Source organism: Gopherus evgoodei, chromosome 6, assembly GCF_007399415.2.
Source record: "Gopherus evgoodei ecotype Sinaloan lineage chromosome 6, rGopEvg1_v1.p, whole genome shotgun sequence".
NCBI classification, from domain to species: domain Eukaryota; kingdom Metazoa; phylum Chordata; order Testudines; family Testudinidae; genus Gopherus; species Gopherus evgoodei.
In genome coordinates, this window is record NC_044327.1 from 16048724 (window position 1) to 16170619 (window position 121896).

At 42.4% G+C, this 121896-nt stretch overlaps 1 protein-coding gene across 1 annotated transcript; it reads left to right on the top strand.

The window, feature by feature from the left end:
* The first annotated feature begins 32417 nt into the window (after positions 1-32417).
* SHOC1 (shortage in chiasmata 1) lies at positions 32418-121500 on the top strand. Its single transcript, XM_030567840.1, has 28 exons — positions 32418-32562; positions 36187-36294; positions 37384-37513; positions 41929-42023; positions 47449-47691; positions 53136-53588; positions 56944-57069; positions 58655-58831; positions 62556-62663; positions 66729-66916; positions 69722-69794; positions 71691-71757; positions 72378-72562; positions 73102-73213; positions 81788-81899; positions 82985-83106; positions 91127-91220; positions 92443-92574; positions 94027-94176; positions 94863-95364; positions 100154-100992; positions 106292-106522; positions 106612-106830; positions 108520-108595; positions 111090-111464; positions 117340-117491; positions 118403-118664; positions 121400-121500. The coding sequence occupies exons 1-28, from the start codon at positions 32418-32420 to the stop codon at positions 121498-121500; spliced, it is 5577 nt and encodes a 1858-aa protein (XP_030423700.1).
* Positions 121501-121896: the final 396 nt, after the last annotated feature.

Genomic DNA, 121896 nt, shown 5'->3' on the forward strand with positions numbered 1-121896 from the left:
CCTAGGGCTCATACTTGGTGTCGCCTCCATCGACTCCTCCCCTCCTTCTGCAGGACTAGCTGCTCGTCTCTTTTTCCTTGCCCTCTCTCCTTCAGCAGCCTGCTGTGCTCCATCTTCATTTTCCAACTCAGCAAACCTGTTCCTGAGTTCTATTTCTCCATCGCTGGCCCGTCTTTTCCTCTGCCTGGTTCTCCTAGTCACATGCTTCCACCGTCCACTTTCCTCACCCAGCAGCCCCTCCTCAGAGTTCTTTGGTCCTGCTTCTGTCCGCTCGTCTGAGCTTATCCCCTGTGCCTCATCATGTCTGTGTTCCATCACCTGCTCAAACCCCCTTCTAAACTCAGCCAGAGTTTCCACCTGCATCTCCAGTCCTCTTATCTTTTCCTCCAGCAGCTCTATCAGGCGGCACTTCATGCAGACGAAACTCCTTTCAGGTGCCCCCTCCAGGACCATGTACATGCCACAGCTACCGCATCCGGTCATCCTCAGTGTGTCTGTACCTGCTGCCTCTGCCTCCATCATACCCTTCCAACTCTGTGCCTGGCAATCCACGCCTCACACCGCACCGCAGGCCACCAACAAGCGCTGGGCTGCTGGCAGACCCCTGCCCCTTCCCTTGTCTGACTTCCTGGTTACTCTGCCTTGGTCTCCCCTGTAACCTCCAACAGCACTCCCACTGAAACTCCCCTGTTAGCAGCTCTGTTCGCTGGCTCCTGTGCCGCTGCAGCTGTCTGTGCCGCTGCCTGAGAGCCTGGCTCCTTATATAGGACCCCTAATCAGGTAAGCTCTGGGGGTAATCTGGGGGTCATAGTGGGTCATAAGCCAAATGAGTGAACAGTGTAACATTACTGCAAACAAACAAACACACCCAAAACCCAAATATCTTTCTGGGATGTATTAGCAGGAATGTTGTAAGCAAGACATGAGAAGTAATTTTTCCGCTCTACTCTGCACTGATTAGACCTCAACTGAAGTATTGTGTCCAGTTCTGGGCACAACATTTCAAGAAAGATGTGAACAAATTGGAGACTGTCCAGAGAAGAGCAACAAAAATTATTAAAGGTCTAGAAAGCATGACCTCTATGGGAAGATTTTAAAAAATGTTTTTTTTTTAATCTGGAGAAGAAAAGATTGAGGGAGGATGTGATAACAGTTTAAAGTACATAAAAGATTGTTACAAGGAGGAGGGAGAAAAATTGTTCTCTTTTACCTCTGAGGATAGGACAAGAAGCAATGGGCCTAAATTGCAGCCATGGCAGTTTAGGTTGGGCATTAGGAATATAATTCCTAACTGTCAGGGTGCTTAAGTACTGAATAAATTGCCTAGGGAGATTGTGGAATCTCTGTCACTGGATATTTTTAAGAGCAGATTTGACAACACCTGTCAGGAATGGTCTGGATCAGGGGTCAGCAACCTACGGCATGCGTGCCAAAGGTGGCACGCGAACCGATTTTGCCTGGCACCCGGCTGCCAGCGGGGGTCCCGGCCGCCAGCCCACTCAGCCCGCTGCCAGCTGAGTGAACGGAACCCCAGGCTGGCAGGAGGCTGAGCGGGACCGGCGGCCGGGACCCCAGACCAGCGGCAGGCACACCCCCTGGCTTCCCCCTCACCGTGCTCAGGTTCTGCGGCTCCCGGGAGTGTGAGCCGCCGAGGTGCGGGGGCCTGAGCCTGCTGCGGGAGGGGTGGTGGCTCACATTCCCTGGAGCCACAGAGCCCAAGCGCAGTGAGGGAGGAGCCGGGGGGTGCAAGGGGACCGCCGCCCGCATGCATCTGCTGCAGGAGCCCCCCCCCCGGGGTGGGCACTGGGCCACAGCCTGGGCAGATGCGCCCCCCTGGCTTTCCACTCACTGCACTTGGTTCTGCAGCTCCCAGAAGTGTGAGCGCGGCTGCCGCTGCCCCTCCCGCAGCTCCACATGGAGCCAGCGTCTGATCAGCATGGGCATGGTAAGGGGAGTCCCAGGGGGAAGTCTGGGAACCAGGGGAGGGTTGGATGGGTCAGGAGTTCTGGGGGTCCTGTCAGGGGGCGGAGAGTAGTTGGATGGGGCATGGGAGTCCCGGGGTCTGTCTGGGCAGGAGTGTGGACGAAGGTTGGGACAGTCATGGGACAAGGAGCAAGGAGGCTTATGTAGAGGGTGGGGTTCTGGGGGGCAGTTAGGGGCAGAGGTCCCAGGAGGGGGCAGTCAGGGGACAAGGAGCCGGGGGGGTTGGGGGCTCTGATGGGGGCGGTTGGGGTGGGAAGGAGTGGATGGGGCTAGGGCAGGGCTCTTCCCTCTTTTTTGATTGTTGAAATATGGTAACCCTAGGCGAGGGGAGAGCTGGGGGCGCATGGGGCTGGCACCTGCGTACATCCACTGCAGCCTGCAGGAGCCCTCGGGGGGATGCCGGGCCACAGCCTGGGCAGGAGGGGCGGGGGGGTGCGGCTGCTCCCTGCTACCAGTGCTGCCACCTTTGCAGAGCTGCTGCCCTCCTGCACCACACTGGCTCCTCCATGGCTGGGGCTCCCTGCTGCCGCAAGCGGGACGCTCTGGCTTTCCGGTGCATCCGGAAGGCGGCCCCTCCCTGCCGAGCTGCTGCAGCAGCCCAAGCCCAGCAAAGCCAGTGAGTGGACTCGGGGCGGGGGCCACTGGGGTGGGATGGAGAGGGCTCGCGGGGGGGGGGGCTGTGCATCCTCCAGGGGAGTTCAGGGGGCGGGAAGGGAGGAACCTGGCCTGGGGAGCAGCCCCTGGGCAGAATGGCCCCTGGGGTCTGTAAAGGCTCGCTGGGATTTGCCCCTCAATTAACTGATGTGCGTTGGGGGGGCAAGGTGGAAGTTTCGCCTAGGGGTCAAGATATTCTTGCACTGGCCCTGCCCCAGAGGGTGCGTGCACCCCAGGTTAAGAACCACTGCACTAAACTGATAAAATCTGCAATTTAATTTAAATTTAAATTAAGTTTCTTAAACATTTTTAAAAACTTGTTTACTTTACATACAATAGTTTATAGACTTAGAGGGAGCTTCTAAAAACGTTAAAATGTATTCCCAGCACACGAAACCTTAAATTAGAGTGAATAAATGAAGACTCGGCACACCACTTCTGAAAGGTTGCCGACCCCTGATCTGGATAATACTTAGTCCTGATAAGTGTGCAGAGGACTGGACTAAATGACCTCTTGAGGTCCCTTCCAGTCCTACTGTTCTATTATTCTGTGATTCAGATACAACCCTTGAGAAGCCTTCTTAATTATAACCAAACAGTTAAAAATTTGTTTGTAAGATCCTAGAATGAGAAAACATCTCTATGTGTTATCAGCTGTTTTTGACACGTTGGTTGAGGATAACTGTATTCCTGCCTAAACTTCTGCAATTTGATAGGTGGTTCATCTCTGCTCAAAAGTGAGCTAGATGGAAACATAAATTAGGGAATGAATTTATTTATTGATATCCCATTTACGGGAAAGAAAATATGCTTAATCGGTGTTGTTAAGATAGCCTATTGTCACCTGGTTAAGAATTTTTATATATTTTTAACATCTGCATGAAGCAATGATAGATAGAAGCTTCTCTGAGTCAACAGGTTTATACTCTTTATTTTCTGGCATATATATATATATATAGTTTCACTTGAAATATTCAGTTATCCTTTTCAGTTTGGATTGTTGTATGTATTTTTAAAGAAAAATTTATAGCATTTGAGAATGTACAGAGAAGAAAGGTAATTCTGGAATGAATAGTGATTAAAATGGTTCTGCTTTAGAATGAATGCTTTCAGTCATAAGGCTAGTTTAACACAAAAAAAGCAATGCAAACTGTATCCTGCTTTTTACCAAGACAAGAGAATCAGCTATAACCCGTTGCTCATCTCTACTTGCACAGTGAGTGATAATTCTTATGAGGTTTTAGTGACCCCATGCCCCTCACTTGGTAACATGTGCTGCTACCAGCCAAACTATTGTACAGACCAATAAACACAAATTGAAAAAGAAATAATCAGAAAATAAACCCTCAAAGCACTTTTTATACAAAGGAGGGCAGTTGAGTGATTTAAGAATCAGATGCCATCTCAAGGGAAATTAAATACTAAGTAGGGAGAAGCCTTATTAGACCAAATGGCCTTTACTTTTCACCAAAAATATTCACAGCAACTTTTTATACTTTTGCATTAATTATTTATGCAACCCCAATAAAGCTAAGGAAATCGGTGCCTTTAGTAGTCTTCAAATTTGAAATGTTTCTGACAGTTTCACTTCTTCTAATTTTTAATAAATCTTGATTTGGCCTATATACCACTGGAAAGATTAATTGGCATCACAATGAGGAGTTATAATTAAGAACAGAGGATCAACTTGTGATTTACCTGCTTTGCAATGTTGTTCAGTGTAAATAACAAACAATGGTGACCTAAATCATTTTGGTATTTTAAGGTAGCACCCTGTACAGAGCGAAAGATTGCATGCAGCAGTAACACTGAAAATCCCCCACAAGAGGCTATTTAGGAAACTAAGTAGTCATGGTATGAGAAGTAAAGTGCTGTCGTGGATTAGAAACTGGCTAAGAGACAGAAAACAAGGACCAGGAATACATGTGAACTTTCAACATGGGAAAGGTTAACATTGAGTATCTAACGGCTGTCCTAGAATTGTGTTATGTAGTATGTTTACTAACAATGTGGAGACGTCAGTGAATAACGAGGTGAGTAAACTGGCAGATAACATCAAATTATTTCACATTGTCAAAACTAAAGAATACTGTGAGGAAATTCCAGGGACTTCAGGAAAGCTAGATGAATGGGCAGCACAATGTCAGATACAACTGAATGTTGATAAATGCAAAATAATGCACATTATAAAGAGTAATTGAAATTATCCATTCACATTACTGGGGTTCTTGCCCAAGTCTCTCTCCCGAATAGCTACAGGTATCAGCTCAGTGAAACTGTATGTTCAGTGTGCTGCAGGAAGCAAATACTAGAATTAGTAAGGAATGGGATGGAAGCTAATACTCAAAATGTTCTGATGCCTTTATATAAAATAAGTGGTAGACCTGCTCCTGGAATACTGTTTGATTCTGGACTAGGCTAACAGTAAAGAAGTATAGCTCAGGGATTTAAGCTACAATATGCTTGTTTTACTGGACAGTTGTACTTGGGTTTTTTTTTAATCATAGTTCGGAACAGTAAATTGTCAAAGGATACCGCAGTATATACTGATATGTTCCCATCCACTCTAACCTAGAGAACAGTGACTAGATATTCAGCATCTTTACTTATAGTTGGGTCACTGCCTATTATTAAGGTTGCCCATAAGGTTTCCATTATAAGACCCTGATATCAGTTGCCTATAACTTTGCCAGACTTTGGCCACTGGAGTTGAAATTTTCCTTGCTGGATGTCTGCCTCAGGAACCTTTTTATAAAGTTTCAGTTAAAATGGTTCAGCCATTTCTGAGGACACGGTTGGAAAAATAAGCTGTTTTGCAATGTTAAAAAAGGTCAGGTGACCTTTTCTTTGAGAAGCTATAGTGCTTTGGCAGGGAAATATGTCTGTCTCACAGACCTGGAAGGGACCCTGAAAGGTCATTGAGTCCAGCCCCTTGCCTTTACTAGCAGGACCAAGTACTGATTTTGCCCCAGATCCCTAAGTGTCCCCCTCAAGGACTGATCTCATTACCCTGGGTTTAGCAGACCAGTTCTCAAACCACTGAGCTATCTCTCCCTGCATAAAAATGTGTCAGTTTCACAGAATACAAGGGTTGGAAGGGACTTCAGGAGGTCATCTAGTCCAACCCCCTGCTCAAAGCAGGGCCAATCCCCAGACAGATTTTTGCCCTAGATCCCTAAGTGCTCCCCTCAAGGACTGAGCTCACTACCCTGGGTTTAGCAGGCCAATGCTCAAACCACTGAACTATATGCCTTTTGTTGTTGCCAGGAATATCTGCTTAAATTTGGAAAAGTTATAAGCATTTGAAAAATCTGTTTGCACATGTTCAATAGTCTGAGATGTCTTTTAATTTAGGAGCTAAAAGTCTCTGAAGAGCACAGTGAGCATGTTTCAGTCCCTCATAGCCCCTATTTGTGACTAAGGCCATGTCTACGCTAGCTAGCTTACAGCGGCACAGTTGTACTGATGCAGCTGTGCTGTTGTAAGATCACTTGTGTAGCTGCTTTTTGCCGATGGGAGAGAGCTCTCCTGTTGACATAATAAAACCACCTCCATGAGCAGTGGTAGCTATGTCGGCGGAAGAAGCTTTTCCTCTAGCATAGTGCTGTGCATACTACCACTTGTGCAGCAAAACTTATGTCACTCGAGTTTGGGGGTTTTTTTCACACCCCTAAGCGACATAAGTTTTGCCAACATAAGTGGTAGTGTAGACATGGCCTGAATCACATGCACCATTCTCACAGAATGACTGAGAATGCTACAGCCCTGCACTGCAGGGGTGAAGATGGACACTATTATTGCTGCCCGCACCTGCTCTTGTGGAGTGGTTGGGCACCAGAACAGAGAGTCTCTCTCTCTCTCTCTCATGCGAACAGTGTTCAAGAGGAAGATACCTGATGCAAACGCAGAAGGGACAAGAGGTGGACTGGGAGGGGAGGGAAATGTGTAGATTGGGTCAAGGGCGGGGGGAGACTGGGATTGGTTGGACAAGGAGACTGGTAGGCAGAAGAGACCGATCTTATGAGGAACCAGAATGTGGGAATAGAAGAGGGACTGGCTGGGCAAAGAAACTGGGACAGGGAGCCAGGGAGGGGATGGGATAGCGACTGATATTGGATAAGTGGCCTAGGGAGAAAGACTAGATTGAGACTGAGAACTGCTGAGGGGAGGGACATAACAGATCAGACAAGACAACAAGAGGGAAGAAATAGGGCTGGCTTGCAAGGAACTGGGACTGAGAATTTGTGGGGATAGACTGGGACTTGGGTGGAAAGTCTGGAGGAGGAAACTAGGAATGACTTGGCTTGGGGATTGGAACATGAAGCCTGAGAATAGAGACTGGGACTGGATCAACAAGGAGAATGGGACTGGGAGGAGGAACCAAGGTTGGAGAAGAGCCTACTTTGACAGAGACAGATTTCAGTGGGGCAGACAGAGTCAAGCTTGGGGAAAACAGGCAGAAGGCTGTGTCCACAAGAGAGCAGTGCTCTCCAGAACCTGGAATGGAACTCAAGATTTCTTTTTCTCACCATTCTTTCGTTTCCAGTAAATATCTTCAAACCCCACTGTCAAACTCTGTCTCTTCATCCTCTAGTGCTGGTCTATGGAAGGATGGCAACCCACTAATGCTATCAGTTACTTTATTAGTCCAAGTAGCAGTGGATCTAAAAGTTCCAACCCTGCTGATGAATCTCAAGGGTGTCAATAGAGTGCCACATGATAGAATTTCTGTTTTTTCAGTTTGATTTTTAAAAAACCCTTGGAAATTATACACAAAACCTATATTTAAACGTTATTAAGTTTGCAAAGTCAAGCATGCAAAAGTTAGGAAATACCAGGTTTAAGGTTGCCTGTACAACCTTAATTTGGCCCCCTCGTGCATATGTACTGTGTTTAATTACATAATCCCATGCTATTTTTCCTCAGAACCCTTACCCCATTGAGTGCACAGGATGGATCTATTCTGGGAAGGAATCAGGATTATGTAGTGAAGGAGGACTTTGTCTATATGACCCTTGCCTAATTTGTTGCCTAAGTTGGAAGGTGTGAGTGAATGAGGGATGGGATTTCAGGAAGAGAAAGGACAGTGTCATAGTTAAGGTAGTTGAATGCTCTCCCGAGGAAATGGATTCTGTTTCTGCCTCTGTCACCGAGTTCCTGTTTGATGCTAGGCAAGTCACTTAAAACCACATATTTCATAGGTAGTTAACAATTCTGTTCCTTGTTTTCCGGGGGCCCAACTTGAGACCCTTAGTCTGATTTGCAGGCTTACAGTTGCAAGTGAAGTGCAGAGGAAATGTGCTTTGAATATATAAAGTGCTATGTAATGCTAAGTATTCTGAAAAATCATGTTCTAAGCATCTCAAATTGTGCATTCAAAATTATTATAAACTTTTTACCTTAATCTTCCTGTGCCTTAGCTCCCCCTCTGTAAAAAGGTGAAATACCACTCCCTCACCTCACAGGGATGTTGTGAAAATAAATTAACTAAGTTCGTGAAGCACTCAGATATTATAGCAATGAGCGCCATAGAAGAACCCAAGAGGAAATGAATAATTCTGTATTCAGAGCAGGGTTTGAACAGTGTACAGGATATAAGGCTTTGGGCTCCCCATTGAACAATAAGGATAAAACAAAATATTAAATAGCTTTTCATTAATTGAGCACCGTCCATCCTGTGCACTGTATGAGGCAGCAGTACAGTGGGGAAAAATAGCTTGTGATCATGTAATTAAAAACTGTATCATAATGTATACACAGTGGGCATGAATTAAAGTTGTGCGGGCAACCTTAATTCTGGCATTTCTTAGCTTTAGAATGCTTGATTTTGTCACTGTAATGTTTTTCAAACAAAGATTTTTTGTGTGTAATATGTGTAGATATTACTGAGTACTGTAACCTGTCCATTTTCCCTAAGGTGAATTCTTTTGAATTTAAAAGAAAAAGATTTAAATTACTAATTCCAGAGGTGAGGTTGCAATAGTGTACGTGAAATTGAATTGTTCCTTACAACAGTAAAGTATTAAATTGTTAAGATACTTGTCTATCTTAGGAATTTCAAAGGCACCATATTTAAGTGCTGCATGAACTAAAATATATTGCAGATACTGCTGATACTATTTGGGAAACTTGTAATTAATTATTGGTAAAGACGTGCTGGATTGGATTTCGAAGTATCAACAAATCAAAACAAAACACTTGAGTAAATATTTTTCATTTGTGACTAATTTAAAATTCTTTTATGGGTAAAATTTTCAAAAATATCTGAGTGACTGTGATGCCTAAATCCCATTGACTTCCAATGAGACTTAGGCTCCTAAGAGCCTAACTCGCTTTTTACAATGAGACTTAGGATCCTAATTCTCTTAGGTCCTTTAGAAAAAATTTTCATATAATTAGGAACTAAATAAATTCATAAATAATAATAGTATTTTATATAGTGCTTTTTATCTTCAAAGCACAATCTACAGTAATAAATGATAAGGTTACCTATATAGAACATACTATTTTTAAAGGCAAAATATTTACCACTTTTCCAATCTGCCCTTACTAAAGGCTCAGTTCTACAAGGTGCTGAGCATGCTAGCCTCAGTCCAGAAAGTACTTAAGCATATGCTGAACAGTAGATACAGAAGTAGTCCTATTGACTACATTGGGAATACTTAGATGCTTGCAGTTCAACATGTGCTTTGCTAGCTCAAGACTAGAGTGCACAGCATCTTGAGGGTTCAAACCTAAAGTGGTGTTCTAGTCCAATGTATTTCAGTAACATTTAAAGGTATGTCCTTTCTCACTCCAGAGGATCCTATTTATTGCTTTCTTCTACAGTATTACACAGAAATAAAGCTTTGTTAAAATTTATGATTAAAAAGATATAGATTAGATGCATTTTTCTCTCCTAATTAGTTTGCTTTTGACTGATTCTGTTTTAATAGTGGTTTCTGCTGAGAAGTACTTTGATCAGGGCTGTGCACATTTGATAAACTCCATGGAATGCAGCTTTGATTTTTTTTTCCTTTGGCAGACTATTTTGAATATAATTCATGATTTCCAATTTGTTTCATATAAAATTTAATCTCAGCAAAAGGCCCTAATCATATTTGCATGTAAATTTAAGGTGAAATTGAGCAATTGGTGCAACTGTGCTGATGTCTACGGTGTTGCACCTGTTTACATTAGGTTTGAACTTTGCCTTAGCATCATTGCATTGTCCTTACTTGGGAGACCAAATTGCCTCACAGTGTGTTGGTATGCGTCATTTTCTGTAATACAGAAAATTCAAAGATATAAAAGTATATAGTAAAGATGTCTTCTTTCTCACTTCTTTCTTATATTTCTAGCTAAATCTGAGGTACCACACCCTGAAATTCAGTGATAGTGAGGTCTCATGTGAACACTTGCATTCTTGAACCAAATTCAGACCTGTTGTCAGTACAGGTAGATGTAACTCAGTTCAATGCACCAATTTATGGAATCATAGAAAATGTAGGACTGGAAGGGACCTCAAGAGGTCATCACCTTCCCTGAGGCAGGGCCAAGTAAACCTAGGCTATCCCTAACGGGTATTCATTTAACCTGTTCTTAAAATCCTCCAGTGATGGGAATTCAACCACCTTCCTCAGTGAACTATTCCACTATTTAACTACCCTTATAGTTAGAAAGATTTTTCTAATATCTAACCTAGATCTCCCTTGCTATTGACTAAGCTGATTATTCCTTGTTCTACCTTCAGTGGACATGGAGAACAATTGATCACTGTCCTCTTTGTAACAGACCTTAACCTTAAAAATACTGTTATCAGATCCCCCCTCAGTCTGCTTTTTTCAAGACTACATATACCCCATTAGTTTAATCTCACAGGTCATTTTTGTTGCTGTCCTCTGGAATCCCTCCAGTTTGTCCACACCTTTCTTAAAACATGGCACTCAGAACTGGACACAGTCACCAAATCTGAATTTAGCCTTCCTATACATCTCTACCCCACTATAACACAGTTGTAGGGAGCCAAAAATCCCTACCACATTATAGCTGAAACACTGATATATCAGAGTAGGGGCAGCAGGGCTCCGGCGGTGATATAAAGAGCTCCAGGCTCCAGCCGCTGCGGGGAGCCCCAGGCCATTTAAAGCACCGCCGGAGCCCCGTTGCCCCAGCCCTGAGGTAGCAGTGGCAGGACTCCAGCAGTGATTTAAAGGGCCCAGGGCTCCCCACAGCAGCCAGAGCCCCAGACCTTTTAAAGCACCGCTGGAGCCCTGCTGCTACCGCACTATACACAAGCCTGTGTTCTATCGGGTCGCGTTATAGCAAGGTAGAGGTGTATACATTTTTGGTCACAGACCAGGCATAATTAGATTGTGTCTAACCATAATATAAGTGCACTGTATCATTGCCAGTCTTTGTCAGACAATCATTTTCAATGTTGAAAGAGATACTGTTATAATGGGGTTTAATAGATTGAGGAATCACGACTGTATGCGGTAACTTTGTATTACATAGAGTGCTCTTGCAGAGAACTGTGTAAGCATCAGAATACATTGAAAAAACTCACTTTCTGGATTTTAGGAAACCAATTTCATGCACAGAATTTCATATTAATAATGAACTAATAGAAGTTGTTCCAAGTTCAAATCCCTACTCACAGACTGACACAGAAGAAGCCTATTTACTTATCAAGAATGACTACAAAGAAGAATTCACCCAAGTTATTTGTGTTAAGCCTGACTACGTCCCAGTACTCAAAGCACAAGATCAAGGTAACTAATCAAATTTACTAATTTCCCTTACTTATAGTGATTCATTCATAGTTTTTCCGTCTGTAGGTCACTGGTTTGAAAACAGATCAAGGCCCTGATTCTGCAAATACGTGTATTTGCTTAACCTTACACATGGGTCCCTTTCACTCAAATTTCACTCCAATATGCTTGCAGGATTAGAACGATTATCTGCCACAACTGAAAGATAATACCTGTTTGTTGACCTGTATGAAAGGACTTGGTAGTCACATTTTCAGCTCAATTTTTAGTGAACTGGTATCCATTTAACAGAAACCACTATAAAGTTCACATTAATTGGCAGCCTCAGCAATTCAAGAACTGAATGACCGATGGATAACAAACTACCTTACAATCTTAAGTGGTGGTCCGCAAATCAGGCAGACTCGTGCTGGAATCAGGAAGCATGCACTGACATTGTCTATGTTGTACTTGCTTGTTGGGGGGTTGATGGTGTGCTCTGGGATAGCACTACTGCCTAATGGCAATACAACAAAGTGTAACACCTCACAGCAAGATTCCAACGGGTGATTTCCCTGGCAGTTACAGTTTAGGACCACAGTTTAGGTCCAAAGGTTGCCTTGCCCAGTGGCTATAATTTCGGATAGTGTCACCCTCTGGTGGGAGTAGCGGGGAGGTAGGAAACCGGGGCCCACACTACCCCATCAGGTTCTGATCCAGGGCCCTTTGAAGCAGTAGTCCTTGTACATGGATTAGGGCCTGATACCCATAAGTGCGCTCCCTGGGTCACTTCCTACCCCTTGTTCCAGTCCCTCCCATGTCCCTACTGTGTTCAGCTCTGACTCATGTCCTGAATCTCCTCTGGTGGCAATGGTGAGTCCTCACCTTCAGCTACCACAGTGAACAGGCTTCCAGTGCCTTGCCTATGAAGCTTGATCTCGGTAGCTTGGAGTCCTGATGGCTTCCTGGTGGGAAGCTGCTGCACCCGACTGCTGTCCTCCACAGTCAGCCCAAACAGAGTTGTGCTACTCTCTTTTGAATGCTCCAGCCATTGGGAGCATGCCCAGCAGAGGCACAGGAGGGTAGCTACCTATGTCCAGAGAAGCTCCTTAACCCTCACCTTGCTGGTGCAGGATTGCCAATCCTCCAAGATTGTCTTGGAGCCTCCAGGAATTAAAGATTAATCTTTAATTAAAAATTATGTCATATGATTAAATCTCCAGGAAAACATCAAACCAAAACTGGCAACCCTAGGTTGATACGCTGTGTTGCAGTGCTCTTTGAATAAAAAGAATACTGCTACTAGGGCCCCAGTCCAGCAAAGCATTTAAACAAGAGTAGCCCTTTTGAGTTCAGTGGGACTACTCATGGTTAAAATTACTCATGTAATTCAGTGCTTTGCTGATTTGCAGCTTGTAGCGGGGTGGTTATTCCACTCCTGCCCTGAAGGGCTTAAACCAGCCCTGGGAGAGGGCTATGGCCGGGAAAGCAGCTACTAGGCTGATTGGGGAAGCAGCTGCAGCTGGGCCACACCCCAATCAGGCCTCAGCTGGCCCTATATAAGAGTCTGGGAGCCAGGAGCCCAACAGTCTCTCTCTGGCTGTAGAGGAAGAAGGGCCTGGCTGCAAGGTGCTAAGTGAGGCACTTAGACTGGAGCAGGGCTGGAGAAGGGCTAGAAGAGCTGGGAGCTCCAAACTCCAGCTTAAGAAAGCCCCAGGCTGCAGGTACTGAGTTGCAGGGGACAGCCCAGGGGTAGGCAGAGGCAGTAGGTCCAAAACCCCCTTGGTCTATGATGAGTGGCATACACTACAGTCCACCCCAGTGAGTGGGGGCTAGTTGGGGACTGGAAATAGCCTAAGACTGAGGCAAAATGGGGATAGTGGGTGGGGGTTCCCCTGGGATGGGGAGACCCTGAGACTGAGGGGGTACTGCAAGGGGGGGCAGAAACCCAGTAAAGGAGCACCGGGTCCTGGGAGGGACATGGGGGCCAGAGTGAGGTAAGGCAAATCACCAGCCCGCAGAGGGCACTCCTGGCTGGAAAATAAGCTAATTCCTGAGGATGACCAGCGGGAGGCACCGCAGGGGTGAGTCCGCACCCTTACAGGGCTCCAGATAAGATAATCACTTATCTGCATTAAAGTGACTTTTTAAAAAATAAACAATTTAGGCCAACCAGTCATTTAAAACTTATTATAGAGAGAGAGTACTCAAATGCAGTATTAAAATATTACCTGCATACTAATGTAATACTGTGTACACACACCTCAAACTAGGGAGTATGATGTGTTTTTAGATTATGATCACTCCATTAATACAGGAACTCATTATGCTAGGCAGTTTATAAACTGGGCAGTTCATTTTAGAGCAAGAGAAGCTTCTCACACAGCTGCTCAGCTGTTCTAGTCTGACACAAGTAAGTTCTGCTTCAGCAGAAGACATTCTTCTGTCCCTTCAAGAGGGTCATTGACTGGGTCAGTAGTGACTAGCAGTAGAAATGGTAACCATTTCCAACCACCTTGGACCCAAAGGATTGTCATCAGCTTTCATTTGCAAACTCTTCCATCGATGGTCAAAACAAGTAGGCGTTTCTCCCAATTATCTCATGCCTCTGTTTTCCTCTCTTCTCAATAGTAATCTCCTCTTCTTAGCCTGGGCCACCATCAGCCTGAAATTATCTTAATGTATGAAGCAGGAGCTCCCAATTTCTTTGGAAAAAAATATTAAGATATATTTAAATATTATTGCATTACTTCAATAAAAACAAACAACATCAAAACAAATTGATTCCATGGCCAAATTGGATTCAGACAACATAACTTTGACTGATACTATGTAGGCCATTATTACTTGTAGCCAAAGAAACCACCAACAACAAAAATCTGAAATCTAAGATCCTGAACTGTCACAGTATCTTGATAATGGTAGTATCATGCCCTTTGTGGGACTAAGTTATCTGGACAGTCCCTTGAAAAAAGCTCTTAAGGGTTGATTCAAATGGAACAATCTGCCATCTCAGTCCAACTCTTTCATCAGGAATGAAAAAAGCCCGTATACCAAAAGTATAGATGGGTTCGCAATCCAATTCTTTGGGCATTTTGATGTCCCGGAGTCAGTATATGTTTTTTTTAACATTGCAGAACAGAGGACAACACATTTCCTCCTTCAACAACTTGAGCAACAGATAAAAAAAAATTGCCATTAAACATTTCCCTTTCTCTTGCTGTATCAGACTATATCATTCTAAGTGTTATACAAAAAAGTGGTATCTGACAGAAAAACCAAAGATTTTCTCTTTTTTCCCTATCTTCCATGGCAGGGAATGTATATTAAAAATAGCAAATAAATGTATTGAGACATAGGATCGTAATCCCAGTATGACGCTCAAAACATCATCCAGATATTTTATTCATGTAGTGCCTGCAATGATAGGTGGTTTCAGACCTTTTTAAGTTTATATAATATAAACAAGATTGTGTACAGAATATATTCCTTGACTTAGTAAAGAAATGTCTCATCAGATCAAGAGTACTACATTTCCTTTCCCAGCTATGTTAGATTGTTCCCATAGCTTGCAGTTAAAGGAAAAACTATGTCTATTCATGTCCATGTCATTTGGCATATTGTCTTTTGCTACAATAGTGTCCAAATTGATGAGGTTTTGTTAGCGCAAATGAAGAAAGAGCATTTAAATCTGCATTATTTGGATGACCTACTGTTGAAAATTTACTTAAAGGAACTTTCTCTCCACGTAGTCCAGTGAATGTGCTAATGGGAATTCATAAACAGAAAAATCTCCTTGATATCATTTCCAGGCCTTTTCTAGCAGGGAGCTTACAATTAAAGACATCTCAACTGGTTATTTTAATTTCTAAAAATCCAGGGCTTGATTCTCCACTCACTTCACCAGTTTTACACAAGTGTAATTCTACCAAAACCAACAGTGTTTCAGCAATGTAAAACTGATGTAACTGAATGGAGAATGAGGCCCTCAGTTTTTATTCTTCTGAAGTTCTGTTCAGGCAGCTGCCTTCCAATCTCTGCAGTTCAATTTTCATTGGTATTGTACACACAGATATCCAGACAGAAATGTGGCATCTCTAAATACTTTAATTTTCTTCCAGAAATATTTGGGACTAACTTACTTAATTCTCTCATAGTGCCTGCACCATAGCAGTCAGCAATGCCACTGCAGCCCTGAGTCAAAATTCCCAGGAACGTCTCCACATTTCACAGTGTGAGGCTACATCTTCACTACCCGCCGTATCGGCTGGTAGCAATTGATTTCTCGGGGATCGATGTATCGCGTCTCATCTAGATGCGATATATTGATCCCCGAATGAGCTCCTATCGATCCCGGAACTCCACCAACCCAAACGGCAGTAGCGGAGTCGACATGGGGAGCCGCGGATGTCAATCCCATGCCGTGAGGATGGTAGGTAGTTCGATCTAAGATACTTCGACTTCAGCTATGTTATTCACATAGCTGAAGTTGCGTATCTTAGATCGATTTCCCCCCGTAGTGTAGACCAGCCCTGAGCGACAGCTGGGAAATGGTGGCATATATAAAACTGCCAAAGAGGAACAAAGAGCACAATATGAACAATAAAGCCATGAGAATCCCTTATTTCTGAAGAAGCAGAACCTGTCTACCAGATACATATAAAGATAAACCTGAAGGCTGACTGGCCCAGTTGCACATTGTGCAAAAAGGAATGGCAACTGATAGGTCTTGTTAGGGCCCCTTCAAAGTACTTAGGTTCTTTTGGAGTACAAGACAAAGGGGATGCCTACTATATATTCTTCACCCTCCTTCCACATTTTCTCCCTAAAGGAAGAGAAGGAACAAGCAGTTTATTTTTCTGCTTCCCTACTGGGGAGAAAGGTGGTTCACACAGTGCAATTCCTTCCCTAGTAATACTATGTCTTCTCATAAGTTTCAGATTAGTGAGGCCTCAATGTGTACAGTTTAATGTGCCTAGAACACCCCAGATATTATGTATAAGGACTTCATTAATCTGAAATTATGATTCACATTACACTTATTGCTCCAGAGTACATCACAGTTTTTTGCATGTGAACACCATCCAAAGCAGTTGCTAGAAGTTTACCACTTTGGAAAGTGAAACTATCCAATCACTTAAACGGAGTTATGTCCCAGAGCCACATAGAGGACCCAGGTGGCTCTTGGTACAGCGTTGTACAAGATATCCAGATAATGTTTACTAGTAAAGATACCATTCCTATCAATAATGCAGGCATATTGTGGTTAATAATTGAAAGTACACTAATCTTAATTCACCTGATAACATTAAAAGTACTTTAAAAAAAGTACACACACAAAAGAAACCAGATGCCTAAAGTTGTGTTACATACCACAGAAAATTTTGTCAAGGATATTTATTTCTGTTCAAAGTCTAATTTACTCGTGAATATTTGTATATATTATACACATTATAGGAGTTCAAAGAGAGGCTAACTGCTTGCTCTGTAGTTTAGTCAATCACTTTACAAGTTTTACATTACCTAGTTGTTACTTTGACAGTTCAAACAACTTTAATAGAGCTTGATTTCCATAGATAACTGTCTCTGAAAGAGAAAAAGAAGAGTATGAAATTTGGACAATAAAAATGTTTAATTATATTTAACTGCAAATTAAAAATAATAATTTACAACTATACTTATACAAAAATGAATTGACAAGCCAAAGAGATTAAATTGTATTTTGATAGGAAAGAGAATTGTAAATTATTCTGTATGTTGTTGAATCTTATACTGAATTAACAGTTCAACATCAATTAATGTATACAAACTAATTAAGACATGATTGTGTCAGGTAGCAAACATATTGCTCAATTATTGATGTTTAAGAAAGAAACTTAAAAAGAAAACAATTTCATTATTAAGGAATCTGACTCATTTTAATAAACTCTCTGTACCCTTTTGAAGTATTTGAAACACATGCCAACTGATTCATCAATGGCTTGCTAGAGAGACAGCTAATTTTGGGAAGTAGTGCACAGTGCTCAGTGTGCAGTGCAATACCAGCTTGCATTCTCCGAGGCTTTAGATCTGTATAGAGAAAGCCAAAAAAAAGAGAAAAGTACTTGTAAGTAGAAATAATTAGGAATTTATATTATGCTTCTAATGACATAGTTATCGTAATCTTGGTTTTAAAAGATGCATAGTGTCAAATTAATGAAAATCTGAGATGAAATTCTGAATGGCCTATTTCAATTTGTCATTCAAACAGAGTAAGGCCAAAATTTATTCCTCCAGAACTTATTGTATTAATGCAATATTCCTTCCAGGCCTGTTTGTGCATGTTAAATATTTGTTATGATTATCCTTCTGATTCTAACCATACACCTCATTTCACAGACCCACAGAGGTTTTTATTAATCATTTTTTATTTTGACAAGTATAAAAAATGTAGCAATGTGCATGTTTTGAAGATAGTATCAGAGGGTAGCCGTGTTAGTCTGGATCTGTAAAAGCAGCAAAGAATCCCGTGGCACCTTATAGACTAACAGACGTTTTGGAGCATGAGCTTTCGTGGGTGAATACCCACTTCCTCAGATGCATGACATGCATCTGAGGAAGTGGGTATTCACCCACGAAAGCTCATGCTCCAAAACGTCTGTTAGTCTATAAGGTGCCACAGGATTCTTTGCTGTTTTGAAGATACATGTTTAAAACAGAAACTTCTTCAACGTGAAGAATATAACACTTGGCATAGCAAATTACTCAAATATGTAAAAATGTGTGCACATTGACTTCTGAACTATTATTCATAGAATCGTAGAATAGCAGGGTTGGAAGGGACCTCAGGAGGTCATCCAGTCCAACCCCCTGCTCAAAGCATTGTTCATTCTGTAACAATGAATAAATATAAACAAACTAAAACTTGGGAAGTCCTGTGACAATCATTAAAAGATGTACAATTCTGTTGGCATAACTGAGGAGTGAGTGGAAGTGCTGAAAACCAAATTTAGGTCTGATATTCCATTTTAGCATCACAGAATTGTCCCTATTCACCTTTCAGGACTTGTCTACAGTTGCTGCACCACTTCAGCTCTTAATGAAAATGCTACCAATGTCGATGGGTGAGCTTCTCCTATTGGCATAGGTAACGCACCTCCCCAAGAAGCGGTAGCTATACTGAGGGGAGAAGTCCGCCCATCAATGTAGCACTGTCTATGCTGGGAGATAGGTCTGTATAACTGTGATTTTCCATACCCCTGAACGATATGGTTATTGCGACATAAGTTTGTAGTTTAAGTTTGCTTGTCACTGTTGTAGCTGCCATTGCAGGATATTTACATGTCAGGCATGCTAAAGATTCATATGTCCCTTCATGCTTCAACCACCATTCCAGGGGACATGCTGATATCGGGTTCTGTTTGATAACCATCCAAAGCACTGTAGACCAACACCTGTTCATTTTCATCATGAGTCAGATGCCACCAGCAGAAGATTGGTTTTCTTTTTTGGTGGTTCTGGTTCTGTAGTTTCCGCATCAGAGTGTTGCTCTTTTAAGACTTCTGAAAGCATGCTCCACACCACATCACTCTCAGATTTTGGAAGGTACTTCAGATTCTTAAGTCTTGGTTGGAGTGCTGGAATTATCTTTAGAAATTTCACATTGATATCTTCTTTGCATTTTGTCAAATTTGCAGTGAAAGTGTTCTTAAAACAAACAACATGTGCTGTGTCATCATCCGAGACTGCTATAACATGAAATATATGACAGAATGTGGGTAAAACAGAGCAGGAGACAGACAATTCTCCCCCAGGGAGTTCAGTCACAAATTTAATTAAAGCATTATTTTTTTAATAAGCATCATCAGCATGGAGGCATGTCCTCCTGAACAATGGCCAAAGTATGATAAGGCATATGACTCTTTAGTGCATCTGGCACATAAATACCTTGCAACACCAGCTACAACAGTGCCATGCAAATGTTTGTTCTCATTTTCTGGTGACGTTGTAATTAAGAAGTGGGCAGCATTATCTCCTGTAAATGTAAACAAACTTATTTCTCTTAGCAGTTGGCTGAACAAGAAGTAGGACTGAATGGACTTGTAGCTCTAAAGTTTTACATTGTTTTGGTTTTGAGTACAGTTATGTAACAAAAAAACCTACATTTGTAAGTTGCACTTTTATGAGAAAGAGATTGCACTACAATACTTGTCTGAGGTGAATTGAAAAATACTATTTCTTTTGTCATTTTTGAAAGTGCAAATATTTGTAATAAAAAATAACACTTGTATTCTGTGTTGTAATTGAAATAGATATGTTGAAAATGTAGACAAACATCCAAAATATTTAATAAATTTTTAGTTGGCATTCTATTGTTTAACAGTGCGATTAATCGCGATTAATTTTTGGGGCTAAGTCGCATGAGTTAACTGCAATTAATCGACAGCCCTAATTTAAATATGTGCTTAAATCGATAACTAATCAGCGAAGCACTTGAGCCCATGCTTATGTCCCAATGAAGTCAGTGGATTTACCCACACGTTTTAGTATTTTGATCAATAGGAATGGAATGCTGAATCAAGACCAAAGTGTGTATGATAAAACAGCAGATAAATTACAGAATTATAGTTCAACTACAGTTAAGATTGCACAGTTACACTTTATGATTGTTCATGCCATTTTTTGAAAGTTCCATGGGTAACCTTAACCATGTTCTCTTGTGCATATGCATTATGATATAGTGTTTAGTTATACTATGTCTCAAACAATGCAATATAATTTGATTGCAATAATATTTTTTTTAAATGGCAAATGTATGTTCCTCCCTACACACTATCCTAGTACTCAAAGATGGAGGAAACAAATGAACTACCTCACTCAAACTTTCTCAAAATATTAATCTTTGGTAGAGAGTAAAGCCTGAAAATTTCAACTCCCTAGATAAAAATTGAGTAGTTGTAAGCTAAAATAGTATTTTTTAACAGACATTTATGTGTCCTTAACTATAAGGACCCATCTCGATAAAGCAATTTAAAATGTGCTTATATCCATCCCTGTTCAGTAAAGTAGCTGAGCACGTACTTAATTGTTAAATGATAACAAGGTTATTGAAGCTAACAAGCAAATATGCTAATTAAAATGATTAAAATGCATTAAAGTATTTAAATAGTAAGACTAATTGGAAACTAAGCCATTTCTCATACCTTTAAAGCCTTTAGAACCATTTGGTGAAAACAGGCCATTGAAGAATAATTACATCAGGATTATAAATGCAGTATTGCTATGCAAATTGAGGGCTCAATTATGCCTTATTGGCGTAGCCTTGTTTTAGGGTATGTGGTGTTCTCTGGATCTTTCCATTGAATTCATATTCTATTTGTATATTAAGCAAGGAAAAGAGGAATAGAAAATATTGCATTGGTGCAGTATAGTCAAATTAATGATTTTGGGGAACAAACGTAACCCTCTGAATGACTTTTGAGTGCTTAATTTCTTAGCCTTCATTTGCATTGATGTTTGGGGTTTTTTTGCATTTAATTGTTTTGTTTGATAAATGAAAAAATAAATAAATATAGAGCCATTCTGTTGGGGATCTTACAAGCTTTACAGCAGAGATTGTAAGCTCCATGACTGGGAGATATTAAAAACTTCATAGGCAGCCCTAGCAGCTTTCATAGCCATTTTTAACTGAGCCAGCTTTCAGTAAGGTGTCTCTTAGTAAGGCATTACTTGTTGAATTGGTGAATTCTTAATATGAAATTATTTGTTCTGTATAGCTTACAAATGCTGCAAGTTTTGGCAACTCTATGGTATCCCTAATAAGGTGTCCTTAAAAGGCCTTAGGAAAAATAGACTGTCTAGGAGAGTTCCAATGTGAAAGTGCAAAACTGATATTTTAAAATGTTCAGAACTTTAAAGTTACTGAAAGTGACTTCCTTTTTATGTTCCACAGAGATCTAAATTTGAAGTTAAATATTCCCCTTGCGGGCAATACTTCAGCTGTTTTGTGCCTCTGCAAGTGGAAAGCAGCCCTAAACTTGTCAGATCTTTCTTTAGAAGTATTGTCCTTATGCTGGAGGTTGGTTGGCTGCCTTCTAGCAAGCTTGTCTTTGATCTGTGAGCAATCACAAACCTCATTCAAACTGTTGGACATGCTGGCCCCCTTCGTTCCATTCAGACTATGAGGAAACAAATTACCGGACGTGTCCCTTTGTTTACTAATAGATGAAACAATGGAAGCTACTGCCCAAAGACTAGACAGAATGCAAAGACAGGGACTGGGGACTGATTTAATTGCAGCTATGTGTGTGTCTGTGGATATGTCTACACTACAATAAAACACCCATGGCTGGTCCAAGTCAGCTGACTGAGGCTCGTAGGGCTTGAGCTGTGGGGCTATAAAATTGAAGTGTAGATACTCAGGTTGGGCTTGGGCTCTGGGACCCTCCATCATGGGATCTCAGAGTCTGGGCTCCAGCCAGAGCCCAAAAATCTACAGTGAAGTTGTATAGTCCCACAGCCCAGCTGCAGTTATTTTATTGCAATGTAGACAAACCCTGTGTGAGCTGAAGCAGTCAGAAAGAGGCAATCAGCCAAGGCTGGACACAACACAGAGAGAGCGGAGAGAGAGACAGCTTTCTGGACGGCATGCTGACTGGAAAGAGACCTAGAATTCTGAGCAAGGAAATTGCCTCCATTTGTTTGATTCATACTGTGGTCAGGGATATGGGTAGGATGACCAGTTGTCCCTATTTTATAGGGACAGTCCTGATATTTGGAGCATTTTCTACCCCCTATTACCCCCTGCCCTGTCCCGATTTTTCACACTTTCTGTCTGGCCACCCTAGATACAGGACTTTGTGTACATTATTTGTAAATAAACAGGATTGCATCAGAGAAATACCTGACTTCATCACCATTTTCTCCTCCTAACAGAAACAACTCATAGTGCTGAATATTGGCTAATTGCTCAGGATAAAAAATATAAAAGTATGAACGAACAGAGACCTTATCCGATAACTAAGGCACATAATTTGAAGTATCTTAAAATGAGTACAGTCTGATGTTCTGTACTTCAGCATTTTAAATGTTTTCTTGATTTTTAAATAAATCCACTGCTGTTGCCAAATTTTAAGAGTGGGAGGGGTAAATTTTATGTTGTATCTATATATACACATTATACTGTAGAGATGAAGGACATAAGAGTACTTCATTACCAGCACAGGGAATACAGTACCGAGACACTGGTCTCATTTATATGTGTAAATTACCCAACAAAACCCTGTTTGTAAAGTTTATCTGACAGATGCTAGTACACAAATGAAGAAGTGATTAGAAAGAAATCTTGTTAGTATATGCTTTTTTAAAAATAAGCCAGGGGGCTGGGAAATCAGTGCTTGTCAAATGAAACATAAATAAGGTCACTTTAAGATTCTAAATGAGCTTTACAAACAGTGAACATTTAAAATAAATTTTAAAAGTGCAAATACTTAGCTGTCCTTTTTCACAATTTTAACTATTTAGATTTTTCTTTATCACCTTTTACATTTCTTGCTATTGTATTATTATTTTTCTTATTTCTTTCAAGATTTATATATTGCAGATGACCTTGTTTTTGTTGATAATTTGGAAGAATATCGTAAACAACTACCTACTCTGCATACCCTCTTGGCTAGACTAAAAATTTTCTTAGTGAGGGATCCCCTCTTAAATTCTAAAGGACAGATTTTGACTGAAGAGAACCTTTTCAGGTACTTGCAAAGTTGTTATATACTTTTGAACATAAAACCTCTCCTCTTGTATGTATGTGGATCATAAGTGTGATTAATATTGCCACTTTAACATCTTAACTCATGTTATTTCATTATGGATTTTGTTCAGCTGTGATTTCTTTATAATTGTAATGAAATAAGATATGTAATTGGTTTAAAAACAATCTCTTTGTAATGGAAAGAAGAATATGTAGGATGGAGTTTAAATACATTGTTAAAGAAAATAGAATAAGAGAGGCAATATGATTTTTAGGGCCTTATATGTCTGATTGTTCTTGTGGGTTTTTTTTAAATACAACTTGAAGTGCTGAAATAATGTTCAGCTTTAAAAGAACCCACTCCTCCTTAATCAGTCAAAACTCCCACTGAGTTAAATAGGCAGGATTTGGATTTGTGCCTGCATAAAGTTAATTGCAGAATCGAGATCTTAACTTGATGTTTAACTTAAACAAAACAAAACAAAACAAAAAAAGAAAGGTAGGACAGTATGCAAAACTTATCCAGATGACTATTAAATACTCTTCATTTACCCACCAAATTATCTGAAATTGTTAATTAGCTAGTTTAATGTTTTGAACTTTTAAAATAATAATTTTATTTATGAAATACTCAACTTTCCTGAGACAAAGCACTGATCAAATAATTAAAATGCTGCGTGATTAAGAAAATATTATAGGCCTATTATTAAGATTTTCCAATACTCCTCATTATAAGACCTTGTTTTCAGTTGCTTGTATCTTTGTCAAACTTCAGCCATTTGGGCTGAAACATTCCATATCAAAGTTTCTGCCTTGGGCTGTTTATTTTTGCAAATGTTTCAGCCAGAATGGTTCACCTATTTCTGAGAACAAGGCTAGGGAAAATATTTGTTTGTTTGTTTGTTTGGTCCCCATTGAAAAATTCAGGGATATGAAATTTGGCAGGGGGGTTGCCTTTGTGCCAAGGATGTGTCTTTTGTCATCCCCATGAATATCTGCACAAATTTGGCTGAGTTATAAGCCTTTGAAAAATCTCAGTTCACACATGCTAAGTAGAGCTTTGCAGCTCACTCATGCTGATATGGAAGAGGTCTGAGGGGTGGATCTAAAGGCTCCAAGCCTGCTGATGAAATGTGGGTGTCAATATGCTATCACATGATGGAATTTCCATTTTTTTAGTTAGATTTTTTTTTAAAAAAGCAATCAAATTACACACTCAAAAAACTATAATATAATTATTAGTAAGATTGCAAAGGCAAGCACTCAAAGGTTAGGAAATACCAGAATTAAGGTAGCTTGTTCAGCTGTAATTCAAACCCCCTTTGCAGATGCAATATCGTACAATCTTTTTCTGCAGGACCCATGCCGCAGTGCACATGATAGTCCTCTCTGGCAATAAATCAGGGTTGTGTAATGAAGGAGAATGTTGTCGGCAGGAACCCTGCCTCATTTGCTGTAGAAGTTGAAAGATGTGTAGTGAATGAGGCAGGAGACTGCAAGAGGAAAAAGGATGGTCTTTTAGTTAAGTCAGTTGAATGCTGCCCTAGAGACCTTGACTCTATCCCAGTCACTGCCAAAGAGTTCCTATGTAATGCTAGGCAAGTCTCTTAAACCAAACTTTTCAGAAATAGTCACTAGTTGTGTGTTCCTCGTTTTCTGTGTACTCAGCTTGAGACCCAGGGGTCTGATCTACAGAAGTGCTGAGCATTTACAGCTGGAACTGAAGTCAGTGGGAACTGTGCTTTGAGCACATAAAATGCTATATGATCCTAAGTAATCTGAAAAGTCATGTCCTAGGCATCTCAGATTGGGCATCCAAAGGTAGTAGATTCTTTTGACCTTAAACCTCTTTGTGCCAGATTTTTAAGCATATTTATGTGCCTCAACATGCAAACAGGTACCTAGTGGAATTTTCAAAAGCACGTAGCCACTGCGTTCCCATTGACCATTGATGCCTCAGTTCCCCATTTGTAAAATGGGGATAATAATATTCCCTTATCTGACAGGGTGTTGTGAAAATTAAGTCATTATTCTGATGAACAGTACAGGAAGATAAGAATGGCTATACTGGGTCAGACCAAAAGTCCATCTAGCCCAGTATCCTGTCATCCAACAGTGGCCAATGCCAGGTGCCTCAGAGGGAATGAACAGAACATGTAATCATCAAGTGATGTATCCCCTGTCACCCATTCCCAGTTTCTGAGACGAATACAGTAACTCCTCACTTAAAGTCCTGCCGATTAACGTTGTTTCATTGTTACATGGCTGATCAATTAGAGAACATGCTCGTTTAAAATTGTGTAATGCTCCCTTCTAACATTGTTTGGCAGCCACATACTTTGTCTACTGCTTGCAGGAAGAGCAGCCCCTTGCAGCTAGCTGGTGGAGGCAGCGGCGGCTCTATGTTTCTTGCCGCCCCAAGCACAGCAGGCAGGCAGCTTTCGGCAGTGCGCCTGTGGGTGGTCTGCTGGTCATGTGGATTTGGCAGCGTGCCTGTGGTAGGTCCGCCGGTGGCGCGCCATCGGCGTCCCCACCACCAAATTGCCGCTGAAGCTGCGGGACCAGCGGGGACGTCCTGCAGGCACACCACTGAAAACCACCTGCCTGCTGCCCTCACAGCGACAGGCAGGCCGCCCCCCTGCGGCTTGTCGCCACAGGCACGTGCTTGCTGCCCTGGCACCTGGAGCCCCCCTGGGTGGGGGCTTGGAACCAGGGTGGACCCACAGCCACCTATCAGCTGCCCCATCAACTCCCCACTCCCTTAAGTTCCCTGTGCAGCAGCTGCCTGCAGTTCAGCTGTGTCCCTCCCCCCACTGCGATGTGCTGCTCCTGCCCTCTACCATGGAGCTGCTCCCCGAGACTCCTGCTTGCTGTGCCAGGGGGGAGGGAAGGAAGAGGGGGGCTAATGTCAGCGTGTCCCCCTCCCCCCTGCTCCTGCACCCCGCTTTCTCCATCTTCCATAGAGCAGGGCTCAGGACAGAGAGAGCTTGCAGCAGCTGTGGGTCTCAGCAAGCTGATCTAATTAACAAGGCAGTGTACTTAAAGGGGAAATGTGCGTATCTCCCTCCATTCCTGCTGCCTTGCACGGTGAGCGAGTTAACCCTTGAGGGCTCAGCCAATTGCTAGTTCATCATTTAGCAGTAAGGGAAATATCCCACTCTCTGACTCCTCCACTTCAACCAAGCTTCACAATCATCATCACTTATCAGAGGGGTAGCCGTGTTAGTCTGGATCTGTAAAAGCAGCAAATAATCCTGTGGCACCTTATAGACTAACAGACATTTTGGAGCATGAGCTTTCGTGGGTGAATACCCACTTCGTCAGATGCATGTGGTGGAAATTTCCAGGGGCAGGTATATATGCAGGCAAGCTAGAGATAATGAGGTCGTTCAATCAGGGAGGATGAGGCCCTGTTCTAGCAGTTGAGGTGTGAAAACCAAGAGAGGAGAAACTGATTTTGTAATTGGCAAGCCATTCACAGTCTTTGTTTACTGTGTACCAGTATTAAATTGTTTGTTTAAAACTTATACTGTGTGTATATATACATGTATAATATAGTCTTTTGTCTGGTGAAGAAAATTTCCCTAGAACCTAACCCCCTCATTTATAGTAATTCTTATGGGAAAATTGGATTCACTTAACATCATTTTGCTTAAAATTGCATTTTTCAGGACCATAACTACAACTTTAAGTGAGGAGCTACTGTCATTCTGTCTTCAGAGCAACATTTGAATAGTGTACAGTAAATAAGGCCGGAGGCCACCCACTGAACAATAAGAAAACAAAATATCAAATAGCTATTCAGTGAGGCAATCGGTTCCATGCACTGAATAAGGCTGGGGGTACTGTGGAAAAAATACTAGTAAAAATAGTCATTAAAGACTATGTGAATGGATATGCACAAAGGGACTTAATTAAGTTTGCACATTCCTAACTTTTGAGTGCTTGACTTTGCAAACTAAATAATGCAATGTAGTTTTAGCCATGTTGGTCCCACGATATTACAGAGATAAGGTGGGTGAGGTAATATCTTTTATTGGACCAACTTCTGTTGGTGGGAGAGACAATGTTTTGAGTCACACAGAGCTCTTCTTCAGGTCTGGGAAAGGTACTCTGACTGTCACACCTAAATGCAGGGTGGAACAAATTGTTTAGTTTAAGTAGTTAGCACATACATTGATTTAGCTGTGACGCTTGGAGTGCTTTTCCCAGACCTGAAGGAATGCTCTGTGTGGGTCAGAGCTTGTCTGCTTCACCAACAGAAATTGGTTCAACCTAAATAATGTTCTTTTAACAGATTGTGTGTGTATATATAAGAATATAAAGTACTAAAAAGCAGAACCAACAGAATAGAGTCATTACAAATGTAGGGGAGGTGAGTTACACAAGTTCTGACAATGTTCAAGAGAAAATATATGTGGGGAAAAAATACTTGAGCCAATTTTTTTTAAGAAGTGAGGAGGAAGAAGATGAAGGAACAAGTTCCAGACTCTAGCAATTGCTGACAAAAAAGCTAGAACGCTCTCTGACTTTAAGTCCAATGAAGAAACCCCTAAAAGGCAGGTGGTGTTATGACATAGATATATCCACCAAGCTAATGCTTAAGAAAGAGACCTCTCACACAGGAGGTGTCAAGAAACATCACTCTCTCCTTTCAGTGGTATGATAATTGTTCTGGAATTTATATCAGTGGAGCTTATGAATACAGTTTCAAGAAAGCAATTACATTGATATTTGGAAAAAATAATGGCATCAGTATTTCCTGTTGCCATACTAGGCATTATTATTATGCATAACAGTTAAGAAAAAGTCTTTGTTACCATAAATAAATGAAACCAGCTAAAGATTAATCAAATGGCTGTCACCAGTCAGGGTTCAAATCTGCCCTCCAATATGTCTACTTTGGGATACATCATTACATACCTTGTTTTTTCTTTTAATTCAGTGAAACTTTCTCAAACGGGTCTAAGTCTGGCTTACATTTGTGCAAATACAGATTTGTACATGCAGTTATTAAATGCTAACTGTACATGCAGACATATAGACTTACATGCACAAACTGTTTGTTGAAATTGGATTTTCCTAGGCAAATCCAATCACCTATGTGTTCACAAGTGTTAGAATTTATTATTTGCATGCACTGCTGATAGTACCTGAAAAATGCACTTAAAGGTGTTAGCACTTGAAAACTGTGCAAGCAGATGTTTGTGCATACAGAATTGCTTGTACAGAAATGGAGATAAAGTTTTAAAATTTGTCCCTAATTTTTTTTTAAAAGGTGTTCATGACTAAGGCTATGATTTTGTAATAGATATTTTCAGTAAAAGTCGCAGACAGGTCACGGGCAGTAATGAAAAATTCACATGACCCGTTTCTGACATTTACTAAAAATATCCATAATAAAATGAGAAGCCTTGGCAGCTGCAGGTAGGCTGGGAGCTCCAGGGGCCCCTGCCACCCATGGGGGCCCTAAGCTCCAGGGTCCCCCTCTGCTGGCGGCTCCCAGCTGCGGGGGTCCCCCTGCCTTCTGTGGTTGCCGGGAACTCCGGGGTCCCTCCTACAGGAGAGCTGTGGGGGTCCCTCCTCTCACTGGCAGCGGTGGGGAGCAGCAGGGATCTCCCCTGCTGCTTGGGGTGGCATGGAGCAGCAAGGGTCCCCTCAGCTGCCTGGGGAGTCAGGGAGCAGTGGGGGTCCCCTGCCTCCCACCGCAGCCAGGAGCTGCGGGGGTCCCCCATGCCACCCACAGTGGCTGGGAGCGCAGGGGATCCCCATGGTGGCAGGGAGTGGCGAGGATCCCCCTTGCCACTCAGGGTGGCCGGGAGCTACATGCCACCAGTGGCGGCAGGGGACCCTGCAGCTCCCAGTCGGGGCTGGCTGAAGTCCTGGAGGTCTTTCGAAGTCACGGAATCCATGAACGTCCATGACTGAATTTCTGCCTTATTCATGACACACACACATCTCTGTTGGGCAAGAGGATTCAATCCTTTTTTGTAGTTCTAGATAATATAATAATATGTGTATCTTAAGGTGTATATATTGGGCCTTCAGTCTTTATAAAATCTTTCCAGTAGTTTACTAAATTGCTGGAATTTCAGCATCTTATAGTGATAGTATACCACCAATATATACATATAAGTATACATATACCATACTGTCAAGTATCAGAGGGTAGCCGTGTTAGTCTGGATCTGTAAAAGCAGCAAAGAATCCTGTGGCACCTTATAGACTAACAGACGTTTTGGAGCATGAGCTTTCGTGGGTGAATACCCATTTCCTCAGATGACATGCATCTGAGGAAGTGGGTATTCACCCACGAAAGCTCATGCTCCAAAACGTCTGTTAGTCTATAAGGTGCCACAGGATTCTTTGCTGCATATACCATACTAACACATATATTGTACAATCAGCCACAGTATTTTATTTCACAGAGTTAAGGACATCTGTGGTTATATCTGAGAGTATAATCTCTAAAAGTACGTGCAGTTTAGTTACAATTCATCTTTCATTTGTATGGAATCTAAATCCGAAATGTAATCCAATAACCACCATAATTCATGTCTGATTCATAAAATTTACTAATCTTATTATATAAGCAGATCCATTTATACTGGCTCACACTGACTATATGAAAGCTACACTTGCTAAAATATAGTATGACATTTCTGCTGTTTATTTTTCAAATGATGCTCTGAGAAGTAAGGATTAATAAAAAACCCCTCCATAAATAAAATAGAGGTTCTTCCTCTGGGAAGGAATTTATCCCCAACAGCTGGAGAGAGAGATCTTTGCCTCAGTTACTAGATGTCCTCGCCCTTAAAGTGTTTGTGTTTATATGTGTTCCTTTTTCCTTCTCCTTTCCAATGCTGACTGGGAGGAGTTTTCAACACCATTCTGTCTCTTGTCCCTGGCTGAGCTCCTAGATGTGACATTCAGATTGTGTGAGCGGTCAGTTTCTTTCTCAACTGTCTCCACTGGAAATATACTGCCAAAAATGTAGAAAGCAAAGGAGGAGGGCAATCGGAGACCAAGAGCTGGTATGGAGGCGTGGAACCTTCGTGTGGATGGCACTGGCCTCCTGCTGATCCAAACAGTTTGCTGGCAGTCCGAGCAGCTCACTCCACCTGGGGAATAATGCTTCCTCCGTGGAACAGTTGGGGAGAAGTATCCACAAAGGAGAGCCATCCTTTACTCAGGCAAACTTCCACTGAAATTAAAACCAAATAAAATCTCAGGATTTGGGCTTTAGTGATTTATACTCTTAAATCAAAATTATTATTTCTGGGAGGTAGTGGTGCCCCACTATTGGTGAGGAAGTGTACTCCCTGAACAATGGTGCATTTCACAATCATAAAGCCTTTAAAGACAAGGCACTGGGAAGTGACTCTATGCACTGTCTCCTGCTTCCTGCACTACTTCACAGAGCAAGTGTTAATCCAGTTTTTCTTTTTATTTCTTTTGTATTTTAAAAGCCTATCAGTTCACCTTTGAAGAACATTATTAGATTTTAATTTTATTTAATATTAAACATACTCTGACTTATTTAATTGCATTAATACATACACTGATTCACAGAAAGAAAAGTAAAAGTTTAAAAAAACTGAAGGATCCAAGAAATTTTGGTTTGTACAAAATTATAAAAGCTCTTCATACAATAGAAAATGTTTGGTAAGAAAATAAGATTCTACAATCCTGCAACGTAAAGGAATTTCAAATGACTGGGGAGTTTGAATGTTGTGACAATGTTTAATTCTACAGCTGGTCTATCCTAAAAAATGTAGAGATCTTATAATATTAATTTTTTTTCCTCTGTACATAATTTAGCAATTCTTGGATAGTATATGAACAGGCATCATGTCAGATTAATGTTCAAATTATTACAACATGCCTTAATTGTTTTTCTAGAAAATTGTAGATGTTTTAATCATTTTTCTGACATATTGTCATGAAGGTTACTATTAAAATTTTGCATCATGAATATAAACCAACAAACTAAAGAGAAGTCACTTGTGCTATTTTAGAGACTAACAGATTTATTTGAGCATAAGCTTGCATGGGCTAAAACCCACTTCATCGGATGCATGCAGTGGAAAATACAGTGAATGAATACATCCAATGAAGGGTTTTAGCCCACGAAAGCTTATGCTCAAATAAATTTGTTAGTCTTTAAGGTGCCACAAGTACTCCTCTTTCTTTTTGCTGATACAGACTAACACGCTACCACTCTGAAACTTGTGCTATTTTGCTGATCTTTTAATAGGGAATGTTTGACTTTCCAAAGCAACGCAGAGACACACGAAAATGAAAAAGAACAACATGTAGTTAAGGAAATTTTTTGTCGAATGTCTTTAAAGGATGAGGAGGTATTATAAATAAGTTTCATCCCAGTGATTTTAGTGACTGCTGCTTAATACACTCATCAATATATGTACTTGTCTTCTGACTTAAAAGTGACTTGTAAATCACTTTAACAGAATTCCCTTAATTTTTGCAAACTGCCAAATGCCTCCATTAGCCAAGATTAAAAAAAAAGAATATTTGTGTAAACCAGTTTTTTTGGTTTTATTTTTTTGGAGGCCTGTGATAGGGAGCCGCACTTGGGGTGTCTGTTTCTGCTATGATCAGATGCACCAGCACATGCTAGATTGGTGACATCAGATCAAAAGTGGAAACCAAGTGGAGAAGGATCCAACCTTTGTGTATATGTCTTGGGAGGGTGTGTGGAGGGGGAAGGGAAGATTCAGGCAAATGCCTTTTTTACTATTATGCTCAGTTTTGCAACACTTTAAAAATAATATTTCCTACAGTTTGAGGCACATTATGTCTCTACAGAGGCAGAAAGGCACTGGGGCGGGCAGAGTAGATGTATCATTGAAGAGGTGAAGGAAGTACTCAGGGAGCGTGCTGAGTAGCAGGACTAATTAAACCTAATTCAAGTATTTATATCTGGTGCTTCTTCAGCACAGTCACACCATGGCGCAAAGGGAAAGTGAGGGTATAGTCCTTCTCTGATACCATACCAACAAGAGGAGGCAGCATGTCAGCACTGCCTGTAGCACTAATCAGTTCCTCCAGTTATTTTTTACACCAGTACTGCACTTGACTTGGTCTTTTTTTTTTCCTGTGAATAAAAGTTATTTATTTTAGTCTGATTTCTTTTTACCATGAATTCAACCCTCTTTCTACTCTTAAGCCATTCTTGGTCTATATTTCTGCAAACTATTTAAAAATAAAGTCAAAATTAAATAGAAAAAGCAAAAAAATCACAAATTTAAACCTTACCTATCCCAGTGTTACTGTATTTATTATTTTTTCAGTCATTAATGCTGCCTGTTGAGTTGGAATCCAACGAGACAACAAACTTCAGACAGAAAGTTGAGATTCCATCGTGCTTGGAACTGAAAGAGTTGTTAAAATTAGCACCAGAAATTATAGCAGATGAAAGCAGAAGTGAAAAGAAAATCAAAGGTGAGAATTGTTTTCTTGATATGTTAGGTCCAATTCTCCTCTCATTTGCACAGATTTCACACCATTATCTTTTTAACTCCATTATCTTCCCTTGAATTACTACTGATTTAAACTAATAGAATAAGGCCCATTCTGTGTATGAAATTATGGAAAAGGTTTGGCATGTCAAATTTTAAAGTATTAAAGTTTCCTGTAAGCAGCCAAAAGGAAGTGAACTCTTACACACTGTACACCTCAATTCAGGCCCATGTTATTTCAGAATTAGATATTGTTATTGAGGTGGAAGAGTGTTTTCTAATGACAATAACTGAATAGGTAAGCCAAGCTAAGATGAATTATTTTTGACATCCCAGAGTAGTTTACAATAATTCATGCAGTATAGTCACTCCATATAAGGTGTCTACAACATTATACGGGGAGCTGATAACATCCTCTGTATTTACTTTGACTACCATCTCTATTTCAAAATATTCTTATGACCTTTTCTTTGAGAAGTTCTCCCACCTCCATTGTTAGCAACAGACCTTTGATATTGGTAGCCTGAGAGTTATTCCCCTGTTGAAGTGCCTTTTCTTCATCCCATAAAAGTCCATTTGCATTTTTCTATTAAACTTTTAAAAATACTTACTTTGTTCTCTTTTGTTCCACAGGAAAATTTTGGCAGCCTGCCCAATAATAACTAAAAATACAAATATTCTGTAGGCTGCCAAAGTAGCAGTGGCAGATGATACTGTATTGTGAATACCAAAGCAACTGTAGCGATGGAGTGGAAGTAAAAAATGGGCTGGGTTCCATATCGCTCTGGACCTGGCCCATGACCCCAGTGCTCTATGTGCCACATGGGGCAGAAACCCACCACCTCTTGATTGGTGGGAAAGAGAGCTGAGCCAGCTTCTCCCAGAGCAAACCCCGTCACTTGACCAGTGATCCATTTCCTCCCCACCTTCCAGGAGTACCATATAGAACAGATGTCCCTAGTCTCACACCATGGAGAGAAAGAGCCAGCTGGGTTCCCCCTACCACTACCCCCAGAACCCAGTGGTCCATCACTTTCTTGGTTAACAGCTTTCTCCTGCTGCCAGCTAACCTAGTTAAGCCTTAGTCCTTTAGCTCCAGTGGTGCTAGCCTGTGTTACAGTGCTGAAAGGCTAGGAGTCAAACCCTGCTCGTGATATGGGGATGGTGCATTTGTACATCACAGAATTATTTTTTCATCTTTTTCCTTTAAAAAAATAACTCCAAGAAATAACCCACAAAAATGAAAAAGAACTGCATGAAGTTAAAAACTAGTATAAATATGCCATTTAAAGAAAGTTATTTAGGTTGCAAAATCTAGAACTTGAAAGTTAGGAAATACCAAAATTAAGGTTACCTGTGCAATTTAATTTTGTGTATGTATTATGATACTGTCAAATTACATAATCTCATGTTGTTTTTTCCCCACGAAATCACTGCCTTATTCAGTGCAAAGGATCAATTCACATAGGGATAGAATTATAGTTGTACGAGCAACCATAAATCTGGAATTTCCTAACTTTTCAGTCCTTGACTTTGCAACCTAAACAACATTTTTAATGCAATTTTTTTGTACATAATGTACATAATAGTGCATTGTATAATCTACCAAACACAAATAAACTATTTTATTACTATAAACATTTGATTTTCTATATTTGTCAACTAATTGTAATTTTCACAATTGTACATACAAGCAAGTAAAAGAAAAATCAATATCTAAAGCATTAGATTAGAGAAACAAAATAATAAATAGTGATGACAGCACTTTCACAGTACAAATATATATATAGCAAACTTTTGTCAATGCATGTTAAAACATAATCTCAATTCCTGTACACTTCATGAGTGCTAAGTATTGTTGTTATTACTTAGTATGCACATTAGGGTTCTCCTTCAAAACCTTATGGAAGGCCTGAGATCAGCGTCATAGAACACATCTAAGCAAAAAACAAAACAAAAATTAGTAAAATACCCTTCTGCAGTTTGTATTTCTGAGGCTGCTAGTGGCTAAGATAAAAACACTACAACCCTGCCATAGACTAATATTCTTCCCATATGTCTATCAAATGTTTACTATGAACTGAATAACATGATTATCAATTTAAATGCAGATCGAGGAAAACTCTTTCGTGAACCTGCTGTTTCCCAGGATTCCCACTGCACATCTTATATCCTTCCTCCTCACATCAGAGCAGCCTTTCATACATCCCTGGATGGGGCGGTATGTATCTGCTCTGATTTGGAAGGTCAGTATTGCTATTTTCAGCCCTGGGAAGCTAGGACAGGACATGGAAGAACTCTCTCTCTCAAAAAAAAAAAAAAGCCCTTTACCAGGAATCAACGACATCTGTCTAGAATTTGGATTGGCATTTTAAAGCATTAGCTTTTATCGCTAAATAAAAAAAACAAATAGACATTCAGTGAAATTGAAAAGTGACATACAAAGCTGATAAAAGAAACAAATTTTCACACAGAATACAGTTAACCTGTGATATTTATTGTCAAGGGGTGGAATTTAGGCCAAGATTTTAGCAAGTTTCTAAAAAGGATTAGATATTTATATGGATAACAAGAATATTCAAAGTCATAATAGTAAATATTAAAAAAGAAGAGTTTTGGAAGCATCAGAAACCCTGTGGCTTTTCAGGATTAGTGTTACACCTTCAGTGACACTGCTCAGTTTTTAAATCAGTACTTGTGGCAGTAACTTACCAGTACAGCCATGGAGACTGTGGCTGTGGTCTCAACTTGGCCAGAAAAACTGACTATTTAATTCATTTTGGCAAATGAAAGAATTAAAAAGGGGTTTATTTTAGCTCAGAAAGTAGAAGCTCGTGCTTTTAGGTCCAGGGGTCATCTGCTGACAAGCCACCCATGGGAGTGGTGTTCCATGAGTTAGGAGGAAACTTTCCTTGCCGACGTCCACACTACAGCTTTAAATCGATATTAGTAAAATCGATTTTATAAAACAGGTTTTATAAAATCGATTTTACGCGTCCACACTAGGGCACATTACTTCGGTGGTGTGCGTCCATGGTCCCAGGGTACCATCGATTTCCGGAGCTGTGCACTCTGGGTAGCTCAGTAAAAGAATAGGACCAATAACTTCGATATCCGTCCACACTAACCCTAAATCGATTTAGTAATATCGATTTTAGGGTTTCTCCTTTCGTTTAGCTGGAGTACAGAAATCGATTTTAAGTGCCTTGTAGTGTGGACGGTTACAGCGTTAAATCGATTTAACGCTGTTTAAATCGATTTAACGCTGTAGTGTGGACCTGGCCCTTAAAGACAGGTTATTTCACATCTAGCTAATACAGGGTTTCTTGCATCTTCCTCTGAAGCAGCTGGTACTAATCACGGTGAGAGACAGGATATGGGACTAGATGGCCCACTTGCCTGATCACATATGGCGATTGCTATGGTCTTATGAACACCTTCTTCTGTTTTCCTAGTAACTGATGGTAACTGCAGTACTTTGTATTGATAAATTCAAAATGATAATGTGGGATCAATAAAAACAAAGAAAATATTGTTCAAGAAACAGCTTTGAGGAAAAAAGGAAATAAATGGTTATCATTTGTGGCACCTTTTTATCTCCTTTCAGATCTTACTGCAAATATTACAAATGAAATAGAGATTTCAAAATACTGTCCCACAATGGAAGAGGTTTGTTTCAATCAGAGCAGAAATCCACTGGAATGCAGTGAGGCAGGTAGGAAGTGCTATATAAGCAAATCCAGTGGTGGTTGTTAAGAACTATGATTCTTTGCTTATCCATATGTATTCCATTATTTGATGCACACATGTCCTGTGCATCTGAGATCAGAATCTGTGGCCAGAGGTGTCAGGTGGGTTGCACTTGTGCCCAGAGTGAGCTCGCACCCTAGGCTCACACCCCTCCTGAGTACATAAAGGGCAAAATGAGGCCAGTTGTTCTTCAGGTTTTTAACACCTGTGACTGCAAGACAGAACTGCATGCAACATCCTTACCTCTTGCATTTGTCTAGCTTTGTTTGTAACTAGCTTTTAGCTTAGTAAAAAATTATAGGGAAAAAATTAAAAAAAAAACAAACCAAGTTCCTCGCAAGCTAGAAAAATCAATAAGCATGTCTGAAATTCATTTTACCAGCAAAAATAGGGCAGTAAATGTGACGTACAAGAGATTGTTTTGATTCCCGAATCTTGTTTGCATAGCTGATTAAAATTATAAGGTCTGATCTTGAAAGTGCTCTGCATATGGAACATCAATTGAAATTGAATTGATTTCAGTGGGAGTCTTCCGTGACAAGCATTTACAAGACTAGGACTGTAAGTAGCATTGAATTTTATTTGCAAATGAAACAATAATTGACTCCCTCAGAGTTTGAGGTATCTGAGTTGCAGACTTGCAGGTTTCACTGTCAATGTGAGTAATATTAGAACCATCACAAATTTAATTTGAAAGAGCCATTCCATCTAAGTAAGAGCTACATAACTGGGCCATGGCTGATCGACATTTAATTTAAAAAATGCCCCAAAATAATAGCTGGTGACTTTAAATTCTGAATGGTTGGCTAGGTGTGCAGAGATTCCCGGAATCACATAGGAAAAGCAGTAAAAAAGTGTGACTTATGCATTACTATTACCTCTGTTGTCTAGATATTAAAGAATCACAATTTGGTCTTTATTGCTCAAGTGATAAAACAAAATCTTCATAATAAATTTGAAACACAAAATGTAACTGGTGTCAGTTATGCATAAATATTTACATTAATTTCACTTATATTTATGAAATGTGGTGTCATTTTTCTGCAATTCCCAGTTCGTTATGCTTTATATCCTCAATATGAAGTAGAAATACCACTAACTCCACCATCCAGACCACAAAGATCACTCATGAATTCACTTCATGCAGGACTTCAGGCAGAACCTATTTCTCCTGTTGGTAACAGGTAAGTAAAAGTTTAATGAGAATACAACTGGTACAACCTCCTCCAAATTAGTGCAAAACTAGCTTAATTGGATTCTGTTAATTTATGGCCTCATTCTGTGAGATGTTCATTGCCGATAGTTTTGTCCATTGTGCACTTTGCCTTGGAGAGAAACATTACTCCAGGGAATACACCCAGGACCGGTGCAAGGATATTTTGCGCCCTAGGCGAAACTTCCATCTTGGGCCCCCCCGCCGCCCCCCAAAATCACATACATTATACACAATACACGGTCACAGAGTAACGTGTTATAATTTAGAATTTATGTTTCCGCGCTTTAAGTTTAGCAAATTTAGAAACAAGTTCCTCCAAGTCAATGCTGTGAGCAATGTCATGTTCTATTGACAAGGTAGATAGCCCAACAAGTCTTTGTTGCAACATTGATGTTCGCATATATGTTTTTATCAACTTGAGCTTCGAGAACCTTCGCTCACCACTGGCCACAGAAACTGGGAGAGTCAAGAGGATGCGAAGAGCAATAACTGTGTTAGGGACACTATCTGTCAGCTTATTTTCCCATATGAAGTTCAATACATCTTGCGGTGATGAGCTCCTTTGGACTCGTCTTGCAATAGCTTGCAATTCACTGCACATGTCAAAGGCATCAATATCTTTGGATTCACCATGTTGCAAAGCTTTCTCCAGATTCAAGCAATGTTCCATAATTTGCTTTGGTGTTTTATTTTGCAAACTGTAAACATCATATATGAAGCCAAATACTGAACTAATTTGCTGCATCAATGTGAATCTTTCTTCAACCGAATGTATTGCTGTGTCAATGACTGCAAAGTAAAAGTTCACTTTGAATTTTTCTTTCGGATCATAAATAGGTTTGTCATCTGCTTCATATGTGAACTGTTTCCTCTTCTTTCTAATACGGATTGGATCTGGTTCAAAAAGTGCTGGTACATCCAACTCCTCCGCAAGTTCACCTGCATCTACCAATGTTTTCTCAAAGGCTGCGTCACTTCTGCGGCCCACAGGAAACTTCTTAGTTTCTCCAAGTTGATTAATGGCATCACATATATCAAATTCTTTTGCCTGAAGTTGTTTGCTAGTTATGTTGCTCTCAAACAATATGTCATACCACAAAACAAGAGAAACAAGAAACTTGAAACTAGAAATGGCTTTTGTAAGAGCCTTTGCATCAACTCATGATGTATTGCCAGATGATCCTGTCAGAGTATTGTCTTCATAGATGTCTACCAGAGCATCACAGATGTCACCAATGAAAGCAGGATGGAAAAGCCCCTTACCCCCCCCCCCCCAAAAAGACCTAAGACATGATGGTTGGATACATAAACAGACATCTGTCCCTCACAGGCACTACCTCATAACATGCCAATTTTGCTCAGGACAGAACATCATAGAGGAATACTATGCATTCAGTGGTCTCCGCACTGGCCAAGCAACAGCATGACAACTAACCTAACCAGTCCATCCAACTTTTTTGACTGCTTCTTGGGCACTGGTGAGGGGTAGCGGTGCCAGACTGAGCCCGGTGATGGGTGCACTACAAATCTACAAACTGAGGCAAGATGCTGGGCCTAGACTCCTGCTGAGACTGCTGTCCTGCACCACGTGGAGCACAGCCTCCATGAGGAAAGAACTCAAACAAATATCACGCTCCTTCTGCATGATTCCCCCAAGCACTGCTTCAGGCAGCTGCTATGGGGGTCACTCACAGGCTTAGGCCTGCCTGTTGCAGGCAAAACACAGCAGCAGGGCTTAAAACTCAGACAGGGCTGCCCAGAGGACTCAGGGGGCCTTGGGCAAAGCAAAATCGGGGGCCCCTTCCATAAAACATTTGCAATACTATACTAACATGTATTAGGAAATGTAAAAAATAACTAGTGAAATACATTCAAAAATTAATTTGTAATAATTTGAAAATAAACTAAATACATCATTTAAAAACATTAAAAGCTGTAATGGTCTGTATACATTTGCAATTACATAATGGGCAGTTGCTGGGTGATTGTGATAGTTGGTACCAATGGGCTGTCGTTGCCTGGGGGTGGTGCTGTTGTTGCCCACGGCTGGGCTCTGGGTTCAGGGGTGCCCAGCTTACAGGGGCTGGGCTCAGGGATGTGGGGAGATAGGGTCAGGGGGGTGTCCAGCTCAGAGTGGCTGGGCTCACAGCTGGGGGTCAGGGCTGTTGGGGGGATGGGGTCAGGGGGTTTCCAGCTCAGAGGGACTGGGCTCGGAGCTGGGGGTCAGGGCTGTGGGGGGGATGGGGTCGAGGAGGTTTCTAGCTCAGAGAGACTGGGCTCACAGCTGGGGGTCAGGGCTGTTGGGGGGATGCGGTCGAGGGTGTTTCCAGCTCAGAGGGACTGGGCTCGGAGCTGGGGGTAAGGGCTGTGGGGGGATGAGGTCAAGGGGGTTTCCAGCTCAGAAGGACTAGGCTCGGAGCTGGGGGTCAGGGCTGTGGGGGGGATGGGGTCAGGGGGGTGCCTGGGGGCACTGGGGCAGCTCAGCTCTGCAGGCTGCTGTTCTCTCCAGCCGTCCAGGCACAAGGGGAGCAGGAGCAGGGACCAGCCAAGGACCAAGGGGGCAGGAGCACAGGCACCTGAGGCCCACCTGTGGGGAGGCACTTGCTTACCTTGCCCAATGCATGAGCGTTGGGGTCCTCTTTCTTCCTCCGCTCCACCAGACCACTGCTGAGGCTCTTTTCTTCTCCGTGCCCCTCGCTGGGGCTGACATGGAGGCTGAGCCAGGGGGCAGCCCCCACTTTCCTCCAGAAGCGAAGCCCTGGTGTTGCGCCGCTGTCGCAGGGCCCCTGCCACGTACCCTAAGCAGAGCTGCGCAGTTCTGCCCAGCTGCCGGCGCCCACGCTGGCAATGAGAAAAATTGCAGAGGCTGGAGCCCCTGCTCTGGGAGGGAGAGGGATTCTGAGCCTCTGCCTGCAGCTCAGGGATTCCCCTGGGTCAGCGCGCGAACCTCTGGGCTGCCGTGGCAGCGCGCTGACCCTGGGGGTGCCCTGGGCTGCCGGGCTGCCTCGGCGGCTCCCTGACCCCGGGGGCGCCCTAGGCTGCCGGGCTGCCGCAGCGGCTCCCTGACCCGGGGGGAGCCGTGGGCTGCCGGGCTGCCGCAGTGGCTCTCTGACCCTGGGGGTGCCCCGGGCTGCGGGCTGCCGCAGTGGCTCTCTGACCCCGGGGGTGCCCCGGGCTGCTGGGCTGCCGCAGCGGCTCCCTGACCCCGGGGCGCCCTGGGCTGCTGGGCTGCCACAGCGGCTCCCTGACCCGGGGGGTGCCGTGCACTGCCGGGCTGCCGCAGTGGCTCCCTGACCCCGGGGGCGCCCCCGACTGCTGGGCTGCCGCGCTGCGGCGTGCTGACCCCAGGGGTGCCCTGGGCTGCCGGGCTGCCACGCGGCGGCTCGCTGATCCCGGAGGCGCCCTGGACTGCCGGGCTGCCGCAGCGGCTCCCTGACCCGGGGAGCACCCTGGGCTGCCAGGCTGCTGCAGCAGCTCCCTGACCCCGGGGGCGCCCTGGGCTGCTGGGCTGCCGCGCCGGCGCGCTGACCCCGGGGGTGCCCCGGGCTGCTGGGCTGCCGCCGCGGCGCACTGACCCCGCGGGCAGCTCAGACTACCTCTCCAGCAGTAGCGGCTGCAACCATTTAAAAAAATTGTTGGGGGCGCCGCTTTTTGGCGCCCTCAAATCTTGGCACCCTAGGCAACCGCCTAATTTGCCTAAATGGTTGCACCGGCCCTGAATATACCTTGTGCATGGTCTCAGTGCATGGAGCTTGAGAAGACCAAGAGAGTTGCTTTAAGGCTGGCCTCCTGTAAGGAGGTTTAATATCTTGAAGATCCAGCTTCCTCCTTGGGGAAGGTGAGGACTCATGCCTCCATGGCAGTGAATCCTCCAAAGTCCTCAGCAGAGAAGCACCCAATGAGTGCCTTGGCCGAGTGCTGGGATATCCATGTGGCGACAGAAGTACCAGCAGGGCTGTTCCATGGCTGCTTCTCTGTGCTATTTGCTAGAGTAGCCTTCACAGTCCTAATATTCTCCCTCCACAGACATGGAAGGACTAAAGCATTCTCTTGACAGGGGACTTCAGTCTCCCTCCCTGCCACCATGATCCACGCTAGCTTCCCCTTGCTTGCCTCCAGCCCATTCAACCCCTCATCTTTTCCCCTCTTTGGGGAGTGGAACCACACTGGTCCTGCAGCCAGAGAGCCCACTGCACACACAGATGAGGAGGAAAGATGTCCCCAAATAAATCAATAAGAGAAAGTAGAAGATTGGAGAGAAAGTAAATACTTTTGCAAAATTACTTTCTCTAAATGTATTACCAGAAGAAAGTTGATTTGAAAATCTAAAGCTATGATTTAAGCTTCTTACCACGTGTCTCCTTTTTGCTTTGTTTGTTTTAGTATTCTGCTTACAGAGTCAACTAAGGAGTACTTAGAGTGCCTGGTGTGGCAGTCAGAAAAATACCAAAATGCTGTGAACTCTCTTTTGCTTAAAGGTAAGGAAGTATGAATTCTGATATACTGAATCAGTATAGAAGAGCTGTATGTGAAATATTACAACAACATATAGAATTTAATCTGGGAAGTGCTTGAAGAAATATATGCAGATATTTGAGGATACATTTTCGAAGTTTATAAAATGAATGTAGAATGCAAGGAATACAGCTTCTGTTTTCACACTAAAAATGTATCCCATTGCATCTAAGGTGAGATGTTTGATTTTTTCCTTTATATCAGTCTTCTTGTAAGGCAGATAACTAGTTTGTCTTTCCACAGTGCTAGCTTGTATAAAATGACAGCTTTCTCCCAGTTTGAAAATCTTCAGTTCACCTCCTGAGAATTATTTTAATGGGTATAGTAATTTCTAAAACTCAGTAACAAAAACCAAACTTATAATATGCTCTGTTGAAATATCAATTTTTATTATAGAGTATGTTCTTATATTTAAATAATTTTTTTAAATCCATACTAATAAATTCCTTACTGGAATCATATTCATGGAGAGCTAAGTTTCCAGTGCCAAACGCACACATTAGAAAGTGGAATATGGAACCAAAAACAACTAAGGCCACATCCACACTACAGAATAAAATCGAAATTATTAAAATCGATTTTATAAAACAGGTTTTATAAAATCGATTTTACGCGTCCACACTAAAACACATTACTTCGGTGGTGTGTGTCCATGGTCCCAGGCTACCATCGATTTCCGGAGCGTTGCACTGTGGGTACCTATCCCATAGTTCCTGAAGTCTTCCCTGACCCTTGGAATTATGGGTTACTACCCCAGTGCCCCATGGGGCAAAAATCACTGTCGTGGGTGGTTCTGGGTACAGCCTCATCCCCTCCCTTCCTGAAAGCAGCAGACAGCCATTTCGCACCTTTTTTACTGGGTGAACTGAGAGCAAACACCATAGCACAGCAAGCATGGATCCTGCTCTGATCAGTAGCGCGATCGTGGACGTTGTAAACAGCTCACGCATTCTCTTGCTGTCTATGGTGAACCATGAACTGCAAACGCAGGAGAGGAGGAGGCAGCTACGGCAGCGCGGCGACGAGAGTGATGAGGACCTGGAGACTGATTTCTCCCTAACCGCGGGCCCCCGCGCTTTGGAGCTCCTGCTGGTAATGGGGGAGGTTCTACCCATTGCTCGCCGATTTTGGGCCCGGGAAACAAGCACAGACTGGTGGGACCGCATAGTTTTGCAGGTGTGGGACGATTCGCAGTGGCTGCGGAACTTTCGCATGCATAAGAGCACTTTCTTTGAACTTTGTGACTTGCTTTCCCCTGTCCTGAAACGCCATAATACCAGGATGAGAGCAGCCCTCACAGTGGAGAAGCGAGTGGCAATAGCCCTCTGGAAGCTTGCAACGCCAGACAGCTACCGGTCAGTCGGGAATTAATTTGGAGTGGGAAAATCTACTGTGGGGGCTGCTGTGTTGCAAGTAGCCAAAGCAATCATTAAGTTGCTGCTACGAAAGGTTGTGACTCTGTGAAACGTGCAGGTCATAGTGGATGGCTTTGCTTCAATGGGATTGCCTAACTGTGGGGGTGCCATAGATGGAACCCATATCCCTATCTTGGCACCGGAGCACCAGGGCACCCAGTACATAAACTGCAAGGGGTACTTTTCAGTGGTGCTGCAAGCACTGGTGGATCACAAGGGACGTTTCACCAACATCCACGTGGGATGGCCAGGAAGGGTTCATGACGCTCGTGTCTTCAGAAGCACTACTCTGTTTAAACGGCTGCAGCAAGGGACTTACTTCCCAGACCAGAAAATAACAGTTGGGGATGTTGAAATGCCTGTAGTTATCCTGGTGGACCCAGCCTACCCCTTGATGCCATGGCTCATGAAGCCATACACAGGCAGCCTGGACAGTGGTCAGGAGCTGTTTAACTACAGGCTGAGCAAGTGCAGAATGGTGGTAGAATGTGCATTTGGCCGTCTAAAAGGTCGCTGGAGAACGTTACTCACTCACTTAGACCTCAGCCAAACCAATGTCCCCTTTGTTATTGCTGCTTGCTGTGTGCTCCACAATCTCTGTGAGAGTAAGGGGGAGACCTTTATGGCGGGGTGGGAGGCTGAGGCAAATCACCTGGTCGCTGATTACGCGCAGCCAGACACCAGGGCAATTAGAAGATCACACCAGGAAGCGGTGCGCATCAGAGAAGCCTTGAAAATGAGTTTCATCATGGGCCAGGGTACGGTGTGACTGCTGTGTTTGTTTCCCCTTCATGAACCTCCCCCCTGTATTGACTCCTGCTGCAAGCAACCTACCCCCTGCCTTCCATTACAGCTTCCTTATGGAAATAAAGTCATTCCCTGTAAGCAACCCACCCTCCCTCTTGCTTTGAAAAGCATGTAATTATAAGAAGAGTAAGAGAAATAACAAGGTATCCCGGGAGTGGTTTGGGAGGAGGATAGGCGGGAAGAAAAAGGCCATTAAGGACATTTCAATGTAATGACAGCCTTTTGGTTGGACTGTCCACGGGGGTGGAGTGGGCGGGTGCAGAAAGCCTTCCCCCACGCGTTCTTACACGTCTGGGTGTGGAAGATATGGAAAATGGTGAGTACTGAGGGAGGTTAAACATGGGCTGGAGTGGCACTTTGTGACCCCGCAGCTCTTCCACCAGACTTCGGAGGATGTCAGTTTGATCGCTCAGCAGCTGCAGCATTGCATCCCGCCACCGCTGATCTTCCTGCCTACACCTCTGATCTTCCTGCCGCCACATCTCATCTCAAGCGTCCCTCCTGTCCTCACGTTCACTGGCATCTTTCCTGTAGTTTGCTACCACGTCCTTCCACTCCCCCAGATGAGCTCTTTCATTGCGGGTTACTGCCATGAATTCTGTGAACATTTCATCCCGTGTCCTCTTCTTCCTCCTCCTTGTCTGAGCTAGCCTTCGGGCTGGAGTAGGGAGGCTTGAAAAATTTGCAGCTGCATGAGTGGGGGAAAAGAGTGATAGAAGGATCATAAGAGATACATTTCACAGAACAATGGGTATACTCTTTCACAGTGAACTACACTATTCACCGTACGTAGCACGTCACTTCACTACAAGGTCGCCTTTGGATTCTTTTAGTATTTAGTGCCTGTGGCTGTGGTGTAACAGATCAACACAGACGCAGGTCCGGGGATTACAATTCAGCTTGCAGGCGGTCATGGTAAGGCCTACATCTAAAATGGCAGATCACCCTCTGCCTTCCCCCTGCACCACCCTCCCGCGTAGCTATTAGCAGGTAAAATTCCTGCTGGCCAGCCAACTGCTAAAAAGCACATCTTTTGCTTTTTTTCTTATGCCTTCAGAACGAGCAGCAGAGGAAATACTGTGAATTGTGTTCCCCCCCACTCTGCATGTCTGCTATAATGGCAGATCACTGAAACCCTATCCCCTCCAGCTTCCCCCCCCCCCCCGCACCGCGTGGCTATTAGCAGGGAAAATTCCTGCTGGCCAAATGCTAAAAAGCTCAGCGCCATTAAAGACACCTCCCTGTAGGAATGGGCAGCTTTTTCCCTTCCCCCCGCATGGCTAACTGCAAGGGAAGGATTTCTTTTGAGCCGCACGAAAGCATCACCGTAGGAATGTTCATCTCTGTCCCCTTAATAAAATACATTAATTTTTACCAGGTGACCATGAACGATATCACTCTCCTGAGGATTACAGACAGAGAGAAAGAAATTACGCTTCTTGAATGCCAGCAATCCCCGGGACCATACACAGCTAGGCTTTGTCATGCAATGATACCCGACTACGTGCTCCAGGCATGGCGTGGTAAAGTTACGTACCATGGTGGACGGAATAAGGCTGCCCTGCCCAGAAACCTTCTGAAAAGGCTTTTGAAGTACCTCCAGGAGTGCTTCATAGAGATGTCCCTGGAGGATTTCCACTCCATCCCCAGACTTTTAACAGACTTTTCCAGTAACTTTAATGCCAGCTAATGCATGCAAGCCCTCATGGCAAATCAATCATTAAAAAACTCTTGCTTTTAAACTATGTTTTATATTTACAAAGGTACACTCACCAGAGGTCGCTTCCATGGCTTCACTGTCTGGGCTAGTGGCTTGGGAGGGCTGGGAGTTTAATTCTGTCTGGGTCACGAAAAGCTCCTGGCTGTTGGGGAGAATGGAGTGCTGTGTGCTTTCAGCAAGGTCGTCCTCCTCTTCCTCCTCGTAATCTTCCCCCTCTGCTGAATCCCCAGCCATGGGTGAGATTATTACCCCCACCTCGGAATCCACAGACAAGGGGGGGGCATGTCGTGGCGCAGCCCCCTAAAATTGTATGCAGCTCAGCGTAGAAGCGGCATGTTTTTGGCCCAGATCCTGATCTGCCATTTGCTGCTTTGGTTTTCTGGTAGGCTTGTCTGAGCTCCTTCACTTTAACTCTGCACTGCACTGAGTCCCTGGTATGGCCTCTCTGCCTCATGGCATTAGAAATTTTTTCAAAAGTTTTTTCATTTCGTCTTCTGGAACGCAGTTCTGATAGGACAGAATCTTGTCCCCATACAGCGATCAGATCCAATACTCCTGTGTGGTCCACGCTGGAGCTCTTTTCCTATTCTCAGGAGACTGCATTGTTACCTGTGCTGCTGAGAGCTCCACGCTGGCCAAACAGGAAATGCAATTCAAAAGTTCGCGGGGCTTTTCCTGTATACCTGGCCAGTGCAGTAGAGTTCATTTACCTGTCCAGAGCGGCCACTGGTGCACTGTGGGATACCTCCCGGAGGCCAATAACTTCGATTTCCGTCCACACTAACACTAAATCGATTTAGTAATATCGATTTTAGGGTTACTCCTCTCGTTGGGCAGGAATACAGAAATCGATTTTAAGAGCCCTTAAAATCGATTTAAAGTGCCTTGTAGTGTGGACGGGTACAGCGTTAAATTGATTTAACGCTGTTTAAATCGATTTAACGCTGTAGTGTGGACCAGGCCTAAGTCATAAATTATTTCTGACCCCAATGGTTAGTGTTAAGAAATAACACCAAAAGACTTCTGTGAGATAAGTGAGTTACATCCTCATTTGTAAAATAGTCTATTTACTATTTAGAGTTTTCAAATAATGATTATAATAGATGCTTGTAAGCATGGAAAGTAAACTCATAGATAATGAATAAATCTCGGATCATTTGTAATCCAGGTAATACAGGTTTATATCAACAGACTAGAGATATAATTACAGCTGGGGAATTGAACACAAAAAACAAGGTGAAAAAATGTACATTTTACTAAGCTATGTACATGTTTCTTTCTTTGCTGTTCAGGTAAGTGATGATACTGAATTAGTAATGGAAAGATATACCAAGGGATATACATACTCTAAGTCATGATTTTTTTTTTTGTAATTTTGCTGTCAAAAATGTTCTTTTCTCAAGTTTCTAGTCCATTAATACTAGTTTTTGTCTTGTTTTTTTATAGAGAATCAAATCGTTGAACCTACATTTCAACATCATTCAGTTACAGAACTGAAAGAGATGTTGTCCGTCCATGTGGAAGCACCAGTGTTTAGCCCATTGAAATCGGATTGGTGGATTCATTCAGGACTAAATCTGGTATTACCAGATTCTTTGGAGAAACTAAGCACTGATTTGAGTAGTGCAAATAGCATGCTTACCACTAAAGTGGAAATATTCTCACAAATTACACAATTTCAGTTAGAAAGTAAGTATATTTGTTTTTGATAGAAAAGTTCAATGACAAGAAGATCTTTAACAGAGGATCAGTCGTGCAGTTCAGTGATGGATAGTAGCATAGCATCAACTAAGAAAGGAATCAGAAAAATTCTCATTCTCCAAAAGAAAAGAACTCAGAAAAGCATAAATTAGCCTGCACTATTACTCTAAAGTCTGATTTACAAAAAGCTAAGATTGTCAGTTGTGTGGATAAAAGTATGTGTGCACTTGCATACTTAATTTGTGGTTACCATGATTGCATATGCAAATTATGGTAGTTGCAAGCACAAATTAGCCACATCAGGCCCTTAATGTTTCTAATAAAATACCTGCCAGGAGAACTTTTGAAAGGGATATAATAATTTCAAAGCATTATTAATTACTATTATTAATTAATATCACCATAATAGTGAATATGTTGATGTAGCAGACTCTTATGTCTTTCCAGCTTCTTCTAGGATAGGCCAGTGGTGCAGGACCTGTTGTAGTTAACTCAGCTTCTATTATAATGAAGATTCATCAATATATAATATTATGCAGGGATTCATTCATTATTCAGATTTGCAAGACAATTTGCGTGCAACTCACGTGGAAGAACACTACCACCTAACTGTGGCAGCTCTGTAGACACAGAACATATTGCAGTGCATTTAGCTACAGTATTGTTAACATGAATATATAGAAGTAATACAAAGAGTTATGATTTTGGGAAAAATTCCAACTCTAAAATGCATCAAATCACATCCTTTTAATTTTTTTATATTACAAATGCTTGCAATAAGCACAGTTACCCACATTCATAGTCAAATTCCTTGCTATTTCACACACAGTTTATCATTATGGGGATTTTTAGTATGAAGCTGTCATATACTTGTACTGAATAGGTAGTACAGTATATTATATTTCTCATGCATTCATAACCTCACAATGTCCCTTCAACTAGAACATGTAACAGGTACCATAGAATCCATTCTAGATTATTCTTGTGTTCTCCTACACAGCACTCACTGTTCTGTACAAAAGTCATAGCTTATTTGTTGTCCAATCCAGTTGATAGGAAATGGTGGGTCAGGAATCTCACTGGATTTTTTTTTCCTTAGGTTGATAGCTCCCCTCATTTATGTGTGTGCTGAACTGATCATGTTATCCCAAGTATTTCTGTACCTCTGCTGGAACAGCAGCAGTTCCTTTTCTGCTCCCTCTATAAGCCGGTCTTTAGTCTCTGTTTAGCTTCTTGAAATGGCCAACATCGTTCAGCAAAGCTTCTCTTATATGGAGTGTGGCGCTTGCTGAGGATTCCTTTAGGAGCAGTTTTATTGAATGTTCCTGTTACAACAGCAGCTTTGGGAAGACTAAAGAACTACTTCCACTGGCTTCCCCTGTCTAGCATCATGTGAAGCAGCAGCTTAGTAGCACCCATCTTGCTGTCTGCTCCCACCAGCTGGAGCTCTTTTTGGAGAATAGATTCAGGTTAGAACTGCCCCTTCTCCTTCCTACTAAATCATTCATTCATGAAGGAAGAACTCTTGGGAAGGGATTCCTCTTGCTCAGCGCGCCTCCTTGCCAACATTGGAAGAGTCTGCTCCTTCCACCCATTGACAGCAGCAGTGATCTGGGTCCTTATTAATCCAGAGCAGCAGATCTTTTAGCAAGGCGTAGCCAGACTGCTTGCACCTTGTGGAGCCTTCTAGCATGGAAATACAGTCAGTAGTCGAGGCTAAGAAGGGGTCATGAGTCACAGTAACTGGTTTCTATGGTCCTGTAGCCCCAAGGGACCCTCATCATCGGTGCTGATTCCATTTCACAATTTTCCTCATCCTTTTTACAAGAGCAGGAAATGGTTTTCTGGATCTTCTCAACAGCCACAATTTCTAGCTTCTTTTGTCCCCAGTACCCAGGAAAGAGGTTTAACACTCTTTGCAAGCCCAACTCTGCTACCAGTCTGTTCAAGCAGACTGCAAGATTGGGGACCTAGGAAGAGCACCATTTCCCTCAACAATCCATCAGTTGTTCCCTCTCACTCAAACCTGAATACTTAAACCTGGTTCTCTCTGCCAGAGTCCTTCTGTGTGCACAGAAGTTCAACCCAGCCCACTGTGCCTCCTTTTGAGGAAGACTGCTGGTAGGCCCATAAATAGTGCAACACAGTGGTCTAGCAGTTCATACCATCAGTCTGCAGATGTCTCTGGTCCATCCTTTTTGCAGTAATCCTGCTAGTAAAGGATCAGTAACAGAAGAAAGTAGGAAAAAGTGAGGAGAAGAGAATGTCAGTGAGAGGGAAAGTCCCCTAATAGAGCATAGTTCTAATTCTAACACCAAATCAATGGAAGTTAGGAACCTAAACACCTTTGTGGAGCAAGATCCTAGAAAAATCACAATCCCTAAAGCCTGGGGGCTTGTCTACATCAGAAAGTTGCAGCGCTGGTGAGGGAGTTACAGCGCTGCAACTTTGAGAGTGTCCACATCTGCAGGGCATCACCAGCGCTGCAACTCCCTGTTTGCAGCGCTGGCCGTACTCCCGTTTTGTCTCGGGTGTAGAGGATCCAGCGCTGGTGATCCAGCGCTGGTAATCCAATGTAGACAGTTACCAGCACTTTTCTTGACCTCCGTGGAAGGAGGAAGCCTCTGGTAATCAAGCTGGTTTCCTTTCCCGGTTTGCTCTCTCGGTCCCGGAGCCACCCAGCAAACCGCAGGGAAGGAGACCTGCTTGCTCGGGGTTCCGGGACCAAGAGAGCAAACCGGGAAAGGAAACCAGCTTCGCCGCGGTTTGCTCTCTCGGTCCCGGAGCCAGCCAGCAAACCGCAGGGAAGGAGACCTGCTTGCTCGGGGTTCCGGGACCGAGAGAGCAAACCGGGAACGCCGCGGTTTGCTCTCTCGGTCCCGGAGCCAGCCAGCAAACCGCGGGGAAGGAGACCTGCTTGCTCGGGGTTCCGGGACCGAGAAAGCAAACCGGGAACGCCGCGGTTTGCTCTCTCGGTCCCGGAGCCAGCCAGCAAACCGCGGGGAAGGAGACCTGCTTGCTCGGGGTTCCGGGACCGAGAGAGCAAACCGGGAACGCCGCGGTTTGCTCTCTCGGTCCCGGAACCCCGAGCAAGCAGGTCTCCTTCCCCGCGGTTTGCTGGCTGGCTCCGGGACCGAGAGAGCAAACCGCGGCGTTCCCGGTTTGCTCTCTCGGTCCCGGAACCCCGAGCAAGCAGGTCTCCTTCCCCGCGGTTTGCTGGCTGGCTCCGGGACCGAGAGAGCAAACCGCGGCGTTCCCGGTTTGCTCTCTCGGTCCCGGAACCCCGAGCAAGCAGGTCTCCTTCCCCGCGGTTTGCTGGCTGGCTCCGGGACCGAGAGAGCAAACCGCGGCGTTCCCGGTTTGCTCTCTCGGTCCCGGAACCCCGAGCAAGCAGGTCTCCTTCCCCGCGGTTTGCTGGCTGGCTCCAGGACCGAGAGAGCAAACCGCGGCGTTCCCGGTTTGCTCTCTCGGTCCCGGAACCCCGAGCAAGCAGGTCTCCTTCCCCGCGGTTTGCTGGCTGGCTCCGGGACCGAGAGAGCAAACCGCGGCGAAGCTGTTTTCCTTTCCCGGTTTGCTCTCTCGGTCCCGGAACCCCCCTTGAAGCCGCCCAACAGCGCTGCAGTGTGGCCACATCTAACACCACTTGCAGCGCTGGTTGCTGTAAGTGTGGCCACTCTGCAGCGCTGGCCCTATACAGCTGTACTAATACAGCTGTAACAACCAGCGCTGCAAAATTTTAGATGTAGACATGGCCTGAGTTAGGTGCCTACAGTCCCTATACAATGATTGGGAGAGAGAGGCACCATAGACTGTAGTCCACTAAGCCAGCACACAAGGCAGGCAGCTACCTAAGCTAGCCAATGGGAGACACTGAGCAGAGAGGTGTGCACTGAGCCCTGCCCCTCTCTCAGAGATAGGCTCTTCAATCCAGGCTGCATGGAGGCACCTAACTGTGCTAGCAAGCCACAAACTGGAAGAAAATAGGCATTCACCCACCTGAGATGCATGCAGGACCTGTAACAAAATGGAAGAGGAGGAGGAACAGGACCTCCCTTACAATCTGTAGTCAAGTGGATAGGATGTGGAACACCCCCAGTTCAAGTCCCCCTTCCTTCTGCCACCTCTCAGGTGATTGTCTTAACCACTAGGCTATAGAGTCACTAACTCTTTCTCTAGCCAAATAATATTTAAGTATTCCATTGTTTAATTAAAGTGGAACAACTTCAAAAGGAGAGACTGAGGGACCCTTACATCAGAATATTCCATAGGCTACTTGCTACGGCAATCATCTGAGAGGTGGAGGATTCCTGTTCATAATCCCTTTGCCCCCTCAGGAGGAAGGTGGGAATGAACCTAGAAGGCTCCCTCTTTGTGGGTGAGATTATAAGGGAGATCCTCTTCCTCCTTCTCACCCCCCTCCCAGCTGTTTTGTGTGAACATGCCTGATGGGCCCAATCTGATATGCATGCTAAGAAGCCACCTTCCAGATCAGGATTCTGCTCATGACTTGACTAGCCAAACATCTATTTTTCCCAGTTTGTTAATCACTTTGGGGCTTAGGCAGGAGATAGGCACCTATGCATCCAAGAGAGTGAGGCTGTAGTGTGCATGGCCAAGTGCCTAGTGAGTTTAGGTGCCTACATGGGTAGGTGACAGCCTAGTGGGAGTTTTGCAGTGGTGCCTAAAAATGAGACTTGGATTTCTAGGTGATCCCACCCTCATTGTCCTTATTCTTTATCCACAAGTACCTCTGATCTTTTGTTGTAGTGACCAATTTTTCATTTGGTTGTTATTTTATTACCTTCCTTACTTGGTGAAGAGGATTATGGTCCCTGCTTGCTTTCCATGAGTTATGATTTTTGTCCAGAGCAGTGGATCCAACATAGGTAAAAAGTAAGAATTTTCTTACCTTTAACTTTGATTTCTTCTGATATGGAGCCACTGCTCTAGGCAGACTCACCTTGTGCTTATTTAGTGTTTTATTAATTTCTGAGCTTGTCACAGGCTTGTCTTTTACATTCTTTCATGCAAGGTTGAAAGGGAAAGTCAAACAAGTTCTCAAAATGTCAGTGACACTATGGCAGACTGTATCGGTGATAGAACTATCATGCTAAGTTGCATTAAATCTATCACCATCTATAAGTTAATTGTGTATAGCTTCACTTCAGAATTGATATAACGGCTTTGGAGTTTTCAGTTTTCTCAACTTTGAAATTTCTTACCTGGGAATAACATATCAGTTCAAACATGCCAGCAGTGGATTCTAACACCCTAAGGAAGGAAGAGGAAAAAAATCAAAAAAGAACTCTGCAGAGTTCTAATCAATTGGATTGGACAAGGACGTTCTTGGGTTATATATATTCTGTCCAGAGCAGTAGATTCTACTAGGAGTAATCAAAATTGCAATGGAGAAAACTAATTTTGTCTTTCAGAGTGGCTTGAAGAGAAGTGTTCCCTTACTAACCAAGGACTGCTTTCTGTCAGTGCACATCACTGGGACAAAACAACAAATTCTCATTTCTCACCTGAAAAGAAGAGCCCATTCTCTCCATTACATTTGAGAGCTGCACCTCATGTTAACAAACATGATACAAATACATCCGTTGAATGGCTAACAAGACAGGAAAAACATCACAGAGAGACAGAAGGACCAATGCATTTCTTATATCAAGAAAAGAAAAACAAAGATTTGTCTGACTCACTTAGCTGTGAAGAAGTGTCTTTTGAACCAAACAGCTCAACAAAAAGCCAGAAGCCTCCACCATTTGAACAGTCTAGACAATGTAATGATGATTCTGACCTTCTGAGCAGTTTTATCATGCTAAGATCTAAACACATGTTCATCCAAAATGAGGGAAAAAATAATGTGAATAGGCAGAAAGATGGTAGGTGAACCATTCTGTCCTGTAATTTTAGGTCTAATTCTGCTCTCTTACACTGCTGTAAATCAAGTATAACTCCATTCAAGTCAATAGAATTAATTATATGGGGTGAAATCCTGGTCCCATTGACTTCAGTGGATCCAGTATTTCATCCACGGTATTTACTTTCTATTTTTCTTTTTAGTTGTTTTGTTAGACAGTGTGCATTAAAGTTTGGTTCTACTCTGAAAGGAAAATGTAAAAATGGTACCCTCTGCCTCAGACTGTCTGCTCCCCTGGCAAGTTCTGAGTCTAGTCTGCTGATTCTTGTAGCAAAAGTAAGTTTCTATTGCTTACTACTCTGGTTAGTCCTGCAGACTAGAGGGAACTAAGAGGGAACTACAGTCTGTTTCTTCTTATCCCAGGAGAACCATTCCAGTTAGTGACACCTGTGCAAATCCAGTGATGCAATGAGGCTGAACAGTTGTCTGTGAAGACATATTATAGTTTGAAGATGTTATCACTGCTGATGATGTGTGAGAAGAAAACTTAGCTTACAGACTGAGTATGCAGGACTGGCACTTAGAAAAAAAATTACTTATAAAATCACCTTTGCTACAGAAATCATTGAGAGACATTGAAATGTTAGTTCAGTCACTTTTCAGAGTAGAATCATGCTAAAAAATAAAATGCTGCAGGACTCAGACCCTGTTTAGCAGAGCTTCAACACAGGTTATGCATGAGTTATATATACCTTGGAAAATAAGTTTGTAATGTAGACACTGTTGCAACACTAATTATAATAGCATGAAGTGGTGCTATGTAACCGATTAATATGGATTTTAATTGTATCCTTACACAATTTCAAAACAACAATTATTTGTAAAACATTTTAATAAAATTTTAAAAATAAAACCAATTATTATTGTTTTATGTTGATACACATGCAGATCTTGAGAAATTGATAACCCCAGTTCTAAAAGTACAAACTCAAGACATGTGAACTAAGGTCTTATGTTACCATCTAGTGAACTCTAAGTAGAACTGCATCTCTGAGTAGTACTATGGATAGAGGCATAGTTAAATATAGAGTAAACAAGTAAATGTATACAAAAAAAAATGAGGAGTCCTTGTGGCACCTTAAAGACTAACAAATTTATTTGGGCATAAGCTTTCATGGGCTAGAACCCACTTCATCAGATGTATGAAGTAAAAAACACAGGAGCAGGTATAAATACATGAAAGAATGGGGATGCTTTACCAAGTGTTAGGTCAGTCTAACGAGATAATTCAATTAATAGTAGGATATCAAGGGAGGAGAAATAACTTTTGAAGTGGTAAGAGAGTGGCCCATTACAAACAGTTGACAGTGTGAGTAACAGTTGGGAGAAATTAGGGGAAATTAAGTTTAGGTTTTGTAATGACCCAACCACTCCCAGTCTTTATTCAGGCCTAATCTGATGGTATCTAGTTTTCAAATTAATTCCAGTTCTTCAGTTTCATGTTGGAGTCTGTTTTTGAAGTTTTTTTGTTGAAGAATTGCCACTTTGAAGTCTATTATTGAGTGACCAGAGAGACTGAAGTGTTCTCCTATGGGTTTTTGAATGTTATGATTCCTGATGTCAGATTTGTATCTATTTATTCTTTTGTGTAGAGACTGTCCGGTTTGGTCAATGTACATGGCAGAGGGGAATTGCTGGCACATGATGGCATATATCACATTGGTAAATGTGCAGGGGAATGAGCCTCTGATGGTGTGGCTGATGTGGTATGGTCTTATGATGGTGTCCCTTGAATAGATATGTGGACAGAGTTGGTACTGGGGTTTATAGCAGGGTTTTGTTTCTGGGTTGGTGTTTTTGTTGTGTGGTGTGTAGTTGCTGGTGAGTATTTGGTTCAGGTTGAGGGACTGTCTGTAAACGTGGACTGGTCTGTCTCCCAAGGTCTGTGAGAGTTGAGGGATCATCCTTCAGGATAGGTTGTAGATCCTTGATGATGTGCTGGAGAGGTTTTAGTTGGGGGCTGTAGGTGATGGCTAGTGGCACTCTGTTACTTTCTTTGTTGGGCCTGTCTTGTAATAGGTGACTTCTCAGTACCCTTCTGGCTCTGTCAATCTGTTTCTTCACTTCACCAGGTGGGTATTGCAGTTTTAAGAACGCTTAATAGAGATTCTGTAGGTGTTTGTCTCTGCCTGAGGGATCAGAGCAAATGCGGTTGTATCTTAGAGCTTGGCTGTAGACAATGATTGATAAATGCTTAACCTATCCAAACATATGTAGATGTTATGTCAATTCCTTCTAAAGTATGGTTCCAATTTTAGCTGAAGGCCTACTGTCTCCCAATAAATTACTGTGCTGCTATAGACACCAGTTATATGTACTATTTAACCCAATTAGTATTTAGGAGAGAACTAGTAAAAGTAATTGGTTAGCATAATTTTGAACCTTAATAAACTTTTCAAATTCAATAGGCTCCTGGACAGTAAAATACCAACTTTAGCTTTTAACTTTGGGTGATGGAAAGTTTTTTACTTTTCCTTCATTATTTTGCCCGTTTCATTTTCACAGCTGCAGCCGTATGACATAGGGATCAATCCAGTTTGCCAAGAAGTAGGGGTGCTAGCTCCAAATGTGATCAGCAGCAGCTGGAGGGAATCTGCCAGGAAGAGGGGAACAGAGATGCTGGGGCACTGTTAGGATAGCTTGTGACTTCTTATTTGTATTGGAGAAGGAGGGAAAAAAACACAGAAGAGAGAGATGCTGAGGTGCAGCTACAAGTAAAGATGAAGGGAGTGAGAATGACCTCTTTTAAGTAAACTATTTCCAGCCCTTCTCTTACTTACCCTATTTCCAGTGTTCCTGATCTCTCCAGCTCTCTGGTGACCCCATCAGCCTCCACCCCTTTTTGCTGAGCAGTTTCTCTTTCTTAGTCCAATTGAATTCCTGCTCTCAGATGCTCTTCCACTCAGCAGTTTCCCTGCCTTAATGCTCATGTAAGAATCTCCCTTTATACAAACAATAGGGCTATAGAAGCAGCTCCCAGCAGTTTCTCAACTTTTCCAGTATATGGATCTCCATCTTAGAGGGGAGGTGGCTGATTCCATTCAGACCTGATAGCACCCACTTTCTGGCAAACATAATCTGATCAATGTATCATGTGGCTGCAGCGAAGAAGTGTGGGAACTTGGAGGAAATAAAGAACGAATTAAATATTTTCACTTTCTTTTGCCAAAGTAAAGTATACAATAATTGTTCTGTGGCACAGGAGCCTCCTGAATTTGAAATGTTTAATTAGTGAGGGGAGGAAAGTGTTAGAGAATTTACTTATTCCATGGACTTGTCTTGTGATAATTTTATATAATCTATGTCCTCTTTTTTAGCACTGGAAATTAAAGAGTGTTCAGAAGGTCTTAAACAAGACAGTTTTGCTGTTTGTAAGGCTTCATTGACAGAGAAAATAGAACAGGAGAATCAAGGCCGCATCTCAGTCAAAATTCAAGCATCAGGTATAAAATTTTGTTTTGAATGGTCTGTTTATTTTTTTGTAATATTGCAATTTTACATTAAATATCCATCCATACAAAACCAATATCCATTTTATTCTCTGCTCTCTACGGCTCTTAGCCTGCAAAAATTCAATACGGGAACCCTAATGCCCATGCAAACTGTCATTAACAATCCCTATATTTCACCACGGTAGCATCATCTATGAAAGAATCAAAAGAGTTTCTCAGTCAGATATAAACTATATCCAATACTGAGAACTTAAAGACAAACACAAACATTTTAACAAGAATGAAATATTAACAATACGTTATAATTCCTTACTGGAAATATTAAGTACTTTAAAAAGAAAATGATTCATCAATAGATGAATGAATTAATGAAATTACACTGAGTAGCAAAAACAATATAGCATATGATCAGTCCTGACAAAGAATGAAGAACTGGAGATGATGAGGATGAGAACTTACATAGTGCTCCACATCTTCAAAGTACTTTACAAATATTAACTAATTAGTTAATAATTATGAGAGCATAAATGACCAAATGTAGTGAGACCAGCAACTGAAATGCAGCCCAATCTGGCAACCTTACCTGTCAGCTTGAGATATTTTAAAAATGAAATGATAAACCCTTGAACATACGGGATAGTAGAGTTTTAATCTTGATGATGTGATTAACTCAACTATAATGTTAAGCACATAAAAGAAAATATTGATACTCAAGAGATTTAGGTATCCCATCAAGAAATAGGTCATGCCTTCCAGTTAATTAAATAGTAGCAGTATATTTGAGTTCTTCAGACTATTGTGTTGCTGTCGCCTACTTGGATGTCATGAAAACTCAGTTATATCTGAAGGTATGTCTACGTTACGAAGACCTTGCTGGCACAGCTATGCCACCACAGCCATGTAATGTAGATACAGCCTACACCAACAAAAGGGTTTTTTCTATTCATATTGGAATACCACCTCCTCAAATGATGGTATCTACATTGACCAAAGCGTTCTTTTGTCAATACAGCCACATCTACACTGGCAGTGGGGTTGATATAGCTATGCTGGTCAAGGAGTGGATTTTTTACACCAACATAGCTACATTGACTTAACTTTTACGTGTAGATAGAGCCTTAGGTCTGATCTACACTCCAGACTTACATCAGTATAACTGTTGCTCTGGGGTGTGAAATATTCACCTTCCTGAGCAACATAGTTGTACCAACCTAACCTCCAGTGTAGACAGAGCTTCTCCCGTCAGACATAGCTACCACCTCTCAGGGAGGTGGATTAATTACACCGACGGGAGACCGGTCTCCTGTTGGCTTAGTGCATCTTCATTAAAGTTCTACAATGGCACAGCTGCATCGGTGGAGAGTTTTAAGTGTAGGCTTGCCCTTAGAAGGGGTTACAAAACAGCCATCCAGAAGTTATTAAGAATTACTAACATGAAGAGAATGAAATTCATGTTGCAGATCTCTTGAAGAACAGAATACTTTTTTGTTTTGCCAGTCACTTGAGGACTTTTATCCAACAGTGACATATTTAACCAAATCATGTTATCTTGTGTATGTTTGTTTGTATTAACCAGAAAGCCAGTGCCAGGCATACCGTCTGTTAGAAGCAACAGCCACTCCTGTTCTAAAAGAGTTGATGCATCTTGGCATACTTGCCGCAGTGAATTGGAGCTTTGCCACTGTTAAATTTGATCATACTAGATTTTTCTTAAAACAGCAGGAGAAAGTGATCTGTGATATTTTTACACAAGGTAAAATACATTTTATTTTTCATCTATAAAATTGATTTGATTTCATTTGTAACATGTGGTTCAATAAGTTTGGCAAATTATTCACAAACTTTCAAGCATTTCCCATCTTAAGGGCTGATGGTAACAGACCTGCTTTTTTGTTTCCAAAAGGTCTCCATTAATACAGTCCTAGTTAGGTGTGTTATTTTTAATAATTTGAATATCAGAATACTAAAAAGTATTCAAATCCAAATCTAAATTTCACGTGCTTCAGAAATGTTGGTCATGATTAATCATACATTGTAGGCAATGTTTAAATAACATTCTCACAGGTGTAATTTACAGAGAAAAACACAAGTATGTTTTTGTTGTCCTTTTCTTTGTGGTCAGTGGCTATTTTTGTCATATCCCTGTCATGGAATTCAGGGTATACGCCAGTCCAAGAAGGGGTGGTCACCTCTTAACCCTGAGTGCCCCACAATACTTTACTACTGTAGCTCCCAGCCTGGGACACTCACAGTCAGCAGCAAACATGCAGGTCACAATCTGAGTGTCTGTGTGCTATACAGCCAGCGCTGGTTCAGAAACTCTGACACCAGCAGTCAGTCTACAGCCTTACAGCCCCACTCTGGCTTCCACAGCCTTGATTACAATGAGCAAGGTGACCCCAACACACTCCCAGTCCCGAATTTTCCCAAGACCTTGTGTTCTGCAATGTCCAGCCCTCTCCTGGATACATCAGAGAAATATGAAATTCAGTTGTACGTCTTAACACTACATAAGGAATTATGAATGCTTGTTTGGGTCACAGACTGTAAAGCATAATATTAATAAGTATTCATAATTCCTTATAAGGTGTTAATACATACAGTTTACAATGATATTAATAAAAGATCTCATGTAATAGCCTGTTATAATACAGTAATATTGTATACAATCTGGTCTACATTACAGACCTATATTGATATAACTACATCACTCAGAGGTGTGAAAAATCCACAACCCTGAACAACATAGTTATACTGACCTAACCCGCTGTGTGCACAGTGCTATGTCAGTAGGAGAGCTTCTCCCACTGACATAGCTACCACCTCTTGGGGTTAATTACGCCGACGGGAGAGCTGTCTCCTGTCGCCTTAGATCATCTTCGTTAAAGCGCTACAGTGAATTTTAAGTGTATACTTGCCCTCAGCTGATTCAATTGTTTATTATTTGAAGTTCAGCTCCCTCTCCTCATCTTTATAGACCAATAGTTCTACACTACACACTTACTTTGGTGGTAAATAATCCACACCCCTGAGCGATATAGTTATACTGACCTTAACCCCCTGTGTAGACAGCGCTATGTCAGCGTGAGAGCTTCTGCCATGGACATAGCTACCACTTCTGGCAGAGGTAGAGTAACCAAGCCGATGGGAGAACTTTCTCTCATCAACTTAGAGCAGGGATGGGAAAACTTTTTGGCCTGAGGGCCATGTTGGGGTTCTGAAACTGTATGGAAGGCTGGGTAGGGAAGATTGTGCCTCTCTAAACAGCCTGGCCCCCGCCCCCTATCTGACGCCTCCCACTTCCCGCTCCCTGACTGCCCCTCTCAGAATTCCTGACCCATCCAACCCCCCACTCCTTGTCCCCTAACCGCCCTCTCCCGGGAGCTGCCGGTCCTTCCCTTTAAAGACAGACTCTTCTTTCGGGAAGAGTTGGAGAAGATTCAGCAGTCCCTGTCTGCGCCAAAGAACTAGAGTCTGCCCCAAGACTGGTCCCTGAGATAGCTAGTCTTGCCCACGCTGAAGAGGCAACAAGTGGCAGAGTACCCTTTCGAGTTTTAAGAAGGGAGCCTGATGCTGTGAGAGCCAAGGCCCAGAACCTGTCATGAGGGGAAGGCTGAGAAACAACAGTCCTGACTGGGCCCAGACAGTGCCCAAGCAATGAGCACTTACAGCAGTATGTTTGGCTAGAACAGTGGGAAAGCTGCAAGTGCTTTCTTGAAAAGAGCTATACTTGATTTTTCACAAGGGCTCTGCCTAAATTCAAGCCTAAGATTCCTCAGGCATTTTTTCTTCATAGCAGATTTATCTTATTCACAATCTTCCCTAATCCAAAGTATCTGAATGAAGGAAGACTTCATTACCAGGACATTCAAAGGTCCCTGCAAATTTACATAGAGCAGCTCGCAGAGGTCAGTGGATCACAGAGACTATTTATTTAGAACCAAGGGCCAAATTAGAAAACAATCAGACTCCAAAGCTACCGCCTCAAAGTGGACTAAGGTACTAAGCAGGAAAAAAGAACAGGAATACTTGTGGCACCTTAGAGACTAACAAATTTATTTGAGCATAAGCTTTCGTGGGCTACAGCTCACTTCATCCGGTGGGCTGTAGCCCATGAAAGCTTATGGTCAAATAAATTTGTTAGTCTCTAAGGTGCCACAAGTACTCCTGTTCTTTTTACAGATACAGACTAACACAGCTGCGACTCTGAAACCTAAGCAGGAAAACTTACTTTATCATAGGGAAGATGTTACCAGAAACATTTAAGGCACACTTAGTACGATCTGAAAGTGAGGAATCTGTTTTTAATAGAGATTTGTAAGGCAGACAGACACCTGAGTACCAGCTTACACCTTTGCCAAGCATTATAGGATAGATGTGCAGGCTTCCATAGAGGCAGCCTTTGACAGGAGAGTGTGGTAGGTGACTCATCCCTCCTGTAGCTTTATGTGAGCTGCTTTGGGAGGTTTCAAGTATCCAGGGGCGGCTCCAGGCCCCAGCACGCCAAGCACATGCTTGGGGTGGCAAGCCACTAGGGGCACTCTGCCGGTTGCCGTGAGGGCGGTAGGCAGGCTGCCTTCAGCAGCTTGCCTGCGGAGGGTCCGCTGGTCCTGTGGCTTTGGCGGACCTCCTGCAGGCGAGCCTGTGGAGGGTCCGCTGGTCTTGTGGCTTCGGTGGACCCTCCACAGGTAAGCCACCGAAGGCAGCCTGCCTCCTGTGCTTGGGGCAGCAAAATGCCTAGAACCGCCCCTGCAAGTATCCAGCATAGTACAGAAGACTAAAGAGGATATTTTTCCTGTCAGTTAATTTTCTTCCTGTAAGGTATTATATACTAGCCCAGATAATCTCCTGCGAAAAACAATGTCTTCTTTATGGTTCAAGGCAAGGGTAGTCAATAGGCAGACCTCAGGCCAAATCCAGACCACCAAATGCTTTTGAACAAACCCTAAAATCTTTTTATTTACTTATTATCTTTTTTTTTTCCCGGGAGTCTGGAGCTTGACTATACCTTGACCAAGAAATTTGGACCTTGACAAAAAAATAATTGAGTACCCCTGGTTCAAAGTTTAATGGAAAGTTTCTTTGGAAAATTCAAGTTCAGGTTGTCATTGTATTAAAGTTATTTACTGATTATCAAAGGATGGAGTCAGTTTGTTTTCTTGGGAACTGCTTTGAAATAGTCAATTGCAGAAAGATGGTTAGACCTTTCTATATAGAAGCATGATGTCATCAAAAGAGTTAGTAATCTGTATGAGAGGATACATAACCCAAATAACTTAAACTAGTATAGAAGAGCTCAAAGAAAGAAAATACGCAGGTAGGCAAAATTTCTGCTTTTCTTCATGTATAGTCAGTGTTCGCCTTGCTGAGATCCACAGCAACGATGTGTTTATATTTATGTATATATTTCATTGTGGGAGACTAATGTTCTGAGATGCCTATATATATATATATACATCTTTTTTTCCTTTGTATAGGCAAATATAGTGAGAAAGAGATACTGTTGTTCAAACATGCTGCTCTGGTGCACCTGTTGGTAACAGTTCGAGACCTCCTATTAATGTGTAGTTTGGACACAGCATTAGGTTAGTTTTAACAATAAAAATGTTTTCTCTCTTTATTGTCATTGCCACTGGATGACCATTAATATACCATGAAATTCTACAATCCTTTTCTCATATTTTGTAATTTTTTAATGTGTGATGTAACTAAACATTTATCACGCCTTAACTTACAGCTTCCGAGAGTTGCCCCCATCTGCCTGCCTATTTCTGCATACTTATTTAGGGTTGCCAACCCTCCCGGATTGGCTGGGAGTCTACCAGAATCAGCCTCCATCTCCTGGTGACTATTAAAAGCAATTGGGGAGATTTCAATAGGCCAAATGTCCAGTTGGCAATGCAGTAGGGCTAAGACAGGCTCCCTACGGCTCCTGGAAGCAGCTGGCATGTCCAATTCCTAGGCACAGGGGCGGCTAAAGGGTCTCCGCATGCTGACCCTGCGCCCTCCCCCAAGTACTGACTCCACAGCTCCTATTGGCTGGGAATCACAGCCAATGGGAGCTGCGGGGGCGGTGCCTGCAGGCAGGAGCAGCGCACAGAGCCACCTAGCTGCCCCTGAGCCTAGGAGCTGGACATGCCAGCCGCTTCCAGGAGTTTCCTGAGGTGTCACCTGGCTGGAGCCAGCACCCCTCACTGCCTCCCACTCCTCAGCCCTGAGCCCCCTTCTACACCCAAACTCCCCCCCAGAGCTCACATCCCTCATCCCCTTCCGCACCCACCCCCCATCCCAGCCCTGAGCCCCATCCTGCACTCCGAACCCCTTGGCCCCAGCCCAGAGCCCCTTCTTATACTCTGAACCCCTCATTTCTGGCCCCATCCTGGAGCCCGCATCCCCAGCTGGAGCCCTCACCCCCTCCCACACCCTAACCCACTGCCCCAGCCTGGTGAAAGTGAGTGACGGTGGGGGAGAGTGAGCAAAAGAGGGAGGGGGGATGGAGTGAGCGGGGGCATGACCTCAAAGAAGGTACAGGGCAAGGGTGTTTAGGTTTGTGCAATTAGAAAGTTGGCAACCCTTTACTCATTAAATGTCAATTCAATGCAAATTGTATTTCTTTACCATTAATACCCGACACATAGTTCATATCACCATTTATGCAACTGCCCAGTTTGGCCAAGAAACTTCCAGGGGAGTGGCACTCACTTACATCATGTCTGGATTTTGCTCAGTCTCCCTGAATACTGAATTTTGCATGTGAACCTCGAGTTGGCTGGCAAACATATAAGAAGGACATATAGGCAGATAATTCCCTGCCTGACTTTCTGAGACTTTGTGCATTCTTTATTATGCTGTGCATTTGGAATAATTTATGCCTAAGAAATTAGTTTCCCATCTACTCCTTTGAGTTTCAGATACGAAGAGTGAGGCAGGTTCAAGCACAAATGTGGAATGTTATTTAACACATTTGGATCCTGTGTAAAGCTACATCAAAGACTAAAGGCTGAACTGTAGCCCTTAAACTCAGAGATTATTCCATTTTTTAGTAATATGCAGCTAAGGATCAGGATATAACAGTTCATCTGCTCTTAATCTCACACCTGAAGTCATAATCCCCTGTTTGTCACACATTCATTTCCACATCTACCTATTGTGATTTCACACATAGGTTTATCAGAATTTAGAGCGTATATGATCTCTATTATGAAAAATTTACACTCTATAAAGTTATGACTTCATGTGGAGCATAACAGCAAGAGCAGATTAACTCTTTAAAAAGCAATTGTGTCTTCATTTAAATGCCTCTAGTAATAAATTATGGGGAAGAGGAATGCAGAAAATAGAATATGTAAACAGAACTATCTCTACTCATAATAAGAACAGGAGTACTTGTGGCACCTTTGAGACTAATACATTTATTTGAGCATAAGCTTTCATGGGCTACAGCCCACTTCATCGGATGCATAGAATGGAACATATAGTGAGGAGATACATATACATATAGAGAACATGAAAAGGTGGGAGTTGTGCAACCAATTCTAAGAGGCTAATTAATTAAGATGAACTGTTGTCAGAAGGAGAAAAAAACTTTTGTTGTGATAATCAAGATAGCCCATTTAAGACAGTTTGACAAGAAGCTGTGAGGATACTTAACAGGGGAAAATAGATTCAATGTGTATAATGGCTCAGCCATTCCCCGTCTCTATTTAAGCCTAAATTGATTGTATCTAGTTTGCATATCAATTCAAGTTCAGCAGTTTCTCCTTGGAGTCTGTTTTTGAAGCTTTTCTGTTGCAAAATTGCCACCTTTAAATCTGTTACTGAATGGCCAGAGAGGTTGAAGTGTTTTACTGGTTTTTGAATGTTATGATTCCTGATGTCAGATTTGTGTCCATTTATTCTTTTGCATAGAGATTGTCCGGTTTGGCCAATGGATATGGCAGAGGGTCATTGCTGGCACATGATGGCGTATATCACATTAGTAGATGTGCAGGTGAATGAGCCCCTGATGGTCTGGCTGATGTGATTAGGACCTATGATGGTGTCACTTGAATAGATATGTGGACAGAGTTGGCATCAGGCTTTGTTGCAAAGATAGGTTCCTGGGTTAATGTTTTTGTTGTGTGGTGTGTAGTTGCTGGTGAGTATTTGCTTCAGGTTGGGGGGCTGTCTGTAAGCAAGGACTGATCTGTCTCCCAAGATCTGTGAGAGTGAGGGATCATCTTTCAGGATAGGTTGTAGATCTTTGATGATGCTCTGGAGAGGTTTTAGTTGGAGGCTGAAGGTAACGGCTAGTGGTGTTCTGTTATTTTCTTTGTTGGGCCTGTCTCGTAGTAGGTGACTTCTGATACTCTTCTGGCTCTGTCAATCTGTTTTTTCACTTCAGCAGGTGGGTACTGTAGTTTAAGAATGCTTGATGAAGATCTTGTGGGTGTTTGCCTCTGTCTGGGGGATTGGAGCAAATGCGGTTGTATCTTGGAGTTTGGTTATAGACAATGGATCGTTTGGTGTGTCCTGGATGGAAGCTGGAGGCATGTAGGTAAGTATAGCGGTGAGTAGGTTTCCGGTATAGGGTGGTGTTTATGTGACCATCGCTTATTAGCACAGTAGTGTCAAGGAAATGGACCGCTTGTGTGGATTGGTCTAGGCTGAGGTTGATGGTGGGATGGAAATTGTTGAAATCATGGTGGAATTCCTCAAGGGCTTCTTTTCCATTAGTCCAGATGATGAAGATGTCATCAATGTAGCGCAAGTAGAGTAGGAACATTAGGGGACGAGAGCCGAGGAAGCATTGTTCTAAGTCAGCCATAAAAATGTTGGCATACTGTGGAGCCATGCGGGTACCCATAGCAGTGCCGCTGACTTGAAGGTATATATTGTCCCCAAATGTGAAATAGTTGTGGGTGAGGACAAAGTTGCAAAGTTCAGCCACCAGGTTTGCCGTGACATTATTGAGGATACTCATAATGTTTTTCTAAGAGTTCTGTGAGGTGTCAGCATATTTAAAGGTGAACTGCAAAAGAAATATGAAAATTGAGCCAAGCACAGAAATACTATATGTCCCCACCAGTCAGGCTGTAGTAGCATTCAGCACACAAGTGGAAACTAGTCATATATACATACATATTTTATTTATAACTCTCAATTTCTTGGCCTGCTTTAGATTCATTGTTGATTCACAGTATGCATCATACAGGGATGTTACAGTTAGCAGAAATATTTGAAATAATATGAGCCAACTAGTAGGGACTCAGATTTATCACATTTATCTTGTAAGCCACTTTTAAAAAAATAATTACAAGATTAAACTTTGGAAAATGTGGCATATAAGAAAAAGGCTGATTTAGCTGGAAGCTCCTTGGCTGGCTTAGTGTAACAGCTCAATTTTCTGGTATCTCAAGTTCCAGAATGCTACTTCCAATTTTAGATTTATTTATATGACAACTGGTTCCAAAGTCTGGTTACTGGGAGCATTCTGCACATATTTCTGTCTTTGGCTAAATTTTCAGCTTTCCTTTGCGAGTTGCCTTCACATGTAGCTAAAGTGTATGTGCAGATCAAATAGAAAATTGTCAAGATTTCTCTTTTTGCCAATGCTGAGTTTTTAGAATGTTAAATTTAAGTAATTATTCCTTGCTTTGGTTTTTAAACAGGGTATTTGTCCAAGGCAAAGGATATCTATACAAGCATCTTAGGTTCCTGTTTGGATAATATTTGGAGGCAGCTGGAGATTGTACAGTATAGCAGGCAGAAGAAGAATGAAATCAGTCCCAAAGTAACAGAGCTTCAGTGTCAGATGTTCAAGTGGGTGCAGAATAGTACAGATGAACAGAATAACAAGGTTAACAATTTAAGCAAGTTCTTTAAACAATCAAAGCTACTTTAGAGCAATAATTATAAGACTACCTTACTTAAATAAGAGTTGGCTTATGACAGGAAATTCTATATTTGACTCTTCGCTTGAGAATATTTATGAGTAAAGGGTGGTGTGAAGCTGCAACACCTCAGGAGTAGCCCAGGGATTCTCTGCTCCAAGGGTGAAGTAATCTACACAAGCTTGTTACTAGGCACAGATTTCTCCTGTGCCAACATTGGTTTTAGACCACCATTGCATTCCTCTGCTCCTTGGCCACCTATGCAGTAGGCCAATCGCCTGACATAAGTGAGAGCAGCCTTCAGGCTACTCTAATTTACACCAGTTGCAAATGGCCATAAAACAGCTGGGGATCACTGCGGGATAGGTTTGTGGGGAGTAAACAGAGGAATTGGACATAAATATCCAAAATGTGTTCTCCTGGCAGTATGGATATTTTTGGTGATATCATTCCTGTGTTTAAATTCCCCATAAAAAATAGAAGCAAAAACCAAGTTTATCACCAGATCATTTTATTTACATAATGCATAAGCAGCATAATGCATAATAAAAATGAGTAAGAGTGAAAAAATATTTTAGAATATTTTGAGTGGAACTTAAACTTGTAAAGACTCTAGTTCACTTACATTCAGAGGCAGTTTTTAGAGTGAGCCAGGACAGACAGAAGGAGTATTCCTGTATTAATAAGATGTGAAAGTTCTATTGCATAAGCCATTTATTGTTGTATCATATTAGCATTGGCTAATATGATGTGAAGAGTGATAATCCGGTTATACTTTTATATCATATTAGTGAATTGCTATTGATGCAAGATATAATGGGAAATTTCCTTTACAAGCAAAAAGTTACAAATGGAACATGATGGACCGCATAGAAAAAAACCTTACGAACTTTACCATTCTTATTCCATCATCATTTGCATCCACGATTACACAGGAACAGCAGTATATTAGTACAACATGTAGGTCAGCACTTGATGTAGTAATGAGTGAGACAACATTGGAAAACTAGAAAGAAAACAGATGAACATTTTTTTAAATGTGTGCCCGGAGTAAGGCCCCTTGATCTTAATGGGAATTATTGGGTGCTCAGCTTTTGAGAATTAGGCCATTTATTTAGTCTTCTAAATACAGATTTAAGTAACCCGCGACAATGGTATTGAACCTCTAGGTGCTCCCTTTACAATCAGTGGAAGCTGTGTAGAGTTTGGAAACCAGGTCACTATTTTAAGCACCTAACTTTAAACATCCATTTTTTTAAATTTTAGCCAAAGGGACAAATTTTCAGAAACTATTTCTGCTATAGCGGCAAAGAGTTCTGTGGCACCTTATAGACTAACAAACGTATTGGAGCATGAGCTTTTGTGGGTGAAGAAATGGGTATTCACCCATGAAAACTCATGCTCCAATACGTTTGTTAGTCTATAAGGTGCCACAGAACTCTTTGCCACTTTTACAGAGCCAGACTAACATGGCTACCCCTCTGATATTTCTGCTATGACAGCATTTAGCACAGTGATAACATTTACACATGCAACTACCTCACTGGACCCATAAATCATGAAGTTGGACATGTAAATACTACCACTTGCTCTCACATTTAATTTTGGCTACAGAATTGGGCCCACAAAAATAGAAGCAGTTGATGACCTCTAAAATATCAGGTCCATAAAGTGTACCCAGACAGTGCCTAGTAGATTAATGCCATTAATCTACTAGGATAATCCTGTGTAGAGCTGAATGTATGTTTCCTCTGGTTGTGTACTTGTCAAGTCTTTTTAGTTTATTCCTGAAAATTATTCTGAGCATATTGATCGTACGTATAGCACATGGTTCATTTTGTTTCATTTGGGTTGGGAGACAAGGTTGAATATCTCTTCCCATGGGAGAATCTTTTAAAAATACCTACCCTTGGGTGCAATCTGATCCATTTGAAAGTAAAAGACTTTGGTTATCAGCAGGGTTTAATGAGCTTCACACATAAATTATTTAGTGAGTTCCATTATGGTCATGGAAATCTTTTCAAAAAGCTTTTCAGTTTGGTGATCCCATAATTTTAACAAGGAGCGACCAGGAGCCCCTAAAAGCCCCCTCCAAGCACATTGTTGTAGCACAAGCAAAACTCCAAATATCTTTAATGTGAGTTTTACCTTTGAATGGAGTATGGGATTGGCCTGAAAATCTCCTCCCCATGATGGTCTATCTGATGCTGCAGTAGGAATTCAGTTCTGTGACAGCAGTTTAAATATTATAGACTCATAGACTCTAGGACTGGAAGGGACCTCGAGAGGTCATCGAGTCCAGTCCCCTGCCCTCATGGCAGGACCAAATACTGTCTAGACCATCCCTGATAGACATTTATCTAACCTACTCTTAAATATCTCCAGCGATGGAGATTCCACAACTTCCCTAGGCAATCTATTCCAGTGTTTAACTACCCTGACAGTTAGGAACTTTTTCCTAATGTCCAACCTAAATCTCCCTTGCTGCAGTTTAAGCCCATTGCCTTTAAATAGTTTATTTTCTTTCTGTGTGTTAATACTCAGCTGTGAGATTTTTTTCTAGAATATCTTTATTCCTGATATTGCATCTCCTTTCATAGTAACGCTCTTCTAATATCATCTTTTAGTAGTAAGCACACAATTATTCTTTAGGAAACATAGATTCAGCAGACAGCAAAAAATGAATACTATATTTCATGTATTGTTCCAGGAAAAGTTGTATAGACAGAAAAAAATTAAAATGTTAATTTATTTTACTTGTCTTACGTCAGGTACTAATCATAACAAGAATGGACTCTGATCATGAAAAAGCTGCCATCACTAAAACTCTTAGTGCAGTAGAAGGTAAATGTTGCTCTTTTGTGTAAATCTTTAGAAGATGAGAAAGGTAATATCAAGCCTGTGCTCCACTCCGCTTGCTTATATCTTTCTGTGCATCTGTCACAGATCCCACTCAAGTTCTCCCTCAAGGTCACTCACTAGATTGCTGTGAAAGGACCCAGCTGTCTTTTAAGCCTCCCAGAGCCTGAATAGAGTGCATCCACTGCCCCAATCTTTGGGGTCCCTAGGCTTATTCCAGGGCACAGACCCTTTGTCTACCATCTTCTCCTGAGAAGTGGAACCCGCTATCCAGCTGCCTAGTCCCCACGCTCAGTGCTGAGTCCAACTGAAACACACCCTCTTCTAGAATCCCACCCCAAAATGTAGCCTTCCGGTTTACCGTTTAACTCTCTCAGGAGGCCTGAGGTAACACACACAGACACTTTGCCCAGAGTCTCACACAATACCCTTTACTAGCTCACCCATCCCTTGGGTGACCAGATGGACTCAGAAATCAGGTAGGCGCTCCTGCCTCATTCAGGCCCTTACTTGCTGAGCTGCTTCTTTCTCCTCTTGAGCTGGAAAAAAATGGCTAAAAATCCAGACAGATCAGTACCTCCCTTTTTACAGCTGTTAGCCCTTTTATCAGATGACCTATACCATCCCAACATCAACAGGTGATCACAAACTTGTTACAGGTAAATTCATTCTCAGGCAACCTCTCCCCTGCTAAACCAGTTCATCTGGTAGGAAGCCAGTCTCTTATTAGAGCTATTCCATTTTGATATTATTCCTATTCCATGTAACATCAACAACTCTCCTTTGTTAATCTTTTGCCCCCAACCTTTAGAATTTCAGCCCAACATGGAAGCAAACAGACTATGGAGAAAGCAAAAGGCTGTACCTTCAAACTGGAGTTTGCTACTTGGTAAAGATACCTACAGAAATGCAGTTTTCATAGCACTTTCATTTTCATAACACTTCATACTATCAGCCAGAATTCACGTTTGTACACACAGATTTCCAAATTATCCGAGCATCTCATCTTATAGTGCCCCTCTTTCCATACTTCTGTATAAAGTCCCCTTTTTGCTTCCATTATCTCCTGCCACTCCTGTCTCCAGGCCTTCATTTTTGATACTTTTTATGATCAGAACAGCATGTCACGCACACCCCTCTCTTCCTTCAAATCCATCCTTAAATCCCTGTTTTTCATTTGATGTCTTTCTTGGTTCATCGCCTCACCAACAGCATATCTGCGCCACCTTGTGTTGAATTATTCTTTTGTGTTTTGTATTAAAATTAGATTGCATACTTTTTAGGACCAGGGACCCTGTGTCTAAAGTGTTTTATAAATGGTGGGTGTATTTGCAACACTATAAATAATGATAATAAATATTCTCTCTTTTATATCTATTTATTAAATGGCTTAGAAACATAGATCAATCTGATTTTCTCATCAGCCTTCTGAGGACATTTATATTATGTTCTCCATTCTCTGCAACCTGTTAACTACATCTCTTTCTGTTATATTTTCTGTCATATATAAAATTTTAAAATGCCAGGGGAAAAAAACCCACTGCTTTCCCACTAGTTGTTCCTCACTCATTTTAAGTTAATTAGAAATATTACTTAGCTAAGTAACATGACTGCTCTTGACTTACCAACAGGACTCCAGAATTTACCCCATCCTGGTCCTAAATGTACAAGGTTTTCAGTATGGGCAGGGTAACAGCTTGTCAGCCTAGTGAAATGCGAGATTACTGATGACTGCCTCAGGTACAGAACTGTCTTCCAGGGCAGCACCCCTGAGGTTATAATTTCCTGATTCAGCCCATGTTTGCTGTTTATCACTATATGTCAATTTATACCTGCAGAAGATCTGGTCCAGTCTCTTGATGTTTAATTGTTTTTAAACAGGTTTAAAAGCCATGGTTTTGAATCCTGAGAAAAGAGGAGTTCTGTTAGAACACAATGTCATAAGCAGGTGAGTATAATTCATAATTTTTGTGGCCCAAACCTTACAATCTTTATTCAAAATTAACGTCAGAGAAACTCCTGTTAATTTCAAAGTGAGTTTTGTCGAAGGCTTGGGTAAGTATTTCATGATTTGGGCCTATGTGCTTCATTCTGAAAGGTGATGAACATTCTGGACTGATCCAAATCAACAATTAAGTATAGTAGTTAAGTAGTAACTCTAAGTGTAAGTAGTCCTACTGCAATCACTGATGTGAAGAATCCCCAGGGAAAAAAGGAGATATAAATGGGCAATGTCATAGTACTGATGATGCAACATGAAAAGCTAATTTACAAGACCCCCCAACCCTTTCCAGATGAGGTTGTAGAGACTCTCCTAACTTGTTATCTCATGCCTGAAATGAAAGGTGATAGCAGGAAATATGAAGACTTAATGCAGATTACTTGAGGTGGTGAAGTATTTAATAAAAATAATAAAACATTTCTAATACAGAAAGGATAAAACCAGTTTTTAAATTATCCTTTAAACAACTGACACTTTCTATTCAAGTGAATACAAGTTTACAAGTTTTTATTTTGTACTGGGAGTAATCACGCTAAAAGATAATTTTCTGGATATTTCTCTTTCAGTCTGAGTAGATGTTCCTGTGTTATTGTACATAATCAGCACATTGGAGCTGACTTTCCATGGACTCTTTTCTCATTAGTGGTGGAGTATGATTACACAGAGAACTCCTGCTGGGACGAGCTCTGCAAAAATTTGAATATTACTTACATAACTTTTAAAACCACTCTTCCAGAAACACTTGAAGTGGGTAAGTAAATGCCTCCTAGAATTCAAATGAAAAGTTGGTCTTGCACCTGAAAAAGGGATTTGTATTCTCTAAAATGTTTACAGGTATATGCCCATGAAAGAGAGAATAATAATAATGGCTAAAGCTAAGCATACTGCGCTAGATCATCTCTTGAATTATGTATATAATAGGAGTAAGATAGGAAGAAGTTTTGAACTTGAGCCCAATCCTGGCAAAGATTAGAAGTGAATCGCACTGAGCTCCTGAGAGAACCTCTTTGACTACCTGGTAGTTCAGCATTGATAGAGGCTGTAGTCAGTGGTCTTCAGGCAGAAGGAGGCTTGCTTCAGTGCTGGGGGAATACAACACAGAATTAGGAAGGGCCTTCTAGAATCTGAAATTACTCACACAAGAAGAAAATTCAACAAAAATATGTTAATGGAGATGTATATAGTCTACATTTTCAAAAAGATACATCCATTTGAATACCTAAAACTATCACCTCTGATATTTCCTGTTTTGTGAAGCTGTTATATTCTTTATCTTTAAATCTGAAAAAGTTTCAGGTGAAAATTTTGGCTGCTTCCTTCTGGAGGTGCAGATTCCGTATGTGTTTCTGACATCTGAAGGACTTCTTAATGCACCGGAAATCCTTCAGCTTCTAGAATCCAAGTAAGTGAAATTGAGCTGATTACTGATGCATCTATCTGTCAGTTTAATTAGGGGCCTCATTTGCTATGGGGCAATGTGGGCAGTTGCCCTTCCACCAGACTGGTGTTTGCCTCCTGATTTTTCATAGGTCTATATGCTCCCCTTTGGCCCTCCCCACTGACTTTTCAGGATATAATATAATCACATATAATGTTCTTTATGCTGACACAATTTTTCTTCCCCTAGAATTTTTCTGAAATGAGGCCCTTGAATTTAATCAATTCTGTTTATTTTAGGTTTTTCCAATGCACTTATCACCTTGTTGGTTGATGAGGGTATCTCTCCACTTAGCAATTACAGTGTTAACATTATAGTCAAGACTACAAGACAAATTTGGCAATCACATTCATGGCTTATTGAAGTCACTGGTGTTACATGGCCATGAATCAGAGCAGAATTTGGCCTACTGATATTAATATTTGAGTTGTTAACAGAGAAATAGTGCTTTTATTCCAAATCCTTATTTCGATCCTATAACTTTCTCAGAAAGTCACCTTTGAGCTTAAATATGTCATGCTTGGGTGCTGCCCAGGAGTAATTTTTTTAAAAAAAGTTTTCATAAAAGTATTTTGCTTTTTTTTTTTTTAATTATCAGGACTACCCTAAATATTAGAAGACAAAAATGTTCCATTTTTCTGATGCTACCAATTTTTCTAATGCTATTTTACAAGTTAGCAAAGTCAAAAACTGTTTTGGATGTTCAAACTTTGTTTTCTCTCCCTGTGCCATGCAAAGAGTTTAGTCTCCTTAGGGCTGTTATAATTTGATCTAATTTTGGTTGTTGTCTTGGTGGGTGATTACTGGGACGGGGAGGAAGGGGGTTAGTTTAGTGGCCTGTGATAAACAGGAGATCAGACTGTGTCATCTGGTGATCCCTTCTACTTTAAACTAAAAAAAAGAACTAGATAAATTCATGGAGGATAGGTCCATCAATGGCTATCAATGGTCATCCCTAGCCTCTGTTTGCCAGAAGCTGGGAATGAGTGACAGGGAAAGGATCACTTGATGATAACCTGCCTGTTCATTCCCTCTGGCATTGACCACTGTCAGAGGACAGGATACTGGGCTAGATGGACCTTTGGTCTGACCCATCATGGCCATTCTTATATTCTTATGTTCTTAAACCCTGTGACTCAACTTGGTATTTACATAATCCTGAATGAATACTAGCACCTTCAATTTCTTTAAACACCTTTTTAACAATAACAAAATTCTGAAGGTTTGAAAATAGTGCATGGCGCAGGTGTGTTGTTATTCTCCTTAACAGAAACAATATCCATTTTGTTTTCCCCAACAATCCAAAAGTTCACAGGGTAAACAGCACTCTTCATTATGGAAAAGAATTGTGAAGTATGTTTCTGTGAAGAGTTTAATTACAATTTGCCCTTTTAAACCTAGTGCTAGTGGTGGCCATCTTGCTGAAAAGCATTGCCAGGTTTGATACTAACTGTGAGGCACAATGAAGAAGAATGGCAAAACAGTTTCCAGCTTGTTCTTAATAACAATTTAACAGTCCAAAACCAACATTTCTTCTTCGAGTGCTTGCTCATATCGATTCCAGTTAGGTGTGCGTGCACTGCATGCACGTTCGTCGGAAGATTTTTACCCTAGCAACACTCAGTGGGTCGGCTGGGTCGCCCCCTAGAGTGGTGCCACCATGGCGGCGGATATATACCCCTGCCAACCCAATGGCCCTTCAGTTCCTTCTTACTGCCCCTGTCGGTCGTTGGAACAGTGGAGCGTGGCTTAGCTGATCTCCATCTCTCTAGCTACTCATAGTTCTCTTACTAATCCTTGTGTATATCGTTATAATTTCTATAGTTGCAGTTAGTTTTACTCATTCTATAATATAGTTAGTGTTTATAGTTGAGAGAGGTTAGGGGATTAGCCCCTTCCCCGCACCCAGTACCGGGGCCCATGCTCAGTTCACCGGGCTTCAAACCATGCTCGGCCTGCCACAAGCCAATGCCAATGGAAGATCCCCACGACTCCTGTCTTAAGTGCCTTGGGGAATCCGATCTCTCGGATAAGTGCCGGATCTGTAAGGCCTTCAAGCCCAGGACGAAGAAGGAGCGGGACTTTCGTCTCAAACAGCTCCTGATGGAGGCCGCTCTTACTCCTCCGCCCTCGGCACCGAGCGCCGGACAGTCTGCATCAGGCAGAAGCGTCTCTTCGGCACTGGATCGCGCCGGTACTGTTAAGGCCCCTCGGCACTAACAGTCACTGGCACAGATGTCTGCTCGGCACCGTTCCCTCTCCCCACGGGTTAAGAAACATAAGACTCCTGCTGCTTCCGTGCCACCTGCACCACAGTCGGAGCACCCACCTAAGTCGAACCGCCCGGCACCGACACCTGCTGCGGCACAGCCAGCTTCGGCACTGCCGATTCCAGTCCCACAAGGGCCGTCGAGGCCGATGCCTGAAAGCTTCCCGGCTCATGCCGTGGTTGAGCTCACTATTCCCTCCACGCCGGAGACCTTTTCCATGGGGAGGGAGCTGATCGCGCTGACGGAGTCTGCACCGCCTCAACCCCCGGCACCGTCGATGCAGGTTATACAATTGGTCAGCAAGCCTGCCCTGCTGAGACCATCCTCTGTCGGCACCGCCGAGAGGCACCGATAACGATCGCGCTCTCAGTCCCGTCGCCAATCCCGGTCCCGACGCCGCTCGCAGTCCCAGCACCGCTCTCTATCTCGGTACCAGTTGCACTTGCGGCACCATTCAGCGTCCCGTTCACCGGCCCGGTACTTTCGGCACTGATCTAGCTCCCTGCACTGTTCCCGGCACTGCGCCTCTTGCAGCCGCTCTAGATATCGAGTTTCAAGATCCCGGTTGACCTCCCAGCACCGCTCCGGTCGCAGGTCCCAATCTCATTCCCGGTACCGGTATAGTGCCCGATACCACTCTCCAGTACCACACAGAGAGAGATTGTCTAGAGATGGAGACCCTTCCCAGGGCTTTTCAGCTCCTCCGTGGCCGTCTCGATACACATCTGTGTCATCTCACGCAGACAGTGCCTCCTATGCACAGGACCGTGACTCAGATGTGCCCAGCCAAGTCTTCCAGGAGACCCAGGCCCAAGAACAAGGACCTCATTAGTGGTCATTCTGGACACCTTGGGCATATCACCAAGCCCAAGGTGTGCCTCCAGTGCCATCACGCTTGATATCATCAGAACACCAGGTGCCGGAGGCGACTGTCAGCCGCCTGCCTCCTGCAGGTACGGAGGAAGCTCCCATGCACTCAACAGACCCTCAGGTTCCACCTGAGCCTGACGTCGCCCAAGAACAGGAGCCCACGCAGGACCCTCTTGTCCCTGGCCTTTCCTCTTCCTCCTCTCCAGATGAAGCGGTGGCAGGGACATCCTCTTCGGGCCCTCCTCCAATTGACCTGAGGGCACATCAGGACCTCATGAGACTTCCCAGCATTTCCAGCAAAGATAAGGAGGTGTTAGTACCGTTATATAAGGCGCTGGTGAGACCCCACCTGGAATACTGTGTGCAGTTCTGGTCTCCCATGTTTAAGAAGGATGAATTCAAACTGGAACAGGTTCCGAGACGGGCTACTAGGATGATCCGAGGAATGGAAAACCTGTCATATGAAAGGAGACTCAAAGAGCTTGGCTTGTTTAGTCTAGCCAAAAGAAGGCTGAGGGGGGATATGCTTGCTCTTTATAAATATATCAGAGGGATTAATATTAGGGAGGGAGAGGAATTATTTAAGCTTAGTACCAATGTAGATACAAGAACGAATGGGTATAAACTGGACACTAGGAAGTTTAGACTTGAAATTAGACGAAGGTTTCTAACCATTAGAGGAGTGAAGTTCTGGAACAGCCTTCCAAAGGGAGTAGTGGGGGCAAAAGACATATCTGGCTTTAAGATTAAGCTTTATAAGTTTATGGAAGGGATGGTATGATGGGAGAGCCTAATTTTGGCAATTGATCTTTGATTATCGCCAGATAGGTATGCCCAGTGGTTGGTGATGGGATGTTGGATGGGATGGGATCTGAGTTACTGCAGAGAATTCTTTTCTGAGTGCTGGCTGGTGAGTCTTGCCCACGTGCTCAGGGTTTAGCTGATCGCCGTATTTGGGGTCGGGAGGGAATTTTCCTCCAGGGCAGATTGGCAGAGGCCCTGGAGGTTTTTCGCCTTCCCCTGCAGCGTGGGGCATGGGTCACTTGTTGGTGGATTCTCTGCAGCTTGAGGTCTTCAAACCACAATTTGAAGACTTCAATAACTCAGGCATAGGTTAAGGGTTTATTATAGAAGTGGATGGGTAGGGTTCTGTGGCCTGCTTTGTGCAGGGGGTCGGACTTTGGCAGAAGGCGCGGCCGAGGCAATCACAGATGGCAGTCGGAACCTCAAGGGGTCAGAATCAGGGTCCCTCCAAACCACCTGTGGGACCCAAACCAAATTTTTGAAGGCACGCCCGAGGACGGCGTACCGGTTGTTTCCCAGGATTCTTCCCCTCCTTTTTACAGCCACCTCTCCCTTTTCCTCCCGCCATGGGCCCAACTAACTTCAGATCTTTGGGTCCTACGCACGGTAAAATTCGGATACCACCTCCAGTTTATTTCACCCCCTCCCTCCTACCCCCCATCCTCGTCCCTTTTCAGGGACCCCTGTCACGAGCAATTCCTCTTGCAAGAGGTATGGATGCTCCTCGCCGTGGGAGCTATAGAGAAGGTACCAAAGGACTTGAGGGGCAAGGGGTTCTATACCCGCTATTTCCTAATCCCCAAGGCGAAGGGAGGTCTCAGACCTATCCTAGACCTTCGAGGACTCAACAAGTTCATGATAAAGTTGAAGTTCCGCATGGTATCCCTGGGGACCATCATCCCATCCTTGGATCCCGGAGACTGGTATGTCACCCTCGATATGAAAGACGTGTATTTTCACATTGCCATTTACCCTCTGCACAGACGGTACTTCTGGTTTGTGGTCAGCCATCAACATTTCCAATTTAGGTCCTTCCGTTTGGCCTCTCTACAGCCCCACGGGTATTCACAAAATGCATGGCTGTAGTCGCCGCCTCCCTCTGTCGTCATCGGATACACGTCTTCCCATATCTCGATGATTGGCTCATTCAAGGGGCCTCCGAGACCCAAGTCACCCGTCATGTGGGCATCGTGAAGAACCTATTCGAGAGACTAGGCCTGATGATCAACATAGAGAAATCCACCCTGGTTCCCACACAAAGAATAGAATTCATTGGGGCTGTTCTGGACTCCAGCCTCGCCAGGGCCTGCTTACCACAGCATCGGTTTCAGGCGATGGTATCAATTATACAAGGCCTACAAAACTTCCCGACAACTTCGGCTCGCACTTGTCTCGGCCTCTTGGGTCACATGGCTGCCAGCATGTTCATGACCAAACACTCCAGACTACGTCTCCGTCCCCTTCAAACTTGGCTCTCCTCGATATACTGTCCGGGCAGAGACAGTATAGACATGATCCTTACGATCCCCTCAGTCATCCTAAGCTCCCTGGACTGGTGGTTGACGCCCTCCCTGGTCTGTGCAGGGATGCCATTCTATCCGCCTCAGTCTTCAATTACCCTCACAACGGATGCGTCATCTCTCGGCTGGGGTGCCCACTCTGAGCATCTCCGCACTCAAGGCCTTTGGTCAACTCAGGAACTGGCCTTGCACCTCAATGTGCGGGTGCTGAGAGCAGTCCGCCTTGCGTGCCAGGCATTTCAAGGGCAGTTACAAGGCGTTGTGTCTCAGTGTTCACAGACAACACAACAGCCATGTTTTACATAAACAAGCAGGAGGAGCACATTCCTCCCCCCTTTGCCAGGAAGCTATTCAGCTCTGGGACTTCTGCATAGCCCACTCGATAGACCTGGTAGCGTCTTTTCTCCCAGGGGTTCGGAACACTCTGGCGGATCAACTCAGCAGATCCTTCCTGTCTCACGAGTGGCCTTCGTAAGTTATCCATTCTGTTTTCCAGAAGTGGGGCTTTCCCCGCATAGACCTCTTCACCTCCCGCGAGAACAGGACATGCCAGACGTTCTGCCCCTTCCAAGGTCTCTCCCAGGGCTCGATCTCAGATGCATTTCTGATACCGTGGATGAGCCATCTGCTTTACGCCTTCCAACCGTTCCCGCTGGTTCACAGGGTCCTGCTCAAGCTCCGCAGAGACAGAACCCACCTCATCATGATCGCTCCAGCCTGGCCGAGTCAACACTGGTACACCATGTTGCTCGACCTGTCGATAGCCAGCCCAATCCCTCTACCTCTTTGCCCGGACCTGATAACTCAGGACCACGGCAGACTTCCCCACCCAGACCTGCAGTCTCTTCACCTCACAGCATGGTTACTGTGTGGTTAAGCCAGTCCGAGTTACGTTGCTCTGCCTCGGTCCAACAAGTAGGTAGTAGGAAACCTTCCACTAGATTAACATATCTGGCCAAGTGGAAGCACTTCTGCTGGTGTGACCAACGTAATGTTATTCCCACTGAGGTTCCGGTCCCTACCATCTTGGACTACCTCTGGTCTCTCAAACAGCATGGCCTAGCAGTATCTTCATTGATGGTGCACTTGGTGGCCATCTCTACCTTCCACCCAGGGGACAGCGGCCGCTCGGTCTTCTCTTATCCCATGGTTTCGAGGTTCCTCAAGGGCTTGCAGCGATTATACCCACAAGTACGCCGCCCCGCCCCAACTTGGGACCTCAACCTAGTTCTAGCCAAACTTATGACTGCTCCCTTCGAGCCTCTGGCAACCTGCTCGCTCCTGTACCTGTCCTGGAAGACAGCCTCCCTCGTAGCCATTACATCGGCAAGAAAAGTTTCTGAACTTCGGGCTCTCACGGTGGACCCCCCGTATACAGTGTTTCATAAGGACAAGGTACAGTTGCGACCACATCCGGCCTTCCTCCCTAAAGTGGTATCGGCCTTTCATATCAACCAGGATATCTTCCTTCCAGTCTTCTTCCCGAAGCCACACTCATCACGCCGGGAGCAACAACTGCACTCCCTAGGCATCCGTAGGGCACTCACATTTTATACCGAGCGAACAAAGCCCTTCCATAAAACACCACAACTCTTCGTCGCGGTGGCACACTGGATGAAGGGCCTACCTGTCTCCTCCCAGAGGATTTCATCTTGGGTGACATCGTGCATTCGCACCTGCTATGACTTGGCTCATGTTCCGATGAGCCACCTTACTGCCCATTCTACCAGGGCTCAGGCTTCATCTGCCATTTTCCTGGCTCATGTACCGATCCAGGAAATATGTCGTGCACCTATCTGGTCCTCGGTCCACACCTTTGCGTCACATTACGCATTGGTTCAACAGTCCAGAGATGACGTGGCATTTGGATCAGCAGTTCTACATTCTGCGACATCTCACTCCGACCCCACCACCTAGGTAAGGCTTGGGAGTCACCTAATTGGAATCAATATGAGCAAGCACTCGAAGAAGAAAAGACGGTTACTCACCTTTGTAACTGTTGTTGCTCATATCCATTCCAAACCCGCCCTCCTTCCCCTCTGTCGGAGTAGCCGGCAAGAAGGAACTGAAGGGCCGTTGGGTCGACAGGGGTATATATTCACCACCATGGCGGCGCCACTCTAGGGGGCGACCCAGCTGACCCACTGAGTGTTGCTAGGGTAAAAGTCTTCCGACGAACGTGCATGCAGTGTGTGCACACCTAATTGGAATGGATATGAGCAACACATCTTGAAGAACAACAGTTACAAAGGTGAGTAACCATCTTTTTTAATTTCAGTATTTAAAAAATTAATAATTTACTTAATGAGTTCTTCTTAGCCCTGAGCTCTGGTTTGTGCTCAGCCTAACTGTGGGCAGAGTAGCCAGGGACCCAGTCAGTGCTTTTTACTTAAATTTCCTTGGAATTGTGGAACCATCAAAGGGATCAGCAAAGAATTCTGGAATTTCACAGCAGGTCACCAGTCACACACAGAATATCTGGACCCTTACTCTGGCAATTTGAGGGCCATTAGAGAGGAATTTCACTCCTTTCAGTCTCTCTGTGCTGCACAGTGATAAAGAGGGATATGGCCCTAAATGAGGAAGGATTGGCTAATAATCAGGGTAGCATGTTGCTAAAATCTTTTTTAGTTGTCAGAAGCAACGTAATACAGCTATAGCTTCTCAACAAGAAGTTAAAAGGATTGACTTTGCTACACTGCAATTTTCAACATCAGAATGTTTTGCTGACTTATGAATATCAGTCTCTGCTTTACATAATGTTGCTTCATGGAACTGCAACCTTCTGTGCAGACTGTGGCAGTACAACAAGGTAATATTAAATGAATGTGGAATTAAACCTAACAGAATAAATATTGAAATATTTAAGTCTCACTATATTGATTTTTGAGCTTTGAACATATGTCTTAATTGAAGTATAGCTGGGGGTTCACAAGAGATCAAGAAATTAAAAATCCATATAATTGGAGTTGAAGAATTATATAAAAGGACGTCACAACAACATTCTTCTCCTTTTAGGAAGATTTCATCATTTCACTTAAATGAAATTTACTGACAGTTTGTGAATTCTGCAGGTACGATATTACTTTTGTTGAGAGAAGTTGCAGTGAATCATTACAGCTCTTCGGAGGTACAGAACGCTATGTTGTGATAACAATAGATGAACGCACTGCCATAATCATTGAGGTACAAAATTAGACCAACATGGTCAAATTCTGCACTCTGTTACATCTCTTAATCTTTCCTTGTAAACCAATCTCTCCAGCCGTCTAGCCATTTTTGTTGTTCCTCTTAACCCCCGTTTTAGGATGACCATTTCAAGTCCTAATAGCTTCTCATCCCAGAAATTATCCCAGAGTTGAATGAATCCAAAATTCTCTTTATGTCATTGAGGTATTTACTGATTGATCTTGTATTGTATCTTCTTTCTACATTTATGCTTGATAACAGAATACCTGCAAAGCTGACCTGCATTATCCGTGCTGTCAGTTCTGTTCTAAAATCCCTGAAGTGATTTTGATAATATAGAATATTTATTATTAAAGACCCCACACTTGAAAAAGGGATTGTATAATTGAAAATATCTTGTGAACAATTCAAGTTATAAATGACTATATCCTCTCATTGATATCCATGTTAATTCCTTTCATGTCAATAAGATATACATACTTATGTAGAGAAGAATTTGGTCTACGCTAAGGTTTGAACAACTGAACATGATCGTATGCACTTTGTTATTAAAATTCCTTATGTTTATTCATCTATAAATGTACGACTGAAACTCTACAGCTAGAAGAACTGATATTGCAAGATAAATTGAGTATAAAATCACATATTAATATTGAAAACAGAACACATCTACACCCTCCTACAGCATAGCATTTAACCACGTTGTACTTTATAAATCCAATGCGTCCATAGTGTAATACATATAGATTGATTAAGGTAAAGATTAATAATAATAATTTGCATTTTTATAGTTCTCAGTAAGCCTAAGAACAAACCTGTGCATTACATAAATATCCCTATTTTACAAAGGGGAAAACTGAAACATGGTGAGGTCAAATGACTTGCCAAAGTTCACACAGAATAAAAGTCAGAATAGAAAGAATCTAGGTTTCCTGGCTTCCAATCCAGTGAGCTTTATCCTCTTAATAAGATTCCTTCTCAATTGTAAAGTTCACATTACAGTGATGCACATTTTAAATCTTACAGCAGCCTTGTAAATATATTCAATTGTTTTTACCTTTTTTGTGCTAATTTTCCGGTAGACTTTGGAAGAACTGAATTATGAGAAATCCTCTGATAATATCATATTAAGACTGATGGCACTATCACTCCAATACAGTTGCTGTTGGATCATTTTGTATTCCAGAGAGAGACTGAATTCAGAGTAAGTTAAACATTCATTCTACTAGCATGGTGTTCTAAAGCAGAGTGAAATCATTTACTAGAACAAAGTAACTTAACAAAATATTAAAATTTAATTGCAAGTCATGCACTATTTTACAACAGTATAAATAGGTACGTACAGGACTGGCGCTAGTGTTTTTAGCGCCCTACGCGCACGGCCATTTCGCCGCCCCGCGCACTGGTCCCGCGGCTCCGGTGGGGTCCGCTGGTCTGCAGCTCCGGTGGAGCTGCCGCAGCCGTGCCTGCAGGAGGTCCACCGGAGCCGCGGGAGCAGCGGACCTCTGCAGGAATGCCTGCGGCAGCTCCACTGGAGCCACGGGACCAGGGGACCCTCCGCAGGCACGACTGCGGCAGGTCCACCGGAGCCGCCTGCCGCTGCCCCCCGGGCAAAATGCCGCCCCCCAATAATCCTGGCGCCCTAGGCAATTGCCTAGGCCACCTAAATGGAAGCACCGGCCCTGGGTACATACACAACTTCCAGTGTGTTTCCAATTTGCATTGGACTTTTCACTAAATTTCTATGTTGCCACACTTTTATCTTGGGACTCAGTAGACTGATTTACATGGCAATTAATTTCTTGGTACCCTAAAGGGTCAAAACAGGGCATTTTGAGTTGTTAAATTATTTTTGGTCATGTTCAAGAGATAAACCATTCAGATTTAAAAATAAATTTACTTTTCTAAGCAGTTAATACTTAGATCAGACATCCTTTGAGATTAAAAAAGTAAAGACATCCTTTGAGATTAAAAAAGTAAAAATCAACGTATCTGGAGACAATGCTGGCTTGACAACAATAACCATTGGAACTGTGCATTGTAATGGGCTAAAATAAGCTAATGTCCTACAAGTGCATGTCCGTTAATCATGGTATCGATATTATATCCTGCCTGGCAGCTATGCATGTATTCTCCAAATCTGTTGATCATTGCCAGCGACCCTTCTGCTTTTGCTCTAGAAGCTCTGCCTTGTTCATAAGTAGTACCTGAATCTCTGATTCTGCTGTCTCATGTAACCACCATTTTTTTCCCATAAGCCTTCTCCTGTAAGCTAATGGTAAGTAGTAAATTCTCCCTGCACTGGCTACCTCCTCTCTGCGCTCTTTCCCTTGTTAACTGGGTTCCCTTCCAGAGCTGTTGCCTGATAGCACTGACTGTGCATTGAAGACTGACATCATTTTTCTCCCTCACAATGCAGCCTCTCTGGTTGAATGATTCAGCTGCATTCCGGTTGCTCCTTGCAGAGCTATTTGTTAATTAATGTTCACAGAGCTTTAGTTAATATTCAGAATTCTGGTAGGTAAACTACATAGTTACAGAAGAATTTGTCTGTTCTGAAAATATTATATGCAGCTATCAAATATCTCTAATGTATAGTGCAGTGGCGGATGCAACCTCCTGATTCAATAACTCTAGTTTAATTGCAGTATGAAACAAAACAAAAAATAAATACAAAGAGAGCATGATCTATCATTTATATATTATTTCAACAATACTCTACTGGTAAGAACAAAATTAGGAAGCATAATATTGGATGATAATCCAATAAACACCCACAGCAACACCACAACTCTAATCTCAGCCCAGTGCAGAGGTGAGAACCCCAGAGATAGGGGCAATAGCTGGTGAGCAAGCCTGCCTCTCACTCACCCCACAGCAACAGCCTCAGTCCTCTGTGTCAAAGTTAGAATCAGGACTCACAATTTGTCAGACCACTCTGTTTATTAGCGCAGCGCTCCGCCAATAACATTCAGAATATGTGAGTGGCCATGCAAGGCCCGAACAGTCTTATTTATACAGATAAAAGAGCGGGAATTTAGACAAAGGGACAAAGAAATCAAAACAGTAAAATTCACCTGGGGCACAGCAGGCATATCCTATTTCCTTACTAACTGTTATCGATCTAAGGCTAATGCTTCACCAATTGCCCTTAAACGGTGCAATTGTTCTATGTTAATGTCTGTATTCCTGACACCTGGTTGCAACATTCCAGCAACTTTGCTTAAAGGTACAGACAACATTTCTTTAATCCTTTCTATTCTTACTATATAATTCATTCTACTTTCACAATCCCTCCTTTTGGTCAGGTGTACGCCATGACCAACCCTTACTGAGTTCCACAAATTAACCGTTCCTTATCTCTTAGTTCATCAGTGATATTCAAAATCATATTAGCACTCTGTTTTGGGACAGCCATCTGGGTGACACAATTCTGGATACAACAGGAGATTAACTGAAAGCATACAAAAATCACTAAGATTCCAAACAGGATAGTCAGGGCTCCCTGAAACAACCAGTTTCATATGCCAGAGAAATTGAACAGGTTACTTAGCCACTTCCATAAAGAACTCAGCTCTTCATGAGGAAGATATGCGATTTGTTCTAAGTGGCTAGCGTGATCTATTACCTCATTGGTATTGTCAGGTATAAACACACAACATTCTTTTCCAGTGAGAGCACAGGTCCCTCCTTTGGCCGCCAGCACTATGTCTAATGCTTGACGGTTTTGGAGGGCAACCTGTCTGATCGCCCCTGTTTCTTTGGCCAGGGTTTTTAAACTTTCTCCGGTTTCATTTGCCATTATTTCAACCACTGCTTGTAACCTTAGGAGTCTTTTTGCGTGGTGTATTACTCCCCCAAGTGGGATAAAGGAACTGCCAATAGCCTCTTCCCAGGTGTCATAACTGTTCCATATTGTGTTAAACGGACAAGGTCCTCCAGTGAGGTCTGAGGAATTGAGTGGGATAGCCAGGACAGGAACACCAGTTTGAGAGTGGGCTGGGATGTGGCTGCAGACCCAGCATTTAGAAATAATAAGGGTCTGAGCTATCCACACTTGCTGCTGGATAAAAGAGTTGTCATTGTGGACTCCCCAGACCTTAAGACACCAGCAGCCGAAGAACAGGCACCACCAGAGGCGCATGTTGGAGGCAGGGCCCTTCTGGTTCTGACAACCTCAACTGAGGGAACTGCAGTTACAGTTTTATGTCCACCAGGCAGCAGGCGCTAGGCTCACTACTGCTTCTTCTTGGGCCTTGCTTTATGTAGTCATCTGCTTCTGGCAACCCTTACGAGAGCGCAGATTGTAAGGTATTGCAGGCTGTTCCTCTACGTCTTCTTCTGGAGTCAAAAAATTGACTCTGCGTGGTCCTGAGGTGATGGTTGGTTCACTGGGGGTGGTGCATTCTTACACTGCGAAGCATGTATCCACTCTGAGATGCCAGACAGTTTAACAGCCGTCCCTTGACTCTGGCTATAACAATGGCCTTCACACCTTATCTTTTCCTGATGCATACATTCCTCATTCACACAAATAGATTGAGAATACAAACAGTAGTATTTTATATCGAACAAAAAAAGCATTGCAAATTAAACCTTGCTAAGTTTTACAATTGATAACTAAGACAATGTACATTGAGACCCAGGCCTTCAATATTTCTCTAATTTACTTAACATAGACACAATAGAGAATCCTGTCTCCTACTATCTAAATTTTAAAACAAAGAGTTAGAGGGGGGCCCAATTTGTAATGCATATGGGAAAACAGAATCTTATAGTCCCAGAGGGTCATTTATTTCTGCTATTTAAAAAAGTGGCTAGCAGGATGAAATCAAATTATACTTTAATTCTTATGGGACATTATAAAATCCTGCTCCTACATATCCCCCTTTTGACACTAAGATTATTAATCGCCAGTATCATTTCTTATTTAGTCCATGTAATAGAAAATACTGGGAGATGATTTGGGCCTGTGGCTTTAGCTTTGCACACATTTGTTTTATCCACCAGCATATTGTAAACATTTCAATTACACACATACAATTTAAAACCAAAAACACAATTAGGGGTAGTAACATTAGTATGCCAGTAGTTGTGGGAAACCATCCAGAAAATATGTTATACCAATGGTAAGCTATGATGTGTTTCTGTAGTGGCAATTCTTAACATGTCCCCATTTGTGTGTATAATATGAATGGTCCAGTAGGTTGCTAACACTTTTTAAACACTTTTCCCCAAGAATTAACACATACACATAGCCCATTATACAGTACTTTGGATTATCTGAAAGACAAAAATAACATTTTTCTATCCCTTTTGGAGTGGCATTGATTATTACTTAAGAGATTCCTTTCTTTTACAAATACCCTTGCTGATTGCAGGCAAAACAGAGGAATTACCCCATATTTTCCTGTGTTGTTTTTTTTTTGTTCTATAGGCAGGCCGGGCTTTAATGGCTTCTACTTTTTAAGGGTTATGCAGAAATTATTCCACTGTTTTGTTATTAAATTCATGAGGTGATGTACCTCAAGTTTTTCCTCTTATATAGCAGACCAGGTTTGTAATGTTTTTCCTGCTGTGTTAAACTTTAAGTTTATTCACAGATAATAGCTGAGAAGCATCATTACCATATTACTTTAAAGGATTTTTCCAAAAATCATACACTCTAACTTGTTACAGGGGTACTTACTAACATTAAATTTATTTCAATGTTTAATATTAACAATAACATTAGCAAATATTATTTAGCAAACATTAGCAAATAACAAATCTATTAAAGGTATCTTGTTATACCATGCCTTTTATGTAGGCAATTTGTTTGCTGACCAGGTATGTTATTTATTTGCAGCTTCTTTTGTGCTGGCAGTTCTCACCTTTCTTTATCAGTTAGGTAATTTGCATCAACACAGGCTTGACTTTTGGATTCAAAGCCATCAGCAGAGCTCAGAGACTCTGGGTATGGCTACATTTGGAATTTCAAAGCGCTGCCCTGGCAGCGCTGCGGGAGCGCTGCCGCGGCAGCGCTTTGAAGTGTGAGTGTAGTCGGAGCGGCAGCACTGGGAGAGAGCTCTCCCAGCGCTGCATGTAAACCACATCCCTTACGGGTGTAGCGTGCAGCGCTGGGAGCCGCGCTCCCAACGCTGCTGCCCTGATTACACTGACGCTTTACAGCGCTGTATCTTGCAGCGCTCAGGGGGGTGTTTTTTCACACCCCAGTTGCAGCGCTGTAAAGTGTGAGTGTAGCCAAGGCCTCTGTCTTAACACACAGGGATCTGAAAAAGAAAAAAACAGCCTATTGCGGTTCTTTTTGGATCCCTAATAGGATTTTAATTCAGCAGCATGTTTTATTTGCATTTCTTTTACCCCTTTTTACAATATATACCGCACATGTCCAAGGGAAAATGCACATTCCTTCTATACTATAACTTTTTAAAAACAGTAGCCATATCAATTTTTACATAAGGTGTAACTGTTTCTTTTGTTCTTACAGAGTTTTCATGTATCCTTATCAAAGTGACAGTCTGATTCCACAGAGCCATTTTACGGCTCAGTGTTTTTAACATTGCTTCTTTTTGTTTTGTGCACCTCACCTCTGCTGTTGCTTCAGAGGGTCACTGTTAATTTCTTATTCTTTCACTACAGCTCTTATCTGCTATTGTTACAAAAAAAAACAAACCAAACAAACAGACTACAGAATCTCTACCTATTCTCCTGATTTTGACTGCCCTATTGCAGCCTTGACTTGGTCTTTATTTAAAAACATTTTAATTTTTGTAAAGAATGAAGTTACCCCTTAAGGGTTAAATGCTAAATCCCAAAGCCAAACAACACTAATTGCCTGTGTCTTGCAAAAAGGTCTGTCAGTTTTGCAACTTTGAATTAGAGTCAAATTAATTTGTAGTGGCATTAAAAACAAAAACAAAATCAATTTATCTTACCCCTACAAAACAGGAGTTTTACAAACCAGGTGTGCTGGTTTAGATTCTTAGAACTTTACATATTTTCACAGACAAATAGATACATACACTTTTTTTTTCTTAACATTTCTTTACACTACTTTGTTTTTACATAGTTGTATATATATTTGGATGATTTACAGGCATTATTCTGGAAAAGGGCCCATTTTCCCTTCAGAATGGCTGCACAGAAACCAAGAATTCTCTCTTTAACATGGTCCTTTTTAACATTTTCCACAAAGTTTAACTGCTTAATTCTCTCCAGCCTCTGTAGCGTTAACTTTTCACTCTCTTCCCTTAAATCACTTGTTTATGTCCCAAAATGACACCTTTATCACCTCAGATTTCACCATTTTAAGTATTGTTCCAGGGATTCATGCCTGCACTTACTGCTTTTCTTACTCCTGACACTATGCCCTTAGGGCTTCCAACCTGTTTTTTAGTTTCTTTATCTGTTGCTTGCCTGCTTTTCTGGGCCCGATCCTGCTTTTTTTTCCAATGAACCGTTTGTGAGTGCTATTGTGGTCACTTCACAATTTTGAAAGAAGTGTTCAAGGAAAGGGACCAGGAAGGGTGGGGGCTAGTTGAGGAGTCCCCCCTCTTGCTGAATTGGTAGTGGAACACTAACGAATCAGTTTCTGAGGCAGACAAAGGGGAGCAAAACAAGGAGCTTTTTGTCCTTTTTACAATGAGATGGGAGTATGAAGGGGGTTGGATCGATCCGGGGTTTGGAGAACGGGGTAAAGAGGAGCGCTCGGTCTGGTGGTGGGAGAGGAGGCTTTTAATAAAGCTTTTAACTTATTATTTTAATAAAGCTTTTAACTTATTATTTGAATAATTGAGAGAGGCCAGTTTTGATTTTGTCCACCTACGATTTGCTTCTTCCCACCACTGCATGAAACAATTAACCTCTCCTTTAGCCAATTTAGTTTTAGGTTGGCCGAGTTTGTCCTTTAAGACATCCACTCAGTCTTTGTTCCAAGATTTTAACAGTGGCCACTGAGTTTTGGGGTCCCCCTGAGTTAGTCTAGACCATTTTCCCAGAAATTTACAGGAGTCTGGACCCTTTTTACAGGAGTCTGGACCCATCCTAAATACATAAAATGAGCCGGCGTTCATTTAGGGAACTGTCCCGACTTAGACGTCTGGTTACCCATACAGGAGGACTTCACACACCAATCACACAAGAAGGAAATTGGGGTTCGTCAGAGCGATGCCCAGTGCAACACACAAAAGGAGCCCACAGACTACTGCCTCAATCGCCCTTGGTTTCACACCAGGGGTTTTACCCAAAGTGCGGTGTGGCTGCGATTGTGCAGATTCCACTCACTCAGACGGCGGGGACAGGAACCCCTTGGTCGGCCGATCCCCAGACAGAGACGGCACCCAGACTCAAACACTCCACAAGAGGACAGATAGACACAGAGACAGGACAGTCCACAGTCCGGACAAAACACAGAAATAATTACCTGAACAGATTCCTGATGTCAGATCTCGGGATCCCTACCAGAACAGAGTGGGAACCAACAGGTTCGAAGGCGTAGACCTCACTGTTGCTGTGCGCCTTTCCGCTCTAGTGGGGGACCACTTGGGCCAAATGCTCAGGTGCCGGCTGCCACGGTCATCCCACAAAAACAGTCAGGAATCACACAGCCCCAGTGAAGACGGTTGCCATCTCAGTGGAACCTCCAAATTGTCAAAGTTAGAATCAGGACTCACAATTTGTCAGACCACTCTGTTTATTAGCGCAGCGTTCCGCCAATAACATTCAGAATATGTGAGTGGCCATGCAAGGCCCAAACAGTCTTATTTATACAGATAAAAGAGCGGGAATTTAGACAAAGGGACAAAGAAATCAAAACAGTAAAATTCACCTGGGGCACAGCAGGCATATCCTATTTCCTTACTAACTGTTATCGATCTAAGGCTAATGCTTCACCAATTGCCCTTAAACGGTGCAATTGTTCTATGTTAATGTCTGTATTCCTGACACCTGGTTGCAACATTCCAACAACTTTGCTTAAAGGTACAGACAACATTTCTTTAATCCTTTCTATTCTTACTATATAATTCATTCTACTTTCACATCTGGGTCTGGGCCTGGGCCTGGCTCCCCACTCCAGGTGTTATGACCTGGCACACGAGGTTAAAGTGCCACTCAGGTTCGGCACCCTTAGTTTCATGATTTCTGTAGGTGTAACTGAACCCAAGCTAAAGCTGCCACTTGTATAATGTATTTATAGTGAGTATAATGCAACTGTGTTTCAGGTACAGTCTCACAGGAAAGACTCTGCATCATCTATCCTTAATTTATGCTGCTTTGGTTCCATTTTCACAGAAATCAGAAGACTTTGAAGTGAAGGTAATTTCTTTAGTAAAGATGACTATAAGTCTACTTTTACCTTCAGTATCATAAAACCACCTCCATGCCATTACCAAAACATTTAATAAATCATGTACACAAAATCAAACTTATGAAATAGTTGAAATTTAAATACCTGATTCAAATGAGGTGTTGGAGCCTGATCATTGCCATTGAATAAGGCTCGGATTGACTTCAAGGGACTTTGAATAGGACTCAGACTAAGAATCAGAAATAGCTGTGTTTTACCACTAGAGGTCATAATACTGAAAAAATATCATAATTTTATCAATCCATTATTGTGTATGTGAACCCAGCTGTATTATCCTTTTTTGTAGTGTAATGTGGCTTCTGCATTTTGATTCACAAGTCAAAGTTAATGTCACTATTTGTAAAAAGATACTAAAGAAGGTGATTTGCAAGATTCTTAAGAGACAAATCTATTGTTTTAAAAGATAAAAAAAGTTTTCTCTGCTGGTGTCATTTCACCAGCAAACTTTATAATTGGAGGAGAGGGGTGTACTACGAAGAAATTTTATCCATTGTGTACTAAGAAGAAAGTTTATAAAAAAAATTCTATAAAAATTTTACTGATATTTGGAGTAGTAGAAATTTTAAAAAAAGGGAAAAGTTTTTGTGATTCATCAAGTTGGTATGTGTGACTAGCTGATACAAATATATAAAATAAATTGCAAAGATAAGGTGATTTACTGTCACATATACATTAAAATCTCATGCAAAGTTATCCTAGTCAAATTAGCTGTAGAGAAATGACATATTTGAAGATCAATCCTTGTACAGTTCAATGTGTGTGTTCAGTAATTCACTAGGAAATTACTTAGGCATTCAAAATGCTAAATACCCTGAATTCCTGGAACTTATTACACCTTTACTATAACATATCAAATTTAGGCTTACAAGAATTACCTTTTTTGAAAGGGAGTATTGTTATAGCTACATACTTCATCATATCTAAAAGGTGTTGTAGTGGAATTAATTTTACCTACACGGAGTTTGAGTAATCCAGAGTCAGTGTGTGGGGCTGAAGATAGAGGCTACCACCCACCATATCACTTGTATGGAACAATTATAATAACTATAGGCCTTTGGTTTCAGGACCATCTTTAAGTTTTCTAGTTTCTTTCCTGCTGCAGACCATTGTGAATACAACCTTTTACTCTTAAGTATAACCTTTGAGCTAAAGTATTTTAAATTACTTTAGGTAGCTCTTGTGCCAGGGGTTGAAGAGACAGCATTGTTAATTCGTCAGATTGCTGACAACATTTTGATGTCTTCTAAAACAAATCCTCGTGAATGGTTGGACAAATCCTGGTTTTCTATCTTGCCATCTGAGGTTTGTTTGTCTTTGTACTACGTATAGCAGTTCTCTTACTGTTGGTAAGATATTTAAAATGCTAGGTTGTTTTCATTATTCGCGTTTTCTATTGTTTTGTTGTCAAATATAAGCACAATGGGCCTGAATCATCCATACAGGCACAAGTAGATGGAATTTTCATTTCTGCAGCTGTGCTGGAAGAAAGATTCATCCTCAGTGTTAAGAGGCAGTAGAATATCCCAGGGAGCAAATGAATCCGAATATCTCAGCTGGAAAAGACTCATCCTGTTTTAGGGTGACCAGATGCCCTGATTTTAGGATCTTTTTTTTATATAGGCTCCTATTATCCCCTACTCCCGTCCCGATTTTTCACATTTGCTGTCTGGTCACCCTGTCCTGTTTATTGTGACACTATAATCTTGTGCACCAAATTCTAAAAGCTAAATAAACTGGGCCAGATTACGGAACAATGACCGAATCCTGTAGGGTTCTGAACACTTTGATTCTGAGCCAACATAGCAGCTAACCACATGCTTAACTGTGTGTATGTAATTTATCCCATTAAAGTCAATGGGACTAGTCACATGCTTGCAGTATTGAGCCCAAGATTGTAAACGTTTGTTTATTTACTCATTGGATAATTCATGTATAGATATTTACATGCTGGAAGAGCCTGTCTGCATGGGGAAGTGAGATGACAAGATGGGAAGGGAGCTGAGCACCTGCAGCTGAGGGGGGCTCTCCTATCAGGTGGCTCCCTGCCAGGTAGTGCAGTGTGTAGTGGGGGAGCATGATGAGCAGGGGAGCTGGGTAATAGTCCCCATCTGCTTTCCTGCCAGGCAGAGCCATCTCCTGACTCCAGCCTTTCAGTGTGGCCCATCTACTTCTGCTGAGTTGGGGAGCGAGATGGACAGGCAGATGGATCCTGGCAGCCCAGACCCCCCAACTGCTGCCTCCAGTGCATATCAGGCATCCCTCACTTCCCCCTAAATTCCCAGAAATTTTTAAGACAAATAAAACCTGAAAACAAAGGGCCTTATGTAGAGTACGATACACAGCTTGGGCAGTTTCCCTTGAACTTGGGGGAGGGGGGAGAGATCTATTCTAACCTGAGAGTAAACATTTGACTTTTTAGGTCCAAAGAAAGTTTTTTAGAAAAGTTTGGGGTGTGTGTTGAAAATCCAGATTAAATGGATAATTTTGTCAACTTTAGGTATAGAGCAGTTACTTTATCTTCCTATATACTCATACAGTTGTGCATAAATTGTTCCCCCTCTAGAAAGATATTCTATTTATAGATGTTTAGGTGGTGTATATAAGGCCTACCTGCTCAGAATTGTGGTTATGTGACAGATTCTGTGCCCAGAGATTATATAAAGATGGTACTCTCTTCACCTTCTAATAACAGAGCAAGCTGAATGTCCCAAATGGATCATTTCGGAAGCTGACAGTGACTTTTTTCCTCCCCAGGCAGAGAAATGCTTGCTTACTTTTCCATGTATAAACCCTCTAGTAGCTCAGCTCCTGTTAAAGAAGGGGTCTTCACTGAAGTGGCTGTTGTTGGCAACTTTTGACCAACTTCAGGAACTCCTGCCTGAGGTTCCAGAAAAAGTTTTAAAGGTAGGGCATAGTGAATTTATATATTTTACTAGGAGTCCAGCTGTCTGTGTAATAAATAAGACTTTACTGAATGCTTTCTGAGGTTATATGTTTATATTTCCTAATATAATTTTACAAACTAATCAGATAACTAAGTTATATTTTTTCATTGCTTGCCAGCTACATTAGTCCTTCCTGCTTTAGAGTATTTTTTATTCATATCTGAATTGGCATATATACTAATACTTAACCATTGAGTTGGGTCCCCTTTACATCAATGTTGGAGACTTCTAAAACTGTCACTCAAGCGGGGCAATGTACACCCCAGCCATCAACTTTCTCTCTGGTGTGTTCAGAACCAGGTGTCTTTTATTACCTAGAGCCTTTGTTTACTTTAATGTTAATCTTAATTTTGGGGCTTTTTACAATGAAATGTTTCCTCATCTTTTTCCTTTTATATTTTCTTCTTTTCGTCTGGTTCTCCCCTCTCCATTAAATCTTCTCACAGCATGAAATGCTCCATGCCCCCGTTAGTTCAGGAAAGCCACCAGAGAAATGTCAGCTATGGTAACTTTTTCTTTTTGACAGACAGAAAAATATATCTATGTCTTCGGATCTTGAAAACTAATTTAACTTTTTTTCATATTTGGATTTTATAGTGTTCAATTGTATCGTAAACATTCTTAAGTCTGTTTCTTTCATTTCAGCATTTTTGTGACATCACTTCTTTGTACAACCTAAATTCTTCCACTCCTCCAAAATCACCCAAGAAAACCATATCACCCCAAGAACAATGGAGCTGCTTCAACATGACCTTTCCTCAGGCTTCATTTTCGAAATCTTTGCTCTCTAATATTCAAGGAGATTATCACTATTCAGAATTGCTTGATAACATAGAGAACAACACAAGTCAGTGCTTAGATTATTACAAAAATGAGTCTTGTTCTCCTTCGAGATCAAGTGAGAGGCAGAGCATGTTAACATCTTCGTTGTCTTATTGTGGACAGGTCAGTTGCTTTGATGAGACAGACCGTGATATAAATGGTCAGCAGTACCTGCCTTTTATGAAAAATGTGGGAACAGAGAGTGCAGATAGTTCCTCATTCTTAAAACAGAGTGATTCAGATGTATTTTCTTTGGAATCAAGCCATGTGAATTATGAAGCCAGAATCTCACCACCAGAGACCCCTAAGGAGTATTACAATTCAGGTAAGCTTTCTTTTCACTTTATGGAGCAGATTAGAATTTAGGCATCCAACAAAGTGGGTATTCACCCACAAAAGGTCATGCTCCAATATGTCTGTTAGTCTATAAGGTGCCACAGGACTCTTTGCTGCTTTTACAGATCCAGACTAACACGGCTACCCCTCTGATACTTGAATTTTATGTTTAATTAGTTTTACATTATTTCACCACACCTGCAAAAGCACAGTACAGGTATGCTAAGAAAAAGTGCCGGGATGAAAAACAGCTTAAATTCAGTGCACCTTAGTAACAATGAGGTGCCGAACAGTCTATTTTTAGACTACAACTGAGGGGAGATGGTTGGGAGATGTTCAGGAGATCTCCATGCTGGAATATAACCTGGAGAGGGAAGTAAACAACGTGAGAGGGGATACCCTTGCGGACCAAAGAATTGATCCAAGGAGGAATAGTGGAGTAGAAACCAGATTAACGGGTGATGCTGGTGGTAGAAGGTCTGTGCACGATGGGGGAAAGAATGTCATTGACGCTAAACGCCAAAAATTAAAATGTCTGTACACTAATGCGAGGAGCCTAGGTAACAAGATGGAGGAACTGGAGCTACTGGTGCAGGAAGTGAAACCGGATATTATAGGGATAACAGAAACCTGGTGGAATAGTACTCATGACTGGAGTACAAGTATTGAAGGCTATGTGCTGTTTAGAAAAGACAGGAAGAAAGGCAAAGGTGATGGAGTAGCCTTGTACATCAATGATGAGATTAACTGTAATGAAATAAGAAGCGATGGAATGGATAAGACAGAGTCTGTCTGGGCAAAAATCACACTGGATAAAAAAGCAACTAGAGCTTCCCCTGAGATAGTGCTTGGGGTGTTCTATAGGCCGCCCGGATCTGATTTGGATATGGATAGAGACCTCTTTAATGTCTTTAATGAAGTAAACACAAAGGGGAAATGTGTGATTATGGGAGACTTCAACTTCCCGGATATAGACTGGAGGACGAGTGCTTGCAAGAATAATAGGGGTCAGATTTTTCTGGATGTGATAGCGGATGGATTTCTTCATCAAGTAGTTGAAGTACCTACGAGAGGGGATGCCATTTTAGATTTGGTTTTGGTGAGCAGTGAGGACCTCGTAGAAGAAATGGTGGTAGGGGATAACCTTGGTTCGAGTGATCATGAGCTGATTCAGTTCAAACTAGATGGAAGGATAAACAAATGTAGATCTCGGATTAGGGTTTCCGATTTCTCGAGGGCTAATTTTAAAGAGTTAAGGAAATTAGTTATGGAAGTGGATTGGACGGAGGAACTTGCAGATTTAAATGCGGAGGAGGCCTGGAATTACTTTAAGTCGCAGCTGCGGAAATTGTCGGAAGCCTGCATCCCAAGAAAGGGGAAAAAAACCATGGGCAGGAGTTGTAGGCCAAGCTGGAGGAGCAAGCAACTCAGAGAGGGGATTAGGAGAAAGCAGAAAGCTTACAGGGAGTGGAAGAAAGGCGGGATTAGCAAGGGAAGCTACCTTGGTGAGGTCAGAACATGTAGGGATAAAGTGAGGAAGGCTAAAAGCCGCATTGAACTGGACCTTGCAAAGGGAATCAAAACCAGTAGTAAAAGGTTCTACAGCCACATAAACAAGAAGAAAACAAAGAAAGAAGAAGTGGGGCCACTATACACTGAGGATGGAATGGAGGTAAAGGACAACCTAGGCATGGCCCAATATCTAAATAAGTACTTTGCCTCAGTTTTTAATAAGACTAGTGAGGAGTTTAGCGATGATGGAGGGATGATAAGTGGGAATGTGGATATGGAGGTGGATATTACCGCAACTGAGGTATAGGCCAAACTTGAACAGCTTGATGGGACAAAATCGGAGGGCCCGGACAATCTCCATCCGAGGATATTAAAGGAACTGGTGCGTGAAATTGCGAACCCGTTAGCGATAATCTTTAAGCAGTCGATAAACTCGGGGGTTGTGCCGTACGACTGGAGAATTGCTAACATAGTCCCTATTTTTAAGAAAGGGAATAAAAGTGATCCGGGTAATTATAGGCCTGTTAGCTTGACGTCTGTGATATGTAAGGTCTTGGAAAAAATTTTAAGGGAGAAATTAGTCAAGGACATAGAGGTCAATGGTAATTGGGACGAATTGCAACATGGATTTACTAAAGGTAGATCGTGCCAAACCAATCTGATCTTCTTTGAGAAGGTGACGGATTACTTAGATAAAGGAAATGCGGTAGATCTAATTTACCTCGATTTCAGTAAGGCATTTGACACAGTTCCACATGGGGAACTGTTAGTTAAATTGGAAAAGATGGGGATGAATATGAAAGTTGTAAGGTGGATAAGGAACTGGTTAAAGGGGAGACTCCAGCAGGTCGTATTGAAGGATGAACTGTCAGGCTGGAAGGAGGTTACTAGTGGAGTCCCTCAAGGATCGGTTTTGGGACCAATCTTATTTAACCTTTTTATTACTGACCTTGACACAAAGAGCGGGAATGTGCTAATAAAGTTCACGGATGACACAAAGTTGGGGGGTATTGCTAACACGGAGAAGGACAGGGATACTATTCAGGAAGATCTGGACCACCTTGTAAACTGGAGTAAGAGTAATAGGATGAAATACAATAGTGAAAAGTGCAAAGTCATGCACTTAGAGATTAATAATAAGAATTTTAGATATACATTGGGGACGCATCAGTTGGAAGCGACGGAGGAGGAGAAGGACCTTGGGGTATTGGTCGATAGCAGGATGATTATGAGCCGCCAATGTGATACGGCTGTTAAAAAAGCAAATGCGATTTTAGGATGCATTAGGCGAGGTATTTCCAGCAGGGATAAGGAGGTGTTAGTACCGTTATATAAGGCGCTGGTGAGACCCCATCTGGAATATTGTGTGCAGTTCTGGTGTCCCATGTTCAAGAAGGATGAATTCAAACTGGAACAGGTCCAGAGACGGGCTACTAGGATGATCCGAGGAATGGAAAACCTGCCTTATGAAAGGAGATTCAAAGAGCTTGTTTAGCCTGGCCAAAAGAAGGCTGCGGGGGGATATGCTTGTTCTATATAAATATATCAGGGGCGTTAACGTTAGGGAGGGAGAGGAATTATTTAAGTTTAGTTCTAATGTAGGCACGAGGACGAACGGGTACAAACTGGATATTAGGAAGTTTAGACTTGAAATTAGACGAAGGTTTCTAACCATAAGGGGAGTGAAGTTTTGGAACAGCCTTCCGAGGGAAGTAGTGGGGGCAGAAGACTTATCTGGCTTCAAGACTAAGCTTGATAAATATATGGAGGGGATGTTATGATAAGATAGTTTAATTTGGGCAATTGATCTTGGATTATCACCAGATAAGTCTGCTCAATTGTCTGCGGGGAGATGTTGGATGGGATGGGAACTGAGTTACTGCAGAGAATTCCTTCTTGGGTGCTGGCTGGTGAGTCTTTCCCACATGCTCGGGGTTTAGCTGATCGCCATATTTGGGGTCGGGAAGGAATTTTCCTCCAGGGCGGATTGGCCGGGGCCCTGGAGGTTTTTCGCCTTCCTCTGCAGCGTGGGGCATGGGTCGCTTGCTGGTGGATTCTCTGCAGTTTGAGGTCTTCAAACCAGTTTTGAGGATTTCAATAACTCAGTCCTGGATTAGGGGTTGTATAAAAGTGGATGGGTAGGGTTCTGTGGCCTGCCTTGTGCAGGAGGTCAGACTAGATGATCATATTGGTCCCTTCTGACCTATGAGTCTATGAGTCTATAAATTGTAAGGATTTACACTGCCACAAACAAGTTAACAAGAGATCTCTTGTATGTAGTTCTATAGAAATCTACCAATACAGAGGATTATATAACTCAGGGGATTTGTAATGGTGTAAAGACCTTTGCAGTTCTATGTTGCTAGTTGAGATTTACTCCCAGTGGGCTGTGATAAAAAAATATTGTTGATCTGACAGCTATTTGGTGGCTTATGTGAAATGAGATGGTGGCCCATTTTCTTCTCCTACAGTGCTACTTAAAGTTAAAATGTGAAGTAAGAGTGTGGGCTCTCTGCTGTGGGTAAAAAGGAAGGGCCTCTGAGAAGCTGCAGAACTAAAGAGTGAGCTTATTGGGTGAGAACATGGGACTGGAAAATCAAGTGTTTACAGGTTTGTAGGATGAGGTGGATATCTGGCAGCTCCAGAATATTGATGCTGAGCCTTTTCTGTTCCTCACAATGAAAATGGGCTCCCCACCCCTCTGAAACTCACATCAGTGGTGATGTGGATTGGATTGGAAGGAGGGAGGGAAAGAGAAAAGGCCTGGAAGAATGGGATATGGGATGACCCACAGTCCAGACAGGAAGTCCACATGGACAGAGGAAGGAAGAAGAGTTCATCCTGGGAAGTCAGGGAATGGCATCTGATTGGAACAAAGGTGAGGCTGTAAGTGTAACCTGGCCCATACAACAGAGTCCTCATAGGCTGCAGATTGATTTAGGAGACAAAGGCCTGGCTGGGTGAGAGGAGAGTTAGTCATGGCAGCTGATATGGGCAAGAACTGGCCCAAATTGAGGCTTCTATAAGGAAGTTCTCACTTGTAAGGCCTTTGCCTTCTTGCTTTACTGGTAAAGGGAGCCAAAAACTGTCTGTCCTTGCTGTGCCTCTAAGGTAGAATAGGAGAAGAGAAGACTATGACAAAAGGAATGATCAGTAAGTAATTTTCCTATATCGTCCCAACTCAATTTTAAAAATGATTGAAAGCTTTAAAATATGGTCTGCATAAAAATGCTTTTTACATTGGATTACTGCATTTCTCTATCTAGTGTCCAGGAAGGATACAGAGGAGAGCTTAACAATTCCCATCAGTAAGGAAGTTTATGAAATCCTTATGAGAAGAGAGAGCTGTCTATGTGACCTCATTGAAAAGAAGTTTGGTTGCATGTCTCTCCTTAAGAGTATAAGATGTCCCCTTGAAGTATACAGGAAAAGCCTGAAGGAAGGAATTGAAATATCTGTTTGGATGGATGATATGACAAGACATAATGCTGATGCTTTGGTGAATGCAGCCAATGAACATCTGGACCATATTGGAGGCCTTGCTCTTGCCCTGGTGAAAGTTGGTGGGCCAGAAATTAAGCAAGAGAGTAAATGTTATATCGATCGCCATGGAACACTCACCACTGGCCAAATAGCAGTGACAGGTGGAGGCAGGCTTTCTTGTAAGAAAGTTATCCACACAGTAGGTCCAAGATGGTCTGCAAATGAAAGTGAGAGATGTTGTCACATGCTTGAGACAGCCATTATAAATGTCCTGAAATATGTTAATGCCCCGGAGAATAATATAAAGTCTGTTGCAATCCCTGCAGTAAGCTCAGGAATTTTTGGCTTCCCACTAGATTTATGTGCTCATGTGATTGTACGGACTATAAAGAATTTTGTTGAGCTAGCTCCATTATTTGGCTGGTTCAAAGAAATCCACTTGGTGAACATTGCTGAGCCCACAGTTGCAGCAGTGAAAAAGGCCTGTGAAGAGTTGCTGGGCAGGAGTGACATCAACTCACTTCAGGAGATTCCACCAGCTTCAGCAAACTGTCTTCCAGATTCCATTACAATCAATGGTCTTTGCCTACACATCATAAGAGGACACATTGAAGATCAGCAAGTAAGTCTTCACGATGGAGCATGAAGGCCCTGATCTTGTGAAGTGCTGAGCATGGAGTTGCATCCCCCAGCACCTTGCAGGACTGGACAGTAAGAGATTAGAAGGCATGTTGTATTGATCCAGTAAATGTGCATCTTGTCCTCTTGCCTTTAGCTACCCAACGTTAGAATCAGTGGGCCAATACATTATATGCACAGGTATCTTCTTATAATATGACTCTTGAGTTATGAAAAGTGTGAGTGAGCCCTGTTATGAGAGAATAGGAGAAAACAACAGATAGAGTCAGGACAGTCGATAGAATAAAGTTATCATAGAATCATAGAAGATTAGGGTTGGAAGAGACCTCAGGAGGTCATCTAGTCCAATCCCTTGCTCAAAGCAGGACCAACACCAGCTAAATCATCCCAGCCAGGATTTTATCAAGCGGGGCCTTAAAAACCTCTAAGGATGGAGATTCCACCAGCTCCATAGGTAACCCATTCCAGCGTTTCACCACCCTCTTAGTGAAATAGCACTTCCTACTATCCAACTAGACCTCCCCCATTGCAATTTGAGACCATTGCTCCTTGTTCTGTCATCTGCTACCACTGAGAACAGTTGAGCTCCATCCTCTTTGGAACCCCCATTCAGGTAGTTGAAAGCTGCTATCAAATCCTCCCTCACTCGTCTCTTCTGAACACTAAACAGGCCCAGTTCCCTCAGACTCTACTCATAAGTCATGTGCCCCAGCCCCCTAATCATTTTCATTGCACTACGCTGGATTCTCTCCAATTTGTCCACATCTTTTCTGTAGTGGGGGGTCCAAAACTGGATGCAATCAGGGCCGGCGGTATCATTTAGGCAGCCTAGGCAATTGCCTAAGGCGCCAGGATTATTCGGGGGGCGGCATTTTGCTGAGGGGGCGGCAGGCGGCTCCGGTTGACCTGCCGCAGGCATGCCTGCAGAGGGTCCGCTGATCCGCGGCTCCGGTGGAACTGCCACAGTCATGCCTGCGGACGGTTGGCTGCTCGTGCGGCTCCGGTGGACCGCCCGCAGGCATGCCTGCGGCAGATCCACCTGAGCCACGGACCAACGGACCCTCCGCAGGAATGACTGCGGCAGCTCCACCTGAACCGCGGGATCAGCACGGGGGGCAGCAAAATGGCTGTGCGCCTAGGGCGCGAGAAACCCTAGCACTGGTCCTGGATGCAATACTACACATGTGGCCTCACCAGTGCCAAATAGAGGGGAATAATCACTTCCCTCAATCTGATGGCAGTGCTTCTACTAATGCAGCTCAATATGCCATTAGCCTTCTTCGCAACAAGGGCACACTGCTGACTCATGTGCAGCTTCTCATCCACTGTAATCCCGAGGTCATTTTCTGCAGAACTGCCACTCAGCCCGTTGGTGCCCAGCCTGTAGCAGTGCATGGGATTCTTCCATCTTAAGTGCAGGACCCTGCACTTGTCTTTGACAAACCTAATCAGATTTCTTTTGGCCCAATCCTCCAACTTGTCTAGGTCACTCTGGACCCTATCCCTATCCTCCAGCATATCTACCTCTCCCCCCAGCTTTGTGTCAGAACTTGCTGAGGGTGCAATCTATCCCATCATACAGATCATTTAAAAAGATGTTGAACAAAACTGGCCCCAGGACCAACCCATGGGGCACTCTGCTTGATTCCAGCTGCCAACTAGACATCGAGCCACTGAACACTACTCATTGAGCCCGACAATCTAGCCAGCTTTCTATCCATCTTATAGTCCATTCATCCAAGCCATACTTTTTTAACTTGCTGGTCTCCTACAGTATTCTTGCTGGCAAGAATACTGTAGGAGACTGTATCAAAAGCTTGGCTAAAGTCAAGATATATCATGTCCACTGCTTTCCCCATATCCACAGAGCCACTTGTCTCATCATAGAAGGCAATCAGGTTGGTCAGGCATGACTTGCCCTTGGTGAATCCATGTTGACTGTTCCTGATCACCTTCCTATCCTTCAAGTGCTTCAAAATTGTTTCCTGGAGGACCTGCTCCATGATTTTTCCAGGAACTGAGGTGACACTGACCGATCTGTAGTTCCCCGGATTCTCCTTCTTCCCTTTTTTAAAGATGGGCACTATATTTGCCTTTTTCCAGTCGTCCGGCACCTCCCCCGATCGCCATGAGTTTTCAAAGATAATGGCCAATAGCTCTGCAATCACATCAGCCAATTCCCTCAGCATCCTTGGATGCATTAGATCTGGACCCATGGATTTGTGTATGTTCAGCTTTTCTGAATAGTCCTTAACCTGTTTGTTCACCACTGAAGGCTGCTCACCTCCTCCCCATACTGCGTTGCCCAGGACAGCAGTGTGGAGCTGACCTTGTCTGTGAAGACTGAGGCAAAAAAAGCATTGAGTACTTCAGCTTTTTCCACATCATCTGTCACTAGGTTGCCTCCTCCATTCAGTAAGAGTCACACACTTTTCCTGACCTTTTTCTTGTTGCTAACATACCTGTAGAAACCCTTCTTGTTACCCTTCACATCCCTTGCTAGCTGCAACTCCCATTGTGTTTTGGCCTTCCTGATTACATCCCTGCATGCTCGAGAAATATTTTTATACTCCTCCCTAGTCATCTGACCACATTTCCACTTCTTGCAAGCTTTCTTTTTGTGTTTAAGCTCACCGAATCAAGCTGGTTACCTGCCATATTTGCTATTCTTTCTGCACATCAGTAAGGTTTGTTCCTGTGCCCTCAATAAGGCTTCTTTAAAATACAGCCAGCTTTCCTGAACGACTTCCCCCCTCATATTAGCTACTCTCCTTTCTTCCTTTTGTGAGGATCCTGAACTCAACCATCTGATGGTCACTGCTGCCCAGGTTACCACCCACTTCTACTTCCCCTACCAATTCTTCCCTGTTTGTAAGCAGCAGGTCAAGAGGAGAACGGCCCCTGGTTGATTCCTCCAGTACGTGTACCAGGAAGTTGTCCCCAACACTCTCCAAAAATTTCCTGGATTGTCTGTGTACCGCTGTATTGCTCTCCCAGCAGATGTCAAAGTGATTGAAGTCCCCCATTAGAACCAGGACATTAACATTTACTTTTTTAATGTAATATTTTAATAGTTACCTTTTTTTTTCATGTATCCCCTGGAAGTTTACTCTCCTAGCTCCTATCGCATCAGGCAGGAGTGTTGTAAGCAAGACACGAGAAGTAATTCTTCCATTCTACTCTGCACTCATTAGGCCTCAGCTGGAATATTATGTCCTGTTCTGGACACCACATTTCAGAAAAGATGTGGACAAATTGGAGAAAATCCAGAGAAGAGCAACAAAAGTGATTAAAGGTCTAGAACAGGGGTAGGCAACCTATGGCATAGGTGCCGAAGGCGGCATGCGAGCTGATTTTCAGTGGCACTCACACTGCCTGGGTCCTGGCCACCGGTCCGGGGGGCTCTGCATTTTAATTTAATTTTAAATGAAGCCTCTTAAACATTTTTAAAACCTTATTTACTTTACATACAACAATAGTTTAGTTATATATTATAGACTTAGAGAAAGAGAGTTTCTAAAAATGTTAAAATGTATTACTGGCACGCGAAACCTTAAATTAGTGTGAATAAATGAAGACTCTGCACAGCACTTCTGAAAGGTTGCTGACCCCTGGTCTAGAAAATATGGCCTGTGAGGGAAGATTGCAAAAATTGGGTTTGTTTAGTCTGGAAAGGAGAAGACTGAGAGGGGACATAACAGTTTTCAAGTACATAAAAGGTTGCGACAAGGAGGAGGGAGAAGAATTGTTCTTCTTAACCTTTGTGTCTAGGACAAGAAGCAATGAGCTTAAATTGCAACAAAGGGGGTTTAGCTTGGACATTAGGAAAAACTTCCTGTCAGGGTGGTTAAGCATTGTAATAAATTGCCGAGGGAGGTTGTGGAATCTCCCTCATTGGAGATTTTTAAGAGCAGGTTAGACAAATACCTGCCAGCGATGGTCTAGATAATACTTAGTTCTGCCATGAGTGCAGGGACTGGACTAGATGATCTCTCAAGGTCCCTTCCAATCCTATGATTCTATGATCCTGCTTTTTTTTTAATTTCTGGAATGGGACGAATGCTCCTCTCTCACTATTGAGGCATTCAGCATATACTGCAGCAGTTGAAGGTATTTTCTAAAAAAAGAATGTAAATATCATCTTTAACCAGAATGTGTTTTAAATAGACTTATTTCACTTACTGTAACTGGAATATCTGGTCAAAAATATGGCAATCCTAGTTCTGGGCAAGCCAGAAATGGTGATTAGCCTGGAAGCTGCATCACAGCTTTAATGATAGTCTATTTCTAACAAATACTGTAGTTTACAGAGTGTTCCATACCTTGTGTGTTAAAGAAATATCTTGACTCGTTACGGAGTTTGTTTTTATAGATATGGAAATAAAGGGAATTTCTTCGATGGGGAAGAAATTCTATCAGCTGACTATAAAAAGTTATATTCCTTCCGAGCAACTGAATGGGTGTAGCCCAGAGCCTTGTATTTTTAATTACTCTTAAGCAGTCAAGCTAAGGTTCAACTCATTATTTCTGTGGTCAAAATACCATAAGCAAAAGTTTTATATTTCACAAATTCAGTTCCAAATTACAGCAGTCCTAGGGAGTACGTGATGGGCAGAAGGAGAAAGCTCAGGGATTTCCATCCTCCCATAGTGCTCCTGCACAGAAGGCAGACATAATTTTGCAATTCCTCCTGAGTACACAAGATGGTGAGGACTATTAGTGTGACTGGCAGTGCTTACTGCTCTAAGGCTACATCTACACTATGCACCATTGTCAGTGGCATGTAGGCTTCATGTAGCTGTGTGCCACACTGAAAAGCCTGTTGCATCCACCGCCTGCTGCAGTGCATAGCTACTCCTGTCAACGAAAGGCTCTGGCAGACGGAGACAGAGGGGAAAAGCTTCTGCAACTAAAAATACCGGTGTAGATGGGGAGGCACAGCTTGGGTGAGCAGAAAGCATTTAAGGGATGTACTTGTGTACATATCCACACCCTTCAACTATGTTTTGTACTAGTCTGCACACCTCACCAGCCTCATTGCAAGTTATGGGCTGCGGGGAGGGGAGTAATGCTGGTATGTGTTCTACACGCTGCCGAAAGAAGCATGCAGTGAAGATGTACCTTAAAAGGGAAAGTGTCTGGGTGGGGTGGAGGTTTTAATAAGGAAAAACTTCACTAGCTGCACAGGTGCATTTGAAGTGGAAATCTGACTGCAGTGCAGGTAAAATATACATTTAGCTGAAATAAAATATACGTAGAGCGTGTGTGTTCTTTTCTTCCAGACTGCAGTCATTGTTAATTCTGTAGTCATGAATGATGATCTCTCAAGAGGAAACCTTTCAGGAGCAATTCTAGAAAAAGCAGGCGTATCTTTTCAGAAGGAATTTCTATTTGAGTTACAAAAACTTCCTCCATATTGTGAGAAATTCATATTGACAAAAGGATACAATCTTGCCTGCAAGTCCGTGCTCCACATAGTATGGTCCTCACAAAGCAGCAGTGATTCACGCAAGGTGACATTCAGCTACAATGGATTTTCACTTCTCTTTTTCAGGTCAAAAAGTAAAGTGAGGTCTAAAAACTCTCTGTTTTTTTCCTACAGGGACTAAAAACTGCAATGTCAAGATGTTTGCTTAAGATTCAGGAGTATCAGCTTCCCTCAATTTCCTTCCCTGCAATTGGGACTGGAGTGTTAACTTTGCCAAATGATGAAGTGGCAGATATTATGATTGATGAAGTTTTAAGCTTTGCAAAGGAACATCCTTGGAAGAAGACAGATGTGTATTTTGTGATCCATCCAAATGACAGTTATGCCTATAAGGTAAAACATTTAGCATTAACTATAAGTAGAAGAACTCACAATATCCATGAAGAAAGTTTCTGTGTATTGCTACAAGCTAAAGTACTTCATATACCAAACTAGACATAACATTTGTAAAAATGGATAGCAAGCCTCTGGTATATGTCTTGGAGCTGGTAGGGAGTATACAGTGAAGGTGCTGCTCCCCACTTAGTGCAGACTTTCTACTGAAGTTATGCCACAGGAAATACATTTAGCAAATTCTGTCACATCGTCTCCTGTAGCAATGTATTGTCACAAAGGGCTTGGCCTTCCATGGTAGAAAAGGCTGTAGACAGGAGGCCAAATTCTCTGTTGGTGATTTCAGTGGAACTGTATTAGTTTATGTCAACAGAGAATTTGGACCAGGTGATTTATATATGGCTGTTTTAGGTATCTATATATTACAAAAATAGAAAATTTGATCCTGTTCTCATTGAACCTAAAGCTCCCACTGACTTCAGCAGGTGAAGAGTGAGCCTGTATACTGTAGCAAAAGAAACATACAGAGCAATAGCATGTGGACTGGCAAAAAGGCAGCATTATTCTCTTGTTTTTGCTCTGAAAGGCTAACATGGACAATTGAATCGTACTCAGGACCAAATTCAGATGTGAAGTGTAATGTGGTATGAATAACTGGGTGTAAGGGAGTCTGAGTGTAACTTACGTGCTGAAGGATAGAAAAAAAGGGTAGCTACTCCTGACTCCTTCCTCCTTCCATACACCATCTCTTCCATGCCATTAATATGTAGGTTACATCAATTTTGACTCCTAGGTTCAAATAAACCAACTTACACCCACTTATTGACAGGTAACTTACAGCACCTTCCATGTAAACTCTGAAGTTGCCCCTCAGTTTTAGAAGTATTTACAATAAGAATTTCCAAATTTAATAATTTACTTTTTTTCATCTATGCTGTAGACCTGCTGTGCAGTTTTTTCACCTTTTTGTCAGTATAGTTCAGTGTAAAATCTTATTTTCTAATGTAGTATTAATTTACAATGTACTTTTTTTGGTATTGTCTGAAGATGATTTTTATCATTTTTCCATATGCCAGAACTCTGACAAATTATATTTGGTTGTCATTTATCTCTCTGTTCCCCTGGACCACATGCTCACACTGCCAGTTGTTTCACTAATGTGCCAAAGCCTGTCCTCTCCCCGCCACAGGCCTTCAAGGCTAAAACAACATGAATGTTGTATTTTCACTGCTCAGGGATGCCAATCTGCAGGAAGCCCAAACCTACTGCACAGCACAGAACAGTGCTTTCCACATGAGGCTATGGAGAGGAACTTTGTGACTGTGAGTTAGGTAGGGGGATAGTCAGTGCATCTATGCACAGCATGGATCCATCAGCATAAAACTGCAAGCAAAAGAGAGCAATGGGCAGCCTCTACTCCTGCCCATAAGCTGAAATAGCTGCCGTAGCTTGGCTGCCTGAGTTCCCCACATACTACCTGCAGATGGAATTGGAGAGGATGCCATCCATGTCCCTGTACAAAACCCCGGAACCAGACTTGGCACAAGAAACCAGCATTAGGCCCTGTGTGAAAGAAGACTGACTAAAATTGCTTACCTAACAGAAATCTGGAGAGACAGACTCTGTTCATTTGTTAGTGGTTTGATACATATCTGTCTGTGAACTAATTCTAAATCTTTCTTTTTCAAGGCTTTTCAAACCAAGTTTGAGTCAGCAAAAAACAGACTGATAGAAGACATGGAATGCAACAAAAGTGATGATTTGCGTAAGTAAGAAACACAAAGGGTGAATAAGGTTCTGAAAATTATATTCTCCTAATACATACCTATTATCTGGAGGTGAAGCTATCACACAGGAGCTCTGCATTTAATTTTTTATTCTCTTTCATTGCGTGTCAAACTGGGTGATAAGAGGGAGAAAACAAGACTGGTTTGGGTATAATGGGGAAAATGTGTTACCTCTTCTAAAGTTGTGTTTTGCAGAACTTCTTTTAGTGTTCTAATAATATTTAATTAGACCGCTTTTGACTTTTATCAGATTCTCATTCATGTAAACAAAAATCTAACTGTTGAGCTAACTATTCAGTTCTTCAGACACTTTGCAGTCTTTTGTCCCTTGAAAGACCCATGTCATTCACCCTAATGTTATCAGGGGTTATGTGTGAGATGCTGAGAATAGAACTGATCTTAGGGTTTGGTAGCTCAAAAGGAGGATTTCTTAACTGTGAATACATGGGAAGCTAAACTATCACAGCTATCAATTATTCTCTCAAATCAATCATCTTCATCCCAGTTCCTTCTATTTAAGGAGCTAATGGGTATGATAAATTGTTGACATAGAAGGTTCTAATTGTTCTGCTTTGGCACCTTTTTTCCAGCTTATGCAAACAGGACTTGTCATACCAGGCTCGGGTCCTTGCTCCTCCTACCAATCTTTGGGTAGATGATGCTTCAGAGAAAGATGACCCTTCTGGGCTCCAATAATTGTGCAGTGCCTTTTCTGAGGCAAGAGGAGTTCCTTTCTGACCCTGAAGCACAAGTTTTAATCACCCTTGTGTAAACTGGCTACAAGTCTAGTTAGTGGCAATGAAATTATCTAACCAATTCTCTCCTCAGCCTAGTTAATTGTCACTAATCCAGTGAACAAAAATAAACTTTAAACATTTCAAATCAAGAGAAAGACCAACAGAACCCTTTGTTAGGTATGGTGGGGCTTGATTCACCCCCTGCGACACCCCACCTCGGAGGGAGGGAGGGAAGGTGCCCCTGCTGCACAGATCTCTGGGTTATGCTGTTGGAAGCAGACATAATCCAGGGCTGAATTGTGCCCTGTGTTGTGGTTTCTAATTAATCTGAAAAGGGTCCTGTGAAAATCATCATCATTAGTTGATTTGAGAGAAAACCGAGCTAGGTTATAATAGACAGCTTTATCAGAGGCCAGCTGCTGAGAGGACATGAACACAGCTGTCCCTGTTCAACCCGGTGGTGATGAAAGTTGTGTTTTTTTTTTCTCAGAGTTTGACAGGCCCAGAAGTTTAGTGCACCTGACTTTAACTTTAAAAAAAATATATTAAACTTTGGGGGACCCTGGCTGAGTGCATTTTAGCTACTACAGAGTTCCAGAGCTTATTGTATATGTTTAACTAACACAGTAAAAACCTGCACCTGCAGAAGGCAGTGCCCTGTCTTTAGTTACCCCTTTAAATTAGCAGTACAGTTTTGTTCAACCTTTGGTTAGGGCCATCGCTACCAACTGCAATCAGTGAGAGTTGATGGCCCAAAGTTGTTCATGTGATTAGGCCTCAGTTCAAGGAAAGTGAGGATGGTGTCATGGGTGACATTCCTTCCCTCCTTATAGGCAGGGGGGTTTTATTTGTGTTGTGTCTCCTTTGTTCCAATTATTGTGGGCAGCACTCCAGCCCATTACCATTTCCATCAGTGGACTCTTTATATCAAGCTGAGATTGTTGTCAGTTAAAACATATTCTAGCTAGCCAATCCAAAGCCAGTGTGAGTGAAACACATTGATTTTAGCACTGGTTTACATCCTACTTTAAAAAAAAACAAAACAGGGAGAACACAGATGTAGTTAAAATGCAAAAGGTACTTCATTTATCCAGAGCCAAACACCAGAAGGGATTTAATAAAAGGGCTTCTTTGTAAGTAGGACAGTGTCTTCTCCTTCATTTTCCCCCTAGAACTACAGTGTATTCTCTTAACACAAAAATCATTCTAACTAGAGACTTGAAAGCAACATTAACATTTTCAGTCTGTGTAAATATTTAATTTCATTATCTCCAGTATCTCCTGAAATAGCAACTTCTGCTTCAACCACCCATTAGAGGAATGTGGGGAAACATGAAAATGAAGAACAAGTTTTTAAATGGTTCCCAGAAGAACAACTACCGTTTAATTTGACTTCAAAATAGAATGATGTTTATACATCTGGATTGGAACTGTATTTATTAATTATTACTAGAGGCAAATCCTGGTCCCACTTAAATCAATGAGAATGAGGCCCTTGCGGGGGGACTTTCAAATGCAAAATTGAAAGTTAATGAGAGTTAGACACCCAACTGCCATTTGTATCTTTAAAAATCTACCCTTAGTGCCTGTCATAATATCCCCATTCTGAACGTACCAGAAAGGCAGTAAGGTTCCTTGAGCTGCAGAGTCTCAAGGCTGCATATAGAGATTTGTAACAACACTTGTGAACTTTTCAGTCTACAGATTGCACTTGTATAAACTGTACTTCTTACAGGGTCACGCTCTGACAGACAAGCTGAAATAGAGAATAAAAAAACTGGACCAGCCATTGAACTTATTGGCAACTGCTATGAAAAACTGGAAGCAGCAAAAATATGGATTGAAGACATAATGCAAGTCCAGGAAAGTCACCTTATTGTTATAGAAAACAATCACATTTTTAACCTTAGCAAAAGAGAGCATGCAGAACTTTCTCATCTGCAGCGTTTTGGTGTATCCATATTGGAAGAAGTGGTTGGTGGAAAAGCAAGATTAGAGATTCAAGGTCCTCCTGGTGCCATAATTGATGCAGTGTTTGTGATCGAAAACTTACTGTGCTATGTGCAAGAGAATAATAGAACCAAACAAGACGAACTGCCACAGTCAGAGGGTCAGTGATGTTAAGGGAATAAGAACAAATATGAAGCAGAGAATATAGTGCCAATCTATAAAAAGGGAAATAAAGACAACCCAGGGAATTACAGACCTGTCAGCTTAACTTTCCCAAAAAGATAATGGAGCAAATAATTAATCAATCAATTTACAAACATCTAGAAGACAATAAGGTGATAAGTAACAGTCAGCATGGATTTGTCAAGAATCATGTCAAATCAACCTGATAGCTTTCTTTGACAGGGTAACAAGCCCTGTGGATAGGGGGGAAGCAGTAGGTGAGGTATATCTTGACTTTAATAAAACTTTTGATACTATCTCGCATGACCTTCTCATAAACAAACTAGGGAAACACAATCTAGATGGAGCTACTCTGAAATGGGTGCATAACTAGTTGGAAAGTCATTCCCAGAGAGTAGTTATCAGTGGTTCACAGTCATGCTGGAAGGGCATAACAGATAGGGTCCTGCAGGGATCAGTTTTGGGTCTAGTTCTGTTCAATATCTTCATCATTGACTTAGATAATGGCATAGATAGTACACTTACAAAGTTTGCAGACGATACCAAGCTGGGAGGGGTTGCAAGTGCTTTGGAGGATAGGATTAAAATTCAAAATGATCCCGACAAACTGGAGAAATGGTCTGAAGTAAACAGGATGAAATTCAATAAGGACAAATGCAAAGTACTCCATTTAGCAAGGAACAATCAGTTGTACACATACAAAATGGGAAATGACTGCCTAGGAAGGAGTACTGCGGAAAGGGATTTGGGGATCATAGTGGACCATAAGCTAAATATGAATCAACAGTCTAACACTGTTGCAAAAAAAGCAAACATCATTCTGGGATGCATTAGCAGGAGTGTTGTAAGCAAGACACGAGAAATAATTTTTCGCTCTACTCAGTGCTGATTAGGCCTCAGCTGGAGTATTGCGTCCAGTTCTGGGCACCACATTTCAGAAAAGATGTGGACAAATTGGAGAAAATCCAGAGAAAAGCAACAAAAATTATTAAAGGTGTAGAAAACATGACCTATGAGGGAAGATTGAAGTTTAGTCAATCTTTGTTTAATCTGTTTGTTTAATCTGGAAAGGAGAAGACTGAGAGGGTGCATGATAATAGTTTTCAAGTACATAAAAGGTTGTTACAAGGAGGAGAGAGAAAAATTGTCCTTCTTAACCTCTGAGGATAGTACAAGAAGCAATGGGCTTAAATTGCAACCAAGGAAGTTTAGGTTTGACATTAGGAAAAACTTTCTGTCAGTATGATTAAGCACTGGAATAAATTGCCTAGGGAGGTTGTGGAACCTCCATCATTGGAGATTTTTAAGATCAGGTTAGACCAACACCTGTCATGGATGGTCTAGATAAGTGGTCCCCAACCTTTTTGTCTGGCAGGCGCCAGACGAAGGACCATGGCGGTGGTGGAGCATCCACCGAAAGGCCACTGAAATGCCAGATGCTTGACTGCCGGCCAGGACGTGGGTGCATTTAGATGCTGCCGCGGGCACCGCGTTGGGGACCCTTGGTCTAGATAATACTTAGTCCTGCCATGAGTGGAAGGGATGGACTAGATGACCTCTTGAGGTCCCTTCCAGTCCTATGATTCTCTGTATGTGTGTTATCCATATTTAGATGAGCTCGTATTCTTCTTTGAGTGATTGCTCATGTGTATTCCGCAGTAGGTGTGCGTGCTCTCCATGTGCACTGGTGCCAGAAGTTTTTCCCTTAGTAGTACCTGTATAGGGGGGAGCACCGCTGCGACCCCTGGAGTGGCACCTCTATATCGCGCTATAAGGGGAGCTGCGCACTCCCCCAACCCTCAGTTCCTTCTTGCCACTAGTGAAGGTAGTTGGAACTTCGTGCTCCAGCTTTGCTTCAGCTTCTTTAGTTACCCTTAGTAGTACAGTTCTTCCAATAGTTAAATAGTTTTCTCCAATTTAGTCGTCTGGGCTCAAGGCATGCCCCGTGCTCCAGGCTTCAAGTTATGTGACTCCTGTCGCAGTTCTATGCCAAGAAGCGACCTGCACACTCAGTGTCTCTCTTGATTGGGCGAGACCCACATACGTGAGCGCTGTAAGATCTGCAGATCATTCAAGCCCCGAACTAAGAAGGAGAGGGACTTTAGAGTTCACGCTCTCCTAATGGAAACAGTGCTGGCCCCGGCACTGGCACGCCGAATGGACTCGGCACCAGGCACCGCATCTTCAGTACGGAGTGAAGTCCCCTCCACTAGCCGGCACCGCTCCCCGTCCAAGAAGCAGGGGAAGACTCAGCGGTGCCGAGACAAAGATAGGGGTGAGGCCAGACCAGAACTGGGCAGCCCACGATCCCCCTTGGGACCCAGGCCTCCGACTCATGTTCAGCAGAGCCACCCGGTCCCGTCCGCGCGTGCCTCCCCTCTGGTGAGGATGCCGTTGACTCTGGATGCTGCACAGGTCTGAGACGGGCCCCCAGTCTCAAGAGAAGCTGCTACTGGGAGCACAACAGCCCTCCCCGACACGGCACAGTCCATGCTCCGAGGATCGCTCGCTGCTCAATGAGGTCTTCCCACAGCTCGCGCCAGCCCTCTACCCTGCTCAGGCTGACCGGCTCGCCACCCACTTTTCTATGCCTTCCCACCTTTCCCCCAATAGGCAAAGTCCTGCAAAAAGTAAAAGCAGACAGGACATGGGTCATCCTCATAGTCCCAGATGGGCCCGTCAACACTGGTATGGGATCCTCCTACAACTCTTGGCAGCTCCCCCATGGAGGCTGCTGCTTCGGCCTGATCGTCTCTCCCAGAAAGAGGGTGTGTCCTCCACCCCAACCTGGCCACACTTCACCTGACAGCGTGGTTGCTCCGTGGTTAGATGAGGAGGAGGGGAGGTATTCGGAGAACATTAAATGAGTTATTTTGAAAAGATGGACGTACCTAGCCAAATGATCCGGGTTCTTTAGGCGGGCGAGGGAGCGGGGAACCTCCCCATCGTCCACATCGCTCCAACTGATTCTTGTTTACCTCTTGTCCCTTAGTGCCCACCTCCGTCAGGATGCATTTGGTGGCCATATCAGCCTTCCACCCCCTGGTACAGGGCCACTCGGTCTTTTCTCACCATATGAGCTCCCTCTTTTTAAAGGGCCTGGATCGTTCATTTCCATATGCCAGGCCTCCTGTCCCGCAATGGGATCTAAACCTAGTGTTATCTCGCCTCACGAGTCCTCCCTTTGAACCCTTGGCCACATGTTCCTGGTCCCACCTGTCATGCAAGATAGCATTCCTTGTTGCTATCACATCAGCTCGTCGTGTCTCAGAGCTTAGGGCCTTCACCTCGGAACCCCCGTATATGGTCTTCCACAAGGATAAGGTCCAGCTTTGCCAACACCCTGCTTTTCTCCTGAAGGCGGTCTCCGCCTTCCATATGGATCAGAAAATCTTCCTACCGGTACTCTGTCCTAAGCCCCATTCCTCCAACGAGGAAAGCCGCCTACACACGCTAGATGTGCATAGGGCGCTGGCCTTTTACTTGGACTGTACCAGGCCGTTCTGGAAATCCTCGCAGCTGTTCATTGTGTCAGCCGAACGTAAGAGAGGGCAACCGATTTCAACCCAGTGCCTTTCCTGCTGGATCACCTCGTGCATACGCACGTATTACGACCTGGCAGGCATTCCCCCACCACCTATTGTTAAGGGGCATTCTACGAGAGCTCAGGCCTCATCGGACACCTAAGCTCACGTCCCTATCTAGGACATATGTAGAGCTGCCACGTGGTCCTCTGTCCACACTTTTTCTTCTTATTATGTGATCGTCTCTCAAACATTGGATGACATCAGTTTGATAGGGCGGTACTCCATCCTGGAAACCTTTAAACTCCTACCCACCTGCATCAGATATAGCTTGGAGTCACCTACAGTGGAATACACGAGGAATCACTCGAAGAAGAAAGAACAGTTACCTGTTCTGTAACTGGCGTTCTTCAAGATGTGTTGCTCAGGTGTATTCCACATTCCGCCCTCCTTCCCCTCCGTCGGAGTCTTCTGGCAAGAAGGAACAGAGGGTGGGGGGGAGTGCGCAGCCCCCGTTATGGCGTGATATGTCGGCACCACTCCAGGGTTCGCAGTGGTGCTCCCTCTGTACGGGTACTGCTAAGGGAAAAACTTCCAGTACTGGTGCACGTGGCGAGCACGCACACCTACTGTAGAATACACCTGAGCAACACATCTCGAAGAACACCAGTTACGGAACAGGTAACTGTCCTTTTCAGTTTGTATGTATGGAGAATATACAGTAGGGTCAGATTAATCCCTGTGCTTAGATACTATGGTAATGGGCGCCATGCACAGCCTTGAAAGACTGTGTGTTAGTTTGTTTACTTCAGTTGATTCACTGTGCAGGATTCCAAGGGGTTGCAGTTTATCCTACTGAGGTAGCCATGCTGTTGGAGACAAACATGATTGTGCTGCCAGCCCTCACTCTGGGGGTTCCACTAGGAAAGGCAGCCTGAAAGCCCAGACAGCTGAGGCTCTCTGGAAGATGTGTGGAATCAGTGCATATCCTTTCTGAACTGGTCCAGCATACTTTATATCGAGCTTGTTGCAACTCCCATCCTGGCATACCTACTGCTATCAGAGTTCCACAGAGAGACTTTTGCTGTGGTGGGAGTGAATCAAACCCTGTGACTTCAATAAAAATATTACTTAAGTCAATTAATTGATTTCAGTGGAGTTACAAGAATTAATTTGAAACAAGTACCAAAGACCACCTCAAAGGGCAACTTCCTGTCTTTGAAATATCCCTGTTTTCCAGGTCAGTCTTATTTGACTTGTAGTTAAAAGCCACCCTTACTAGGCAACCATTTTTCCTGGTCATTTGGTTGGTCATTTAAAATGGGTTCCATGGTATAAAAGATAGATATACAATGAAGATGATACATCCTGTGTCTCTTCTGTTTCTGACTTTTTAAATTAGTTCCTTTAGTAGAACTTGATTTAACAGGCATAATATATTCAGCAAATGTAAATGTAAGTGTAAAGTCCTTAGCAAATTTGAATCAGTTAAAGAATGTCTAGATCTGGACAGATAGTTACTTTATTTAAATTACAAGAGTGTAGAAAGGTGGTTTTAAACCAGGGGTCTGGGGTCCCTCTGGGGGCTGCGAGCAGATTTCAGGGGGTCTGCCAAGCAGGGCCCAGGGCAGAAAGCTGAAGCCCCAACACATAAGGGTTGAAGCCCAAGGTCCTTAGCCCTGCCACCCAGAGCTGAAGCTGAAGCCTGAGGAATGTAGCTTTGCAGTGTGCCTGTGGCAGGGACCGCAGGCAATTGCCCTGCTTGCTACCCCCTATCACCTGCTCTGGCTTTTATATGCAAAAAAACAGTTATTGTAACACAGGTGGGCCATGGAGTTTTTATAGCATGTGGGTGGGGGGAGGGACTCAGAAGGAAAAAGGTTGAGAACACCTGCTGTAGTGTCCATATCCAAAGTTCATTGAACTGAGCAGAAGCCTTTCCAATGACTTCAGTGAGCTCTGTATCAGGCCCCAAGTGTCCTTGATGATTTTTTAAAACAGAAATCTTAAAAGTAAATCTAATTTAACAGTAAACTCACTACTTACTGGCAATAGCCAGTTAAGCCTTACAGCACAAAAGAAAAAAGAGTATCCCAACCTTCCAAAGTCATCACTGCCCTCATCAAAAGACCCTGTAAAGGAGGAGCCTGGACCGAGATGACCCACACAGCTTGCTTTGGAGAAGATGTAACACTCCTGTCTCTTAACTAAGCAACTAAAATAAAATATTAACTTCCTCCTCTACTGACTTTGCTGCATTTAGGGTGAGTTTAACAATCTGAAAATCTTACATTATTATTATAATATATCCTGTTACTTTGTGTCCAGGCCGACTGGAAACTAATTATCCTCCAGAAAAACTCCGAGACAAGACAAGGGATACCAAAATGCATTACCAGATCTCAGAAGCAGACTTATACTGTCAGGAATTCAAGGATCGAGAAAAACAGTTTGAAAAAGCTGGGTTTTGTGTTCTCAAGGTAAAGAGAGTGTCCTTGGTAAAAAGAATCTGAAGGAATCTTAAGGTATTAGACATTTACAAGAACCTGGATGGAATTAAGGATTTTTTAAAAAAAAAAGAACAAGGTCAAAATCGATCAGCTCCTTATAATACTTGAATGTACTTAAGTGAAATTGCAAATGAAAGCTAGCTTTATTGCTCAATTAAGATGACTGTTCAGAAAATGTTACAGCTGATCATTCAGAAAGATGCAGTTAAATCCTCATTTACCAGTTTAGAAGGTGCCATATGTTTGTTTTATATTTTGAAGCCTCAAGTGCTCAGTTACAGTGAATTCTCAGGGATCAAGAGGCTGATTCTGCTCCTGATATAGTCAGTAGCAGGGTCTAGGCTCTACTTTAATGCATGAAGGGAACACAAAGATGTACAGCATATACATGGAGAAATATAAGCCTTTCTAGTAGATACATTCTTTGTGGGAAGGACGGAGTATTGGCTAATGCAGCATTTTCTCAAACTGGGGGTCCTGACTCCAGTAGGGGGTGGGGGTCACAGTATTGCCACCCTTACTTCTGTGCTGCCTTCAGAGCTGAGCGACTGGAGACTGGCAGCTCCTGCCCAAGTGCCCAGCTCTGAAGGCAGCGCCGCTGCCAGCAGCAGTGCAGAGGTAAATGTGGCATGGTATTGGGGAAGAGGGTGTTAGGTCTACACTTTATTGGAGGGGGTTGTCACAGCCTGAAATATTTTCAAAGGGGGTCCCAGCAAAAAATGTTTGAAAACCCCCTGCATCAAGGTATTAAGAAGAATTTATTTGATGTACAAAGACCACCTCTCATGCTGTATTATAACTCTGATTAGGCTTCCAAACATGCACAGTATCTTGTCTCTAAAAAAGATTTCTTTGCAACCTTTAATGACTTTCCATTCCAGCAAAGCTCTAAGAATTTTCAAGGAGAATTTGGAGGCTTGGCATATAGCTGTCCAGAAGCTCAGGGTGAGGAGACACTTTGGAGTGAATATCCATCCATCCAAGCATTGGATTCATTTGCACCTGACCTCAGACTCTGTGATTCAGTTGCAAATCCAGATGAATACAGTAGTCTGAATTTTCACCAAATAGCTGGAGAGTTTTCAGGAAAGAGAAGGCCCAATGCATCATTATCAAACTTAACAGAAGAAGACGTTTTAACAGGTATGGTAAAATCACATATATTAATCTCTAATTAAACTAAAAATCAGAATATCTGGAAGACTAGGTCATAGTTTTTCTTTAAAATAGTTTTCAGATCAACAGATCATTTTAATTAGCTAATATGTAGAAAATTCTAAAATATTATTTGTGTTTTTAATGCAAGCAGGAGTTCCTCGCATTTTAAATATGTGCATTTTGGACTCTAATGGGCAATAGTTTTTTGGTTTTTTTTAACATTATCATGACTTCTTTTTCTTTTGACAAAATATTGAAAGAGCACTAGCGCTCAGATTTCACAGAACTTCTACTTATTCCCACAACCTGTGTTTGAAATTCATTTAATAAACTTACCAGAATTATTTTTAGAAGTGTTGACAAATATTTTTAATAAACGTAGACCTAGGACAAAGGCAACCACGGGGCTGAAATTGTTTTCACCAGTAGTATATTAGATTTAGCAGCCAGGGAAGGCAAAATCCTGAGCCCATTAAAGTGAATGGGAGTTTTGCCACTGACTTCAATGGGATCAGGATTTCACCCAGACACTGTGTTCTCTGACATATATTTGTTAAGGCATCTATTTTATGCAGCATCCTATGCTTGGAGCCCCCTTCTTAGCTCTGCCTCCTACACCTACCCCTTCTCTGCTCGAGTGCTTTTGAAAACCCACTTTTTCAATGAAATTTAATGCATGTATTAATATTAAAATACCCTGTTAACCCTGAAGACATGCATTACTCACGGAAGAGACTATCCTTATTGTCTTCACTCTGTTCTTCCTCCCATCCTCTCCTTGAGCGTGCCATCTTTTCCTGTTTATTTTCTCATTTTAGATGGTAAGTTCTTTAAGGCATGGTCTCTCTCTTTGGTAAAGTGTAATGCATATCTATGGCATTTTAAAAGTAATAAATAATAGTAATTACTGATCTCTGTCAGTAACTCTCCTTATACCATATGCCACAGAACTTTTTAAAAATCATGTCTCTCCTCCTCAGATATTCTCTGCCACCCTTACTCAGAGAGTGAAATCAATAAGATGACTTGCAAAGTCAGGTCCAAGTAGGAAGGATGGCAAAATCTGGCTCATTAATAATAATTACAATCTAATATTTTGATATTATGGACCAAATTTAAAAAAAAAAAAGCAGCAGCTGAGATTCTTGGACAAACCTGTTTTTTTCCTCATGCAAACTAATCACTAGCAAAATCAGTTTTGTTATATGTGAATTGGCAGCTTTGTGTGTGCAAATGAGACCAATGTATGTTTAAATATGAATGCACACATACATGTGACTTTCTTTATTAACGCCTAATTTTTGAAAATTTAGTCCCAGCCATATTCCTAATACATTCAGGGGCAAGGAGAGGTCCTGCTGTATACATAAATGTAATAACTGATTACAATTATTTTACATTTTGATCTCTTCATTGTCCAGTGAAGCTGATGAGATACCTAAGTAATTACACCAAAATCATTTATGAAAGCCTGAGTAACTAACTGATATCTTGTTCATGGGCTGCTTACGGCAAGCTGGCAGTGAACAGAGGAAACCTTATTTGAAATGTGGTACACTGCTTTTATTTCTCAACCTTTGGGAATTAAGGTGGTTATAAGGAAATTGTAAACAAACCTGCTGCTACCCCTCTCTTCCTGGGACAAGTCTGAGGTGCAGCTTAGTGGTTAGCAGTACTTCAGTAACTGTAAAGGAAATTGTCTAGTTGGAAGAGAAAGTTTTAACTCCAATAAACCAGATCTATAGGAACCAATGACCTGCCGCCAGATATCCCATTGTCCTGAAAAGCACTGATTTCCAGTTGAACAGGTTTCTGTAATATCAAGAACTATCATTTCAAATCCATATATAAAATGATGAAGCTTGATTAAAGCAAGAGGAGGTGATGAGCAGTGGTTTTGTTTTGGCTCTTGGCAAAAAAAGTTATTTTTAATTCACTATTCCGGAGCAGAAATAAAACAAAAACTAGCTCATGCACAAGTGCCTTGTGCATGTTCACAAAGCATAGCCCCATTAAAGAAATATGTTATGCAACTTCCATGTTTCAGAAGCTTCTACAAAGTCAAAATAGGCCTTAAAAAAACAGTGTGGGAATAAAAAGTTTTATTAAATCTAAAAACACTTAGGGTGAATGCATCCAGTTATTTTTTTTTCTGTAGCAGATGAAGTTCCTAGCTAAGTTTTATGTTTTTCTATATTATATATTGTTAGGGACAAACAGAATCCTGTACGAAGGACTTATGCAAGATTAAGGAACAAATTTTTGAATATTTTGCTTTTAAAATTATTTGTAATTTTTAAGTGTAGACATTTTTTACTTACTTGAACATTAACAGTGTGTCCCTGGTGAAAAATTTCTAATTACATATTTATTGGAGAGTCTCAAATGTATTACTCATCTAATATAAAGAAACATTAAAAGCATGCCAAAGTGTTGCAGTCCTTAAGTATATCACAGATAGCTTTTGTAAATTAATTCTCAGTTTAAAGTCACAAGATGTTTGTGCAGCTACTTCTATTAATGGAATTTATTCTAAAAATAGTAATCTGTACAAATCTCAGTCTGGTTACAAGCTTGTCATTCTTTGTACAGTAGCACGCTTTGAAAAGCTACAGCCTGTTATTACTACTGAGAAAAAGCATTGCCAAGTCGGTACAACTATGGCATTGTTTTGCACTTAATCACTCACTCTTTTCTTATTTCCCCGCTTTCTTTCATAGGTTTAGGCTTTGCACAAGTTCCACAGCTCAAAAAAAGGCGACTAACATTTGAAAAAGCTCCTGGAAGAAGTGATGGGCAAACTCGTCTTAAATTCTTTTGAATTAAATGCAGAGTCTTACTGCAGACACCTTTTAAATGTGTGAAATGTTTCAGGGGAGCCATTTTAAATTATACAATTATTTCTGACCCAATTCTCTGGTCATTTTCATATATTGAGAAGTTATTGGGTTTAAGTTTTTGCATCTTTATTAAAAGGTTTGGGGTTTGGTTTTTTAAACATTTTACCAAACAAGTTAGTTACTTAAATCTGGAGAATTACTAGAAAAAATGTCTATTCTTAGATGTAAATTAAGATAAATAAAAACATTTCCACTTTCACATACAGCCTTTTTATAATTTGTTTCCATATCTCATGAATTAATTTTAAAGAAACATATTGTCCTTTACACACACACAAAAAGGCAAATAAGCACCTGGAAGCTATACATTTAAACTG

Excerpts from the sequence above, each read along its gene's own strand:
- SHOC1 (XM_030567840.1), top strand. The coding sequence starts at position 32,418 with ATGCTGCCTGTTGAGTTGGAATCCAACGAGACAACAAACTTCAGACAG. Across the intron at positions 62,664-66,728 it reads TAGTTTGGACACAGCATTAG|GGTATTTGTCCAAGGCAAAG; the intron begins GTTAGTTTTAAC and ends GTTTTTAAACAG. Across the intron at positions 117,492-118,402 it reads CTGGGTTTTGTGTTCTCAAG|CAAAGCTCTAAGAATTTTCA; the intron begins GTAAAGAGAGTG and ends TTTCCATTCCAG.